The sequence below is a fragment of the Barbus barbus genome, assembly GCF_936440315.1.
Source record: "Barbus barbus genome assembly, chromosome: 36".
NCBI classification, from domain to species: Eukaryota; Metazoa; Chordata; class Actinopteri; order Cypriniformes; family Cyprinidae; genus Barbus; species Barbus barbus.
The window spans coordinates 20,472,848-20,575,392 of NC_136714.1; the positions used below are offsets into that span (position 1 = coordinate 20,472,848).

Here is a 102,545-nt window from a genome sequence, read left to right on the forward strand (position 1 = left end):
CCCCCGCAGAGCCCCCCTCCCATCTGGGAAGTATACAAGTTCTCCTCGCGTTTTCCGCGCATCAGTCTGCTGCTTTACGCGGCACCTCTTCTCTGACAGCACATGCACTGATCTCAAAGGGCTTCGGATTAGGACTGAATGAAGACGTTTGACTTTTGGTCTTTTGGGAGTGAATGCGTACACGGTTCATCTTCAGGCTCCTTTGGTAAATCGTGATGCCCACAGTGAATGGCATTTCGTTTGGAGACAGAGATTCCTGAGGAAAGCAATTGCCCTGTATTGTGATGTATGTGATGTGTTTCACGTGTCTGCGCACCACAGTGAGGTACTTTGACTGACACGTGTTCCCACGGACCGTTAAATGCCCGGGATCCGGCTTTGGGTGATCTATACGGTGGATGCGGCGGAAAGAAAGACCGTTCTGTGATCACCGGGAGCGGGGACAATATGAAGTCTCTCAGAAAGTGGAATTCTGCCCGGACCATTTGGATTATTTACCCAGAGATGATTCTTTTTCCAGTTCTTTGGTTTTTATCTCAAACTCGGGCGGCCCCGTCTATAACAGCCGAGCAGATGGATATGGGGGTGGTAGGTGCTCTCTCAAGCCTATCTTCCGACTAATAATTATCGTTTAGGGAAAAGGCGTGAAAGAAAAACCTGTGGCCTGTGGGTAGATAATTACACGTATTAGACACGTATATGAAATCGAAAATGTATTCGGATTTACACTCCCACTCGTCTGCATCTAAACACGTAACGGATTTATTTAATTTATGTCTTCATAGAAGTCAAGTTTCACCGCGACGATTCAGCAGAAACGCGTGAGAGTGTTAAAGAAATAGTTCAGCCAAATATGAAACCATGTCATCCTTCACTCACCATCATTTTGTTCCAAGCCTGCGTGACTTTCTGTCACACCGAGAAGGCTGGCGGTCTCAGTCACCATCCACTGCATTTTCACTGCAAGAAAGAAATGAATAATAATTTGGAATAATATGAGGGTGAGCAGCCTAAATGATGGCAGAATGGGTGATAAACACCGTAGCCTATATCTCATTCGCACATGGGTCGTATTGTTTCAAAACGTCGCCTATTTTGTTTGACCTGTTTACGCTAGAGAATGTCGGTATATGCTAAACTTTATATGGCTAGATGCCGGACTGTAGCGCACTATTATTGTGTTGGTCTGTAACTGGAACCATAATCAACACCTTCTCTGGTACTTTCTCCCTCAGACTCACTTTCATGCTGCGCGCGGATTCAGAAATGACATTTTTTAGGCGCACCGATCTTTGAAAAAGCACGTGAACTGTGCACATCTGTTCGTTTGAAAGAAAATTTGACTGTATAAATGTTCGTTTATTGAGTAGGATTTGTTGGCTGAGAATTTCTTCATTGCTAAAGCTAAGTTCTTAAAGGATTTATTTGTGCGTTTCACACTGGCAGTTTCTTCAGAAATGTCAAATCATAGCAAAAATGAGGTATAAGGGCACTGACAACAACAAAACAGCAAAAGTTGCTTACTCGGCTACTTTAGTTGCGTTCAATCATCCCTTCGACTTTTTAATTCTTTAAATTCACTTTGTACCCCAAGTAAGAAAACATTATTATTTATTTATTTATTTATTTTTTACAGCTAAGACGTTTTGTGAATGATGGATTAGTCTATACAGTTTTTCCATTTTGGTTAAACCAAGCAAAATGTACTTGCAATGTTACTTGACAGATTTGTTTTCCATTAGTTTCGAGCATGACAAGGGGTGAGAAGTGCAATTTAGACAAGTTTTCTGAAGTTTCTAAAATACACTATGCTTAAAAATCCCAGGTATCCCATGTCCCCTCACTTTGAATGGGCATAAGGTTGTGATCTGGAATTCATATTTGTGTGTTTATTTCACTTAGCCATATACATCAGCAACAAAAGCATGTCATTTCAGTTAACACGAGTACTCCAATACTCGCTTGTTAATTTGTTCTGTTGTATATTTGATTTTCCTAATCAATATTCTTTTATCTTTCATATCCATAAATTTCCAAGAAGTGTTCATAAAGTACTATATGTGTATTGATCACTTTCGGTCCGATATTCCCGTACTTAAATAACCTCTTGTAGTAGAAACTTGTAGCAGTTTCCAATAAGTTTTTCATTTAAGAACTCAAATGAATGGCAGCATGTTTAAAGGCTCCGTATTTCTTAATGACCCTCACAAATCTAATCTTGCGCTATTGAGCAGTTGGTCCACGCATATAATGAAGCTGTTGACGTCTGTCAGCTTGTGACACTGCATGTCATCAAACCTCTGATCATTAAACGTGGCATAGACGCTCTGCAAAGGATCTCTGATGGGTTACAGCTCTCTGGGGCAGCAGCCGATAATAAAATGACACATGCACTTCTTTCAGATTACATCTCCAGCAGCGTCCTTATGACTGTGGACGACAGTGTTGTTGTTAACTTTGCACCCCAGACCACTCATGCTTGAATGAAGACTTAGGGAGTCGTGTCCACCTCCAGGGAGGCTGGCTATTTCTTTGCAGGCTGATGGCACAGCAACACTTGACAGGCGCAGACGATGCTTTTATGGGTGATAGCACAGATGGTAGGGTATTGTTGGGCTGGGGTGGACGGGTGTTAAGTAAGGGTGCCGTGATGGAGCAGATGGGCATGTGGCATGATGATTGGTTTTGCTCGGACTGTACAGAATGGGACAAGTCAGCACAATAATGATTACAAACCCCATGCGACACAGTGGACCTCCCTCAGCATCTCTCCACTTGAACAATGCAGCTGAAAATGACAATTCACATTTACTAATAATTGCTTGCATTGTTTCGTATTTGTATGCACAGGAGAACATCACAAAAAAATTCCATCAAATAAACAACACATTCCTAAGCACATAAGTTTGTTCTTAATGTCTTTCTAATGTCAGTGAATTTAGAGTATTCGTAATGAGCGGCCACATGCCCGAGGTTTGTCATTTGCATAAAACACACCCAAACCAGCTATATATAAGGACTTTCCACACAACCTTTCCTTTATAGCCTTTTATCGTCTGCAAGATGCGCAGCGAGATCCTGAGGCTGTGTGCCATCCTCAAAATGCTTTTGGTGAACCATGATTTGTTTGTTAAAACACAGATATCATTCACAAATTGAGAATGAGACCCATTGATTTTAAAATAATGAAACAGGTTCAAGATGTTTTATTTTCATAGTTTTTGCAGTTGTTTTTAATAAAAAATCTGTGTATTTTAATGATTAAAAGGCACTACAATGATATGTGTGTGAGCTAATTGTCATTACGGTAATGCATTTGATATTATTATTTTAATGATTATTTTGAGTACTTATCATAATTTATATTTCATTACTATAATAGTCATGATACAGATTAAAAACTAAATTTTTTCTAATAGTTTTTAGAATTTTGGCCATTTATTAAAGACTCAACAAATTCTACCATAAGTAAATACTTCAATATTTTAATAGAAATAGTTATTAAAAAAAAATTTATCTTCTCCAGTAATTTTGAGGGTAATAATAACAGTTCCACATTGCAAAAAGTGTCCTAGATTTTATAAAAAAGATGTAATTGTTTTGGTGCCTTTTTTGTATAATGTGACAGCTTTTTGTGAGACTATGAAACAGGCAAAACCAATCTGTGTAATGTGAATGGAAAATTCACCTTCATTTTAATCAGTCTTTAATGAGAGCACCAGCTGGACCCATCAACAGATGCATGCAGCAGTGCATGGGCTCCACTGCCCGCCACCCTCACCCATGCTGTACTCATTATAGTACACACCACATATTAGCTCACAAGCCCAGAGTGACACATCCTCAACTGAGCCAAAGAGAGTCAGCCACCTCTGCTGTCATGAACCTGTCCATCATTCGCAATGTCAATTTGACCAATGTGCTCACTCATTGGCTCTCACTTCTAATTACCCAGAAAGACTTCAGCGTGAGTGGGGCGGGCCTGCGATTGACATCCAAGGAGAGGTGGCCCAAAGCCAGCACAGACCCGCAGCAGAGTAATCAAGAGAAAGGGATGAGTGTAAGAGCACAGCCTTGGAGACTAAAAGGGGCCACAGCATTTAGAGAACTGGTAAACATTAAATCAATAGCATTTCTCTTTGGCTAAGATAGACCTGTCTCTCTGGAATAATGTACTGTGGATTGATTTGCAGCTGCAGTAGATCAGATTATCTATTTTTCGGGGGAAAACTCCCATTAGTCGTACCTGTCAGTCGGAATTGGCGCCATTTCGCATGTCCTTACTGCTCAGACAGATAACAATGCAATGGGGTCTAGTAACTATTCTGGTGCTGGGTGGGCCTGTAGTTTGGTGCATGTCCTACTTCCGGCTGTCGTTCTGGATTCTGGTGACCTCTAGTCCATTGCCAGGCATCTGGAGTTTGGGATTTGGGACGAGGAGATTATTTCAGGAACGAGGTCTGTGGAGAGGTGGCGGAGGTGTGGATGAGAATAGATTTAGCACAGTGAGGCAGCAGAGTAATATGTGTCGAATTATGCACCTGCTAAACCTGCATTTTTGAATGTCTATTAGGCTTCCTAATTAGATTCTCTCACAACCTGGAAGTTACCATGCACAACTTCCAGGAATCAGGTTTAAAATTTTGGGAGTCAGAGTCATTGCCCAACAGCAACAATATCGGTGTATCTTTGTCCCAAGCTATCACACTGTTTTTGATTGTGTCCAGCCCAGAGTGGAGAAAAGCACTAGGGAGGAATAAAAAAGGATGGAGGCTCATGACTCTCTTCTCACTCCTATATTATAACTCATTCGAAAGAAAGAAAGAAAGAGTGTCAGACAGTCAGACCTTTAAGGAGCCTCAGATGCTGTTTCTCATTGGCACCCAGTGCAGCTCATCTCTCGGGGAGACAAGTATCTTTTAGGGCTTTTGCTGCTTTCTGACCCTGTAGACTATCTAGATGACATGAGCAGAAATGTTGATGCAGGGTCAGGCACATGGTTAGCGTTCTTTAAAAAGAACCATGTCTCGTGTCAAACGTAATCCAAATGTGTTTGGTGAAAACGTGTATACATTGTCCTTTTGTCATTACTGACACTTGCATTTGAACAGGGCATTAGCAACCATATTAATTCACTTTTGGGGGCAAAAAAATTTCTTATATACCTATATTTTATTTTTTATGTGCTTAGAAAAGAGTGCTTAATAATTTTATATCTATATCTGTATCTAGCTATCTATATAAAATGCAAAAATCATGAATCATGAAAATCACTGGAAAATTTATGGGAATTCATTGGTCAAAAAGTGTTGGGAACCTTGAAGATACATTTGAAATGTATCCTCTATGCTTTTCTGCCTCACACAATGTATGTAAATTGAAGTGTGCTAGTATTTTGTTTAACATTTACACTGACAAAAGAAACACCTAAAATAGCTCCGCTGTTGCACGGTAATGATGTATTTTTGGTATGGGCCTTATGAACATTACAGGCCAGGGTAGTGATTATACTGAAAGCCTCATTGGATAAACCTCAGAAAACACAGTGCCCTGTAATAAGTCAAATGCATGAGGGAATGAAAAGAGCAGGACACTATGTCAACAGCTAGCTCTGAGTACTACCAGATCAAACTGTGTGGTAAAGGAAGAAGGAAGGATGTAGTGTAGCTGCACGCAATATTACGTGCTTTCCATTGGATCACACCGATTTCAGCACTTCAGAACCAATGTTGTTTAAGACCAAATTACTAAAGAAAACCCTAAATTAACTCTTTGTGCAACCTTGGTCTTATTTTAGCTCAGGGCTACCCTTATCCTCCCCAGGCAGGCTGAGATCAAGGACATCTTTGCCATGGCTGTCCAAACAACCGACTGGTTCTTATAATTACGGTGGTTTTGTGTTGGTTTGGCGTACTCCTTCGCAGCTTAAAATAAACCACGCTGAAACAGGCAATGATGAAGCACCAATAAAAAAAGCCCCAGCGATAGCAAAGCTTGTCTTAAATTGCTTGCAGAATTGCTGTAAAGTTTGTAAGAGAGCCCCCCCCCCCCCCCCCCCCCCCCCACCCCCCGATTTAATTTAACTGCCATCCCCACCATAAACACGCCGACAAAAGGCCAAGTGATTTTAAAAAGCACCCTGTAGATTTTGGTGACAACCCCATTATGGCCTGTAGGTCTGTTAATTTTCCAGGTCTTCAGAGGTACGCAGCAGGTGCTTCTGTGGTTTGTCTCTCATTTGCATTTTTTGCACTTTCTAACGAGATGACAGAGCAAGAACGGAGAAGGATGGAAGAAAGGCCTTCTTGGATGCAGAGTGCCAGAGAAATCATTTTGCCTGAGTGAAGGCTTTTGATGTGTGCAAAAAAAAAAAAAAAAAAAAGATTCAAGATTTTGTAAGGTTTAAATGACACGGCTCCTTCCACTTCTGGTCCCTGTGAGAATGGCAGAGAGAAAGAAAGGTATGATTGAGCCAGTAAAACCTGTGGATTTAGGCAGATTTAAGATGCATGACATCATGTTCAAATAGATAAAAGGCAGTATAATAAGGTATTCATTCTGTTTCTCCATAAATTGATGACTTGCCACAGCATTAGAATTGTTCTGCAGTTAAAAACAAAATATCAGCAATGTTAGATTTAATAAATGAAGCTTTCATTAAAATTACCTCATGAATACACACATTTTCATAGAGACACCAAGTTAGGGTGCTGGTATAACATGATTTATTGATTTCAATTGGGATGGCATGTCGCAAGAACATAGAGGAAAAATGCAAATGCAATGGGTTTGTGTAATTGACACTCTCTCGTGCAACCCAAAGGGTATTGAGTGTATTCCCATAATGTACCTTTTACAAGTCAACAAGGTTTTCAGCAGGGCTTTCCATTGAAAAGATTAGACTTAGTTAATTAAACTGGACTTAGATAATTATATCACACAACACTGATTTTATATCAGTACTGTCAATTTTATGTCAGTGCCGGGTGGTGAAATAAGCAGCAAGGCTTGATCCTTCATCGGTGTGCCCTTGGCACGGCTCTTAACCTCAGAGAGCTGTACTGTACTGTACTGTACAGTCTTTTATGATAAAAGCTATAACCAATTTACTGCTTAACATTCCTTATTTGAAGAGCCATGTTGAATGCATGCATGTTATAAAAATGATCACCTTCAAATATCTTTTGTTACGACCTTTTTTGTTGAATTTACTTGAATCCAGTGAGTACAATTTAATGAAAGCGTGGTCAACATAGTTGTAGGGAACCACTTGACATGGCATTTTGATGGAAATCTAACATGTAATATTATTGAGTGCACAGGGAAGGATTAAATTGCATTAGAGCACAACAGAGACTGACCACTTTTTAAGCAGCCTTGGTTCCGGAATGTTTTTATTTTTATTTTGTCACATTCATTTTCATAAACATTAAAAAAGAAAAGAAAAGAGATGCATTCCAATAAAATGTTCTAACCCTGAACTGAACAAACACACTCCGAGATGAATCATAGCAGTACAGATTTGGTTTTACAGAAAGGTATTTAACGTTTATTAGTAAATATTTTAGATAGTTAGAGAATGTAGGTAGGCTGAAGTATCATTTGCAATGCAAACAATGTGGGAATTCAGCTATTAAACAAAAATGTTGATAAAGTGAATTTTCTTCTACAACTTAATATATTATTACTATATCTCATAGCTTATGATACGTTTGTTTTTAAAGGTTTACATATTGTTTTTAAAAATTTATTTTTCTTTAAAAAAATTGAAAGGGGTCCCTAGCGGTGTGTTCTAGTGAGACTAATGGAGTCTGGAGGCATTATCTGGAACATTACAGATAGTTTACCCAAAAATTATATTTTTGTAATTTATGCATCTTCACATTGTTCCAAACATGAATAACTTAATTTATTCCGTGGAACACAAAATAAGATGTTTTAAAGAATGTTTCAGCTGGTTTTGTCCATAGAAAGGCAGTGGGGACCGAAACAACATTGGACCCCACTGAAAAATGACGGAATAAAAGGCACTGACAGAGGTGAAATATTGGTTTAACAGTGCATTCATGATTTTCATGGCACAATATCTCCAGAAGTGTTAAGAACAATATATGAACCTGTTTGGCCCTTGGTTGACCTTTCCACGGTGTTTGACATGGGGAACAGGTGACTGCTGTAGGGTTTCTGCTGAAACTTTGCTGTTTCTGAGTTCAATGATGAGTCAGTTGTAGATGAGTCAGGACTGCATGCTGGCTCCTTTGCCATTTAGACTGTATATTGCATAACTTGCCCCAAGGATCTTGAAAACAGTGGAGTTATGAACTTCAGGCTGGATGAGAAGATATTCACCATCATAAGGTTTCAAGCAATTTTTAGGTAAATGATCTCTACAAAGATCAGCTGAAAAAAAAGTGTAGAATAAATCCAGCATATGTTCAAAAATATGGCTGACGCCCACATCATCTAGCAACAGTTTTGCCATGATGATATACAGATGGTGGAGGTACCGAAGAGACAAGACAGAAACGATTCAGGAGGCATATGTCCAAGTCTGCCCCTGCTAGCCAATTACACTTGAATCATTTGTCATGAAATTTGCATGTTTCAAAAGAAATGTTGCAATCCCACCAATGAATTTAGTAGAATCGTTACTGGATATGATTCAGCTCCATTAGTAGCCAAAGAAGCAAATTATCACATTCTTCTGTTTGTTTGTTTATCAGGAGCCTCTTGTGGCTGTTCTGAACTTTTTGACTACTTGTTTGTCATGTTAATGTCTTGCAGTTGCTAAAAAGAGGGCCTCTAGGCAATTTTTTTCAGATAATTTATTGTCTCACTTGGATTGTTGTGATGAGTAGTTGGGTCAATGGGGCTGTCTGGAGAGAAAAATAGCAGTTTTAAGTGTGCTTTTATGATAATTTCTGTTCTTAGCATCACAGGGAGATGAAATACAGAACACAAAGCACCAAATAAAAAATACAGAGTTCTAGCATGAAACTCTAGATGGCGCAGTCCGATAGGTCTAACTCAATCTGACCTAATGACATCATCACATGGCACAGCTGATTGGTTTTCTCCTGTATCAGTAGCCAATGAGCTCACTGCTCAATATTCAGATACCTGGCTTTTGTTTGCTGTAGCAGTTTGCAGCACACTTCAGAAACCCTCCACCTTCCCCAGCTCCACCTGTATAGATCTGCTAGGAGGTGATCATGTATGCTAAATGGGGGTTATTCATATGCATTATATGTGCAGCAGCAGTATCATTATCAAATCACAGCAGCTTGTTGTGGATGTATTGGCAGTAGCAAGTCTCGGTACTTGCTCTGCCACAGCAGCAGTAGCAGATATATTCCGCCAAGACCAAATACATTAACATTGTCATGTACATTACCATGCCAATCCCTCAGAGAGTTGTCATGACAGAATTACAATTCACAGCCACCAAGCTAAGGTGAATGTCTTCTTGTTGGGAAGTAACAAAGCCAAGTGCACACTAAAAGACTTAGTGTCTTGTTGATGAGTTTTTTTTTTCTCAGTTTTTTGTAATTCAGTGCAAAAACAAAAGCAAAGTCCTTCCTCTGTGTTTTTGTTAACCTACTGTCATGAATAGTCTCCTAATGCTTTGTGTAATAATTTGTTTGAGGAGAGTTGTGAGCTAATTAGGAAGAGAATGATCTTGTAATTGGCCTACGTAGTCTGGGATTAGTTGTATAGTGTGTTCAACAAATAAGTAATAAATATTACTACTATGGTATTAGGGGCAGGACATTGTCATTCTAGAAAGCATCTGATTGGGCAAAAATCTGTGTAGTGCAACATGAGTCATCAATATTTTGCTCAATTTTACCAGAAGAAAAAGTCAGTAATTTTAAATATGTAATTTTTAAAAGTAATTTTATATATCTGCTATTAGTTTAGCACAGTGTTACTCATTGCGCGGCTCGCCACCGTCATGTGGCTCGCCAAGCTTTACTTTGTGGCTCGCATGGCAGTAAATAATATGATGATATGATCATGCAGTCAATACAGATATCTCATAAAAACATTAAAAACAAAAAAAAATTGTTCCATTTTACTAGAAGAAAAAGTCAGTAATTTTAAATAGTAATTTTATTTATCTGCAGTTAGTTTAGCATATAGATGGCCTCGAACTGAATGAAAGAATGGAATGAAAGCTGCAGAGTTTCAGTTGTACAAACTGAAGACTTTGAGATCTTACAGTACTAATGTATTACTCATGCTACAGAAATCTATCCAGTGAACTGCAAGTTATAAGAAAGAGTCGGTCAAGGCAATATCAAAGCACGGCAGAAGCTGTATATTCGATGCTTCAGCAGACAACATCTATCTTCTCCACCTTTTCTCATTTGTGGAGGTCAGAAATCTTCTGGAAGCGATGTGTGTACAGTGCTCAATGACAGTTTTATTGCTCTTTGTGCCCATTCGGTTTCACAGATAAGTATAAAACAAACCCTTTGGTTTGTTGGTAGTTATCTTTGTAAATATTAGAAGATAACTCAATGCCACAACAGTACGGATAAAAACTGAATCTGAAGACACAAGGAGACTGAGACTAGATGATAACTAGGTGACTATATGATTTTGAATCAAATGTGTTTTCTCAATTGGAAATGTATTTTATTGTATTCACAAACCTATAATTACTACATTACTTTCATAAACATGTCAGCTTACACGTTTTTTTGCAACTTCATATCTTGCAATGATACTTTATCAAATTATTAAATTGTGACTAGCTCTCTTTATATCAGCTTTATTTCCCCCAATTGCAACTTTATTTCTTAATATTTATTTTCATCTTAGAATGTAATTTATTTTAGAATGTGACTTCTTTTTTACAGGCAGAAACAGACTTCCATACTGTCAGGGCCGGCGCTAGCCATTTGGGTGCCCTAAGCACAAACGCTTGGCGGTGCCCCCCCCACCACCACCAAAGAACCACCAAAGAAATTTTACCTTTAAAAGAGGTCTGATGAGGCACAATATAATAATTCTGTACATAATTTGTAGGGCTGGGAAAAGATTAATCGCGATTAATCACATCCAAAATAAAAGTTTGTGTCTACATGATATATGTGCGTGTACTGTGTATAATTATTTTGTATATATAATTTATATAATTTGTATAATTATTTTGTATATATAATTTTGTATAATTATTTTGTATATATAATTTCTATATACAAAATAATTATACACAGTACACGCACATATATCATGTAGACACAAACTTTTATTTTGGATGCGATTAATCGAGATTAATCTTTTCCCAGCCCTAATAATTTGACAACTCTGTGAATATGAAAATATACAAACACTGAGATTGTGTTTTTTTTTTTCTAATTTCAGTTTCACCAACAGATGTCGCCCTTGGCCGAACCTCTTGAAAATGACCGCATAGAACAACAACGAAAAAACTTTATCTAAGCGGTCTAATTTGGCAAAATCACATCACGTTCAGTTGCAGGGTTTTTCTAAAGTTCACCTTACCAAGAGGCAGATAGGCATTATATTGAAGCGAAGAAATTACAATAGGGAACGTTCTGCACTAATAGCTATATGCACACACATCTGTAACGTATAGCCTACCTAGGGGGAAAATTAGCTTTATTTGTCATTCAAATATGACGATGAGGACCCCAACGATTGGCCTTCCTTTCCTTCTCAAACAAACTGCATCTTTAACAGCCCAAGTTTCAAAATTTCCCAGGGGAGAAACCCCCGGACCCCGTTAAAATAAAAGACTCAACATGCAGGGCTAAAGCCCCGGATCTTTTGCACTACTAGCGACGCGGACGCGCCGACGCCCCTGGACATGCATACTACACGCACAAAACTAACATTTTTATTTAAAACATTGTCTTACCTGCAAGCGACGCGCGAGCATCATCCCGCTGTCTCTTCTTTTTTCTTTTTTCCGCCCCCGACTCTTGGTGCCTTTTCGAGGCCATGTCTGAGGTCGTGTCGGCCAAATTTGAAATTGATTGAAGCATAATTGAACAGACCACTGGGAGGTGGGGAAGGGGGGGCACCAGAGGGAGACTGGCACAGAGATTCACCTTTTTCTCGACTAATTTGGTCCAGGCCTATATTACTTTTGTATTGCTTTTGTATATTAACATGCTAGAAATATTTTATTTGTTATTTATACTAGTAGCCTATATTGTGATGATATTTTCACGACCCAGATTTTTTGGTGCCCCCCCCCAAGCACTTGGTGCCCTACGCGCAGTGCGTGATGTGCGTGTGCGGAGCGCCGGCCCTGCATACTGTAGATATGCAGAAATTGACTTTTTAAAAATCGACTTATCCTGAGAAGTATTCACTGAAATAAGAAGTGTCACACTGTCACAGCTAGCCTACTAGAACAGGGGTCTTCAACCTTTTTTACACTACGGACTGGTTTTAGAAAAAAATCTTGCGGACCTGGGGGGGGTTGAATGGTTGTGTTGTGAATGGGGTCTTTAAAACAGGTCTATTCAGTGTTATCAGCACGTTGAAGTAGATTCGTCTCTTGTCGTCTCTGAGAGAATATGCGCTGTTAATGCAGCATTTTTTTTTTACTTTCACTTTCTGTATGACAGAAGTTAAGCCGTTCACCGGCATAACTATTGTGCAAAGTTTACACGTTGCTTGTGTGATATCCATCGGCTTGCCTTCATGGTTTAAAACAGAAATATTTCCAGTATTGCGACGTAACCGCAAACCCCCATGCATATGTATCTTAAACGCAAGGATACATGAAAGAGGAAACAAATTGGTATGCCACGCTGTCTGAAACATGTCTCTATTCTTGTGAGCGCTGGTCCGTATATCACGGATCATCTGCGATCTGTTTAAGCCCTAATAGCCTATATGACAGATCAGAGCAATCTTTTATTTACTAATTTAACATGAAATCGTCAAATTGCAACTCCATATCAATAGCATACAACGAAAATACAGAATAATTAGAGCAATCATTTATGCACAGTAAATAACAGAGCGTCATATCTATACACATTTTCTCCAGAACGTTCTCGCGACCCGGTAGGAATTCTTCCACGGCCCAGTAGTGGGTCGCGACCCGGTGGAAGAATTCCTAGATACAATGCTCTGAAACAATCAAATATTATTTTGGCCTTTCCCATTGATGTATTTGTTGACATTTAAATGTCGTAACATCTTGAATTATAAGATCACAGACTCTTGTTTAAATTTTACATTTTTCATTACCTAACGGAACCTTTGGAGGCTCTTGGTAATTTTATAAACTGATTTTACTATACAGTTGACCTTCTCTGGTCGGGACTCATTTGCTTGACAAAAGCGACATTAGAGAGTATGTTACTTTTCAAGGTGGCCTTCTCATTCATCACCTGTGCGCTTCTGTTCTGCAAATTTATCTGCTTGAAAGCGAAAATCTGTGGTTATGCTTTGTTGAAGTGCCCTGGAGCGAGGCCCAATGCTGACGTCACAGGACTCATGAGTCTGGCTCCAAAAAAGATTAATTAGCAGTTGTTAGTAGCTCAGGGCCTTGGGATGATTTGTAGCTAGAGAATGGATGAGACTCCTTCTTTTGTTGTGGCCTCTCTAATGATATGACGGACCTTCCCTGATCACACAGGCTCATCCACATCCACTCGCCCCCATTCCGCTGCATGATATACAGAGGAAATAGACATCTAATTCATCGGGTTCAGAGCCTCTTGGAAGAATTGATTCACTGATTCTGACAAGGACACAAAAGCTATTTTTACGCCTTCCTAACTGAGTCACTCTATTCAGCTGTGTATGTATGTTTGTTTGGGATAAGCTGAGATATTATTACAAGAACGCGAAAGCAGTCAATTGTCTACTTTCAGATTGCCTCTCAATTCCCCCAGGACTGATTTAGCAGTGCGGGAATGTTCTCGTACAATTCTTCCAAAATGTATTTCTGTGAGTTATTCAAGTAAAAGTACAAGCTCCCTTGGTTGATGGGGAGTAAACAAGTAAGAAAACATGATGTCTTATTACATTGTGCATTCAGTGTTGATCAAACAGTGACATTTGTCAGTCTAACGCAGAAAACAGCATGTGCATGGAAAATTGAAGTTGACTGTAACTTGCGTTGGCTCGTTTCTATGAATACACATATTCTCCTGTCAACACTCAGCCCCAGTTGCCACCATTCCTCAGGTCTGTCTCAGACAGAACGCTTCCAGGCTCTGTATATATATATATATATTTGTATATGTGTGTGTGTGTGTGTGTGTGTGTGTGCATGTTAATGTGGTTTATGAGGACACAAATTTGTATAATGACATGGGTATGACAGAGGTATTACAATATGAAGGTGGTTTATGAGGACACTGCCTATGTCCCCGTAATTCAAAAGGCTTAAAAAACATACTAAATGGTGTTTTTTTGAAAATCTAAAAATGCACAAAGTCTCCTGTGAGGGCTAAGTTTAGGTCTAGGGTTGGTGTAGGGCAATAGCACACACAGTTTGTTCAGTATAAAAACCATTACGCCTATGGAGAGTCCCCATAAACCACAAAAACCAACATGTGTGTGTGTGTGTGCGTGCGTGCGTGCATTAATATCCATCACATTGATATGTATGACCACGACAGCTGCTCTACAATCATGTTGGTAACTCACAGATAGAACCAAAGTAAAAGGCTTTTCATAAAGTATTTCAAAAGTTCGGACCCATTATTTATTTTTACTATTTACCAAAAAAGCAGTTAAGTTATCAAATGTTATATTATATATACCTCCTATTTGAAATGCTCGTAAAGACGTTCTGTGACTAAATTAGCAAGAAAAAAGAGACAGAGGCAGCAGTTGTGAGTGCGGGGTGGCCAACACTAGCCCCGCCCCTGTGTTAACGCCGTTAAATATTTTTAACGCGTTAAACTGAAAAAATTAATCACCAGCGTTAACGCGCTAATTTTGACAGCACTAAATATGATATATATTTATATTAATAAATTAATTTTATTATAATATTATATTATATATTGTTATATTATATCATTGCATAATAGTATAATTCCTATATTATATTATTATAGAATACTAATGAAATATAGTTTTTTATAGAATTTGCTACTATAAATACTGTTTAAAAAGTTTGGGATTAATGTGATTGTTTAAATGAAAGAAACTGATGCTTTTATCCTGCAAGGGCATATTAAATTGATCAAAACTGACAGTAAAGACATTCATAATGTTATGAAAGATTTCTACTTCAAATAAATGCTGTTCTTTAGAACTTTCTATTCATTAATTAAACCTTGAAGAAGTATAACTGGAGTAATGGCTGCTGAAAGTTCAGCTTTTCCAACATGGGAATAAATTACAATTTAAAGTATATTTAAATAGAAAACAGTCAACAGTATTTCACAGTATTACTATTTTTACTGTATTTCAGATAAAAAAAGTCTTCCCATTAACGCCATTGTATTGTTCATTCAGACTGATTCGCAAACATGGAACTTGCACAAATGCACCTCTTGGCGGGATTTATCACATGAACCAATCACAGCCAAACATAAGCAGTCATAGCCAATCATATTGCGATGGAGGAGGCATATATATATATATATGCATACTGATATTTCACAAAAGATCACAACAAATTTCAGGGGTCTGTTAAAAGTCTATGGGCTCAGGGGAGGTGAGAGAGATGTGGACTCCCACTGTAACTTTACCTGCTGGTGTCGCTGTTGGACAACATTTCTTTAGAAAAATGGGTGATTTATGCACCTTTTAATGTTATATTTTGCAATATTGGCATTGTTTTAATTGTTGTACTATGATTTTTTTTGTACTACTTTTGTACTACAAACGCCCCTGATAGATACACATACTGATATATCACAAAAAATCACAAAACATTGCAGCATATTTTGTCCATATTTTTGACTGAAACTGAATTCAGCAGTAATAGTACATACACTAAAGACTCCACTCTTGTGTTTGAAAAGTTAGATTTCCTGCTTCAATTCTCTGAAGGTTTATTAAGAGCATATTGGAGAGTCTTTCAGGAGGCACTGTATCTGTATGACTTTTATGCTCACCATGCTCTATGTGGAACATGTAATAAACAACGCTGTCGGTGCTCTGTTCCAGACATATTCTTTCCTCCATTTGTGAGCTTTGGCTAACTGCCATTGCAGACTGGTGGCCAAAAGGGATGCAACTTCAAGTACTTATAAAGGCTTGAGCTCACTACGGCACTTACATTTAACTACTGTAATAGAAAATTGTTCCTGGAGTCAGGGTTTGTTTATTTTAAAACCAGTGCGGGCTCTTGTTTATAACAGAGGAGCAGGTTCGGATGGAGCTGAGGAGACTACATCATGGCAAAGCTGCAGGTCCAGATGCTATTTGTCCTAAAACTCTGAAAGTCTGTGCAGACCAACTGTGTGGAAAATTTCAACGCCTTTTTAATCTGAGCCTCAGTTTGGAGAGAGTTCCTCTGCTTTGGAAAAAATTGTGTTTGATTCCGGTGCCAAAGAAGGGTTGTTCCACTAAGTTAAATGACTATAGACCGGTTGCACTCACATTACATATAATGAATACTATGGAGAGGATAGACTCCTACAAATACCTGGGGGTCTACATTGACAATAAGCTTAACTGGACTAAAAACATGGAGGCAATATACAGGAAAGGACAAAGTCAACTTTATTATCTGCGGCGACTTAAGTCCTTCAATGTATGTAGTAAAATGCTTAATGTTTTATCAGTCTGTGGTTGCTAGTTCTTTGTTTTATGCTGTGGTGTGCTGGGGTACTGGTATGAAAGGGGGTGATGCTAAACGGCTGAATAAACTCATCAAAAAAGCTAGTTCTGTCATTGGACAGGATCTGGCTCCTCTGGAGGTGGTTGCGGAGAAGAGAATGATGCATAAATTGCTAGCCATCATGGAAAACACCACCCACCCTCTAAATGACTTGCTTCTGGCATTGAGTAGTAAATTTAGTTGGAGACTGATTCTGCCTCGGTGCAATACTGAACGGTATAGAAGGTATTTTGTATCCTCTGGTTAGACTGTATAATACATCTCACAGGGCAAAGACACCTTTCACCTTCTAGTGACTTAGATAGCTTAACTTATCCCAGTACAAATCTGAGGAGAATTACCTGATTACATATTGTGTATATTTTGAATAGTGTTTTTTATTATTTTATTATTTATTTTTATCTACTGTATTTATTGTGTGTTGTATGGTGTATGTTTTGGCTGCTTATGCAAATCAATTTCCCTGTGGGGATTAATAAAGTACCTACCTACCTTGTTTACCATTCGCCGCTTCCCATTGGGAGAAAAAATCCAGATCGTGAGCGTACAAGAAAAGTGACTACTAGCTGCTTTGATGTGGGATTTCATGACTTCATTCTAACTTAATATTTGATTGAAAATATGTTGTTTGAAACTCCATATACGAGCGATGGAAATACCTTCTTGGCAAATTGTGTCAAAAGAAGGAGACAGATCAAATGCTGTTAACTTCAGCAGGGATTTTTACCCAGAAGTCTTGAAGTACGTGAGTGAACATGAGGTGCCCAAGCTTTGTTGAACAACCTCACTCACTCTCTCACATATAAAAGAGGAATAGGAATTAGAGAGAATATGTCAAGTGACAGAAGCAGGAAGTGTGACGAGGAATACCAAGGAAAATAGGCCTAGCTTATTTAAATGAGCATAGCTTGCTCCGAATGGCTCCTGCACACCACTGAATATGAAATAATTTTATTTTTGTTAACAAGTTTTTATAAAATGTTCTTACTGAAACAGCAGTAACAAACAAAAAACAACTGTGCAAATTCAGAACCAATAATCAAATAATTTCCACATGGATTCCATAAAAGATGACACAACATCAAACGCTGAATGACACAAACTTACAGTTTCCATACTAGATCCATGCACACGAGAAGTTGAGAGTTCCATCGAGACAATGTCCAACAAACACACAGTCCAGGTTCGTCCGTCCATTGTGTGAGGAGAGCTCCAACGGTTGACTAGCAATTTTTTGCTGCTGTGAGAGCAGCTAACAGTAAACATCTTTGTTGGACGGACAAGGTGAAGTCCCAAAAGTAATTCATGAAAAAATGGCGCAGAGTCAAACATATCTCAGTACCCAACAAATATAACAGGTCCTGTGAGAGCTGAATCCAAAATGATGAGAGAGAAAAACTGCTTGCAAAAACGTGCCTAAAGATCCTTGCGAACAGAGATTACACTTAGGAGAAGATGACAGATTCATATTCAGAAAAAATTTAATACTTTGAGAGTGTGATTCCTTTGGTCCAGATCTATCTAGGATATGCAACATTACAGAATTAGTATCTGCACCCAATACAATTTCAAAATATATTGAGATAGTTTGACAAAACCGAGAAAAAGTTTTCTATTAAAATTTCTATTAAAAAAATTATAATAAAATAAATAAATAAAAATAAATAAATGTATAAATAAAAAAGGGAGAGAGAGAGAGAGAGAGAGAAGGAATACAACTAGAAATATAAATAAAAATAAAATCATAATCAGTAAGCGATACTGTATGCACAATGAAAGCTTCTAGTAACTATGAATTAAGAAGTGAACATTAACGTGAACAGTGAAAGACACAGTCACCCAACCATTTAGAGCACTCCGATCAGACAGCAAATGTCCAGCTGAAGCTCACTGAGAGTTGGTGGATGAATGGGATCTGAGAAAAACTCTTGCTTCTTCTGGGGAGTATAGCATTTTAGGTTCACCTTGATTGAGAATGACCTTCAGCATTACAGGATAAAGAAGAAAATTCTGGATGCCAGCGTCTCTCATTTCCTTCCTAATTGGCGCAAATGCACTTCTTCTTTTTGCGGTGATTGGAGAAAAATCTGGAAAGAAAGACAGCGCTGCTCCGTCGGATGTTTTCACCGGGGCATGAAGTCTGGCGGCCCGCAGAATGAGCTCCCTTTCCGTGTACCGCAGCAGTTTAAAGATGAAAACCTGAGGTTTAGCGTGATCTGAGGAGAGCTTTGTTTACACGCGATGCGCTTGCTCCACTTCAATCTCTTTGCCCGCCAGAGAACGGGAGCCACGTTGGTAGCGATCTTTTCAAAAAGCCCATAGGGTCGTCCTTTATGGAACCTTCAGGCAATCCAACCAGACGCAGATTGCTGCGCCTATTGCGATCCTGTAAGTCCACAACCTGTTGCTCGAGTGCAGCAATGCGCCTATCGTGATCTGCAGCAACTTTCTTTTGTTCTCTCATCTCCCCTGTAAGAAGATCCAGTTTAGAGCATAGGGACTGAACAACTGACATGTGAGAAGCGAACTCGTTCCGCATCGCCATCAACTCGGTTCTTAGAATGTCCTCAAAGTGTGTAAGTGTTCACCATCTTGTCCATCATATCGCTCGCGGTAGGTATTTCTTCTTGGATTTCTTCTTAATCGGAGAAGCTGACGGAAACAACTTCTGCTGTTTCCGATTGTATGCCATCAGTGAAAGTATTATTAATGAATAAAACTTAAAATAAAACGAAAAAAAAATGCAAAAAGGGCCAAACGTACGGAGCTCTACTTAAGTGCGAAATATATGAATTCATTTTCAAGTCTTTCAGCAAATGTGGCATTGTGTTTGGTGTTCTCTTTTGTTGGCAAAGACTTTGAAACTCATTTGCCGTAAATACAACTGCCTCTGGTGACCAATCATTCACAGCTTCTGACAGAAGTGGCCTGAAATTAACTTTTTGCCACACCTAAGTGAGTTGACTTTGACTTTAACCCAACTTTTCAACAGTGAGTTGAGAAACTTAAGCTGACATAGTCTTCAATTCAATTCAGTTCAATTCACGTTTATTTGTGAAGGTTTATTTACTGGCCATGAAAAGTGTATTTGCACTATTCTGTTACAATATATATATATATATATATATATATATATATATATATATATATATATATATATATATATATATATATATATATATATATATATAAAAAAAAAAATCTGATCCTTGACTGGTCTTAAAATTTGGAAAATAAAACCTCAGATGAACAACAAGACATGGCATATTGCATCATGTCATTATTTATACATATATATAAATAATATATATATATAAGCCTACAAGATGAGTCACTCTCTGTCTCACACTGAAACTTAATCTGGCAGTTGTTTGTCAACAGAATTTTTTTTTTTTTAAATGCATTGTAGATAAACTAATGATTGTAAACCTATTTGCTTCGAAGTTGTGATATCTTTATTTAAATAGCTCACACTACCATTCAAAAATTTTGCGTCAGATTATTTATTTATTTAAAATTAATTAAGAATTTAAATAAATTGATAGTTTTATTCAGCTATGGTTCATTAAGTTGACAGTTTCTAGTCAAGTTTCAAGTTTCTATCAAGAGATACAGACAGACAGACAGACAGAATGACTGATTGATTGTTGGGGAAAAGATATATAAAATATCAATTAAATCTGTTTGACATTAAGAATACATTGAAAATATTAATAAGAAATGTTTCCTGAGAACTATATTGGTATATGATAAATTATTAATGATGTATCATGTGATGCTGAAGACTAGAGTAATGGCTGCTGAAAAATCAGCTTTGTCATCACAGCAATGCACATCTCACAGAAGTGAGTACCCCCCTCACATTTTTGTAAATATTTTATTATATCTTTTCATGTGACAACACTGAAGAAATGACACTTTGCTACAATGTAAAGTAGTGAGTGTAAAAATATTGTAATAGAAATGATCTTGAACTGTAGTGATATTTCATAATACTGTATTTACTGTGTACTTTACTTTTTTAATGAAGTTTAAAAAGTTACCACCCACAATAAAACTCATTGGCAAGTTTTAATTTTAGTCTATTCTGTTTCCTTAGTTCTAGCCCTTAAGCCCAGTAACCCATCTGTGACGTCTTTTTGCTATGCAGGTTGAGCTGTAAGGGGATAAAATTAACCTGGACCGTTAGCCTGACACAGAAGGTGGCTATTTGAAGGATCTGACATATTGATCCCCTCCAAGGGTTTAATGAATCTGCTTGCATGTGTCTACCAGTGGTTTCCACTCAAAAGTAATGGAGTGTGACGTCCATTAGCCTCTGCTCACTGATGTTTCAGATGAGACAGATTTGACAAATTCTCACTCTCATTCTCTCTCTATTCAGTCTTTTTGTTCTCACTTCTGTGTATCTCATAATGGTAGTTCTGCTCCAGTATTTTATACTGGCAGAAAAATCACAAATGAGATGTCTGTCACCACAGAAAATTATTTTGAGCTGTCCTTTGTTTTGTTCTTTTGTTTTTTAAAAGGTTACAGTTAAGGCTACTACACTGTAAAAAGTGATAAGTTGACTTAACTTAAAAAAAATTGAGGAAACCCATTGCCTTAAAATGATCAAGTAAATAATAACTAAAAAAATTAAGTTAAGTGAATTGTCAGGTTCACTTAACTTTTTTTTTATTATTATTATTTACTTAATAATTTTAAGGCAACGGGTTTCCTACATTTTTTTTTAAGTTAAGTCAACTTATCTCTTTTTACAGTGTACAATTGAAGTGCATATGGCCAAGCAGTGCATTTTATATAAATTACACAAGTTTTAAATTGGTCATGACAGTGCAGCTCTGGTAAACCCCGTAACTTTCACACAATATGTGCAAAGACACCAGAAATGGGGATGATGCATCTCTAACTATATTTACAGAAGCACTGTTTACATGGAGTAAACTCCACCCGCAGGAATTGCGGTGCTAGCGCGTAACCAGAAGCTCATCCACCTAGAAAAGCTGTACAACATAAAATTGGATCATTTAGACAAGTTTACAGGTCAAATAATAATGGGTTTTGCATGAAATATAAATGAAAGTGCTTTAACAAAAATACAAGCTTCACATTTAGGCTTTTAAACCCTCCAGTGCTGTCTTGAATAATATCCATTGGAAGTGTATTACTGTAACTATTCATTCATTCATTCTATATATAAAGTATTAATAAATAATTATTAGTATGAATAATAATAAATGACTCATTAGTTAAAATAAATATTTTAACTAATTGCTGATTCATCGTCATCATCATAATATTAGTATTAATAATAATAAATATCTAATTTGTTCGTTCGTCATGTTTAAAGTATTAATAAATCCGTATTAGTATTAATTAATATCATTAGTATTAATAATAATAAATGACTCAGTTGAAATAAATAAATAAATAAATAAATATTAACTAGTGGCTGAGTCAATAATAATAATAATAATAAGCTATATTTATTTTACCTACAGGCTGAATTATTGTTAGTATTAATAATAATAAATTACTCATTAGTTGAAATAAAGAAATAATTTACTTATTTTAACTAGTTTTAATAACTTATAATAACAAAAACAACTATAATAATATGATACATTTATTTGAACTAAAGGGGCTAATGATAATTATTATTTATTTATGTTATATTATTTTTGTTTATTTATTTTTTATTTTTTTATAAAAATCAAATTGAGCTTAGCTCTTTGTGTCAACAATTGTTTCATTTGTAGTTATTTTTATTACTCAGATTTGAGGAGAAACATCTAAGACGAAGTTGATACTGTAATGAATCATAACTAATATCTCTAAGTCTGGTGATCTTTGAAAGTGAGTCTGTTTGAAGTTTTGAAGTCTGTTTGACATGCTTGAAGTTGCTTTCAACTGCAGGTGAACAGGAACGATAGACAGACAGCATTCTGTCTACTCAAAGCACAGCTAGTGTTCTGGTGCGGACAGAAACTCCCCAGATCTCTAGATCTTCAGCATTGCCAAACACAGGGAATTTAAGTATGGCAAAGATGGAGAGGTTCCTCACTTATTTTCTAAAAGAAATCTCATGCAACCAAACTCCTAAAATATATATGAAGACCATATAAAATATATATGAAGCCAAATAAAGGGCGCTCGTATGGAAACACATCCACAACAGTAGCACCCCATTTGAGCAGACAACATGATATAAACCAGTGGAGACGCTCTCTGCGGGTACCGCAGGAGGTTAAAGCAGAAGTTTTTGAAATGTATTATTGGCACACATACCCCACTGATTCAACACCTGTGCAATATTGATCAGCTCAAAGCCTTCTGGCCTTACTGAAAGCCTGCACATCTGAGCCTTTATATGTCAGATTGCCCTTTTAATTGTGTGTCGCTTTATCTAGGTGTGTCTGCCCAGGGCACTAAACCGACTGACAGCATGTCTGGCGTGTGTAAACAGTTAAATAATGCATTAGCATCCCTTTTGTTAGAGAGCAGATCAGATAATGTAGTTATAATATCTGCACATGGAGAGAGCTCTCATAGGGCCAGATGGAATTTGCTGACTTTTCTCATATTTTCTGTGATAGTTTTTTATGGGAAATGTGTGGAATTCAGCTAAATGGAGCTGGGAATGATACACTCTGGCTGGTAATGAAAATCATAATCAAATTTGACAAACACATTTGCAAGGATCATTTAAAAGAGATATATTCTGGCCAAAATCCCCCACACACACACACACACAAAAAAAGAATAAAGAATGTTATCAGAATTTTATTACAGTAGACTGAATTTCATGCATACATAAAATTTGTGTCATGCAATATCAAATTTTTTCTCCTTTTTATAAGGTTATCTGTTGGCCAGTATTGGATAGACTATTTTACAATTTAGATTAGCATCTAGCACTTAAAGCGAAAAAATAAATTATGGTAAATATTTTACATTTTAGGACTCATTTCAAAAGATTATTTACAGTATCTCACAGAAGTGAGTACACCCATCACATTTTTGTAAATATTTTATTATATCTTTTCATGTGACAACACTGAAGAAATGACACTTTGCTACAATGTAATGTAGTGAGTGTACCGCTTGTATAACAGTGTAAATTTGCTGTCCCCTCAAAATAACTCAACACACAGCCATTAATGTCTAAACCGCTGGCCACAAAAGTTAGTACACCCCTACGTGAAAATCTCCAAATTGGTCCCAAAGTGTCAATATTTTGTGTGGCCATCATTATTATCCAGCACTTAACCCTCTTGGGCATGGAGTTCACCAGAGTTTCGCAGGTTGCCACTGGAGTCCTCTTCCTTTCCTCCATGACAACATCACAGTGCTGGTGGATGTTAGAGACCTTGCACTCCTCCACCTTCCGTTTGCAGATGCCCCACAGATGCTCAATAGGGTTTAGGTCTGGAGACATGCTTGGCCAGTCCATCACCTTTACCCTCAGCTTCTTTAGCAAGGCAGTGGTCGTCTTGGAGGTCGTCTTGGAGGCCGCCACACGCTTGACACCATCTGAACCAAATAAGTTTATTTTGGACTCATCAGACCACAGGACATGGTTCCAGTAATCCATGTCCTTAGTCTGCTTGTCTTCAGCAAAATGTTTGCGGGCTTTCTTGTGCATCATCTTTAGAAAAGGCTTCCTTCTGGGACGACAGCAATGCAGACCAATTTGATGCAGTGTGCGGCGTATGGTCTGAGCACTGACAGGCTGACCCCCCACCCCTTCAACCTCTGGCAGCAATGCTGGTAGCACTCATACGTCTATTTCCCAAACACAACCTCTGAATATGACGCTGTGCACGTGAACTCAACTTCTTTGGTCAACCATGGCGAGGCCTCTTCTGAGTATAACCTGTCCTGTTAAACCACTGTATGGTCTTGGCCACCGTGCTGCAGCTCAGTTTCAGGGTCTTGGCCATCTTCTTATAGCCTCTGCCATCTTTATGTAGAGCAACAATTCTTTTTTTCAGATCCTCAGAGAGTTCTTTGCCATGAGATGCCATGTTGAACTTCCAGTGACCAGTATGAGAGAGATAACACCAAATTTAACACACCTGCTCCCCATTCACACCTGAGACCTTGTAACACTAAGGAGTCGCATGACACCGAGGAGAGAAAATGGCTAATTGGGCCCAATTTGGACATTTTCACTTAGGGGTGTACTCACTTTTGTGGCCAGCGGTTTAGACATTAATGGCTGTGTGTTGAGTTATTTTGAGGGGACAGCAAATTTACACTGTTATACAAGCTGTACACTCACTACATTACATTGTAGCAAAGTGTCATTTCGTCAGTGTTGTCACATGAAAAGATATAATAAAATATTTACAAAAATGTGAGGGGTGTACTCACTTCTGTGAGATACTGTATGTTTTTAATAATCTCAGTTAATTAAGTTAATGATTGATTCCAACCCAGTCTCATGAGAAAACAGCTTTTTTTTTCGAGCAGTTTTGCATGAATTTGTTCAATTTGATTCATACAGAAACTGTCACCAATTTTCCACAACATCAAATACTCACTTATTGCCACGAGAGCCTGCTGATTTATTCATATACTAACGTTTAAGCATTGACATGAGGATGAATAAATAATGATTTTCATTTTTGGGTGAACTATTCTTCCTAATATTTTGGAAGCGTTTCCTTGCCACTGTCGCATTAGCTTGTGCTTTCATGTGGTGATATTCAGAGACAGTCTAAGGACGACACATGCCACTCAATGATAAATGAATGGGAGATGCATGACACAGCAACTGCAGGACAGTCTTGGATTAAAAAAGCTAATTGTGTTGGTGAACCCATCATGTGGTCTTTCTTATTCTAGAATGTGTGTACAGTATATTTGCTGGACCAACCTGAAAAATTACGAGTTATGTTTTTTTAGCCTAATGTGAGCTAGAAGAAGTTAAATAATGGATACATTGGACTCCAAAAGTCAGAGAGAACACGCATTTGGCATTTTTCTAATTTAATTTTATTTATTTTTTTCACATATCAGCATGACAATTTGAGTGAAAAGTTGAATTGAAAAATTAACATGAATGTCAGAATATCATAGTTTTCAATTTGTTCTACTTCTCTTTAATGGCAGAAGCATTTGAGCTGCTGATCATGTTCTCCAGCATGATGTAAGATGATCCTAAGAGCATGGAAACAAGAACATGACCATCTTCTGGAGTTTAACATAATCATTCACTCTTTCACAAAAATCAAGGTTCTTTATTGGGATCAGTGACGCAATGAGGAACCTTTATGGAACCGTTACATCGCACAAAAGGTTCTTTATAGTTATATGTTCTTAAAAGAAAATAAATAGTTCTTTTAAAAACTGTTCACTGAAAAGTTCTCTGGGGAGCCATAAATGGTTCTTTTATGGCATCACTGCAAAAACCCACTTTTGGACCTTTACTTTTAAGAGTGTTGTCACTAATTTGCTGGATTTATGACCAGGAATAATTGTATTTATTTTCTTATTTACTCTAAGATTTAATCTAAATCTTTAAACTTTCCAATTTATCGCCAGGTTAAAATTAGATTTTAAATCCCATATTTTCAATTTCAGCCTTTTGGATGCCACTATATGTTACAGAAACTTCAGCTTGGCATGCAGACCAAGAGGAGATTTCTTCTTTTACCTTATTTCTGCCACATAGCCAGTGGATGGATTGGACTGACTTGCTTAAAGGGATTTTGTTGTAGTTAAAGCAATGTGCTATCATACTGTGCTCAGAAAGTGTCAAAATGTTGCCTCCCTCTCAGCTTGATTTACAACAAAGTCAGAACCCAAGGGGTAGCATTGAGCTTGTGTACACAGCCACTGTCATCCACAGATGCAGTACAGATGTGTTGTTTTTCTGTGTTATTGATGCATTGTTCTGTAGATGATTACATAGAGACACAAAAAAAAAAGGTATCGTTATTCTATCCTTGCCAAGCTCAATTAATATAGAACCAACATGGCAGGTTGTTAGACACAAGACCTGCATATTGGTGTCGTAGGTGGTCTGTGTCTGAGAGATGATTGCTCACGGTCTCTTGATTATGTATTTAAGCAGTTCTTTTCTGAATGCTTGAAGTTGTTACTGTATTGATTTATCTGGCCTGTTTGTTTGTGTTGCCACTACGCTGCCACTCTGAATATGGATGACCAGGGAACGGCAGGGAGCTCATCTTTATCTCCTTGCTTTTTTCAAGCCCGCATTTTTCCCTCACTCGCTCTCCCTCTCCTAATCTTTCAGCTTTGTCATTGCAGCTCATGAAATTCAGCAAACATTTCAACAGCAAAGTGAATTTCTTCTCTCGTAAGTCTTTGTGTTTTGATTCACTTAGTTGTGTAAAACAGCCCTTGAGTTTACAATTGGCTCTTGAATTCTGCAAGTGGATAAAACCGGTTTTTTTTTCATATGCATTACTTTATTTCTCTTTCACCCCTCCGCTTGTTTATAATCTCCCAATCCTTTCTTGGTAGATTGAACTGGGCTTTGTGATAGATAGATGGCTGGGCTTCCATTCTCTGCTTCAGCTGTGACATTGCCCAAATCCTTCCTGTCCTCTTACCCTCTCGATTATACACTTTCCTCAGTCACTGTGGGACAAGCTAATATGTTTATCTGGATGGAGAAAAGGAACCAAATCGTTGGTCATGTACAATATCAGTCACTTGACTGAATTTAGTTTTTTGTGATCTTAAAAATGTTACATGCATGAAATAGTTTTTGTTGACAAATACAATTTGTGCCTACCAATGAATTTCAACTAAACTAAACTTATCTTTTGAAAACCTTCATTTAATTGTATTTACTTCATTATTTAAAATACAATTCAACTAAACAGTAAATGGTACGTTTATGTTGTTCATTCAATTTTTTGATTTAATACTGACAACAGAAAAATTTGAAAATGGAGACTTTTTCATTTTTTTAAATAACGGAAAAACAAGAATTGAGATAGAATTTTCATTTTTATGTTAAGAAGTGGAAACAATTCAATCACAACCCTGTGCCATCATCAGTTTTTCAGGTCTGTGCAACAGAATAATAGTCATCGGCTTATATGAATTCCTAAAACATTTATTTCAACTACATATAATCTTTATTATTTCAATCAACAATGGCTTGGAAAAATAAAGAAAAAATGGCTTGAAATATGAAGGAAAAATTTAGCTTCTTCATTTTTGAATGAAAAATGGCATTGGTTTCTTATTTTTCTGCTTTCAATATCAAACCAAAAAGTGAATGAACAAAATATACACAAACCCCTACATTTTATTTTATTTCATTTTAATTAATATGTATTTTTTATTTTTAAGTTATTTTTTTTAATTCATTCAATTTTATTTTATTAAGGATTTATTACTTTACTAAGGATGAGATTAACCCAATAGTGAAGGAAAAGTAGCTAACAAATCCAGTCTAGAAACTCTTTCAGTACTGTTGAAAAATTATCCCAGGATGCAATTTGTGACGTGAATGTCCAGATGAATAATATAGTGGATAAAGCATGGCAGCTTTTAACAAATCTAAAATAAGATCGTTTTGATTTGTTTAACATTGGTCATCATAAAATTCCCATGATTCCATTTGTATTATTTCATTTTATTGACTTTGCTATAGCTTCATAAATAGTCCAAACTTTTGATCTGGTGATCTTACTTGCCATTTATCAAACACTTTTAAAGCGAGGCTGAATATACTCTTTACCGAGGCAATCAGTCCTGCTGAAGTGAAGTGAGGTTAAGTGCCCGAGTCAATTGTCATTTAACAGGAAAGTGATGTCAGAAACTATCCATTTCTTTAAACACTCCTATGTGGAGTTGATCCTGTAACCTTTATGTTAGCAGATCCATATGATTCATCATGAGGTTGGCATCTCCTCGTCAAACCCTTACGCAATTGTCCATGTTATTATGGGACCATGTCTACCAATACCATGCTATTTTTTATAAAACAATTTCCTTTTGACTTCTGCAATAATTAGTTTTAACCAACTGATGGCTTATGTGTCATTCTCAGATGTATGATATGAAGTAATCTCTTGAGTAATGTTCTGTTGGGATGCAGCCTTGGATTTCTGCTTCATATTTTCAGTAAACTCAGGTGTTTGGATCAGGAGAGGAATGGAGATTATATTAGCCTCGCAAAGAATTTGTTCTCACTTTCTTGTTTTGTAATCCTACTGTACATAAATCTTATACAGGATAACAGTGGGCCAGTGCTCGCACTGGACACATACAATTAAGCGTCCGCTGGTCGGGCTCCCTGAAGGGAGGAGGACTGAAGGCCTGCAGCACGACAGGCTGTGGAATAGAAGAGGGGACTTTAGGGACATAACCCACTCGAGGGTAGAGGAATGCTTTGGCCAGACCGGGCGCAAAGTCGAGATATGAAGGGGCCACTGACAGGGCCTGTAATGTCTGCTCTCATATTGAGATACCCAGGAATGTAGATGGCTCTCAGCGAGCGAAGTCTGCCCTGGGACCACACAAGGATCTGGTGCACCAGCTTGTACAAGGGGCGCGAACGCCCCTATATATTAGCATATATATTATATATACTGTGTATATATATATATAAATGTATACATCATATATATATATATATATATATATATATATATATATATATATATATATATATATATAATATCCCCAATGTATATTTAATTAAATAAAACATAAATAGTAAAATCAGTTCATGAGTTCATGACCCCAAGGTTAAGAAACATGACCAGTGTGGTTCTGGCAGGTCTGCAGAAGTCACTGTAATGGAAGATTTGTAGATTGAATATATCGCTCTTCATCCACTTTCCCTGACATTTAGCTCTGTAAACACGCTTTATTCACTGTATCCATGAGCAGACAGGATGACAAGCCTGACAGGGATATCAGTGTCTGGAGAGATCCCGACTAATGACTCGCTTCCTCTCAGAATGAGAGATGAAGGGGCTTTGTCAAATGAGTCTGTTGACTGGACACAGCAGACTGGGATGTGCTGCTGTGTGTTTAGATGCTGCCCATTAGTCAGAGACAATTGCACTCTTCATAGGAGAGACACAGCTGACTGACCTCTGTGACTCTCTCCACGGGGGCCGTGCGGAGGACGAGGAAGTGTCCTGCCATTTGACTTTTCTGCTTGACCTTTCTGAGCTCCGTATGAAAGTGCCCCCTGTGACGATAGCGCTACCCAAATGTAATTATGGCCTTCACATGCTAATGTGGGTATTTTAATCAGACGGTCTTTAATCAGAAGGTGAATGGGTGAGATTGTGGTCAAAAACTACTAATTTCAGTTTCTCTCTGTCTCTTTATCTCTCAGTTGGCAAAGCATTGAAATCATTAGAAAGGAGACAGAAAAAAAAGGTACCAGGAATGGTAGTTTTAAAATAATAAAGAGAAAGGAAAGAAAAAAAATACTGTTTTTGAAAAAACTCTATGCAGTTGCTAGGACGTTTCTAAGAACTTTGTAGAATGTTTGTGTTTGCTAAGGGATTCTGGGTGGTTACTAGGGTGCTGGAAATCTGATTGTACATGTGTTTATAAATGAGGCCCCTAAGGCATTACTAAATTGCTTTCTAGTGCAAGTCAAAAAATCCCTTCAATGTAGTATGTAAGGTGTGGAATGTTTTTCCTGTTTTTTTTTTGTTTGTTTGTTGTTGTTTTTTGTTATCTGTCAGACAAACATGCTGTTGCTAGGGCAGTCTGAGTGGTTACTAGAGTATTACTAGAGCGTTGCTAGGGCATTCCTAAATTGCTTACTAGACAAAGTAAAAAAAATCTCTATGATATTATGTTCCCTTGAATACAGTATATATGGTGTGGGATTTTTTTTCGGTCTGCCAGACAAACATTGTGTTATTGCTAGGGTGGTTACTAGGGCATTGCTAAGACATTACTAAATTTCAAGTCAAAAAATCCCTTGAATATAGTATGTAAATTGTGGAATTTATTTCCTTTGTTTTTCTTTTTCTTTTTTGCTATCTGCAAATAAAACATTGTGCTGTTGCAAGGGCAGTCACTAGGGCGTTGCTAGGCCATTATTAAATTGCTTACTAGCCCAAGTCAAAAAGCTCTGTAATGTTATGATTCCTAGGATAGAGTATGTATGGTGTGAATTGTTTTCCTGTTTTCGTCCTCCAAACAAATATTGTGCTGTTGCTAGGGCTGTGTTGGTGGTTATTCCTAAAATACAGTATGTGTAGTGTGGATTGTTTTGCCTGTTTTTTGTCTGCCAGACAAACATTATGCTGTTACTAAGACATTGCTAGAGCATTGCTAAATTGCTTACTAGCCTGAGTCAAAAATCTCTGATATTTTGATGCCTAGAATATGGTGTGTGTGTGGTGTTTTTTGTTTGTTTGTTTGTTTTTTGCCTGTTTTTTGTTTGCCAGACAAGCATCTTAAGTCAGATCAAGTTGTGAGCCAAAGTATTGACCAGAAAATATAGTAATACTGATGCTTACTTCTCATGCACTACTAATAAATAAAACATTCAATACAACATTAACAAACAGGAATATTTTACGTCTCTATTTTATCTCTCTATCTTTGTTGGGTGCAGGCATAACGAATGCTGCTGTTTATTAGAGCGTGCTGATTCAAATAAAATGCCTGCACAAAATATACAGCTGTGAAACTGCAAATGTCAAAGGGTCTCATTCACTAATAATTGCGCACAAGTGTTCTCACTTATGTCCTCATGCAAAATCCTGTAAACAGGTGCTTATGCACATTATTTGACATTAGCTTTGTTCTCATGTTGATGAATTTGGATTATTATAGATGAGGGAGCTCATGCTCGCAGTAATTAGCATAACACATGTCCAAACTATGTCTTTTATAAGGCTGTTTCCACACAACTTGTCCTCTACAGGTACGAATGTGGAGAAAAAAGCTGGGCTGATCCACTACTTGGCTGTCTTATTTGTGAGACCTTTTAAGACACCCCATTTTAACCAAATTCTAAGAAATCATTAGTAAGTGCAAATAGCAATGGATTCTATTTACACTAAGTGAAAATAGCAGTATTTTTTAGCGATATGCTATTTACACTAAGTGCAAATATCTATAGATTACACTATGTTAAAAATGCATGATTTTATGCTATTTATACTTATTGCAAATAGTGGCAATTATCTACACCTCATTATTGTAGTACATTATAAAACAGTATGCAATAATAACGTATTGACTGTTCATTTTAATTCAAATTATTAAATGGATGCCCCTTTATTGGGACAATAAAGTCCTACACGTAACCTACCCAATACTTTATTTTGAAAATTTTGATTATTTCCTTCATTTTTATTGAAAATAAATGCCAAACAAGATTTGAAAAAGGAGGGGAAAAAAGTTAAGCTAAAGGCAGATTTGAACTCGGGTCATTTGTGTCAAAAAGACTACCGCACCTGCTTTACACCACTGGAACTGATGTTTGACAATCAGCTTTTATAGTGTTGACTACCCTAATCGCACATTGGTGGGTGGAGTTAGTGTACATAGCCTCTGCCAACAAGGAAATAGTGTAAATAGCCACTCAGAAAAAATAAATCCAAGATGGCAAAATTAACATTTCACTCGATAGTGATGAGCAACAACCAAAAAAATGTAGTCCTAGGTTTGTCCTATAATTTCATGCTTGCTAAAGTACTATGTGGCAACTTGCTATTGTCGTACTACTGAAATCATTTGCGGGCTTTTCAATAGTGTGTCGAAGGATGTAATGGGCCTATTTCTGCGTGAAATGTTTGCACACAGGTTTTACGCCCAGATATAAATGAAATGAATGAAACGGAGGGAGAAATCTAACCAGTTTTCTCTGTTTTGTTGTTTTCAGTGTATCATGCACAGTTGCATGTTTTCTGACAATATGGATTAGTGCAGCTGGGATTAGGTTTATGAAGGAATTAGAGACAGTTTTAGCATCCAAATGAAGTTACTTATACACTGCACACATGAGATTTGGCAGCACATGAGTTTGGGACTGTAATGAGAAGAACAACAGCATAGAGATATAGGGATTACAGCAAGACTCCGTTGTATTTGCTCTGCCCCCTGCTTCTATTCTGCTGCAAACTCAGTGTAACTTCAGAGGTTAAGTCCCATGGCAGTTCCACCTGTCCAGCACTAGATCAGCCCTTGACCTGTGTCCTGTGACATTTAGGAGGTTTGATCCACAGAGCCCCAGTAAGAGGATTGGTTATTTCCTTTGAACTCATGTTCATTGCTGTGCTCTGGTGTGAGACATGAGTGGTGTCCTAGCTAAGAAATTTAAAAAATAAATAAATAAATATAGTTTGATATCATTTATACACTGAATGAAAAAATCTCAGCTATTATGATTTAATTATTCTGTTTCTACATTTAAATGTTAGTTTTGATAATGCAATATGTTGTGCAAAATAATATTAATATGATGAATTACTCTAGAGCTGTATTATTTTTATTCATATATAAAATATAATATTATGTGATATTAATATAAACAATAATATAGTATTAATATATTAAAAAATATACATTATAAAGTTAATTTAAGTTAACAAGATGAATATCCTAAGAGACTTTTTACTTTACGATAATACATAGATTATTTATTTAATTTTTATTTCCTTTTAATTTAAATATTTCATTACACCCAGTTTCATCACATTTTGTACAAACTCATAACTAAGCTAAAATATATAACATGTTTCTTTTGCTGTGCAGCTGTATCATTGGTCTGCTCTGTTGAGCAACAGAACACTCAGTATGTTTACAGATGATGCTGTTTGCATACCCTCAGACCAAAAATAGCTAAAATCAAGCCTGTAGCTTGTCTGTGTCTTCTGCTTCTTTTAAGAAAAAAAAACAAAAACGGTAGCAATTTTTTTCTGAAAAGAAGCAGAAGAAATGGACACTCTGCTGCCTTTCCTACATCTTTCAGGAAGATCCAGAAACGCAGACAGATTTTGGGAGGCAGGCTGATGGCTGACAATGACTGACTGCTCTACAGATAAATGCTAGAGCACTCCGGGGAAAACGGAGCAGCCAGCTTTAAAGACCGTGGAGGAAAGAGAAAGACAGCATCCTTTTGGCTTCATGTTTTTTTCTTTCCTCCAGAGATCAGATTTTTTTTGTCACTTATCCTAATGCTTTTCTGAAAGATGTCAAAGAAGGAATGAAGAAGAAAACAATCCCCAGAAATGCCTCAAAGGTCAGTTTGAGCAACATGACTTTGTGAATATTGAATAATGATTAGTTTCAGCAATTTGTGTAGATAACACTCATAAGATGAATTTATGCAACAGTGCTCTTTTTTTTTACTATTATCCAGTTGAAAATGTTTGATTTTACTTTTGTCAAACATAGGTTAAAAGCCTTAAACATATCTGCATTTGCAAATGACTTAGAAACTATTTAAACTCTGAAGTGTTAATAAATTTCACAAATAATTACAAAGAAACAGTAACACTGTAACAGGGTGAACGAGACAAGAGACGTGCGGATCCATTAGCAAGCTTTATTAAACAGAGACGTTGTCAAAAACACAGACAGGGTCCAAACACCAGCAAACAGTTATGGCATTTCAGTCATGGACGCGGTGTCGCTTTCTTCCTCCGCGACACCCACAGTAAACAAAGAGCTAACAGTCAACAAAGCATAATCCATGACGAACGCAGACCCTCACGTCTAAGATCAGATCATAGTGGTTGGTTAATGCCATCACAGAAAACTCTATCAACAAACAGTCCTGTAGATCAGAATAGTTAAATGGCTAAAAATTCGCGGATATAGTTCTGCAGCGATCACAGGCCTTGTTTAAGAGCTAACAAAATTATTGCTGTGTCCATAACAGGCCAATGATCTTCAGAAATGCTGCTGGATCCTTGTGTGGCCGAGTATTCTGTAACAGGGCGAACGAGACCAGAGACATGCGGTTCCATTAGCAAGCTTTACAGGCAGGGTCCAAACACCAGCAAACAAGTATGGCAAGGGCAAAACACAAGAATAGTCCAGTGAACAGACGGGGTCGATCGGCGGCGAACATAATCCAGGGGGGCAAAACAAAGAGAGATAATCCAAATGCACAGTAATAGTCCAGGCAGGGGCAAACAGAGTCCAAACGACAAGGTGAGGGAAAAATCCAAGGCAGGCTATAAACTTAAGGAAAAAACAAGACTAAACTAAACCTTAACACGGAATGGCTCGGTAAAGCAGCTATCTCTAGGAGAGTGATAAACACAGAACAATACTCAGCGATCTGAACAAGGAAGTCCAGGGCTTATAAAGCGCGTCTGATTGGTAGCAGATGTGAGTGTGTAATCAGTGCAATGGATGATGGGAACTGTAGTCTGGAGTAACATGTAACAGTCTATGTTGTGTGAGAGTCAATGTAACGAAAGAGCGACCTCTGGTGGCAAGCAGATTGAAGTCCATGGACTGGATTCGTGGCAAACACATTGAATTAAATTTGAAAGACTGAAGAGTATTTTCTTGTAAGACATAGGCCTACTACAGTAATCTTTGTTTTACATACAGTACCTGCGAAATGGAAACAATACGAATTTTCAAAGTTTTTTTATAACATCTAACATTATGTTCACCAGGGGTGCATTTATGTTTTTTAAATACAGTTATATTTTGAAATATTATTACAACTGTTTTCTGTGGTAATATATTTTAAAATTTAATTGATTCCTGTGTTGTGATCATGTCACATGATCCTTCAGAAATCATTCTAATAAATAAATTCTAATGCACAACTTTTTTTTTTACGATGTATGCTTTGACAACCCTAGGAAAAAAATAACACCAAAACGTGCTCTACCTGTTCCAAGCTTTTAACCACTCAATGAAATCTCTCCTTGTTAGAAGACCTTTCATTCATATTGCCATTGACTGACGTCCCGGACTATTAGCTTTTCTGCGGCACGTGAGTATGTTAACCTTTCTTGATGTGGCATAATGATCCATGACACCTCATAGGAGGTGAGGAGGAAGTGAAGTGACATTCAGCCAAGTATGGTGACCCATACTCAGAATTCGTGCTCTGCATTTAACCCATCCAACGTGCACACACACAGCAGTGAACACACACACACACACACACCGTGAACACACACCCGGAGCAGTGGGCAGCCATTTATGCTGCAGCGCCCGGGGAGCAGTTGGGGGTTCGGTGCCTTGCTCAAGGGCACCTCAGTCGTGGTATTGAGGGTGGAGAGAGCGCTGGACATTCACTCCCCCCACCTACAATCCCTGCCGGCCCGAGACTCGAACCCACAACCTTTGGATTACAAGTCCGACTCTCTAACCATTAGGCCACGACTTTCCAGAATTTGTGTTTCCAGAACACAGAGCCAGAATCGACTGACTGCAGGACACTGGGGAGAATTCTTCGTGTTTGGCGTGGTTAGGTCAGGGTGATAAATCTGTGTAGTAAACATCCTCTGTGTAACCAAAAGACTTGAAATGGCTTTGATACACACACAGAGCTGGGACTCACTCGGCACGTACATGCTCTTCAAAGTGCAAACAGCTGCGCTGGAGTTTATTTTCAGGTTTATACAGCATTGTCTGAGTTTATTGATTCGCCGTTCATATTCTATGAAGGTTTTATATCGCTTTGACCATTCGCACCTTTTGGATCACATGTGAAGGAAAGCCTCACTTTTCTCACTAGCTTTCCACTGGTTCATAGTAAGACTGATAACATGCTTGAGGATTCTTAGCACCGCTGAACACTGACCTTCATTGCTGAACACACTCACTCATCATCACCTCCGGTCTGCCAGGGTTGGTCCGTCTTTTCGGGCCCCTCAGAGCAATGATGCGTTTGATCAAAGCCTCAGTAAAGAGTCATGTGACATCTTTTTAGGTCACTCCTAAAGGTTGTGAGATGACAATCCTCTGTAAATGTGAGAGTGGAATGGCAGATAGAGTATGTGCTAGACTGTGTCATTTTCTGACACCTTCTGCCTCCTTTCACTCCTATCATCTATCCAGTACAGGCCACATACACACATACATTTTGTTACATATTTATGTTTTAAAAAATTGCAAATGCAAACTGAATTAAGATTATATTCCGAAAACAAGTCAAAATATTTGTAATTTTTTTATTTCAATACATTTTATGTATTAATTATATAATTATATAATCTGTAGGTTGTTGGCTGAAGCTGCGAGATTGTAGGTAATTGTAATGCTGTGATATATATGTACAGCTGAACTGAAAGACTGAAATCCAATGAACATTATTTCATTAAGATATGTAGCTTAAGATATTAAAGCCATTAAGATGTCTGTTATTGTCTTGAGGATATTGTGAGTAAAAAGGATTTAGCCCATTTAGATAATGATAGGATTCACTTAAGACATTTGCTTTAAACACACATTGTTTCTGACAGCTTAAGGAACAATTATTATAACTGTTCAGCTATATTAATACATTTTAAAGCAATGATATTACTGTATTGAAGTGTTCTCTTTATTGAGATTCAGTACTTTAATATTCATTTAGAATATATATATATATATATATATATTACGGTTTAATAAATATTACAATTAAATCACTTGGTACACTGGGTCTTGTATTAAATACATTATTATAATCAATACATTCTTAATGTAAACTTTAATTTAAAAAATTCACAAAAATCGAACCTTTCATTGGATATTAAGAATTTAAAATGGGGGGAAATATCATTATGAAATAAATGTTTTTCTCAAATATACATTGGACACAATTGTTGGTACCCCTAGAAATTCTTATGAGTAAAATATCTCTGAATATTCATTCATATTCACAATTTTGAGCACTCCAGGGTGATTATGAAATTATCCAGCCATGTCTTCCTGTTTCACAGTGTAAGGCTCCACGCATCCGGCCCAAAGAAGGTTTCCGGTGGTGGATGAAGGTTTCCTGCGTGTTCGGTCTTTCCAGTGTGCACAGTTCTTCAATTTTAATTAAACTTTAATCTGACTCCATTTTATCATTTAATCTGACTCCATTTCTTTATGACCTCGTATTTAGCTTGAAATACAAATTGATTGCTTGTCCATTTCTAATTTATTATTCTGATATTTGATTATTCTAGTTAACTCTTAACTTTATATTTACTCGTTCATTCGGTTGCTCATGTCTTTAACAAGGATGCAACGTAATCTACTAGAGTCAATAATTACAGAGTAAAACAGAATAAGGTCAAATGTAACAATTTATTATCAGTCAGGTAAATACTGTATGTATTATGTCAATTCCACAGCAATTCAAAGAGATCAAATCATATCAATACAAAACATCGAATTCTCAAAGATAAATCTATGAGTAAAGAATGCATACCTGACTTTATAGTAATACATAGTGTGAGCATTGAGACCATCACTACGGGCGTCTGGTTACAGAATCGCGCCTGACCTTTTGCCACATTCTCCTTAAGTACTTCAGACCAGAATAAACATCCCCCAAACTCGAGACAGGAACTAACAATTGTAATTTGCAATTTAATCAAGTCGAGTTGGCACCTTTTGGGACAGAAGGTAATTTGCATGAAAACCACTGGGAATTGACCCACCCTCTATAGTATGCAAAATATCTCTGAACTCTCAGGATCTGTATTCCCTTTTAGTTTACTTCTTATAAGAATGAGACCATTGTGCCAGTCGCCCTGAGACAATTCAAATGATACCAAACATGACTGTAAATAACATTTGCATTAATGTAGAATATTACATTCTTCTATTGACCATTCTGAGTGAAGGGAAGGATGGGCGAAGGAAGGGGATGAAAAGGAACTGATGCATATGTGAGAGAGGCATTTTCTTGTATTCTCTCTCAGTGGGGTGTGGAGACAGATGTCTGTATGTTAATGCACTGTGTGTGTGTGTTGTCCATCTCAGGAGTTCAAAGTGTCTGAGGTTCTGTAATCCTTACAACAGAAATATAAATAGGAGGGAAAATAAAGCCCCAATTCCCTTAATCATCCGTCACAATGAGGAAAACCAAAGAATATATTTCTGATGTGCAGCAAAAGATAATTGAGCTTCACAAATTTGTGTGCTCAATTTGTGTGCTAAATTGGTCAAAGTGGCTTTAAGAAAGCCTAGAGCAGTAAAAATTCCCATTTCCACAATCAGGGCAATAATTAAGAATTTCCAATCAACAGAAAATGTAAAACTGCCTGGAAGAGGACGTGTGTCTATATAGCCCTAATGCACGGTGAGAAGGAGAGTTTGAGTGTCGAAAGACTCTCCAAGGACCACAGCTGGAGAATTGCAGAAAGTCTCAGGATCAGAAAACCTTAAAAAAAAAAAATTGTCGAACAGCACCTACATCACCACATGTTGTTCGGGAGAGTTTCAAGAAAAAAAAAAAAATTATATATATATACACACTCACCGGCCACTTTATTAGGTAAACCTGTTCAATTGCTTAGAAACACAAATTGCTAATCAGCCAATCACATGGCAGCAACTCAATGCATCACATGGCAGCAACTCAATGCATCTAGATGTGGTGAAGACGACTTGCTGAAGTTCAAATCAAGCATCAGAATGGGGAAGAAAGGGGATTTAAGTGACTTTGAATGTGGAATGGTTGTTGGTGCCAGACGGGCTGGTCTGAGTATTTCAAAAACTGCTGATCTACTGGGATTTTCACGCACAACAATCTCTAGGGTTTACAGAGAATGGTCCGAAAAAGAGAAAATATCCAGTTGTGTGGACGAAAATGCCTTGTTGATGTCAGAGGTCAGAGGAGAATGGGCAGACTGGTTAAAGATGATAGAAAGGTAACAGTAACTCAAATGACCACTCGTTACAACCAAGGTATGCAGAATACCATCTCTGAATACACAACACGTCGAACCTTGAAGCAGATGGGTTACAGCAGCAGAAGACCACACCGGGTGCCGCTCCTGTCAACTAAGAACAGGAAACGGAGGCTACAATTCGCACAGGCTCACCAAAATTGGACAATATAAGATTGGAAAAACTTTGCCTGGTCTCGATTTCTGCTGCGACATTCAGATGGTAGGGTCAGAATTTGGCGTAAAGGACATGAAAGCATGGATCTATCCTGCCTTGCCTCAACGATTCAGGCTGGTGGTGGTGGTGTAATGGTGTGGGGGATATTTTCTTGTCACATTTTGGGCCCCTTAGTACAATACAATACAATATTTATTTGTAAAGCACATTTCAAAACAACCAAGGTTGACTAAAGTGCTGTACAGAGTAGAATAAAAAACACAAAAATAATACTTCCAGCAGGATAATGAACCATGTCACAAAGCTCAAATCATCTCAGACTGGTTTCTTGAACATGACAATGAGTTCACTTTATTCAAATGGCCTCCACATTCACCAGATCTCAATCCAATAGAGCACCTTTGGGATGTGGTGGAACGGTAGATTCGCATCATGGATGTGTAGCCGACAAATCTACAGCAACTGCGTGATGCTATCATGCCAATATGAACCAAAATCTTGGAAGAATGTTTCCAACACCTTGTTGAATCTATGCCACGAAGAATTAAATCAGTTCTGCAGGCAAAAGGGGGTCCAACCCGGTACTAGCAAGGTGTACCTAATGAAGTGGCCAGTGAGTGTATATATATATATATATATATGGGTCCATTTTTCGAAATCGCAATGTATGCATCATCTGAAAGCTGAATACATAAGCTTTCCATTGATTTATGTCTTGTTAGGATCGGACAATGTTTGGCCGAGATACAACTATTTGAAAATCTGGAATCTGAGGGTGCAAAAAAATCTAAATATTGAGAAAATCGCCTTCAAAGTTGTCCAAATGAAATTCTTAGCAATGCATATTACAAATCAAAAATTAAGTTTTGATATATTTACAGTAGGACATTTACAAAATATCCTCATGGAACATGATTTTTACTTAATGTCCTAATGATTTTTGGCATAAAAGAAAAATCAATCATTTTGACCCATACAATGTATTTTTGGCTATTGCTATATATATATATATATATATACATACATACATACATTCATACAGTATATATATATACACTGTATATATGTGTGTGTGTGTGTGTGTGTGTGTCTACAGTATATATGATTATTTTACCATATGATTACAATAAATATACACACTCTGTGTTTATATAAGTATGTGTGTGATATGAGATACTGAGTATGCACAGTGGTTCGTCATGCATCGATATTTCAGCCAGGCGGGAATAGAGCTCACACAAAAAGAGTAAGCCTCTTCTCCACACTTTTACACAGCTGGACAGTGTGTCAACACACAAATTATGTCAGCTGGTAGGGAGGAGGAAAACAGAGTATGCAGCAGTCAGTGTAGCATAGCGCCACATAGCTGAAGAGCTGTAGATAATGCTTTATCTACCCACGTAACAACAATTTTTAATGCAGTTGTTAATACAGTCTTGTACAGTACTTTTGAGCTGTGGGTGATGTTTTTTTTTTTGTGATTTATTAGAAAATCACATAATTTACAAAATGACATTCTGGCTACATATCCAAATTTATTTTAACTTAACTTAACTTTACAATAATGTATACAAGAACACAAATTTTGAGTTATAGTTAAGTATTGGGTTATATTATTATTTTATTCAAGAATATATTCAGATTTATATTCAGTTTTTTTATAGTTAGAATGTATTGGGGTGTACATTGTGATTTTACAGCCTAGAATTGTTCTGTGTTATATTCTGATTTTATTACTATTTTATTTTTTATTATTTTATTATTTATATAATTTTATTATTTATAGGTTATATTGTGATTTTGTAACTAAAAAATATTGGATTGTGTTTTCAGCTACACAATATTGATTGATTGATTGATTGGTTGGTTGGTTGATTGATTGATTGATTGATTGATTGATTGATTGATTGATTGATTGATTGGTTGGTTGTGTTGGGTTATATGCTGCTTTCATACCTAGAAAATATTAGGTTGTTTTCTGATTTTATAGATAGGCAATATTTGGTTATATTCATACTTTATAACTTGGCTTAGCTTGGAAAATATTTGCCTATATTGTGTTTTGTTGTTGTTGTTTTTAGCTAAAAACATTGGCTTATATTCTAATTTTATGGCTAAAAATATTGTGTTGTATTCTGGATTCATAGCTAGATAATACTAGGCTACATTCTTATCTAATAAAAATATTTTATTTTATTTTTGTAAAACATGGCTATGTGCAAGATCATGCTATTTGCAGAAAAAAAAGAGCGGTACAAACATTTTTCAAAACATCTTTTGTGTTCCACCAAGGAAAGGAAGTCAAATAGTTTGGAACAAAATGCTGGTAAGGAAATTTAATCTTTTTTCTCTGTTTTTACTTGAACTATTTATGTAAGTCAGCTCTTCTGGTAAGTGCTTCACGTTGTTGACCCACTCATCCACGTGTCTCTTAGACACTACTTTTATTTTTCTGAGTAGTCCAGTGAGTGTAGCACTCCATAAGCACACTGCATACTTCAAAATGATTGAAACACCTAAATTTTTAACTACTCTCTAGCCTTGTTACGATTAAGTCTGGTATGGCTTGAGTGCAGAGCATGACAGAGTTTAGCTTCAACTTTTCAGTTATTCTGATTTAAAGACAGAGTATGTATGCAAAATTTATGTTTTTTAGCTCTGGTAGCTGATGTTCTAGTTCTTTCGCTTGTCAGTGCCATCATTTGTTATACTGAAGTGAAGAGGTTTGTTTGTGCACCCCTGGTCTGAAAGACCTTGGTATGTCCACTCGCAGCATGTACTCGTTCTTTTATTGGCACTTAAAGGGAAAGCCCACCTCATCATAATACTTTGAGTCAGCTAGTTTTGACATTTTTAATCATTCTCTTTTGCCCTTATAATTAATGTAGCCATGATGGTGTTTTTCTAAAAGATGAAGGTGGCATGATTAATCAAGTGACAGCGCTTTCAGAGATCATACATTTTAATAAACCGTATCACAGTGTGTAGCGTTGTGTTTTAGCACAAAGCTATATGAAATTTAATCCATAAGCAAACAGTTTGCCTGCAGGCCTGGGCTGACGTGCAGCTGGGACGTTTCCATGCTCTGCTGAGAGTGCTGTGCTAGCACAAAACAACTTCACTAATGGAATCAGTTGAATTGTGAGGAGATGATCCCAGTTATTGATCTGACTGACAAAACAGCATTAAAATTCAACATAGTCTGGCTTAACGCACAACAATGGAGAAAAAAACAGGCTTGAGTGTGTCTGAATCTTTAACATTGCCCTGAATTTCCAACTCAAATCAATACTTGTTAATAGTCATTCAGCACGATCGCAATAATCATCAATGTCAAGTAGATGAGCTGCAGAGTTGAGTTAAAGTGAGTGGGTGCTGGAATGGGTGGTGATTTTCCCTTTAAAGTCTGTGGTGCTGATTTCATGAGGTTTGATCAACTACCCTTGACATGGAGCTATATACTAGGGACTGATCAGTGTGCATTTTACTAATTCTTAGGCATTTAAGTTTTCATTTAGTTTGTTTTAAATATGTAACACATGTACATATTTATTTATTTATAATTTTTAAAGGACCAAACCTTTAGGAATATGTTCTGGTCAAGCTCAGTCATTGCTTGGTGATTGATTGATTGATTGGTTGATTGATTGATTAATTGATTGATTGATTGATTGATTGATTGACTGATTGAGTATAAGACAAACTTAATCAAAATTCATTTAATTCATTGCAAATACTTTCTCGCCAAAAATTATGTTTTTTTGCTAGTTAATGAGATTTACAAATGACTGAGAGGATGGAAAGTGAAATTGAATATGACATGATCACCGATGAAAATTGTTTTCCCAAGAAAAAGCTTGAAACTTTTTAATTACAGTAAAACTGAAGAAGCACCTGGGATATTTCTTAATAAATTGCCAGTTTTTCATGTTAGAATTTAGTTCATCTGAATAAATTGCAACATCTGCTCAGAGCAAAGTAGTGAAATCATTTGAAATGTCTGTTTACTTAATTATGATTAGTGTGATAAAAGAAAATAAACTAAGATTTTAATCTTTAAAAAGTGCAAGTTTAATATGTTAGCCAAACCCAGTACCCATTTTCATGCCCCCATAAATATACATAATTGATGAGGGATGTGTGAAAATGTACTTCTTAGAAGGAAGCATTTTGCTGTAAACTGCCTGGTAGTTGTCAGAAAGTTGCAATTTTAGTGAAAGCGCCTATATTCATTTTGAAAAACTGATTTTCACAACACCTGTTTTCTACCACAGGATTGGCTGAGCAAGTTTGGCTATCTCCCTCCCCCTGATCCTGTGAATGGACAGCTACAGACTAAAGAGGCTTTGACGAGGGCCATCAAAGCCATGCAGAGGTTCGGAGGCCTGAAAGAAACTGGAGTACTAGGTTTGTACGTTTTATTTTCATAATAAAACTCTGGTCCACATTGTCCTTGGTTTTTGTCTGGTAGATACCACCAGTGTAATTCAGATTGGTTTGTAGTCTCATGTTCATCTAGCTTACTGCAGCTGGTAGATTTGCTTTTGCAGTCTACAGGACCAGAAAAGCATCAAAATATCTGCATTCTGCCATGTGTTTGGGTCTGTATTTATGCATGCTTGTATGTTTCCCTGCAGACCAAGCAACCTTGGGCTTAATGCAGACCCCTCGTTGCTCGTTGCCAGATGTGTCAGAGCCGGATATATCAGCAGGCAGACGAAAGCGAGCGCTAGCTCCTCAGAATAAGTGGAACAAGAGGCATCTTTCCTGGAGGTACATTAATTTTTGAGACTGAGACTGTCAGACAGCTATACTGTACGTGTCAGAGATGCATTCGATATATTTGAAATCCATGCATACTTAAATTAAAGCCTCAGTGGTAGTAAGAGCTGATGGAAAGAGGCAGAATTAGTGATGCAGCGAAATGACAGATCTTGGCCAGGGCTGAATTCTGAACTGAACTGAAATGGCATTTTGTGAACAAACTAGGCTGAAAATGGCATTCCGTGGCAATTTTGGCTTAATTGTTTTAGTGGCTGGAATTTTGATGCATATTTCAACTTCAAAATAAGAAATTAATCTGATTTATATTGAAAGTTATAGCAAGAAAATTATGGGTTATATTCTGATTTTAAAATACTGGCTTATATTCTGATTTAATAGCTAAACATATTGGGTTACATTCAGATTTTATAGCTAGAAAATGTTGGGTTGGGTTTTTCAGCTACAAAATATTGACTTATTCTTATTTCTTAGCTAGAAAATAGTGGGTTATATTCTGATTTATACTTATATTTTTATAGATAGAAAATATGATGTTATATTTTGACTATAGTTAGGTTATATTGTGAATTTACAGCTAGAAAATATTGACTTGTGCTCTGATATTATGAATAGAAATATTGGGTTATGTTCTGATTTATATTCTCTTGTAATAGCTAGAAATATACGGTTATTTTCATATTTTACAGCTAGAAAATGTAGGGTTATATTCTAAATAATTTTCTGATTTTATTACTAGACAATATTGTGTAGATTCTTATTTCTTAGAAAATATTTTATATACTAATTTTATAGCTTCACAATATTGTTTTTATTGTGTTTTTAACAAGGAAATATTAGTTTACAGTATATTTAGTAATTGGCTTATATTCTGATTTTATAAGTAGAAAATTCAGAATTATAGCTATGTAGTATTGGGTTACATTCTTATCTTATGATATGTTTTGATGTTATCGGTTGTACTGTATAGAGTACTGCAGATGAGTGTCAGAAAGCCCTCCAATTTCCATCACCGAAACTTTCCAAAATGGCAGTGGTTTCTGTCTGTTTTGACGACATTGTGTCTTTTCTTGAAGCGTGTGTTTATGTTGTGTGTGTAATATTAGGCTTTGTTTACAGACAGTTGTCTTGGGTTTCATATCATGTTCTTCACTGTTTCTCATTATAGAAGCCCACTGTGATCTCACATTCTCTGTGTTGTCAATCACAAAGGCTTATGCTCATCCCTCTCACCCTACCTATAGAGTGAAATAACCCCTGCTACTACCTATTGTGTTTCAACTGGTAAAACATCAAAGTTTAGGCATGTTTGTTACTTGTAGGTAGATTTATTTCATGACTGGGTAAATTAGGTCTCTATGGACGTTGTCCGTGCTGGGAAATATTTTGCATTGCGATCAGTATGGCAGTTTGACTAAGGAACATGACTTTAATGATTTATTCCAGATCATCTAGATATGTTTTCCCATTTATTGGATTTATTGGGGAAGTTGTGGCCTAATGGTTAGAGAGTCGGACTCGTAATCCAAAGGTTGTGAGTTCGAGTCTCAGGCCAGCAGGAATTGTAGGTGGGAGTGAATGTACAGCGCTCTCACCACCCTTAATACCACGACTGAGGTGCCCTTGAGCAAGGCACTGAACCCCCACTGCTGTGTGTGTGTGTGTGTGTGTGTGTGTGTGTGTGTGTGTGTGTGTGTGTGTGTGTGTGTGTGTGTGTGTGTGTTAAAATGCATAGCATGAATTCCGAATTTCGCTTTATTGGAGATGTTTCATCAGTTGGCTTCATCAGTTGTAGGATGGTAAACATTTTCTTGACATTTAAATACCTGATGAAATAGCTTGATGAGTGCTGTTTTCATTCCTGAGCTCCTATTAAAGCAAAACAGGGGTGGTAAAATCACTTCACTTTTTTTCAGCCGTAATAATGAACAAAATCAATATTATTGCATAAATCATTTTGTCAACATTTAGAGACATTTTTTACCTCAACACACACTGCAATATCATAACACCCACAAATTTCAGTAGAAGTTGCTTCTCTGATGTTTAAATGGACATTTCTTTGTGAACTAGGGGTAAATTGCCATGGCAGAATTGAAAGAACTTTGAAAGTGTGATCTTTGTCGTTCATATACAGGTACCATCAGCATGTAAAGCAATTGTTTTGTGTTGTTGATGTATAGTTGTGGTCATTTTTCAAGCGTTTGTGTTTTTGAAATCATCAGAAAGGTGACTCCAGCAATTTGTGGGTCTTCAATCGTGACATAGTTCTCTGTGATGACGTTAAGGTAAAAGTTCACTCTGAAGTTGCGCCAAACCCGAATGAGATCTGAGAGCAAGATTTCCAATGAATAATAACTTAAATTTTGGTCTATCATTAAGAAAATGAATGTATGCTTTTATTGAATAAATAATCATTATTGTTATAAATTCATGTATTTTAAACAGTAGAGCATGGCGCTAGCGACACAAGGTCATGGGTTTGATTCCCAGAGAATGTGTGAACTGTTAAAATGTATACTTTAAAAGCAATGTAAGTCACTTTGAATAAAAGCATCTACCAAATGCATACATTTAAATGTATGTAAATTCTTTATATTATAATAGCAGATGTACTTCTTTTATGTTCCACAAAAGAAAGTCTTACAGATTAGAAAAATTGAGAAACTGTTTTGAGGGAACTATTATTAAATGCAGAGACATTCCCATCATCCTAGAGCTGATAAACCCATTGAGATGACTTGTTGTGAACATCTTCAACACATACATCCAGATGGTTGGGAATAAATTGCTCAAGACATCTGACCTCACAGACATGCAGCTTAATAGACGTTTGGCTTTCTGACTCAGCAGGGTCATTCGAGAGTTTGACCAGTGGCAATTGCTTTAAGACTACACAGGAAGCATGGCATCCCCTAAAATTTCTCGACAAAATGTAGCAATGATGTCTTTACGTATGACAAGTAATATACATAACTATTTTAAATATCACTCTGGGTATATTTCAATATTTTAGCGAATGAAAGTGTGATATATTACACAACACTATCACGCTGGCCTTTGAAGATAATTGTATGTGATTTATGTGACTTATAATGCACATCATATACTGAGTGCTTAGAGATACAGGTGGAGATAGAGGTCTGTTGTAATATTTAGCTTGGCATTTATAATCTCATTTTTGACCTAATGACAGTTGTAAATATTGCAGTTCTTAGCACTTTCACTGTATGAAAAGCAGCAGCATTATGTAGACCTATTTTTTAAATGTTGAAGTCAAATGCATTAGAATGTACACACACATTTTGCCATTTTATAACCGATATCTATGCTTCCTCACATTCTTTGCTCTGTCGCCCTCAGCTTTTGGATTATTTTTGTGTGACCTTAATTTTTGCTTGAACCTGCCTTTTCTGTGTTGATGAGTTTGGGCAGACCCTGCTGTGTGACCTCCACAGAGCCGGGGTGAAATGACTCTTATAACTGAGCTGGGAGAACTCTATCAGTTCTTGTACAATTCATGTCAGGAGTTTTGCACCCTGGTTCAGTTGTAGTGACAGATGTGCGCCAGTACACCAGTCGAGAGGCCGGTCGCTGTAATAAAGCCTGTAATAGCTTGTTTTGGGAGAAGTGATAAAAAGCTTGTCCAAGACTATTGAAAAGGGGGTTTAAGGAATAAGACAGACAGGAAGGGAGAAAGACAACGATGGATTCTGAGTAATTATTGCACAGCACCATCATACAGGTTTATGTGAGGAGAGATATTTTAAAATAGGCTTGGGCAAGAGAAGAATCGATAAGAGAGCAAAAAGTACAGACAGTATGAAACTATAAGCTTTGATCAGCACAGGCTGACAGGTTTTCATCAAGATTCTTAAGGGAATCAATTGTTGCATATGAGTCCCTCAGTTGTCTTCAGTGTGGAAAGATGAATCTGAAAATCATACAGTCATTGTTGGAAAGGGTTCAAATACATAAAATTGCTGGAAAACCAAAGGATTTGTGGGACCTGAAGGATTTTTCTGAAGAACAGCAGGCAGTTTAACTGTTCAGGACAAACAAGTGACTCATGAACAACTATCACTAAACAAAAAAAACACAGCTTTGGATTGTTCAGGTAACAACACAGTATTAAGAATCATTTTTATAAATTCAACTATCATTTTCTCTTGTGGACTATATAAACATATTTTATGTGAAATATCGTATTCAGGTCAGTACTAAATAAACAATAACAAGCATTTTGTATGATCCTCTATTAACATTTAGCAGATTCTGATAGGTGTAGGTAAAGTTTTGACTTCAACTTTATATATATATATATATATATATATATACTTAATTTTTTTTACTGAAATATCTGAATTAATGAGGATGTTAAAATGCTTTTCTGGATCACAAAACTATTACGGTCTATTAAATATTTAGCTCACCCCCATGCTGTCTAGTTGTCACAGATCAGCCAGGCTCCACCACCAATCCATCACAATGATCACAGTCACCTGATTATTAATTCAAGCCAGCTGCACCTCATCGGCACCTAATCACCCAAGCACTACTTAAGCACACACCCCTCTCTAATCAGTTGTCCGATCTCGATTACACGAAGTGGACTCTCATTGCTCTTCGCTATTACTTACCTGTAAGACTACTTACCTCCTGTTCCTCTCCATCGTTGGTTCCCTGTGTCTCCATCGTCTGTCTTCCTTCATCAGCCATTGACCCTCTTCTCCACCGCCATCCTGGGGTGTGTGCTGCTTCAAGTCATCCACGAGTTCCTGGCAAGACAATATATACCTCAGTATATCCTTTCTGCATCTCATCAAGTATCTAAGTCTCTACTAACCTTCATCTACTGCTTACCCTCTGCTGAATCAATAAAGACATTGCATTTTGATAATCCTCTGTGTATAGTCTGCTTCCGTATCACTAGTAACAAAAAAGGGAATTTTTAATGAATTTCCATGCCAGCTCATAATGAATTATTTAGCTGAACTTGAGAATCAAATCAATTCATGAATCACTTTTTTGAGCAGGCTCAATCAGAATCAGACTGAATGATTCATTCATGAAGTGGAGTTCAGCTCACTGACTCATTCACAGGGGTTCTTGTGTTAACAGTTCAGTAACGTGAAAGATTGTCAGTGAATAATGACTTTTTTTTTATTCCTCTCAGAAAGCTTCAGAAGACTTGGAATACAGTGTACAAGTCATAATAAATTAACTAATAATTTTAGTTATTATAAATTTGTATGGATATTGAGATTCTTTCAAATATCAAATTTTTATTCCAAAGAAGAAAGTCATACGGATTTTGAGTGACATGAGGGTGAGTAAAAGCTGGCAGAATTTTTATTTCTGGGTGAACTATCCCCTTAAGGTTTTGAATTTTTTTTTTAAGTTTCTTTTGAACAAAGTATTACTGTTTTTCTATTTTTCATACAGTTTACTAGTCTAGACAGTTGGATGGCCTCTCGGTGAACACTGATGAATAAATGATTGATCGGCCTGTAAGAACGCAGGTTCAGAGGTCCAGCTGTCTACATATGAATTCAGAGCACATTGACCATCAGTCACAAACAGAGACTGCCTCTCATCATGACTCTATCACTCCACACCTCACCATTCTCTAGGGCCACTGCCTGCTCGTTAACACTCTCATTAATTACCCAAATAGATTAGGAGTGATTGCTTTGAAGACAATATGTTTTTCCCCCCAGACTCACGTTGTGTGTCTCTGGGGTTGATTTCCCAGGCTGATTAGTAGGGAGCAGAGTGAAAAGGCTTTATGATAAGCATCTCTTTCCTCACCACCCTCCATTACTCCCATCACATTTCTGTCGATCAAACCCCTTGACGCTCCTAATCCTTTCCGTGCCGGCTGAAATGGGAACATTTCTCACAACCGCTCAATACGCTCCGGGCGATACCCAATGAGAGTGTGAAGGAGCTGTTGTGTGATTTCTGTATCATGGGTATCTATGTGTGCGATTGAGCATCTAGCCCAGATGCCTCCACACAATGAGGGTGGAGGTTGTAAATCATTATGCTGTAGTTTAGCCAGATAATCCCACCCATGTCCAAAGGACTCAAATGACGATAATCCATCAGGGTTGGATTTCTTTTCATCCCTCATGGCACGTGCCTGTTTGATTGGAGAGAGTAACTGAAAACCATATCACTGAATAGGCTGAGGCGATCTTTAAAGGGATAGTGCACTCGAAAGTTGAAATACTGTATTCATTTATTTACCCATTTAAAAACCTGTGACTGACGTTCTTGTGTGAAAAACAAAAGGAGAAATAATTTTTCAGCAATAACACCGGCATACACCATATTTGCTGAATGAAATCCAATACTTGTTTTGGTGTGATTTGAAAAATAGTGTTTTGCTCTAGCATGTCACATTTTTTCATAAAGTATGTTCATTTTGTAGCTTTTTTCCTGGACAACCATTTGTAAGGTGAAGAAAAACTGCCTCAAATACATGATTCCTCTGAGCTAGGATACAACTTTTTTTTTTTTTTTTTTTTTTTTAATTCTCAGCTGATTTTCACATGTATGAATGATTTTGAAGACATACTTTTATGCCTAATTTCTATTTTTTTTTTGACTGCATGTTAACTAATATATTTTTAGTACTTTTTTGTCTTTTAAACTTTTGTCATTTGACTGCTTTTGTTATTAAGTGCATGTTGATGAGCTGATACATTGTATGTAATTTGAAAAATCTTTTTTTATTTTGTAAAAAAAAGAAATGCTATATATATATATATATATATATATATATATATATATATATATATATATATATGATGGATTTTATTGATATTTTTGAACTCAGCATCATCAAATAGGTAATATTATGCCTTTTTTTTTGCAAATCATCAGAATTATTTTTTTAAGATGCAGGGCTGTGTAACAAATGGAGACCGAAACTTTCAAACTTCAATACGGATGAAAAAAAGCATCATAGAAGTGGTTCAATATGATTTGTACGCTATATTCCAAGTCTTCTGATCTCGTACGATAGCTTTGTGTGAGAAACAGATCAAATGCAAGTCACTACGAGTACTACAAGTCACTCATAATCTTGTCTTCCAGTGTGCCGGTAACCATTGTGAATCATTGAGTCAGTGAGTTGAATTCAAGAACCATATTGCTTGATTCATGGATTAATTGGTTCATTGAAAAAAATTGACTCAAAGGAATGATTAATTCATGAATTGGACATTGCAACTTCTTTTAAAAAATCTCTGATGAGTTGGATATAAAGATCTTCAGTGAATAACAAACTAAATTCCGCTCTGTTTCATAATTGTACAGACACTAATTTGAGGACTCGTTCCTTTAAAACACCCACCCGGCTGTGTGTCACTCTCAGCGCCTAGTTGTGAGCATGGAGGATTGATTTAATGTGCGATTAACACCATACAGTAAATGTCCTGTCTGGACCACTGATCTGCAAGGGTCAGACCCGCTGTGAGAATTACCACGGAATAGAGGAAATGAGTTCTTTTGAACTTGTTCCCCCTGATTTCTATTTGTCATTTTCTCTCTTTTCATCCCTTTCCCCTCTTGTCTGTCTAATCAGTCTTGTATCACATGGAGACAAAGAACGGGGATTGTGACTGAAAATTAAACTTCAACATTTGGGCGTTTACATGCTGCTGGGATTGGCAATCTTCCCAGAGGCACTTCGCCTGGCTTTCAGGTTAGCTGCCGCTGCTAGTGCCCGTATAATATCCAGACGACATGAAAAAAAAAACAGCCTTGATTATTCTCCAATTTATGCTGGCTGTCTATTGAAACCCTGCCAAGGGCACATTATGGCGAAAATGGATGGAGAATTGAACTAGAAATTCATACCTCCTTATAGCTCCCTACTAGTGTTGTCAAAAATATCGATATTTCGATAAATATCGATACTGAAATATCTGAACGGTACCAATATTAATTTCCCGAAGTATCGATACACCGATACTAGCCGAGCTGTCACTTTCACTTCTCTCCAAAGGCGCGTGGACAAGCCCCACACGTGACCGCACTCGTCTCCTTCGCTCTGGTTAAATAGCAAAAGTGAAGTGAATAGAAAGATGACTGCTCTGGTTGTTAAAGAACACAGCAGGAGCGCTATCTGTAGGGATCTATGATCTCCGCGATGCAGAGAACGCCACTGAATCCAGTCATAAAAACGGAATTTACAGTTTAACGCGGAATGTCACGGAATTTGTCAAAGTTTGGATGAATTAATCAAAAGTAGGTCATTACACTTAAATCAAATCGCGATATGGACTAGTATCTGTAAATATTAAGCTGCAAAAGTGGATTTAAATATGAATCCTGCATGTTCTGCGCGTCTCTGTGTGAATGTGCTGCACCTGCGGTTTTGTTTACTAATGTGGCGCTCGCGGTGATTTCAGCGTCTGCCGTCTCAATGAGGACATAAATTCATCAACAATATCTCCAGAACTGATCTGAAAGGCACTTTACGAGCATTTTACCATTTAATTTGAGTAAAACTAGCATCATATCATACACACACAGAACTTTAGAAGTATTCATGGCAACCCGTCAAAATAAAAGTTCAGTTTAAAAGCCTATTAAAGACCGTGTGCCAGAAATAGGCTATATTACTATTATTTAGTAGAATGTACATAATACTACTACTTACTACTACTGTTCATTTTTTTAAAGAAATAATCACAAAATATTTTAATTTTAATAGTAAATCCCCTTCATTTGCCAAAAATGTAAATGTTTAATTTTCATTCATTCAAATATAAATTAATTAAAATTGTTTTATGCCTTCATCTGATATCCAGTCAAATTTAAATACACAACACAGAACTTCTGAGGGGGAAAACACATTTAATAAGGCTACTGTAAGAATAAATAAAAATGGTTTGTATGCATTCAAATAATAGACATGCTAAAACACAGAATTTGGTAACAATAAAACATAAGGTGAGAAAAAAATAAACATTTCATACGGCCCTAAACGTGTCATTTTTGTTACACTTTTAATAAATTAAATGTTAAATTGTATAATTTTCATGATTTTAATGAATTAGACATGTTTTTAGATTAATAGCATTTAATTTGACCATTAAAAAAAAAAAGAGTCCAGAAAAATTCAAACGGAAAAAAACGGAATCCAGAAAAATTAAAATGGAAAAAAGTTAATGTAGAAAAAAATAAAACGGAATTTGGGGAAAAATAAAACGGATTTCATACGGCCCTATATCTGGAAATATTTTGGTTATGAAGCAAATGAGAATATCAACAAATAGAACTTTGGATTTTAATTAGTACATGTATTAGTAAACGTTAGTTTCAATTAACATTTAACTAAGATTAATAAATAAATCAACAAATGCAGTACCTCAAGACATTTTTTTGTTCAAGTAAAATATACCGCATGTTCTCGACTTGTTACATTTATCTTTAAATTAAAAAAATTACCCCCTTAATATTGTGGCAGTTTTTTTCACCGTGGTATCGAAAATGGTATCGAGTATCGATATTTTTCAAGGTATCGTATCGAAGTTAGAAATTCCAGTATCGTGACAAGACTACTCCCTACATTTTCATGTGACCTCATATTAGGGTCTTCTTACTTTGGCTAGGACAGACTGAACTTATTGCATGTAAACCGGTTCTAACAGGAAATTTCAAGGAAACAGAATGGATTGCATAAGAAAAAGAAAAAACTGCACTAATGAACTAATTGGGAAAAAATTGCAGGAACCCCAGAAAAGTCTACTATCCTAAACTTATTTTACCTATAAAACACAAAACAAAAAAGACATGCATATATTTCTCCCCACAAAATTATTAGCATATGTATTTTCTTTCTAAAGGCCATTGCACACTGAGTCCGAATTTTTCGTCCGAAATTTTCGCACGTTGAAAAATAAATACGACCTCACGTTTTGTCAATCACGTTTGCACACTGCCTCCGAAATTTTCGTCCGTCAAAAAAAAATTCGGATCGGGTTCGATTTTTTGCGTTTTTCGCATCCGTATAAAGCATTTCCAGATGCTTTGAGAAGGTGTTTTAACAATTCAGAGCCACCGTACAAGCGAAAGCCAAAAGAGTGTCAGACAAATTAATACACTTCGTCTTGCAGCACAGCGCACTTTATGACAAACAGATTGCGGAATACAGAATATAAAGAACTGCTGTAGCCTATTTTTTTATGCCTGGCGCGCACCTTTCCGATGCCGCAGTTCGGTGTGTGTGTTTGTGTGTGTGTGTGTGTCCATACCTCAGACAGTCTCTGTTCAGGATAAATTGGTTCACGGAAATTGGTGGTCTTCTTTTTATTATGTGGATTCAGTATCGCTAGCAAAGTATCAAACTGAGGCACTGACATCCTGAAATAAACTTTGAATCTCTTGGGATAATCCCGCAGCTCTTTGATAAGGAGGGGGAACTCTCCTTCCTCTCTGCGCAATCTAAGGATTGGATGGACCCAATATTTCCTTTTTCTTTTTCTTTTTTTAAAAAGAGAGAGGACAACAAAATCATCCTCACTGCTTAAAGACATTTTGTATAGTTTTGCGAATTTTTTCGCAACGGATTAATTAAAACGCATCGGACTCAGTGTGCAAGGTCTCTGTGCGTGACGAATTTTTAAGATTGCGAATGCGAAAAAACGCATGCGAAAATTTCGAACTCAGTGTGCAGAGACCTTTACTGTTAACTTGAAGATAATGTATTTCAAAAAATTATATTTTTTACGTACAAAATTATATTTATGTTTTATTATATATAACTAAATGTTAAATAAAGTATTTATTTATTTTGTATTAAGGATTTAATATTTTGATTATTTAGTTAATTTGCATGCATTTCTTTCTCTCTCTCTCTCTCTCACTCTATGTAAATTAGTGTATGATTGTTGTAATTATTTATAGTAATAATTAACCCCCATACACATATGTATAATGCAAATAAATACAAAATAATAAAAAAAATTATAATAATTTATATTAAATACAATTGTATTACATTATATTATATACTTGCTCTTTTCACGTCTTTTCTTTATTGTATGTTTTCCCCAAAAAACTAATTCACCCAAAAATTATATATATATAATAGCAGAGGGAAAAACTAAACTTTTTTTTTTTAAATAAACAGTGGTTAATTGAACAAGTTGCGCTTTCTTTAAATACATTCAGTTATAGTTAATAAAATAATACAATTTTCTTAGTGATAAAAATCTTCCTCAGCTTATGCTTAAAACTATAGGGAGCCCTTTTACATTATAATGTTACAATTAGGCCTAACAACTTAACCCAAACTTAAATGTAATTGTTATTTTTATTTTTAAATAGATAATCAACACTCAACTTTAAAAAACAATTTATGCAAACATGTAAATTGCACATAATGCAGTTTTTAAATTAACTTTCTATTTAAATTCTAGGCTATTTGTTAAAATATATTCAATTACACACTGGCTGTCATAGCATGTTTCATAACAGATTAATTAAAACATATATTAAATAATTAAGACTAACAGGTTTAGTAAAATATAATGAGTATATGGTGTAATATTTCGCGAAATTCTCCTCTCTAGACTTCATTTCTCTAGAGAACTAACGAGCTGTGGACACTGATGACTTGCTGAGGTAAATTAAATGCTATACGTGACATTTTATTTCCACGCTGTTTTGTTGATGTCTTTTCGCGGTTGAAACACTGATTGAGCGATTACATGAGGCATGAGATGTTCAGTCATGTTTATTCGCGTTAAAACTAGTACAGAGGAAAGAATGATCGCATTCACTCGCCATTTATTATTTGAATTTCCTGAAAAAAGTAATATAAATACTGTATCCGTACCTATACTGTATTATACACATGCGTACCGAACCGAAAGACCCGTACCAAAACGTGTACTGTTACAGCCCTAAATTACTGCTGTCAAACGATTAATTGTAATTAATCGCATCCAAAATAAAAGTTTTTGTTTGCATAGTATATGTGTGTGTACTGTGTATAATATGTGTAATATAATAGAAATTATATGAATATACAAAATATAAATGTAAATATTTTGAAAATAATAACGATTAATTGTAATTAATCAAACGATTAATTGTGATTAATCGCATCCAAAATAAAAGTTTTTGTTTGCATAGTATATGTGTGTGTACTGTGTATAATATGTGTAATATAATATAAATTATATGAATATACAAAATATAAATGTAAATATTTTGAAAATAATAACAATTAATTGTAATTAATCAAACGATTAATTGTGATTAATCGCATCCAAAATAAAAGTTTTTGTTTACATAGTATATGTGTGTGTACTGTGTATAATATGTGTAATATAATAGAAATTATATGAATATACAAAATATAAATGTAAATATTTTCAAAATATATACTGTATGTGTGTGTACTGTGTATATTTATTATGTATATATAAATATACACAGTACACACAGTATTTATTTATGTAAATACAATCCTTTATGCCAACTTGTATCCGATGCATCGCATCGTTAACTTTTTTTGCCGATGCACCGAGCGAATCGGGGAATCTTCCCATCCCTAATATATATAGATACAGATATAGATATATTATTTTTTTTTTGCATTTAAAATACATATTTTTTGGCACATTTCCTTTGCAACACTTGACCTACAGTAGATTATTTTAGGCTAGGCTACACCATGAACCTGAGCACCGATTTGTACCTTTCAACCTTTAGATTTGTATTCTTTGCGGTTGAGAAATGCTTAGGATGTTTACTGCATATCTGGCACAAGTCAAGCAGAAGAGCAATGGGGTGAGATGAATTAATGAATAAACTGTGTAGCACATCACAGAGAGAATGTTAGCACACAAAGAGGTCACTTAGCTCATTGTAAATGCAGCTGGGGGCAGCGCTGACCTTGGCACAGCACTACCGTGCATCTCCAACCTTTCCTTTTAAACCAACCCACTGTAAACTCAGCCGTTATCATATGTACTGCAATAGAACTTGACTGAATCGACATGCTGACCTTGAGCAATCGGTGCAAATACGCTACCAGCACCCAAAGTGCCCTAATAACTCCATTGGGAGAGTCAATGTTCTGCAAATGTAATGGAATGCCTGAGCCTGGTACTTGTGCAGAAAGGATAAGTGTATTTTGTTCAGAGGGCACACTTTTTAGTGGGCACTTACTGAGCTGGCACTCTGAAATTAATTTCTCATCGATCTTTCTCTGTACCCTCTGAAAGAGGGCTCAAATTGCCCTTGGAGGAAGTGATTACCATGATTGTGGGGTGTAGTGGACCTACAAATCACCCTTACTTGTTTCCGAATTACCTTGAGTGAAAGAGAAAAGATAGGAAGAAGATGTTTGTAACTCCTAAATGCATTACCATGGAACTAACTCTGAGTTAGAAAGAGCCCGTCTCGGGCTTTCAGAGCCGTTTTTTGACAGTCCGCCGCATGTCTTGTCCTATTTATGCTTTCAAAGCGGTGTTGAATTTATCTTCTAGCACTGTCGGTGGTCTTACAAAGGGATTCTTGTCTATTTCAAGCCATTGTTTCAAACATGAACTCATGTTTCTGCTCTCTCAGGGTGAGGACGTTTCCAAATGAGTCAGCTTTGCTGGGCCGGGACATGGTGCGGGCGCTTATGTACTATGCCCTGAAAGTGTGGAGTGACATTGCTCCTCTCAACTTTCATGAGGTGGCGGGGAATGAGGCAGACATCCAGATTGATTTCACCAAAGCGGATCATAATGACGGATACCCTTTCGACGGACCCGGTGGCACAGTAGCCCACGCATTCTTTCCCGGAGAACGATTCACAGCGGGTGACACACACTTTGATGATGATGAAGCCTGGACCTTCAGATCTCCAGGTAAGACAGAATAAGATATATGAATGAGAGGAAATTGTTCGCTGTGTTCATCCAAGGAGCTCTGTATCTTTTTAAATTAATGAATTCTTTTTTTTTTCATTCATTGGCCAAAAAGCTAATGAAATTGTAAAAATGTTACAGTACTGTTCAGATGTTTGGGGTCCCTTATGATCACCAATGCTGCATTTATTTGATCAAAAATGCAGTAAAAACAATATTGTTGGGAAATATTATTACAATTTCAAATAACAGTGCTCTATTTTAATATATTTTAAAATATAATGTAGTCCTTTATGGCAAAGCTGAATTTTCAGTATTCAGTACTCACTTGATTTAGTGTCACTTGACCCTTCAGAATTCATGCTAATATGCTGATTTAGTGCTCTTGTTATTTCTTATTATTATCAATGTTGAAAATAGTTGTGCTGCTTAAGATTTTTGTGAAAACCATAACACTTTTTTTCAGGATTTTTGATGAACAAAAAGTTCAAAAGAACAGCATTTATTTGAAATAGAATTGTTTTGTAACAATGTAAATGGCTTTACTCTCACTTTTGATTAATTGAATGTGTCCTTGCGGAATAAACGTAATCATTAAAAAAAAAAAAAAAATCTTACTGGTCCCAAAACAGTTTCAAAGCAGGAGAACTGGTCAAATCACAAAGTATTTTATTTCAAGTTTGCAATTTGAAGGATAAGTATTAAAATAAATATAAAATGAAAGTACAAAAATATAGTATGGTTCGTGTACCAAAAAATCACTATATATAACCGTTGACAAATGATTGACAGGAAGAGATTGTTTTTGACTGGCTAAGGGTTTGACTAGCTAAAAAGAGTGCTGTCCACTCCTCTGGTGCTTTTTATTTTTTAATTTTTTTTTGTCTCGGACTGTCACAGAGACAGGTGTGATTTCTCAGGCCATCTTCTTCTGTCAGGACATTTTGTGTGTAGTACTCCAAAACAGGATCTGGCGCCCAAGTGGCAGGGCCTGTCTGAAATCGCATTCTTTTCTCTCTTGAGCCATAACCTGACTAGACCTTCTCCAAGATGCACCTCTTTGGAAGCCAAAAGTGCATGTTTGCCGAGAGGTTGCGATAATTAGCATGGGTGCAGGTGGGGTTCCTTTTACACCATCCTGCCCAGTCAGTGAACCCTGGTGGAATTGGTTCAAACGACCCTTTGCATCCCTATTCTGCTCTCTTGTGGCTATGGGCCATATGCTCATGGACAGCCGAGTCTGCCCCAATTAGGCCCCCCATCAGATGAGCAGCTGTTTGCTCCATCCATTTGGCAGGTGCGGATGTAATATGAAGGATTGAATGAAGAGAGAAAGAAAACGAGCGAAAGAGAAATGGGGAGGGAAAGTCCTACTTAAAAATCACAAGGCTTTTGCCACCCACTTATACTGTCTCGACATACACAGCTGAGCGCCGGACCCCCTCCTCCGTCTCTCAATCCTGTTGAAGACAAGCCCTTTAGCTCTTTGTGTGTGATCAACTGACCCTTCAACATAACACGGTCATTTCCATGTTTTCGCTTCATTAGCTGTCCATCTAATGGCCACCTGCACCTGCACTTCCCATATGGTCATCAATTATTCCTAACTCCTCATCACCAGCCATTATTCATTATGGGCCGTTGTAACAAGCCCAAGATTTCAGCCAAAAATTTCCTAATTCACTGTGTTATTTTTGGCTTTCCATCTGCCATCAAAGATTATCCAACAAGACTATCTGCTTTTTTTTTTTTTGGACTGCTTATATATCATCAGACCCACTATGGAAGCCTGTTTCCGCCACTGAATAAAAAATTTAAAAGGCAACTGCAAATTTTTATCTCACAATTCAGACTTTTTTCCTCATAATTGCGTGATACAAACTCACAATTGCGAGAAAAAAAGGCAGAATTGCGAGTTTTTATAAATCGTAATTCTGACTTTATAACTTGCAATTGTGAGTTTATATCACACAATTGTGAGAAAAAAAGTCAGAATTGTGAGTTTATATCTGCGCTAACCACGAGGCTGATAATTAGCCTCAGAATTGTGAGTTTATATCACACAATTCTATGAAATAAAGTCAGAATTGTGAGATAAAAAGTCGCATTAACCTTTTTTTGATTTTTTATTCAGAGGCAGAAACGGGCTTCCATAGACCCACTTTATGTTGCCTCATGCTAAAATGGCTTAAATTATTATTTTATTTTATGTTTTTTATTTTTGTATTAATCAACACTTTATACCCCTAACAACAAGGCAAAAATCTGAGCAAAGACCAAATCTGATTTTTGATTTATGGGGTATGGAGTGTAAACAATAAAGCATTTTAACATATATATTTTAATATATAATACAAAAATAATACATGTATATATATATATATATATATATATATATATAATCATTTATATTATCAGTTTACTATATATATTTTAATAATGTATATAATCTAAATTTTTTCAAGAACAGCTTGCATTTGAAATATAAATAATTTGTTACATTATGTATTTTTTTAAATGTTCAATTGCTTGATAAAAGTATTCATTTCTTTTCTTTTTTTTAAACAAATCTTGCTGAAGGCAAATTTTGAACGGTAGTAATACACACTCAGCTGCACACAAAACATTTAACCTTTTATAATCATAGCCTAGCAGATAAAGTATGTATAGGCCATTTTTTTCAGTAAAGTATGTCTTTTTTTGCAGTTTGACAGCTTGACTAATTCTTTAAGTCAGTTGAGTTGAGTCATCAGCATCATTTTCTCCATTCTTAAAGAAAATGTTCTGCCCCTTCAAAGTGACGAAACATGGAGTAATACTAAAATAAAGAGCTGGATGTATTGTTTCGAAGGTGAGGAAGAACAGAGTTTAGTAGTTTACAGCATGGTGCCACCAAAGGGTGTAAATAATTAATGTGATCCTAATAGAAACCCACACACAGCCTCCTCCTGCTGCGAACGTAACATCCACGCACGTCTACAGACGACAGGTAAAAACTTGCACCGTGGTTTCAGTTTTATTATTGACTTTCAGTGCTATTTGTTTCAAAAGAAACACCTAATGATGATTTTTTAAATCATTAGGTAACAGAAAGATTTACATTTTCACATTAAAATTAAATATTTTTAAGATGCAGATCCTTACATTGGTCAAGAATATACATTTTTAATGTTCAGATGACTGACCTCCATAAAAAAAGACAAGCTTTATCATGCAAACCTGCTTCCGTTTCCCTCTCCCTCCAGCTCAGTCTGGAGAACTGTAGGCATATTGTTTTTGACATGACATAAGAACTTTCTCTTTGAGGGAACAGCGGAAAGAAACCGGAAAGAGGAAGTTCTGCTGTGTGTACAGTGTAATTAACTCTTAATGGAGATTAGACAGAATCCGAACTGCTCCGTTTGAGATTGCGGCTATCCTCATACTTGTTGCACAGCAGCGGAGGCGTCCTGTTTTCCCATGGGTCATGCGAGTGGAATCACAGGAGTGTCTCTGTTGTTATGACAGCAGGCAGATTGCTTTTATTAATTATGCCTTCATTGGCTGCTCACTAATGCAAACTGATTGTTGAGGCCAAAACAAAAGGCTCATTAAGCAGGTAGTTTTTGATAAACTTTTCACAATTTGGCCCAATCCTGTGATTCACTATTGTATTTAATGTTTATGTGCGTGTCCACATTTTTTTGTGTGTATGACAAAATGAGGCAGAAAGCCCTGGTCCATTATCGTCCATTTAACGAGCCGCCAGTCATTAGCGGTGACTATTGTTGATTTCCTCTCTGCAAACATACTGTGAGAGAGAGAGAGACCGCTTTTTACCTTCAGAAGAAGGTTATATTAGGAAATCATCAACTTCCTGTCTATGCATCACTGACTTTAACGGATTAGTTCAATCAAAAATGAAAATACTTTCATTGTTTACTCACCCTCATGTCCTTCAAAACTAGAATGAATTCCTTTTTCTGTATGACACAAAAGGAGAAATTTTGAGGAATTATATTGGCTATTCTTTTACATGCAGTTGAAATAAACGGGAACTGAAGGTTCACAAAAGCACAATAATATATTATAAAAGTAGTTAATTTAACTCTTCTGCTTTATTTCAAATCGTTTGAATCCATATGACCACACTGAGTCAGTTTAACTTCAGAACCAGATCAGTTTGATTCACAAACAAATCATTCAGGCCTGTTTTAGATTCACATTTCTTTGAAAAGATGTTGAAAACTTATTTGAACTCAAAAACTGATTTTATTTATGAATCATTCAGACTTCATTGAAAAGATCTGATTTAGATTCACTGTTAAGAGTTGTGAATAATCTAATTAAATTAGTGGTTTCTGATACAAATCTATCATATTGTTTTAGAAAATTTGAAATATTCATATGTCAGTGATATTTCTATTGTGCTTTTGCATCTTTTTGAAGCTTGAAAGCCACCACAATTTATAGCAAAAAGAGCAACCAGTACAACAAGAAAGAAACTTATGTGGGTTTAGAAGGACATAAGGGTGAGCAGTTGATGACAGATTTTCCATTTTTGGGTGAACTATTCCATTAAAGCCATTCTGATCTGATAATCCTAAACACATGTATTTGTTTACTGAACAGAAGGTACTTTAATACCATAACCTTCACTCAGACAGGCTTCGGAAATCCAGGACCAAACTGTTAACATGCACAGGCTAAATTTCAGTCTTAAAATAGTTTACACTCATTTATTTCAGTCATCTGTGACAGACACCTTCCGCTTGTTGCTCTAGGCTGCCATGCACCAGATGTTTCCAGTATGTAAGGTCTTAATCAGATTGCTTCACATCCATCTGTCTTCCTCCGCATCTCCTCCTTTGGACCCCTATCTGTGCAAAGTTCATCTGGATGAATCGCTAGCTTGTGCTAAACAAATCAGCCTCTAGCAGATACAGCAGTTGCTAACCAGACACGGGGTAAAACTCATCAGTCATGAGTCTTTCTCTAAATGTGTGTTGGCTTAAAGGGACAGTGCAGCCAAAAATAAAATGTCTGACATTTATTACTCACCCTCATGTCCTTCTAAACTTGTATGTAAAGTGTTTCTCTTTTTAAAAGAATGGTTCACCCAAAAATAAAACTGTATTCACCCACAGGCCATCCAAGATATAGATTTGTTTCTTCATCAGAATAGATTTGGAGAAATTTAGCATTACATCACTTGCTCACCAATGGATCCACTGCAGTGAATGGGTGTCGTCAGAATGAGAGTCCAAACAGCTGATAAAAAACATTGCAATGATCCACAAGACTCCGGTCCATCAATTAACGTCTTGTGAAGTTAAAATAAGCTGTATGTTTATAACAAACAAATCCGTCATTAAGGCATTTTAACTTTAAAATATGAGTCTATAAATCATAACAGTGACCTATTCCCCTATTGTCCTCTCACATCAAAATCCACCGACATATTTAAAACTTTTTCAGATTGTTTTCGCACAATGCCTGATTTGTGCATATTTCTCTCCTGATTCAGACTTTTTCACTGGAGAAAGCAATATTTTGGATAAAGAACTTATATTTTAGCCTTTCGCTTCACAAAGCAAATGACTGGAGTAGTGTGTATCCTGTGTGGATTATTGCAATGTTTTTATCGGCTGTTTAAACTCTCATTCTGACGGCACCCATTCACTGCAGAGGATCCATTGGTGAGCAAGTGATGTAATGCTAAATTTCTCCAAATTTGTTTTGATGAAGAAACTCATTTACATCTTGGATGGCCTGAGAGTGATTACATTTTAAGCAAATTTTCATTTTTGGGGGTGAACTATTACTTTAAGCTGCACTGAAGAATGAAAAACATATGGGATTGAAATGACATGAGGGTGAGTATAGACGGAATGTTCGTTTTAATCTGTACTGTTCCTTAAAAAAAAAAACACAATTTAAGATTATGCCTGCATTGTGACTTTCCTCATCAAGTAAAAATCCATCAGGTGCTGGCCTCTTTTGTTTTGCGTAATCTTTGAAGTGCATTATGCTAATGCAAAAGCAGGTACCCACATGAGGGAGCCAAGTCTCCGTTAGTGATACACAGCTCCATTTGAGTCGTAATCTTAACGAGCAAGTCACCGATTTAATCCTCGGTTTTGCTCAGAGGAGCTTGACTATCTGTGTTCTGTTATGCTTTTACAGACCTGCAGCGTAAAGCAACTGTCACACGTTTTGGCATTTTCACAGTTTGTAGAGCCCAAGGTCCTATTCTGTCTTTCTTTAGATCTCTTCCTGTCTGTTTGTTTGTCTCTCTCTCTCTATTCCACCAAATCCGATGACACTTTCCTGGCTTTGGCTACATTTTTGTTGCCATCTCTAGGGGCCAATTAACAGAAAAGTGTGAATGTTTTTATGGCTGGCTGCATCGCGCGGATTTTTCTGTGTACTAAAGCGAGATAATGAAAAAGGTGAGTAACGTTTAATGGCACAGTCATCCCTGTCAGTCATTGTGTTGAAAATGACAATGTGGGTGGACATTCTGAGCTATTCCCAATGTAATCACCGTGATTTCCTGGACATAATTGCACTGGATGTCTTCATCCTTATGAAACAAGCTGTTCGATGTTCAAAAGGACAGAAATATCACAAAAGAAAAATGTTTTCAGTTTCAGTTCTTTCACTCAGATTATATGGAGAGCAAATTGCTGAGGTCTTCTCAGATTGTTTTCCTTGCATGTTTCTTAATAATGCCTCAAACTGTGCTCATATTTGCCAAGTCAGAGATCTCATCAAATTCTTCAGAGACCAAATTAAGAGAGATATATAATATTAACCACATGGTAAATAATAAATATAATATATGTGTAACAGGGCAAACGAGACAAAAGACGTACGGATCCATTTGCAGAGCTTTATTCACAGACATGGTCAGAAACAGGCAGGGTCAAAACACCAGCGAACAGGTATGGCACAGGCGAGACAAAAGAGTAATCCAAGGACAGACGTGATCAGTCTCCAGCAAACAATATCCAACAGGGCCAGGCAAACGTGTAATCCAACAGTCAGATGATAAGGTACAAACAGAGTCCAAACGACAAGACGAGAGTGAAATCCAAGACAGGCAGAAGATCAGGAAACAAACAATAAGGCAACATGACGTGACTAAACTTAGACTAGAAATAGAACTAGAAACTTGGACCGGGAACTGGCCGTAAAGTAGCTATCACTAGGAGAGCGATAAATGCTAAACAATCCTCGGCGATCAGAAAGAGGAAGTCCATGGCTTATAAAGTGTGTTTGATTGGTTGCAGCTGTGTGTGAAATCAGTGCAATGCAGTCCGTGGTGACATGCAACAGTTTGTGTAGTGTGAGAGTCAATGTAACTGGACAGGATTCAAGATAGAGCCCCCCAAAGGAGTGGCTTCCAGATGTTCCCAACCCAATACAATCCAGGAGGTCGGTGGAGCGGAGGTAGAACAGGGGGAGGGGCAGGTACATGTGGAAGTGGAGAGACTGGGTACTGAGGCAGAGCAGGGAGCCAGGGCGGAACCGAACAGGTGGAGCTGAGGACCACCACAGCAGAGCAAACGGGTCCGAAGAACCCCAAGGTGGAGCAGACGGAGCAGAAGACCACCACGCTGAAGCAGATGGAGCAGAAGACCACCACGGCGGAGGAGAAGACAACCATGGTGGAGCAGACGGGGCAGAAGACCACCACAGTGGAGTAGAGATCCATGGTAGAGACTGGAACCTGGGGAAAACTGAGACGCAAGAGATAGACAGAGCATATATGGTCTCAAGGACCGAGGCAGGGAACACAAAAGGTTTTCCTGGTGACAACTGAACGGGCAGACAGTTCATCAACAGGCTCACTGACTGAAACTGAACAGCCAGACAGTTCAGTGACAGAAACTGGCAAGACAGAGGTCAAAATCAGACTCATTGAGGGGAAACTGGTCTGGCAGGTAGTTCACAAACAGATTCATGGGTTGATATGGGATAGACTGACTGTTCAAAATTGGATGTATTAAAACCTGTTAACCTTCACCCCCATTTGTGGCCTCGCAGGTGAAAATAACTTACCTAAATTAAAATGGTAACAGTTTGTGACAAAGTGTGCTTACACAAACAAATTAGGTATCTTTGGAAAGAAGAGACTCTGGGCTTTACTATCTATCATCCAGAGTTGATAATGCTCAAAAAGATAAAAAGTTATAGGCACTGACGTGCCTTGAAAAATATTTTTCCACACTGAATGTTTTTTTTATTTCATATACAAATACATGAAATAAGTCCTGGAGCATTCCAGAAAAGTAATGGATCGAACGCCATGTGTCTCATGAGTTCATATTTCAAATTTGAAGCAGATACCATGAAAAATGAGATTCCTGCAATATTTTTTCTGAAACTATTTATAGTCCCCCCCACCCCCCTGTTTGAGGAAAAATAACCACCAAATGGATTGCAGAATTTTACAAGCTATTTTAGTCATTATACATGTTCCTGCATAGTTTTTCAATTATAAAATAATAGACAGATTTATTTGAGCACTAAAAAATACAAAAATAATTATTTGAGTAATAAAAAAGGGAAAAAAAATAGAAAAAAAATGCTTTGTATATAGTATGTATACTGAAGTATTCTTCGTTATTCGTTATTACAATGATAAATATCACTGCCAGACGTGAAGTGATATTGCCAGACATGGTCATAGAGTCAGTAAACACACGCTGATGTGCTTCCATTCAGATGATGATCATACAGATGGGCCATATAATCAATAATAGCTGATCAATGAATCACAATGATAGCCGTCATAGAGTCGCTAATAAACACGCTGATGTGCGTCCATACATATTATAATCATGCAGACACGGCCACATTCCCCACACAATACACACACACACATATAAAAAATGTAGAAGAAAAAAAAAAACAGTTTTTTATGGATAAAGCAGATCGCTAAGTTACGCCCCGCTCAGATGACACGTTGCGTCACTGCCGGCTGGAGGGAGCGCCAAATTCAAATAATCTATATTCCGATTTTCTGAGACTTTTTTTTCCGTAGACGGTCTCATTATATTTGTAAAACCGTATGCTGCAACACAGTTTTGTTTTTTTACCACCAAGACGCTGTTTTTGAGCGTAATTTATTCCATAACGGACGCGAACAATAACTCTCTGAAGAAATGAAACGTAAACAAAGGAATATTCATCCTTATTACAACGTTATTGTTTCGCTGGACTAAAAGTGCTCGCTGGGATGTTGTTCTGTGGACCCTTACCTCTCTAACTAAACTGGGATTTCAGCAGTGGACGCGTTTGTGGCTCGTTATTACAATGATAAAGGTACGTACGGCTTTTTTACTCTGCGTGTTTGGATGTGTACTGCTTACACAAATGTAGCAAATTTGAGCCACTAATTCCTTATAAGCTTTCCATCGAAAAACAGCGATCTGTCGTCGATGCTTGAGGCTTAGACCCTCAGAATGATATATAGTTTGACAAGATTAACTTTGTCCCGTTTCATTTATTCTATTAGAAAACAATGACACATGCAAACAAAGAGTGTTCAGTGCGACGTCGCTCTGGTGAACGTTAACAGGTTTTTAACTGAAGCTGGACTGGTTGACATTTCATTGACTGAAACTGGACAGACAGACAATTCGCACTCAGACCCATTAATAGAAACTGGACAAATGGATGGTTTAACAACAGACTCAATGACTAAATCAGGACCGACAGATGGTTCAAATTCAGACTCAACAGAAGCATTTAGACAGACAGACAGCTCAGGTTTAGATTCCTTGAGAGAAACAGGCAAGACAGACAGTTCGAAATCAGACACATTAGTTGAGACGAGACGGACAGACAGTTCACAATCAGCCACCATGGCCGGTTCAGAACAGGGGTGTATTTCCCAAAAGCAACTATGGCCCCAAGTTACGTCGTTACCAATAGAGTTCAATGGGACTTATCACCATAGTTAGTTAACGATGCTGACATGCAGACACCAGCGGTGCATCCCATACACTGGATACCAGACTGGGATACCGAAGGACTGACCTTGAAGATCTGGGTGCAACAGACAGGACGTGACAAGACTCTGGACGAACAGCTGAGACTTGACGAGAGTCTGGACGAACAGCTGGGACTTGGTGTGATTCTGGATGTGACACTGAACAAACTGATGTGGCTTGACTCATGAAAAGCAACTGTGACTTGACTTTTCTCATGAAGAGCAACTGTGACTTGACTCAGGAAGAGCAGCTGTGACTTGACTTGACTCAGGAAGAGCAGCTGTGACATTGTTGACGCCACCATTTTGCGAACAGGCTCCGCTGTCGCCGCCATTATGTCAGTGCGCTCCGGTGCGGCCGCCATTTCACGAGCGGGTTGAATCACCGGAGTAGCGATAAATATATTTGAATGTGCCGGAGCTTACGGTTGTCTAAACTTCGCGGCCACCATTACTGCAATGTCACATTCCTCCTCCGCGACACCCACAGTGAATAACGAGCCAACAGACAACAAAGCATAGTTCAAAACCTGACAGAGTGATGAACGCAGACTTAGATTTAGTTAGATTTAGTGTAAGTCTAAGCTTAAACTTGAGAGGTTGATTTATGCCATCACAGAAAAACTCTATCAAAATAATGTCCGGTACATCTGAATAGTGAGCGACGGCTAAAAATTCTCCAGTATAGTTCTCCAATGATCGCGTGCCTTGTTTAAAGGCAAATAAAATTCTTGCAATGTCCAGGGATAGGCAGTATTTTAAAACACATGTATTTAAAATACCTATTTGAAATACAAAATACTATTTTGTATTTTGTATTTAAATACCTTTGGAAAAAAAATCTAATGTATTTTGTATTTAAATACATTTAATCTTAGCATTTGTGTATTTTCAAAATACATAAAATACTTTTTGCCAATCAACCTCTTTAATAAACTGCTGATTTCCTGTATCAATTAGTTCAGACATGCCACTTTCATTCATGTGAGCTGCAGCTGTATGACGCCATCTAGAATTGGGTAATGAAATTTTCTGGATTCCTGTAAGGTAATAAGGAATAATACTGCCTTCGTGTGCTATCAAAATTTACCGGTCATTGAAGTCAGCAGCGAAACGGGCAATGGCCACTGTGAAGAGTCATTATTACCAGTTTTTGTATGATCAACTGGACACGCCAGGAGGGGCAAATAACATCTACCGCCTTGCCAAGTCTCGCCACCGCTCCACTCAAGACATCGGCCATGTCATGCAAGTCAAGGAAGCTGACAACCAAGTCCTTCGAGACCTGCCATCCATCCTTCATTGATGGTCAGAGTATTTCTCTGGCATCTGCAATGAAGAGTTCCCGCACCCACCAATTCCAAACCCTCCACCCACCTTAGGCCCAGTCCCCCGGATCACGACTGCAGAGGTGAAAGCGAGCTGTCAAGGGGGATTGTCAGTGATTGTCCCCCACAATCTCATCTGGTGAGCGCTGAGGTTCCATGGTGTCCCAGAATAGTACGTAAAGTTGGTGCAACTACTGTACCACAACACCTCAAGCATGGTCAGATGCCCAGCCCTTGAACATCACTGTTGGCGTCCACCAAGGATCGTCCCTCTCGCCCCTGCTGTTCATCCTCTGTATGGACACGGTGATGGCCAACCTCCAAAGACCACACCCCTGGACGCTTCTCTCCAATGACGACGTCACCCTCGCGGACCAAATGCGCACAGACCTCGAGGAGTACCTCGTATGCGGCCCCCAAACCAATGGCACCATCTGCATTGATGGCCAGAAGTTGAAGAAGACAGCCCAATTGAAATAACTCGGTCCCTGGTCACGTCAGACGGCAACACCATCTCCGACGCATGAGCAAGAATCAGCGCGGCATGGCTCAAGTGGAGACCGGTCTCCGGAGTCCTGTGTGATAAGAAAATGCCAGAAAATCTACAAGACCGTCGTTCGTCCAGTGGCCCTCTACGGCGCTGAATGTTGGTCCACGACCAAGAAACATGAGTCGGCCCTCCACGCAATGGAAATGAAGATGCTCCGGTGGATGCTTGGACTGACCCTCCACGACCACAATGAATGAAAACATCATGCGATGACTCTGAGTAGCCGCAATAACGGAGAAGATGAGGGAAGCCCGTCTGAGATGGTACGGCCACACCATGCGCAGTGACGAGGACTCCGTGGCAAGAACAGTGCTCCATCTCGACTCTGGAGGCCGCCGGCTGTGAGGAAGACCCAAGAAGTGGTGGATGGACTCTGTCATGGAGGACATGAGAGCGGTAGGCCTAGCCCCGGAGGACGTCACAAACCGAGCTAAGTGGAGGAGACAGAGCCGAGCTGCGGATGCTGTGTGAACACGGGAGAATACCAGGAAAGAAGACATGCTGTTTTGCTGTGCATAAAACATACAAAATGATTGAAATGGTTATTGCACTACTATGTGCATGACTTTAACATTAAAACAAGGTGATCTTGCTTTTGTGGGGAAAAAAGCATACCTGTCCCAGCAGCAACTGTTTTCCCCTCCACCATGTTTAAAGATTATGGTCTACACAACTCTGAAACTAGGGTATAAAAATTATAGTAGTAGTTTTTTCTTGGGGCAGATTTTGGTTTTATCAACTAGCTAGTCAAATGTGTTCATTAAACTTTAAGCGTTACTGCTTGCTGTAGCGATATGATAAAATGTTGGTGATGATATAAAGTGTAAATCAATTTAACTTTTTCTATATCATTTATATATTGTCGTGTATGCAAATATATTTGTGGAGCTGGGAAGTGGGCAGGAGTTATTGACACGTCAGAGCGATAAAATATGTATTTTGTGTATTTTCAAAATATAAAATACTGTATTTGTATTTAAATACATTTTCTCACACAGTATTTTGTATTTGTATTTCAAAATATATTTTTCCACATAGTATTTTGTATTTTAAATACATTTTGATGTATTTGTGCCCATCTCTGGCAGTGTATCTCGGCAAATTATTGTCCTATCCTAACAAACCATACATCAATGGAAAGCTTATTTATTCAGATTATTTATCAGCTTATGTATAAATATCAATTTCTAAAAATGTACCCTTATGACAATATGTATTTGTATGAATTAATATATTGAAATTATTTCTACACACTTGTAGTGTACTGTTAAATGTGTAAACCTAAAGTGAAATCTAAAACTATAGCCATCAATAAAATAAAACAAATTGTAATTTATTTCATGATTTAAATAATGTAAAAATGTAAATGTATTATTTGTATAGTTAAAATTCATTTATTTTATATTTTATTTATATTATATTTATTTTGTTTTCCATTTTATATTCATTTTTAAATATTTGATATTGTTCCACTATTTCTTTCTGAACAACTCAGAGGTGGTCTTTGGAAGTGCATTTTTTTTATTTTATCATTTGATATTTTTTTTGCATCATTTATGGATTTATTTTATTTTACACTGTTATTTTCACATATCTTATTTAGCACCCACTTGGTGTCTGGGTTTCTGCAGAACCCAGTTTAAAAAATCTCTGATCTAAGCAATACTTTCTTCCTCTGGTTTGTTATGGTGAAGAAAAAACTTTTTTCGCTAACATTTCTGCTTTATTCTGTCTTTTCCCCTCAGATTCTCACGGAATGGACCTTTTCGCAGTGGCTGTGCATGAGTTTGGCCACGCCATAGGGCTCGCACACACCTCTGCCATTGAGTCCATCATGCGCCCTTACTACCAGGGGCCAGTGGGCGATCCGCTCAAGTACAACCTCCCGTACGAAGACAAGATTCGCGTCTGGCAGCTTTACGGTAAGAACGTCCACCCCTTGGTCACGGCTGGCTTCTTTCTTTCTTCCTGTGCCTCCTTCCTCTCCATCAGTTAGCTGGAAACAGGCGCTGTGGCAGACTGGCAGACAATGTGAGCTGAGATCTTCAATCAAACACGGACACCCTGCTATCACTGTTTGAATCTCAGATGCCTTGGCATTGTTGGAGAAGCGAAAAGTGACAAGTAGCGACAACTCGAAGGCACAGTCTCTCTGTAAGACATACAGACAGATAGATGCTGTAATCTGTCAACAGTGAACACACTGAATGAGAAGAATGAGTTGTGTCTGCTGATAGCACCATTACTTGCGCTGTTTGCGTCGTTTTATTGCCATATTCACTAAAAGGACTAGAATCAGGTGCCACAAATACACCTGGCATCTATTCTGAGTGCTCGGATATGGATAAAGTAGCTGGTGTCAAATTTATAATTTGATTTCGTTTAATTCAGTTAATTTCAGTTTTCTGTTTTATTCTTAAAGGGGTCATATGATGCGATTTCAAGTTTTCGTTTCTCTTTGGGGTGTTACAAGCTGATTGTGGATAGATAAGATCCCTAAAGTTGCAAAGACTAAAGTCTCAAAACCAAAGAGATATTCTTTATAAACGTTAAGACTTGTCCACGCCCCCCTAAAACGGCTCATTCAAACACGCCCCCACATGTCTACATCACGATGTGGAAATATTTGCGTAATGCCGCCCAAATGTTCAAAGAAAGAAGGCGTGGTTTCAGTAACCGTAGTAGTGTTGATGCAGCCATGTCAGGGAGACGCTGTGTGTTTCTATGCAAAATCAAAAGCACTTTATTTGGCCTTCCGAAAGTAGATGCATTTAGGAATGATTAAGATTATTTACAGCAGAACAGCACAACCCAGATGTTCGAATTTGTGCAACGCATTTTATGGACGACAGTTTTGTGAACCTAGGAGAGGAGGTAATTCTGACTTTGCTATGACAATCTGGCGCTTCTGAATCAGCAACTGTAAGTATGCTTTGTTACTAGTTTAAGTATTTGCTATTGACTGTTCAAATGCCAAGTTTTGCGCATCGTGTGTGAGAGAGAGAGAGAGAGAGAGAGAGAGACAGGGACAGGGTCACATCACAGTGGAGTCAGCTTTCTTAATCACGGCTTGTGTGCAAATATATATGAGCATCATCACTGTTTCTATCACACGACTCTGTTCCCCTTTCGGGCTTGAACTGATGGTAAAACTAAGGACATTATTAACTGTCTTTATATTTACTTTGAAAGCTGAAGCTCGTGATTATGGTAAGGGGCGTTGCATTTCTGACGCGTGCTTGTGGTGTCCGGCCCATCACAATGCACTGGGTCAGTTGGCCAATCAGAGCAGACTGTGCTTGTCGGAAGGAGGGGCTTTGTAGAAAACGACGTCTTTGAAAGAGACAGGGCATAGAGGAACTACAATAATGTACAGTATTTGAAAAATACATTAAAGCATGTCAACATATTCTGTTCCACCAAATACACAAAATAATGATCTTAAAAAAAGCACCATATGACCCCCATTTACAAATATACTTTAAATTTAATAAATAGCCCATTTTATTGCGATGAAAATTTATTAAAATCAATGGAAATAGTATTTTTAGTTCACAAGAGTGCAAAATTAAACCCAGTTTATAAACATTATTATATTTTATTATTTTAATCTATGTATTATATCGCATTATATTATATTTTATTTTAATGTATTCATTAGGTTTATTTTTTATTTAATATATTATTGTATATTAATGAATATAATAATATTATATTTGAATACAATGAGTATTATATTTGTAACAAGGCGAACGAGATATGAGGCATGCGGATCCATGTGCAAGCTTTAATTAATAGACATGGTCAAAAACACAAGCAGGGTCGAACAAATGGCAAACAGGTATATTGAGGGCAAGACAGACAAGTACTCAAGTAAACGGGCGTGGTCTTCGATCGGCAAACAATATCCAGAGGGCTTGACCAGAGAGGTAATCCAGGTACACGAGCAATGGTCCAGGCAGGGGCAAACAGAGTCCAAATGGAAGGCAAAGGGTTAATCCAAGATACAAGGCAGAAGCTCAGGAACCAGACAACAAGGCAACACGAAAAGACTAGACTTAAACTCAAATAAGAAACGGAAACTAGGAATGGCTCCGTAAAGCAGCTAACATTCGGAGCGTAATAAACTCAGAACAATACAGGAGACTGAACACAAAAACAAACACAGAACGGCTTGGTAAGTAGCTAACACTAGGAAAGTGCTAAACGCTAGACAATACTCAGCGATCGGTGAAAGGAAGTCCATGGTTTAAGTAGGGTGTGTGATTGTGTGATAATTCTCAGGTGTGAGCTTGTGATCGTGAAATGGCTGTGTGATCAGTGCATTTAGCTGTGTCTGTGCAATCAGTGCAATCAGCTGTGTGTGTGTCATCAGTGCAGTGGATGATGGGAAATGCAGTCCAGTGTGATGTGTGGTGTCAGAGTCAATATGATGGAGAGGTGACCTCTTGTGGCAGTCGGATGGAAGGCCACGAACCAGATTCGTGACAATATTCATTATATTCAGACATTATTATTATTAATATTATTTATTAATGTTCCAACCAGTTGTTTTAGTATCACTGAAATACTAATATAGATTTTATTAATATTTTTAATACGTTTTTATTTTTATATTTTTCATTTTAATTTTATTTCTTTATTTTAATTTTTTGTTTTAGTAATTTTTTTGTTTTTAATATGTATTATTGTCACGGTGCACACAGCAGGGAGGAACGAGGAACACAAGACGAGGATAAACTCAAAATAACAGTCTTTAATTCAAACAGGGCAGGGCAAGAAAAAGCAGGGCAGACACACAGGAACACCGGTAGTAACGAGTAGACCAGACCAAAGCTAACTGAACAGGCAGGAACTAAATACACAGGCTAATTAAACACACACAGCTGAACGAAATCATAATCAAACATAACAAGGACAGGAAAATGACCACATATGGAAACATGAGGGCAGTAAACACAAGACACACGACACAAGGCTGACAATTATATTATATGCCTTGATATAATATTTTATTATTTTATTGTATTCGCTAGGTTTATTATTTTATTTAATATATTGTATATTAATGAATATAATAATATACTGTATAATATTATATTCAAATACAATGACTATTATATTCAGACATTATTATTATTATTATTTATTAATGTGCCAACCAGTTGTTTTAGTATCACTGAAATACTAATATAGATTTTATCAATATTTTGATTTAGTTTTTATTTTTTTCCATTTTAATTTTATTTTTATTTTTTGTTTTAGTAATTTTTCCGTTTTTTTATTTTTCTGTGTTTTTTTATATATATATATGTTGTTATCAATACAATAAATATTATATCCATTATATTCAGAAATATTATTATTATTATTATTATTATTATTGTATTCATTTATTCATGTGCCAACGACTGTATCACTGGGATACTACTATAGATTTTATTAATATTTAAAATTTGTTTTTATTTTTATATTTTCCATTTTCTTTTCTTTCTTTTTTTACTTTTTTTTTGTAGCAATTTTTTCTGTGTTTTTGTCATTTCTATTTTCTGTCTGTACAGTTTTTAAATATAGTTTAGAAATGAGTTTATTTATTTTTATATTTTATTTCAGTTAACAAATTTTAGTACCAGAGTATACTGACAATGTTTTAATGTTTTTTAGTTTTAGTTAACTATATTAACCCTGATGTTGTTGCTGAAATAACATTGAGTGAAGTGTACTATTAAAGTTTAATGTTGTTAATTCCCTATATGCTTTAGTTATTTAGCTATTAGTTATTAAATTATTTAGTTATTATGTTATTTAGTTTGTGTTTTAGTGAATTGGTTAACACTTTATTTTAAGGTGTCTTTGTTACATGTTGCATGTACTTATTATTATAATAACAATAAATTATGCATAATGACATACAAGTAACCCAAACCCTAATCCAAACCATATAGTAAGTACATGTAGTTAATTAATATTACTGTATAATTACACTGTAACAAGGACCCCTTAAAATAAAGTGTAACCGTGAGTTGTTATGGAAAGAGTGCATTCACATCACTTGCACATTCTGACTGGCATGTAAAAGTGGTTCAGTTCTCTGCATTTCCTCCATCCCTTCCCACTCACACTACCTTGTTTTTAGCTGAAGTGCCCATTGTAATTTGCAGTGATTGGCACTGCATGCCCCCTCTGCAGGCTGCCCTTTTCTGTGATCCCACCAGGCAAATAACAGGCCCCAAACGATGGGCACAGAGAGCAGAATTGATTTGGTTTGTATAGGGGCACTATTGATTTAATTACATGGCAGTGTTGAGCCAGGCTTGGAGCACAGAGATTAATTGGTCGTCACCATGATTTGGACCTTGCTAATCAACATGCAGAATGCCGAATGGCACTGCAAACACACAAGGTGGGAAGCAAAGAGATAGAGAGAGTTATAGATAGGGACTCAGAGTAGTAGTGAACATGGGCCAAGTGTTTAATATATCCATGTGTAGGTTTAATGAGTATGCACATATCCCGAGTTAAATACCACTGCTTTTTGTCCAATTAATTAACCCTCATTTTCTTCTGAGATTGATTTTACTGTCTTTATTTTAATTATAGTATTTCATAGTTGACTTATTTTACATTCAGATTCTTTTAATATGTTCCTTTGCATCTTAGATGGTTCTCCTGAGAAAAAGATTCCAGTAAACTCAGGTGTCTTCTTGTGTGTTTCATCTCAATAATGCCTCAAGTTGTGCTCTGACATTTCAATATGAACTGAGCTAAATGGTCTCCAAAAACCAAATTATCTCAGCCATGCTATCCACACTGATTTTGTAGCTCAGCAGTTGATATACGGTAACTCATCTGTCTCCTTTTGTAGGAGAAATATCTGAAAACAAGTTAATCAATAAAAAACATAACTGAGAACTAAGAAAAAGTAATAGTTTCATAATTAACCTTGTGGTTTTATTTTCAGCTCTAGCCAAAACATATTCATACAAAGACTAGTAATAAGATATATAAGCACTATAAGTACTAGCATCGGCAGCTTATGCATAAATATTTTATTTTATTTGTTTTATTTTAAATTTAATTTTTTATTTTACATGGAAGCTTTTCAGTACCCGTCAATGCAGAAAGATGCCCTTTGTAACCAGATGGTGTAGCTACAACATCGATCAATAGGAGCTAACTAGACCATGCTGACCAGCTAAACCTTGACCCCTAGACAAAATAATTAAGTCTGTTTCATGTAATTATTTAAAATTATGCTGTCCTAATTTCATGATTAACAGTGGTATTTTACTTTGTTTTGTTTTTTTTTTATTTCCATTAATTGTTTCAAAACTTAGCAATTATTTCAAAACGCTTTAAGACTCTAAAAAAACAAAAACACTTGTTAACACTTTACAATAAGGTTCATGTTAACATTAGTTAACTTACAAAAACTAACAATAAAAAATATTAAAAATAATTTTTTTAGTAGTAGTTAATGTTTATTCCAACAGTTACTAATACATTATTAAAATCAAAAGTTGTATCTATTGATGTTATATAATGGACCTGAGCAAGCGTGGACTAACAATGAACAGTTGTATTTTTATTAAGATTAATAAACACTCTAACAGTGTATTGCTCATTGTTAGTTAATGTTAGTTAATGCATTAAATATATAAAACAAATAGAACCTTATTGTAAAGTGTTATCAAATTATTGTGTTTAATAATTTTTCTTACCTTGGGTCACTTGATGGGACCCCAAAAATGTGTGGCATACTATAACATTTTTGATGAAGTATGTTGTATGCGTGTTTTTAAGAAAAAAAAAAAGTTTATAAAAAGTTATCATATAATTATAAAACCTATCAAGTATCAACCACACACAAAATATGTATATTTTATATGTTTTTGAGCTATTAAAAGGTCCCCCAAACGGGTTTAAAGTTAAAGAAATAGCACTTTGAAAATAAATAGTATTTGTTTTGAAACAAAATAGGAATGAACTTGTGCATTTTGTTGGTTGTTAAACTTTATGTGGCAATGGTAGTTTTACAAAACTCATTTTATGAGACTGGCAGTTATCTCTACTTTTGAGTTATTATTTGAGTGTTTTCAAAAGGTAAAGCACACACTTAGCGTGTGTTCCTCTCAGAAATGTGCCGTTTTTCTGCTTTTGCGTTTTGTCAGGTGTTCGAGAGTCCGTATCGCACACGACGCAGCCAGATGACCCCTCTCAAACCGCCGAACCTCCCGTCCTGCTTGACCTCCCCGAAAACAGATCCATGATACCGTGAGTCAACAAGCGCGCACCCACAAAACCCACACTCCTCTGAATATTTTGAATTGCAGAGGTAGCGGTCCATCATTTAGAAGGAGAGTATGTATGGACTTCATAATGCACCCGCAACTGCACTCAACCTTCCTGAAGCAAATGCCAAAATGACACAAATTACAGACTCAATTCCTGACTCCTAGTAAGCAAGCATTTAGCTGCTCTGAGAGCAGCGTGCACCTCTCTATTTCCTCTCTCTCCATCATCACGGCAGACGTGTGAGACAGGTAGATTTAGTTTGACAAAGGTCAGTAATATATTCCTCTCAGAGAGCTCAGCTAATAAGCTGTGAATGAAGATCTTTGTTAATAAAGTGTCAGGCGAGTTCCAGCTCACAAAAGCAGCTCTGTCACCGTAATTGCTCCATCATTAGCATCCCAGGCACGTCAAAGTGCTAAGTCAGTCATTAGCCGAGGGGATAACGCATTCAGAGATTCTGTTGCAAGCTGGTGATAACATCTTCTTTGATTTGCCCAATCTTAAACCAAGCACATTAAGGACATTCGAGTCTGGTTGCACATAGCTATAGCTAGACAAAAATGATAATGGACTTACAGACTTATAGTAAAAGTGCTAATGCTTTCAAATTAGCACCAGCGTCTTGTGCTGATTTTAAACTTGATTTTAAACTATTTAAATGGTGGCATAAAAAAGTAATGCATATTTTAGAAAACCTAAAAAATGTCTTGAGATAAATACATTGACTGTGTTTATTTTATTTTGTTTTGTTTTATATTTTATTTCATATTTAAATTTCTATATACTTTATATTATTTTATTTTGATTACATTTACTTTATTTTAAATTTTTAAATTTTTATTTTCTATTTATTTTATTTTATGTTTTGTTATTTTTACTTTTTTAATTTTGCTTTTATTTGTTTTATATAACTTTATTTTATTTAATATCATTTTATTTACTTATATTTATTTTATATATTATATTTATTTATTTATTCTATATTTTATTTGGTACTTTTTGCCTTTTATTTTTTATTTCATTTATCTTTTTATTTATTTTATATTATTTTATTTTGTTTTGTTTTGTTTGTAGCATTTTATTTTATTTATTTATTTTTGTCATTTTTTTTAGCAATTTGTTTTGTTTTGTTTTGTTTTGTTTTGTTTTGTTTTGACTGAATGCAGCTTTCCCCTTTCCAGACAGAAGTTGTAGTTAAGAAATCTACCAGTAGGGCCTAACTAGACCATATAAACCAGCTAAACCTTGACTCCTCGGGTATTTTCAAAATAATTGACTCTGGATCATGTAATTATTTAAAATGATGCAGCACTGAACTTATTCTGCATTGCACTGAGGCTGCATGACCACTTCGAGGTGTGCATAAATTTAAAAAATTCAGTGGTCTGTCGTCAGTTATTCCTTCCATAATCAATGATTTACTCATGTAGAGACACAAACACTTCTACTAGTGAAATTCTTATGCTCTACCTTTTCATTTGTTTAAAACTTATCCATTTCAATTTTCTATTTTCTATTTGTACTACCTCACAGACCTGCCCCTGATGCCCCTGACAGATGCACTAGCCACTTTGATGCTGTAGCCCAGATTCGAGGGGAGGCCTTCTTTTTCAAAGGTAAGAACACCCCGAAGTCCAGTGAAATCAGTAGCTATTAGCAACAGACCAAGTATAAAGTATACTCCCTTTTGTGTGTATAAACTACAAAATATCAATAAAAACATTATCTTAATTGGTATTTTGTCTTGTTTTCCAATATCTTGGATCTTTAAAATAAAATGAATTTAACAGAAAAGCTTAATTGCATGAGATATGACTAAAATTGATATTATTGTATTAAGATATTAAAAACTGATATTAAGATACAATGCATATTGAATTAGAGTTTATTTAATTGTATTTCATTTTCTTATCCCATTAGAATTATTAAAGGTAAAGTTTAAACACGAAATAATAAATTTTCTTTTTTATTTGCTTATATTTATTACTTTGTTTTTTTATTTAATTTTTTTTTTTTGCATTAGAATACTCAGTTTTGTGGACACAATAAAATATTTTTTATCATGATGCAAAAATCGTTAACTTGGACTGCTTTGAAATTGTTTTGTTTTCCCATTTAGTCATGAATGCGCTGTCTGCAGACTACTGCTGTCTGCATTTTAATATATTATCATTTGTGCTCTGTATTTGCTTGGCTGTTTCTGCCAGCTGGGCACTGTCCTTCCCACTGCCCCGGGCCATGCAAACATTCCACGCTTTATTAACCAATGTCCCTTATACATATCATATGATGGCACATAATTACACCATAAGCTTACATAAACACACAAATAACCACACATTCTTACTGTCAAACTTCTCGTCAGGGAAGTATTTTTGGCGTCTGACACGTGAGAAGCACCTGGTGTCGTTGAGGCCAGCTCAGATCCATCGCTTCTGGAGGGGTTTGCCTGCCAACCTGGACAGCGTGGATGCTGTATACGAGAGACCTGGAGACCATAAGATAGTGTTCTTTAAAGGTAAATGCCTGGATTTAATCTTTTATGAAGTTAATATTTAATATAACCCTTCGATATAACCCTTACTTTAATTATTACTCGTACATCTTGACTGGTTTGTCAGAATTTCTCACCTTAAGTATTGCACTTAGGCACATAACTCATTCTGAACTGGATGAGTGCAACAACTTAGCGTTGCGTGTCGAGTTTTGTGCAACACATTTAGAAAATGTCCATATCTAGTATTGCACTGTGTTTGTTGCTTTTGGCAATCAGTAATCCGTGGTAATTCCACAGTTAAAGAGATCAAGAATGTCTATCAAACGTGAATTATTTCAAAAAGACCCTCTGATAATGTAGCCAATTCCAGACATTTTAAACAAAATGCTCCCTGGAGCGTAAACACTCACTCTTCAGAAAATTCTTGAAATGATTGGAATTTAACAGTCTAGAGTTATGTAAATGTTATTTTTAATAAGAGTTGGACTATAAAGCAAACAATGTCCTTCAAAGATATAATGCGCGAGTATTTTGAAGTCTTACCTTAAATCCAATTTCAGCTCAAAAGCATGGAGGTAAAAAGAACGTGTTGTATAGAACATTTAAATGTATTTCACAGCAGGTCTGTGTTTTCTAATCTGGTTTGCTGGTAATGAAGCCTTCAAATTTCCCACCTCACAGTAAGTCGTTCTCACTTCTCTAGGTGGGAAATATTGGGTGTTCAAGGACAATAATGTTGAAGAGGGCTACCCACGGCCTGTCACGGACTTCGGACTGCCTGCAGAGGGAGTGGATGCAGTATTTGTTTGGCTGCACAATGAGAAGACCTACTTCTTCAAGGACAGCCGTTACTGGCGCTATGATGACCATCTGCGGCACATGGACCTCGGCTACCCAAAAGACACGACGCTGTGGAAAGGGATCCCATCTCAACTAGATGATGCCATGAGGTGGTCTGACAGTGAGTATTGTGAATCATGAATTTTAAGCAGTTCTCCTGGATGTTATCTTTTAGAGCCACAAAAAATTAATCGCTTTCCTTCCAGCTTGAGAAGACCGACATGAATTTCTGTGCTTGTCTAGGTTCATACCGGTTCGCTGTTGAATTAGGTGGAGAAAATCATAGCCATGCAAAATGTAATGACACAAAATGTTAAAAATACAATGAAATTGTCATTTAGAGCTTCTCTGTTAGCTTTAACGGGATAGTTCACCCAAAATTTTAAAATTTGTCATCGTTTACTCACCCTCATGTCATTCCAAACCTGTATAATTTTCTTTCTTTCTTAAGAAGGTATTTTGAAGAATGCTGGTAACCAAATAGTTGATGATCCCCATTGACTTCCATAGTATTTATTTCCCTACAATGGAAGTCAATGGGGACCAACAACTGTTTGATTACCAGCATTCTTTAAACTATCTTCTTTTATGCTCAACTTAAGAAAGAAACTTATACAGGTTTGGAACGACATGAGAGCGAGTAAATGATGACATTTTTCGGGTGAACTATTCCTTTAAGACTGTTGATATGCTATCAAAAGTTGACAAAATAAGCTTTAAGCAGATGTGAACATTTCAATTGTAGTATCTTTTTGAAAATGGACCAAAAAGGTTGTCTCATTTTGTACACGTAGATGTACGGTGGCCGAGAGAGCTCAACGCACTGCAACTTCAGAAAAGTTCAAGTTCAAGTTTATTTGTATAGCGCTTTTTACGTTACAAATCGTTGCAAAACAGCTCTACAGGAAATTAAGTTTCCACAATATATGAACTTATGGCAAAATCTGGTAATTCTGTATGTTGTCTGAGCTTTGGCATCCTCTGAGGTCCTCTGAGGGGTTGGCATCATCTTTTCTCAGGTGTTCGGTCATCTCAGATCATTTAAGGGTTGAATCCAGACTGAAGCTTCTGTAATTCCTAGTTACCATGGGATGTTAATCCCGTGGCAGAAACAGAGAAACAAATAGAGACATAATTAGCGTAGCTGCTGTTCCATCTAAGCAAAAATGATTTATTCAACCCAAGCTAAAGAATAATAATAATGTACATTTGATCAGACATAACTGCAGTACAAGATTATAAGATGCATTATGTGAATGCTTGGCTAAATAGATGTGTCTTTAATCTAGATTTAAACAGAGAAAGTGTATCTGAACACCGAACGTTATCAGGAAGGCTATTCCAGAGTTTGGGAGCCAAATGTGAAAAAGCTCTACCTCCTTTAGTGGACTTTGCCATCCTAGGTACTACCAAAAGTCCAGAGTTTTGCGACCTTAGGGAGCGGGTTGGATTGTAGCGTGGTAGAAGACAAGTTAGGTACACAGGAGCTAAACCATTTAGGGCCTTATAGGCAAGTAATAATAGCCAGTGCAGAGACTGTAAAATTGGGGTAATATGATCATATTTTCTTGACCTGGTAAGAACTCTAGCCGCTGCATTTTGGACTATCTGTAGCTTGTTTATTGAGATGCAGGACAACCACCTAGCAGTGCATTACAATAGTCCAGTCTAGAGGTCATGAATGCATGAACTATCTTTTCTGCATCAGAGACAGGTAACATGTTTCGAAGCTTGGCAATGTTTCTAAGATGGAAGAATGCTGTTTTTGTAACATGGGAAATATGATTTTCAAAGGGCAAGTTGCTGTCTAATATAACACCCAGATTTTTGACTTTAGAGGGCGTAACAGTACATCCGTCTAGTTGCAAATTGTAATCCAAGAGATTTTGTGTACTGTTTTTTGGTCCAATAAGTAATATCTCTGTCTTATCTGAATTTTATAGGAGGAAATTATTGGTCATCCAATCTTTTACATTTTTTACACAATCTATTAGCTTAGATAGTTTAGAAGTTTCATCTGGTCTTGTTTAGATATATAGTTGAGTATCATCAGCATAACAATGAAAACTAATCCCGTATTTTCTAATAATATTACCAAGGGGCAACATGTATATTGAAAATAGCAGAGGACCTAGGAAAGATCCTTGTGGTACTCCATACTCTACTGGTGATAATTGAGATGACTCCCCATTTAAATGAACAAAGTGGTAGCGATCGGACAGGTAGGATCTAAACCATCTTAAAGCCTGCCCTTGAATACCAGTATAGTTTTGTAATCGATCTATGAGTATGTCATGGTCTATAGTGTCAAACGCAGCACTAATATCAAGTAATACTACCAATGAGATTTACATTTACATTTATGCATTTAGCAGACGCTTTTATCCAAAGCGACTTACATTGCATTCAAGTTACAGTTTTTACATTTTATCAGCTCTTACATTTTATCTGCAATGAGATGCAGCCTTGGTCTGAAGCAAGAAGCAAGTCATTTGTAATTTTAACAAGTGCAGTTTCTGTACTATGGTGAGGCCTGAAACCTGACTGAAATTCTTCATAGAGATAATTTTTTTGCAAGAAGGAGCACAATTGAGCAGACACAACTTTTTCTAAAATTTTAGACATAAACGGAAGATTTGAAATGGGTCTGTAATTTGCCAGTTCATTAGAATCTAGTTGTGGTTTCTTAATAAGAGGCTTAATAACCGCCAGCTTGAATGGTTTTGGGACGTGACCTAAAGATAACGATGAGTTAATAATATTGAGAAGCGGTTCTTCTGCTACAGGTAACAACTCTTTCAGTAGTTTAGTGGGTACAGGATCTAATAAACATGTTGTTGGTTTAGATGCACTGATAAGTTTATTTAGCTCTTCCTGTCCTATAGTTGTAAAGCACTGCAGTTTTTGTTATTGTATTTCTGATGTTATCTATTTTATCAGTAAAGAAATTCATAAAGTCATTACTATTAAACTGTGAGGGAATATGTAGATCGGGTAGCATCTGTTTATTTGTTAAACTAGCCACTGTGCTAAATAAGAACCTTGGATTGTTTTGGTTATTATCTATGAGTTTGCGGATATGCTCTGCCCTGGCAGCTTTTAGAGCCTGTCTATAGCTGGACATACGGTTTTTCCACGCAATTCTAAAAACTTCCAAGTTAGTTTTTCTCCATTTGCGCTCAAGATTACGAGTTTCTTTCTTGAGAGAATGGGTATAACTGTTGTACCATGGCGCAGTACGTTTTTCTCTAACCTTTTTCAATTTGAGGGGGGCAACAGCTTCTAATGTATTAGAGAAGATAGTGCCCATGTTGCTAGTCATTTCGTCTAGTTCATGTGTATTTGTGGGTACACAGAGCAGTTGAGATAAATCAGGCAGGTTATTTGTGAATCTGTCTTTGGTGGCTGGAACAATAGTTCTGCCCGGACGATAATGTTATGCGTCTAGTGGTTGTAGCAAATAAGGCGCTCGACGAAGGAATAAACAAAAGGAGTAATCTTTATTTAAATGGCATCAACACACTCTTAGACATTGAATCTTAAGAACGGACAAACACTGAGGGGAAACTCACGACTTATAAAGGGACTAGAACAAAGGAGCTAACTAGATAATTGATTAAACACAGGTGAAGAGGATGATAGATAATTAAATAATGACTGGGAAAACCAAATATGGGCAAAACAGGGAACTAAACAGAAACCAAACTGTTACAGATATCGCCCCCCTCCCGGAAGGTGCTTCCCACACCGTAACAGTAACATCGGGGAGGGGGGGCGGGCGCCCTGGAGGCTGGAGCTGGACCAGGACAGGGAGGAGACAAGGGAAGCCTCCAGGGTGGATCAGGAGACTCAGGAGGCCATGGCGGATCCGGCGACACGGGATGCCATGGCGGATCAGGGAGCCTGGACGGCCTTGGCTGAACTGGAGACTCGGGGAGCCATGGCGGTATAATTCTTTTGGGAGCCCAAGGTGGATCAGGGAGCTCAGTGGCCTTGGCCCTTGGCCCGGCCACACAGGCAGAGACTATATGGCCCCCCCCCCAATTTTTTTTGGGGTGTTTCCCCTCTAGGGGCCATACTGGATGAGCAGGCTCTGTGGGAAGCTCAGGAGGAGCGGGCTCTGTGGGAAGCTCTGGAGGAGCGGACACTTGGGGGCGCTCTTACAGCGCGGACTCTTGGGGGCGCACGGGAGGTGCGGAGCTGGACTGAACCAGCGGAGACGAAGGAGAGCTGGACGGGACCAGCGGAGGCACAGGAGGGTGCTCTTGCAGCGCGGACACTTGAGGGCGCTCTTGCAGTACAGACACTTGAGGGCGCTCGGGAGGCGCGGATTCAAAGGGGCGCTCTTGCAGCGCGGATTCAAAAGGGCGCTCTTGCAGTGCGGATTCAAAGGGGCGCTCTTTCAGCGCGGATACTTGAGGGTGCTCTTGCAGCGCGGATACTTGAGGGCGCTCTTGCAGCGCGGATACTTGAGGGCGCTCGGGAGGCGCGGAGCTGGATGGAGCCAGCGGAGACGAAGGAGAGCTGGGCGGAACCAGCAGAGACGCAGGAGAGCTGGACGGGACCAGCGGAGACGCAGGAGAGCTGGACGGGACCAGCGGAGACGCAGGAGAGCTGGATGGGGCCAGCGGAGACGCAGGAGAGCTGGACGGGACCAGCGGAAACGCAGGAGAGCTGGACGGGACCTCTTCGCCTTGCGCCGCGCGGCGGTATCCACTTCGCCGCGGGCGGAACGTTCATCGCCATATCTTTATTTAAATGGCATCAACACACTCTTAGACATTGAATCAACTTAAGAACGGACAAACACTGAGGGGAAACTCAGGACTTATAAAGTGACTAGAACAAAGGAGCTAACTAGATAATTGATTAAACACAGGTGAAGAGGATGATAGATAATTAATGACTGGGAAAACCAAATATGGGCAAAACAGGGAACTAAACAGAAACCAAACCGTTACAGATAACGCGGAGCCATATAATTAATGTCAGTAATACGCAGCATGGACGATACAAGGAAATGATCAGTAACATCATCACTTTGAGGTACGATATCTATATCGGTAAGATCAATTCCATGCGATATAATTAAATCTAGCGTATGATTAAAATGATGAGTGGGCCCGGTGACGTTTTGCTTGACTCCAAAAGAGTTTATTAAGTCAGTAAACGCAAGTCCTAACGCATCATTTGTATTATCAACGTGAATGTTAAAATCTCAGACAATTAGCACTTTATCAACATTAACCAATAGATCTGAGAGGAAATCTGCAAATTCTTTTAGGAAATCTGTATATGGCCCTGGCGGTCTATACACAGTAGCCAGAGCAAGAGATAGGAGAGATTTATTTTGCATATCTAACAGTGTAACATTAAGCAGAAGTATTTAGAATACGTTAAACCTCCTGTATCCTGTTTTCTGAGTAACATTGAGAATATCACTATATATTGTTACAACACCGCGTCCACGACTAGTCTGACGGGGCTCATGTTTATAACAGTAGCTTGGTGGAGTAGACTCATTTAGACCAAAATATTAATTTGGTTTAAGCCAGGTTTCAGTCAGGCAGAGTACATCAAAATTATTATCTGTGATCATTTCATTTACAATAACTGCTTTGGGTGTGAGTGATCTAATGTTTAGGAGCCCAAGCTTTAAAAATTGTTTTTGTTCATTTATTTTGCGTTTTTCTGGTTTAATCACGATCAGATTTTTTCTAGATTCTGCATTAAATTTATATTTTGACCTCGCTATTCAGGGAACAGACACAGTCTGTATAGATTGGACAACGCAAGTACTTCTATCAATTAAGTGGGTAGAACAAAAGTCATCATAGTAGTTATTTGAGAATTGGCTTACTAGTCAGATGGAGCGTAGCGTGCTGGAGATCTCCGACTCTGCTGGGGTGCAGGCCATCAGCACGAAAAAGCCTTGGACACTCCCAGAAAAGATTCCAATTGTTAACAAAGAGCAGTTTCTGTACTTTACACCATGACAATAACCATTTGTTTAAAGCAAACAGTCTACTGAACCTTTCGTGTCCTCGTCGATACGTGGGAAGCGGTCCTGACATGATGATCATCGTCGCGGGCGATGTGCTTCGTCCCGTCTCGATCAGGCTCCTGAAATCCCTCTTCAGTGTCTCCGTCTGCCGCAGCTTAGTGTCGTTAACCCCCGCGTGCAGCACGACAGCACCGATGCTCTCGTCGCCCTTCAGGATCGCGGGTATCTGCGCAGAAACATAGAGAACACGAGCACCGGGGGAACAGTGAGTGTGCACTTTACCTTCAGCTAACGTAGCATGGACGTGCCGGATGATGGAGTCTCCAACGATCATAGCATTGCGTTCCGTCTCGCGGAGGGGAGCGAAACGGTTCCGGGTGGAGATCTTGAAGACCGGAGGCGGCGGAGGGGGAGAGGTTGTCGCCCGGGGCCTGGCTCGCTTCTTCCGCTGCTGGTGCACCCAGGTTCCGTGCCGTCCCGGCGCCGGAGTGAAGGACATCTGGGAAGATCGCATCCTGGGTGCACAGAGCCTGTGCAGAGAAACACACGGAGTAGAGGTGGTGAGAGTGTTAGCAGCGTGCTGTATACTTATCCCGGACTTGTGAGCGTCAGCCCGGGATGTTTCCAGCGCGGCTCTCCGCTCTCTCAGTTGGGCCTCCTTCTCCACCAGGTCACGGATCTGCTTCTCCATGGCCTCCAGCTCCAGCTGCACCGAATGCAGCTCGAATGTGTCCTCACCTACACTCAAAGGTAGACACAAATCCACCATTTAAGCAAGTAACAGTGAAACAATGGTAATGTGTGTGAATAGAGTATTAACAGTGTAAGCGAGATTAGCGGCAGCCACGCTGCCGATGCTAACGGGCTATGATAGCCCCAAAATAGCAATAGCAAGTAGGAAATCATGTTTTTTTCCAGGTCGTGACATACAAAAAAAGCTGTTAGCACCTCAGTATCTGTTATTTTAGTATTATTTGTACTATTATTTATAGTATATGCTGTTATTTGTAGTACTTATTAATACTTTGAATATTTATATTTATATTTTTCTATTTTTATTTTATTTTTATTTTTATTTGGTAATTTATGTGCTTTTTATTTAGTTATTTATTTTATGTGCTATTTATTTAGTTATTATTATTTTTTTTCATCAACTTCAACTATTATTTCAGTTTGTTGACATGGCAACATTTTCATTTTTTTTTTGTGCAAATCTATCATCTAGTATGTATCTCCAAAAATGTATCTCCAAAATGACTCTTTAATGCTTCATACATCATATAAAGGAACGGTTCGCCGTTTTTACGACCCTAATCTGCCTTGGAAGATATGATTTTATTTGGGCAGAGAGGATGTTAGCCAAGCAGGTGTTTTGATTATGTGGTTGTCATAGCAGCAGTTTTGAGCTCTATGTGAGCTGAATGGAGAAAGGGGCATAATGTCCTGTCATGCCTAATGCATGTTATTGTGCTTAATGCATAGCGAGCTGCTTGTGGTGTCCTCAAGTTTGAAGAACAGGCATTTGAAATTCTGCGGTGGATCGAATCAAGCCTGTGTTAAAGGGATCATATGATGCTTTTTTAAAGATCCTTATTTTGTGTATTTGGTGTAACAGAATATGTTGACATGCTTTAATGTTCAAAAACCACATTATTTTTCAAATACTGTATTGTAGGTCCTCTATGCCCCGCCTCTCTCAATCACGTCGTTTTCTACAAAGTCCCTCCTTCCGATAAGGGCAGTCTGCTCTTATTGGCCGAACACCACACGCGCGGAAGAACACGCGCACACACACATGACGTGCAAAACTCCTCATTTGAGCAGTCAATAGCAAATACTTAAACTAATAACATAACATGCGCTGATTCAGAAGCGCCAGATTGTCATAGCAAAGTCAGAATTACCTCCTCTCCTAGGTTCACAAAATGGTCGTCCATAAAATGCGTTGCTGTTCTGTTGTAAGTAATCTTAATGATTCCTAAATCCATTTACTTTCAGAGGGCCAAATAAAGTGCTTTTGCTTTCAGAATCAGAGTCAGAATGAGCTTTATTGTTTAAACATACAGGGAATTTGTTATAGTGACAGAAGCTCCACGGTGCAACAGCACAGGCCACAGATAATAAAAGAATAATATACAAATATCCAAATAGGCAATGTATAAAGCAGTAAAAACACAATATATAATATAGACAACTATGTATGTACAGGTCAAGTATGTGCAAATTAGAAATGAGAAAATAAAATAAAATAAGTGAGTGTGGTGAATGTATAATGTATTATAGTTGTGTGTTCCACGTTTATTGTTGAGTGTTCATGAGATGGATTGCCTGAGGGAAGAAACTGTTCCTGTGTCTGGTCGTTCTGGTGCTCAGAGCTCTGTAGCGTCGACCAGACGGTAACAGTTCAAAGAGGGAGTGTGCTGGATGTGAGGGGTCCAGAGTGATTTTACCAGCCCCTTTGCTCACTCTGGATAAGTACAGCTCTTGGCGAGTGGGGAAGGTTGTACCTATGATTCGCTCAGCAGTACGGACTACCCTCCGTAGTCTTCTGAGGTCAGATTTGGTAGCTGAGCTGAACCGGACAGTTATTGAAGTGCAGAGGATGGATTCAATGATGGTGTAGTAGAACTGTTTCAGCAGCTCCTGTGGCAGGTTGAACGTCCTCAGCTGGCGAAGAAAGTAGCTACAACCTCTGCTGGGCCTTTCTGACAATGGAGTCTATGTGAATATCCCACTTCGGGTCCTGAGAGATGGTGATGCCCAGGAATCTGAATGACTCCACTGCAGTCACAGTGCTGTTCATGATGGTGAGTGGGGGGAGAGCAGGGGGGTTTCTCCTGAAGTCCATGATCGTCTCCATAGTTTTGAGCGTGTTAAGCTCCAGGTTGTTAAGACTGCACCAGACAGGCAGCTCCTTAACCTCCTGTCTGTAAGTAGACTCGTCACCGTCCTGGATGAGGCCGATCAGTGTGGTGTCGTCTGCAAACTTCAGGAGCTTGACAGAGGGGTTTTTAGAGGTGCAGTCGTTGGTGTAGAGGGAGAAGAGCAGTGGGGAGCGTATGCAGCCCTGAGGAGCTCCAGTGCTGATGGTACGAGTGCTGGATGTGGATTTACCAAGCTTTACTAACTGCTGTCTGTCTGTCAGGAAGCTGTTGATCCACTGACAGACAGATGTGGGGACGGAGAGCTGGGTTAGTTTATTCTGAAGGGTTTCCGTGATGATGGTGTTAAAAGCGGAGCTGAAGTCCACAAACAGGATCCTCACATAAGTCCCTGGTCTGTCCAGATGCTGCAGGGTGAAGTGCAGTCCCATGTTGACTGCATCATCCACAGGCCTGTTTGCTCTGTAGGCAAACTGCAGGGGGTCCAGTAAGGGACCAGTGATGTCCTTCAGATAAGCCAAAACCAGTCTTTCAAATGATTTCATGGCTACAAACGTTAGAGCCACAGGTCTGTAGTCATTAAGTCCAGTAATTTGGGGTTTCTTTGGGACGGGGATGATGGTGGAGCGTTTGAAGCATGAGGGGACTTCACACAGCTCCAGTGATCTGTTGAAGATCTGTGTGAAGATGGGTGCCAGCTGGACAGCACAGATTTTTAGGCAGGCTGGTGACACACCGTCTGGGCCTGGTGCTTTCCTTCTTTTTTCTTTCTGAAGACCTGGCACACATCTTCTTCGCTGATTGGAGTGGGGGAGAGGGGGGTGCTGGAGGTGTTAATGGTTGTTTGGAGAGGTGTTCAGGGTGGGTGTGGGGTGATTTTTCAAAACGACAATAGAACTTGTTCAAGTTGTCAGCCAGTTGTTGATTCTCCAGAGTGCTGGGGGATGGTGTCTTGTAACTGGTGATATCTTTCATACCTTTCCACACTGAAGCAGGATCACTGGAAGATCATTTGTTCCTTAGTTTGTCAGAATAATTCCTCTTTGCCACTCAGATCTCCTTTTCCAGAGTGTATTTGTCCTGTTTGTACAAGACTTTATCCCCCTTTCTGTAAGCATCTTCTTTGGCCTGACGGAGCTGTCTGAGTTTTGCAGTGAACCATGGTTTGTTATTGTTGTAGATTAGATGAGTCCTGTTAGGAATGCACATATCCTCACAGAAACTGATATAAGATGTTACAGTCTCTGTGAGCTCGTCCAGATCGATGGCAGCGGCTTCAAAAACAGACGAATCAGTGAGAGAGAAACAGGCTTGTAAATCCCGCTCTGTTTCATTAGTCCATCTTTTAACAGATCTTAATACAGTCTTTGCAGAGTTAAGTTTCTGCCTGTAGGTCGGAATAAGATGAATCAAACAGCGATCAGAGAGTCCTAAAGCTGCTTGTGGAACCGAATGATATGCGTCCTTTATTGTTGTGTAACAGTGATCCAATATATTACTGTCTCTGGTGGGACATGTGATGTGCTGTCTGTATTTTGGCAGTTCACGGGAGAGATTTGCTTTATTAAAGTCCCCGAGAATGATTAAAACAGAGTCCGGGTGTTGTTGCTCACTCTCTGTGATCAGATCAGCGATTTCTGTAAAGCTGTGCTGACGTGCGCTTGCGGTGGAATGTAGACACCCACGAGAATGAACGAGCAGAACTCCCGCGGCAAATAGAGCGGCTTGCAGTTAATGAAGAGCGTTTCTAGATCTGAACAGCACATCTTCTTTAACACAGTTACATCCTGTAACTTGTTGTGTTTCGTCTAGAAGTTGTGTTTCGTCTAAAAACACACAACGTCTCCCTGACATGGTTGCATCAACACTACTACGGTTACTGAAACCACGCCTTCTCTCTTTGCGTGAACATTTGGGTGGCATTACGCAAATATTTCCACATCGTGACGTAGACATGTGGGGGCGTGTTTGAATGAGCCATTTTAGGGGGGCGTGGACGAGTCTTAACTTTTATAAAGAATATCTCTTTGGTTTTGACTTTAGTCTTTGCAACTTCAGGGATCTTATCTGTGCACAAACAGCTTGTAACACTCCAAAGAGAAACAAAAACTTGAAATCACATCATATGACCCCTTTAAATAAAAGCAAACCACATAGCTAAGCACTTTCATGTAAAAACACACATACAGCTTCTTTTATTTCCTTTTTTCCATGTTGTCTATTACACTAATACTGTCCAAATTGAGTTGATGCATGCAGTAATTCAAAATATTAACACTGTTAACCCATGTATTAAATGTGACCAACACATTGTCAGCATATTTAAATTATACAAAATGATTGACAGGTAGAAAGCCTATTTATGATGGAGAAAAAATGCAGGCCACTCTCTTCTTTTCTATTGCTTTTCACAAAGCTTAGGACTGGCACATACTATTTCTCAGAATACATATTTCAGTAATTTCTATTAGAACATTTTATGATGGGTATTTGCAAAAAATTAATTGCTTCCAGCACCTGTAATTAGCATTGAAGAATTTTGAACATTTTTAAATATCACCCACGAGTGAAACATACCATCAATTGTATAAATATGAAGGCCAGTTATTTTGCATAGTATGCATAAAGTTAACCTATAAAGTCATACAGATTAACTTTTTTTCCCCCTATCTCATGCCAAATTCTTTACAAATGGCAAGTTAGGGACCTTTTTGACATTTAATTAATTTATTTTTTTGCACTGTTTTATCTACCCTGAGAAATCGTCTTTGCAGTTTTGCACATTGCTAATTCACTCACAAGCATAGTTTTAGGCTCCACTTGACATACCAGATATTTTTCCCTGCGGTTCCTCTGTAGGCAGAGTGAGGGGCAGAGAAGGTGTCTCATCAGGTGTTGTTCTCAGAGGCTTTGCCAACCCCACAGGAAGAGCTCTGAACAAGGAGTGAGAGCAGGCCACACTCTAAAGTGACAGTCCCTGCCCTCCAGGGGAGGGAAGAAGTATCAGCCTGGGGAGGAGTTGCTGGCAACAGTATCCTGTTCAGATACACAGCACTGAGAGCCAATTCCACCTGCAGAGTGAGACAGAGAGAGATAGTAAAGCTCTTGTTCAGATGGGACAAATGCAAGCATTAGGCTGAACCGGAGGAATAGGCTTTCATCAAGCGACAAAATGGACGTTGGTGATTCTAGACTCTCTCTAGAGGGGCTATTGGCTTGTGTCTCATCCTCCATAGCACATGATTTATTCAGCTGTCAGTGTGGAGTGTTAAAGAAACAAAATTCTAATATCACCCTGGGTGGTCTCAAAACAGTAAACAGAGTTGACAAAAGCCACAGAGGGAAAAGTAAAACCATCATAATGTGTATGCCAGATGAAAGCAGGTCTGAAAAATCCATTCTACGCATCAACCTTTATTTTATTTTCTTATATTTTCCACTTTTTCTTCCCAGGAGCATCATATTTCTTCAAGGGAAAGGAGTACTGGCGTGTGGCGGGCAGCGATATGGAGGTTGAAGCGGGTTATCCACGTCCCATCGGCAAGGATTGGCTGGTGTGCACAGAAATGCAGTCGGACTCCCCGGAGATGCAGAACAACTCAAACACAAGGCTACATGGGCAGCACCACGCAGACCATGCAGAAAATGGCTACGAGGTTTGTTCCTGCACTTCGGACTCAGCCTCCCCGTTGGGGATGCGACTGACCCTCTCGCCCGCCTGGGTGTTGACACCACTCTGGACGCTTACACTCGCTCTCTCCTCTGCTCCTCTCTGATAAGGGCAGAGCCACAGGCCTGTACTCAAAAAGACTCCAGGAGCAGAACATATAGCAGCCTGTGGGTAAAGAGAGCTGATGGAAAGGCCTCAGCACTTCAGTCAAGAAAGGGAGTGGATCACAGTTTCTTTTTTGGATGATGCTTTTTGTTGTTGGTTTTCTAGAAACTGGAAATTTTATTATTATTATTATTAGTGGTGCTTGCTATTGCTTACCTGAACAAAGGGTGAAAAAGTCCAAATGTAGATGAGTTTGTTTCTTCATCGGAACAGATTTTAAGACATTTAACATTGCATTACTTGTTCACCATTGGATCCTCTGCAGTGAATGGGTGTCGTCACAATGAGAGTTCAAACAGCTAAAAAAAAAAAAAAAAAAGATGATAATACACAATTAATCCACACTACTCCAATCCATCAATTAACATCTTGTGAAGTGAATTTCTGCATGTTTGTAAGAAACAAAAACATTAAATGATGGAATGGAGTTGTGTGGATTGCAGATTATTGTGATGTGTTTATCAGCTGTTTGGACTCTCATTCTGATTCACTGCACAGGATCCATTGGTGAACAAGTGATATAATGTTACATTTCTCCAAATCTATTCTGATGAGGAAACAAGCTCATTTACATCTTGGATGGCCTGAGGGTGAAAAAATGTTTAGCAAATATTCATTTATGTGTGAGCTATTTCTTTAACCCGAAGTATTAAACTTCTGCACATCATTTATCTCACACTGTTTTTGCTACAGACATGAATGATATCTCAAATCATGTCGCTCGTTGAGGTGTGCTGTTAATTTATCAGACCTACGACTTCACCTGACAGACAATAAAACAACCGAAAAAATCCTGCAGGAGGGTTATGAGCCATGATATTTAGGATCCAAAATATCGACTTTCAATTCTTGGAATACATTCATAAGTAATCCTTGCAACGACAGCAGCAGTCTAGAAATTAGTCTAAATATCCATCATGCCAGAGTGTTTTGCACAAGCAAGCATCGCTACTATTTTTATAATAAATATTAAAAATGTATTATTATTATTATTATTCAGAATTTGAGAACATTCATTATCAGGTTCATTTAATTATGTTGTGCTTTAGAATATATTGATTTCAAGAGATTACAGTAACCAGCTATCTGAGGCGTATCCAGAGCCAGTAATGTAAATGATCATGATGATAATGATAAAAATGATATAGCTGATATCGGGAATGCAGCAGAAATCTCACGAATAGGGCTTCCGGCTGGCTGCAGTTCATAGGCATTATGGGAGACCATGAGTCACAACCTGATAACTTTCCCTTGCTCCAAGAGCTTTAAGACTGCTGTCACTCATCTTTATTGGCACCTTTTCGGCTCGTTTTTTACTAAAACCGTAATCCTTTACTTATCCTACGGGTTCCTTATTGTAACCGTCTCCTCCTCATCCTCTCTGATCCAACTATTCCCAGTGTCTTAGCATCATTTTCTTATTAGTCTGCCTTGTTCTAAGCAATTATAGCCTATTTACTCTCATCTTCAGTACTGACTGTTTTAACCACTACAAAATCATCACTCTAAAGCAATGACAGTCGACTGTATTTTTTTGTAATAAACACCACTATTGTTTAGTTCATCAAGGTCATGCATGAAGCTGGATTCACAATGCTTGGATCACCACAGCTAGAAACATTTGGTTATACAATTATTTTTGTCTTGTTACAGCCTTTCCAACAGTTCCCACAGTCAGAGAGAGTTATGAGAAATAATTCAACAGATTGGGAGGATGTTTGACTCATATCCGGGGCTGCTGAGAGTGCACTTTGATTATATATGTAAAGAAATGCTTATATACTACATATAAATACATATATTTAAGGTAAAAACTTCTATAGCAGTTGCAAAAAACAATGTACATTCTGAGCTGTCTTTTATAAGGTGAAATATTTTTGTAGAAAAATAAAGAAGACTGCGCAAACTTGCGTGATGAGTGCCGTAATTTCATGTCACACAGAGAATAAAAGCGAGCTCCATGCTGCTTTTTCACCACAGACATGACAGCTGCTGTCACACGACGGCCAAAATAGCATCACGCCACCAATCAGAATTGTATTAGCACCCAGTGCTCTGTTGGTATGATATTCCCTGTTTGTTTATGTGCAGACGTCCTACATGTTTTCTGCTGTAACTTTGTTATTTTGTGCCTGCCTTACTGTACATCAAGGACAGCGCATATATTTCACAATGGGTATGGAAACTAACCGTCGTCTTGGTAACGAGCCCACTCCGCGCCATGTATGGGAAAAGCTGTAGAGGTTGTTTGCGTGTGTCTGAGTGTGTGCGGGTGCAGATACAGAAATGTTTTTAAAAAGTGCTGGGAGCAAAACCAATGATTTTGAATGATGTGTCAGTATACCTTTCGGTGGCGAGAACCGTAATACTTTGAGCGGTAAAATGTTCCATCAAAGGTTCCAGCGCTGCTAATTACCCGCCTGCCTGGAGACCTTCTGCGCCCGTATAAACAGAGCGGTCATGTTCCAGTGACTGAAACTATATTTATTCAGCACAGGGACCTTGTGAATGGATCCTGTGAAGTACCGCCTGAAATTTCAATAAGTTTGGCTTTACCGCTTTCTTAGAAGGTAAAAACACGGCTGATTCTACACCCGTGCCTGAGCGAAATCAAGTGGGCGGATGTAGTCCTATAGCAAATCCATATGGTTTATCATGACGAACAGAGTTGGACAAAATTCTAAATCCTTCTCAATTTGTGAGTTTGAATTGGAATTGAATTGAATGGGACACGCTCCACAAATTTACTGAGTTGCAATTAAAATAAATTCATCATTGATAATGCATTCTGGAATAAGGTGTTTTCCACAAAAGTTAATGTATACAGTATGATATAAAGAATATATCTAACTAGCTATCTTACTTTCAGATATCTATCTATCTATCAGGTGTTTTCCACATCTGTCGCGTGCTTTCATGTAGAGTAATTACATTAGAACTGCAGAATATATATATACAATTTTAAGCAGTCAAAAAGGAAATGTCCAACATAGGACAAAACTGTTATTTTCATCTCATAAGGTAGCATGACACATAACCCCACCTTCATAGTCATTTTACTTTTTTCCAAACTTTGCTGGATTGCTGGTGGCCATGTGGGACTGCAATGGTCTCTTTGATGCTCAAAAAATATTTCTTAATTATCAATGTCTGTACTCCTCCATCTTTTCCACAGCATAGGAGTAATAGTCATTATCAAAATTGCCTTTTAAAAGCCAACACAATGTTTTTGTCCACCTTTGGGAATAAATGAACTTCTCTGAAGACTGGATCCTGTTCAGAACTTTGCCAACATCAGAATGTTCCCTGGTCTGTATGCGTGTCCACAAACACAAATGTACTCAGTCCTTCAGTGGAGATCCTGGGTTCCAACACTATATTAAGACAGAGAGGGAATTTATTTTTAACCTGCATTTTTAAACCTTTTTTACTCTAACATATATTTGTAAGTAACAGCTTGTCAATAACATATACAAACATTTCAGCTGAACTGTAAACTAAATTCTGTCCAAAAATGCTGAGATCCATAGAGAGAAAGACTCCAATTGAGGATTTAGCCTTCAGCTTGTCTGCAGTGAAGGAGTAGCTGTTTGAGACAAAAACACACTAAGACACATGCAAGCAATCACTATGTGAAGATCTTTCTCCTTCCTACAGTAGTTAACCCACCTGTGCTCTGATATTAGGTACCTTCCTGGTCATGTGAGACTGCAATGGCAGAGAGTCTTCTGCCTAACGAAAGATCAAAATAATGCTAAAATATAAACTAAAGAATGCTTGATTTAAGGGGGCAGTCATGGCCTAGTGGCTAGAGAGTTGGACTTGTAACCTGAAGGCCGTGGGTTCGAGTCTCAGGTCCGGCAGGGATTGTAGGTGGGGGAGTGAATAACCAACATTCTCTCCACCCTCAATACCACGACTGAGGTGAGACCCTTGAGCAATGCACCGAACCCACAACTGCTCCCCGGGTGCCGCAGCATTGGCTGCCCACTGCTCTGGGTGTATGGTCACTATGGTGTACACTTGGATGGGTTAAATGCAGAGCACAAATTCTGAGTATGAGTCACCATACTTGGCCACACACCACTTCCCTTTCCCCTTTTCTTTTTGATTTGGTATGAATGAATGATTTAATGTGAGTTTTACTGCAGTAAAACTCACTGCAGTATTGCAGTACAGTTCACCTGAATTGTGAACATAGAAAATGGTCCATCTTCTGATTGGTTCATTTGCTGTAAAATAAACATAATGTTAGACATCACATATTTGAAATAATGTTAGCAAATTTAGATTGTAAGCTACCTGGTCTGCACCAGTGACTCCAAAGCACTTATATTGCTAATCATTTCAGCAAACTTTGAAATACTTTAGACATAATAAATAAAGAGCATTGCCAGCACCATTTCTTTATTGACAAAAAAAAAGTCTAAAAGTGCGTTCTAAATTCAGTCTATTGTAAAGGTGTCTTTACTCTTGGGAATTTGGAGTGAAAGTGGGAAAAGATTGTCTATTTGAAATCAGTTTTCAAGGCGTTTTCGCAGCGCTGACAAGCTGCTTGATGTAACTTTAGTTACAGTAAAGTTAACGTTGCATTTGTGCTTCAGCTATGTTTCAGCATGTCTGTCTGTCTGTCTGTCTGTCTGCCTGTCTGTCTGTCTATCTATCTATCTATCTATCTATCTATCTATCTATCTATCTATCTATCTATCTATCTATCTATCTATCTATCTATCTATCTATCTATCTGTCTATCTGTCTGTCTGTCTGTCTGTCTGTTTGTCTGTCTATCTATATGTCTGTCTATAACTAAACTAAAAGGTTTTGATCTGTATTTCCATTTCAATTCATTTGAATTCTGTTTTAGTTCAATTTAAAAGGCATTTCCAGTTCAGTTCTGAATGGTGCACAACCCTGATGTCGAAGCATGTCTCAATCTTTTTACACAATAAAATATAAGTCTCTCTGCCAAAGCAGCACCAGCCCACTCTCAATCATTCCTCCAGTGGTTGTAGGCATAGACTTTGGGTGTTTTGAACACATTGTGTGACAATTACGAGCAGCAAGAGTGTCGCTCGTTCCTCACTGGTGCTGTAGGGTTTTGGACCAAGCCACAGCAGGGGAATTCACCAGATGGTTTAGGCAGAACCAGTCCATTCCCTTTTGGGCCATTGCAATTCACGAAGCCACCGTATACAGCAAGCCAAGCGCACACAGAATTCGAGGTCTATGCTGGGGATAGACCGTTTCAGCAGGTGGTCATGAAGAGTCACCCACCTGCATGTCTGTTTCTGATAACCTTTTGGCTCTTACACGTATGAGGAGTAGTTCAGCTCAGTGGCTGTGTGAGTGATGGTTTGTTTGTCATGAGTTAAGCTTCTCAGCAGTTCCATTTGATAAGCTGACAGGTGACTCATGTGAACACTATGGATTTACCGCTCAGAGGTCTTTCAAGTTGGAGCAGCAACACTTTGATCTCCACCGTACATCTGTGACATTACTTTCCTACAGCTCTGCCTGCTGGCCTCATTGACACAGGAGAGATCTGGCGTCTATAACATGAATTTATCTCCAAACTTAATTTTCCATCTTGCTCAGATGAAGCCCTTTTGCTGCAAAATGACTGGACTGGATTCCTAAATGTGAACAAACAGGGCTGCTGTTGCGATTGGGAGCAACAAGAGTGAAAGGAACCAGCATAAAAGCAATTTGATGGCTTTCACCATCATGGTGTATACCAGCACCCCCCTTTCCACTCCATCAAGGGCAAGAGCCAAGCATATCAGATGCAAAATATGAAAGAGTTTTAAGTAACCTTGTTGAAATGGGTCACAATGCAGGATGCTAAATGCTCTCAGCTGGATCTTCCAAATGACGTGTCCCCAGACCAATTCCAGCTGCCAAGCTTGTGCATTGAAGATGCTGTTGTCCCCAAGGCTCTGCGTTTTCTGAAAGCTTGCAGCACCCTCTTGTGATTGAATAAAAAAAAAAAAAACTTTAACCCACATGTTCTGATTTTGCTGTTTGGGGTCCCATTGAGATCTCAGCTGTGTAAAATAATAATAATAAATGACAGCAATTTCTATTTGTAATACTGATCTTTACTGTAATAATGAATGCCAAATTTGATATTGATTGAAGTGTGTTATCAAGTAATATCAGTTCTCATAAGATTAGGAAAAGTCATATTTATAGAATGGCATATACACTAACTGTTCAAATATTTGGGGTTGGTAAGATTTTTTTTTAAATGTTTTTGAAAAAACTCTCTTAAGCCTCGTTCATACTGTCAGCCCAAATCCAATTTTTGTGTAAATCCGATTGAAATCTGTTCATTATGCTCACCAAAGGCTGTATTTATTTGATCAGAAATAAAGCAAAACAGTAAAATTGTGAAATACTATTACAATTTAAGATCATGGTTTTCGATATTACTTAATGTATTTTAAAATGTTATTTATATCTGTGATGGCAAAGCGTAATTTTCAGCAGCAATACTCTAGTCTTCAGTGTCACTTTTATTTGAAATAGGCATTTTTGGAACAGTGTATAAGCCATTACTGACACTTTTGATCAATTTAATGTGTTTTTGCTGAATAAATAAAATAAAACTGAATGATTACAATATTCATGTTATTTCAATGTGCTTCAAAGAATACCAAGCTATTTCCATGCTACATGTCTAAACAATCAAACAAACATGGTATCACCATGGTATGTGTGCAAATACTTGTACAAGTACATGATGTAGCACTATTTCATTTTATTTTCGTTAACAAACCCTGAAGATAATATTGCACTTTGCTTTCATGTCATACTGTATTCTTGCTGAGACGTTTACATTCTATAGTGAAACAAAAACTTCTTATGTATTCAGTTTCCATCTCATTTGCAGTAAATGCACAGCTCTCATACTTTGCAGGTAGAGTCAAAAATGATGGCTAAGAAGGTCATTTCTTTCAACTGCTCATTTACAAAGGCTATATTATTTCTAAAATTTAAAAAAAAGTATTCAACAAACAGCCTCTATATAATTTCATATTCACTCCCCACGCCCCTGGACTTCATGCCAAGATTAAAGCGGGCCCTCTTATGCATATTTGTGACCCTGGACCACAAAACCAGTCTTAAGTCGCTGGGGTATATTTGTAGCAATAGCCAAAAATACATTGCATGGGTCAAAATTATAGATTTTGCTTTCATGCCAAAAATCATTAGGATATTAAGTAAAGATCATATTCCATGAAGATATTTAGAAAATTTCTTACAGTAAATATATCAAAACTTATTTTTTGATTAGTAATATGCGTTGCTAAGAACTTCATTTGGACAACTTTAAAGGCGATTTTCTCAATATTTAGATTTTTTGGCACCTGCTACAGATTTTCAAATAGTTGTATCTCAGCCAAATATGGCCCTATCCTAACAAACCATACATCAATTGAAAGCTTATTTATTCAGCTTTGTATAAATGTATAAATCTCAATTTTGAAAAAATTGACACTTAAGACTGGTTTTAAGTAGCCTAAATGTTTTAAACAACTCTGTCTCCACTTTAAACTCTATATTAAAAAGTCTAAAATCTAAATAAAGTAGCAATAGCTATTGTTTTTTCCCCCACATTTTTCTTTTGCTGCCTGTCTACACTATTGTGTTTTTTATTTGTTGGTTGTTTTGCCTCAAACTGAGCTCAGTCCGGCCAATAATTTTGCTATTCCAAACTACTCCACACGATGGCACCTGAATTATTCTACAGAATAACTGCATGCACTTTGATAAAATGGTTATTAAAATATTTCAGAAGTTTCGAATTAAGTTTTTTTTAATTAAATTAAGCATAGACTAATTTTATAAACACGAGTTCAATGCTA

At 37.6% G+C, this 102,545-nt stretch overlaps 2 protein-coding genes across 2 annotated transcripts; one reads left to right on the forward strand and one right to left on the reverse strand.

The window, feature by feature from the left end:
- Positions 1–398: 398 nt before the first annotated feature.
- On the forward strand, positions 399–94,978 carry LOC306856285 (matrix metalloproteinase-17-like; the record flags this gene model as incomplete). Its single annotated transcript, XM_079395463.1, is given in 11 exon segments — positions 399–431; positions 433–588; positions 44,071–44,203; positions 44,434–44,569; positions 58,178–58,464; positions 72,070–72,246; positions 78,496–78,598; positions 80,153–80,235; positions 80,985–81,137; positions 81,820–82,077; positions 94,296–94,978. Coding segments are annotated over 11 exon segments (1,842 nt in total). The 3' UTR covers positions 94,619–94,978.
- LOC306855518 (uncharacterized protein) lies at positions 85,439–94,076 on the reverse strand (the record flags this gene model as incomplete). The annotated part of the gene is made up of 4 exons (XM_079394276.1): positions 85,439–86,704; positions 87,817–88,698; positions 93,672–93,775; positions 93,985–94,076. 4 exons carry the CDS (start codon positions 94,074–94,076, stop codon positions 86,343–86,345), a joined length of 1,440 nt encoding a protein of 479 aa, XP_079250402.1. The 3' UTR covers positions 85,439–86,342.
- Positions 94,979–102,545: the final 7,567 nt, after the last annotated feature.